We start from the raw sequence: 141,236 nt of genomic DNA on the forward strand, positions 1-141,236 counted from the left end.
ATTTGAATCTCTTAATGAATGCAATGCAGTCATGCAGTTAGTTTCTTCCTCAACCCCCAAAATTCTGATCTGATTTTCAAGCAAAGAACCTTTCCACTCCTACAAAAATACTCAATATAGATTATGTGTTACCTTCCCCTCCTAGCCACTTCCATTAACCTGCTGTGCTCACAATCAAGGTGATGGAAACCTTCATGGTACATTTCTGATAATGGCAGTTATAAATACAGGGAGCACTGCAGGTGCTGCAGACCAGGACAGTTCCCTGCAGCCTCTATCTATCATGGGGAGCAGCTATAGTGCAGTGCTAGAGCGCACTCCTTGTATGAAGAAGATCTTAGGTTCAATCCCCAGCATTTCATAATTCAGATAGTAGCACCAGGAAAGACAAACACGCGGCTGCTGGATGAGGCCAATGGCCCTCCTAGTCTAACATTCTCTCAAAACACCCATGTCATCCAGCCTTCTCAGTGATACGTCCCTCCTTTAGGAATGCTGGTGAGGCGCATCTCTCCCCCACCACAAATCAGTAACTTTCAGAAGGAATTTTAAAACATTCCTGATCCCCCAGGCATCTGATGGGTAAAGCTTGCCAGGAACTGCATTAGCTGTGAGGACATGCTATTGTTTTAAAATCTCTTTAGATGCTGTTTAGATACTCTTCGTGCTCTAAAATGTTTCAAAAGTATTTTATTTATGTTTTAAGTTGTATTGCTCCTTTGCAGCAGCGCATATACAAAAAAATCTCCCTCGTATGAATTTTTGTCGTATAGCAGAGCTTCCAGGTAACCAAGATTGCAAAAGAAGAAAGGGCATTTTTAAAAAGCAGAAATAAAAGCCACCTGGCAAAACCCTGCACTCTCTCCCCAGTGCCTCTCTCGCTCACCTGTCTTTCCAGTCCTCTGCATTTCACTCGCTGGGGAATTGCAACCCCCTCAGTCCCTCCCAAGCTGCAGAGACCGAGCAGAGAATGAAAGATGCTTCTCCCATCCCAGGGAGAGGACCGGAAAGAAAGAGACTTCACTTTGGCATCTCCTCTGCTCACGTGACCGTGACCGCTCTAGGATTCAGAGCTCCGTGGCCTTAACACCTTCGAGTGCGCGCGGCTGGGCGGCTGAGAGCTGCGCCCCGCTAACAGTCAAAGGAGCGGAGCGATGGGTACCTTAAAGTAGGCTTCCTCAACCTCAGCCCTCCAGATGTTTTGAAACTACAATTCCCATCATCCCTGACCACTGGTCCTGCTAGCTAGGGATCATGGGAGTTGTAGGCCAAAAACATCTGGAGGGCCAAGGTTGAGGAAGCCTGCCTTAAAGAGCCTGCAATTACTTTTAAGTTTGCAAAAGGTGTGTTCCTTTCGTAGTGATTGCATTTGGGGTGACTCTGCTTTAAGGCTTGCTCTCTCTCTCTCACACACACACACATTCACACACACACTTCTTAAGATGCCCATCCAAGATGACTAACTTGGGTTGGTTGACACACTTTTAATCACTTTTTTAAAATGAGAATTTGCTCTGTTCAACAAATGCAGGACGATACCCCCTCTTCTATCTTCTTCTTATTTTTCTTTGGTGATCACTTGCAGCCAAGTAAGATTGTCTTCCATGAACACATTCTTAATGTCCATGACACCTTTGGTATAGGCTGTTCTCCAATTGGAGCACTTGCAGGCCAGTGTTTCCCAACTGTTGGTTTTATACTACATTTTTAAAGACTTGAGAGAATCTTTAAACCTCTTTTGTTGACTACCAGCATTACACTTTTCATTTTAAAGTTCGGAATAGTTGCTTTGGAAGATGATAGTAAGGCATCTGAACAACACGACCAGTCCTACAAAGTTGATGTTGAAGAATCATTGCTTCAACACTGGGGATCTTTGCTTCTTCCAGTACACTGGCATTAGTTCGCCTGTCTTCCCAAGTGATGTGTAAAATTTTTCAGAGACACCGTTGATGTAATCTTTTGAGAAGTTGGAGATGGAGTTTATACGTGGTCCATGTTTCACAAGCGTACAGTAAAGTTGGTAGTATAATAGCTTTGTAAACAAGCATTTTGGTTTCTCTGTGAATGTCCTCACTGTGTTTCAATCAGGAGAAAGCTGCACTCGCAGGGCTCAGGCGATGCTGGATTTCAGCATCAATGTCGGCCCTTGTGGAAAGGTAACTGCCCAGGTAGGAGAAGTGATCAACACTTTCAAACATTACACCATTGAGTGGGATTTGTGGTGCTGGAGAGGGGTTGTATTGTGCTTGTTGGTGCAGCATTTGGTTTTTTGGATTTTGAGTGATAGGCCAAGTTTTCCACAAGCTTCTGTGAAGATATTTAGGATGGTTTGGAGGTCGTCCTTGCCAGTGGTGGGTGGGGCCACAGGTACAAGTGAGTGGAACAATTCACGTGAATTTTACTTTTGATCAGCAGGCTTGTTTCTGCACTAAATAATAATTGCTTATTCAATTGTATTATATTTTCTTTGCCTTCTTGCTGTTGGATGCTGTGAGCACCATCTAGAGGAGCAACTGAAAACAAGCTCAACAAATAAAGAATAAAACTGTTTCTGCCTGGTTTCGAACCAGGGACCTTTCGCGTGTGAGGCGAACGTGATAACCACTACACTACAGAAACTGTGCCGTGCCTTGGCTCCCACCCTCCAGCTGAAGACCAGCCTTTCCTGTGCCAATCCACTCAATCTTGAGCTGAAAAGCCCACTTTCACAAGGTCTTCAGCTCCCAGGAGCCAAAGAGGGAGCAAAACGAAAGTGTTGCCTGCTGCACCTGCACCACTGATAGTACAGGATGCTGAGCAATCAAGGAGAAAGAGCAACATGAGGGAAGGGAGGAGATTAAAAAACAAAAATGCTGGGAAGAAAGAGAAACTGAAAAACAACAACAGAATAGATTCCCAACCCCTAGACTCAAACTAGTCCCCTGAGACATCACCATTTCCCAGGGTGGATAAAAATGAAATTATGTGTGTGTGTGTGTGTGTGTGTGTGTGTGTGTATAATATATATGTTATATATTATATATTTATATATATTCTGTGGTACCTTGGGTTACAGACACTTCAGGTTACATACGCTTCAGGTTACAGACTCCGTTAGCCCAGAAATAGTACCTCGGGTTAAGAACTTTGCTTCAGGATGAGAACAGTTTCGGGTTATGAACGGACCTAAGGAACGAATTAAGTATTTAACCCGAGGTACCACTGTATATAAAAAATTATTTTTATATATATATATATATATATATATATATATATATATATATATATACACATATATTGATTGATTGGATTTCTTTGATTTAAATTGGATTTCCTTGATTTAAATTGGATTTTTAAAATAAAATGCTTTTGGAGAAAAAATCATTCTAAAGATAGTTTTCCATTTCAACAGGAAATAAGGATTTCTTTTAAGTTTTTCATATGAGCTTAAACTCAATCTAAGTTTTTTAAAAAAATAAGTTTAATCACATCAGTTAACAAACATTTATGCATATGCTGTAATGTTATTGTTTTAGTTAAATAAATGGTTTAAATTGTTATTAAGGAAATGATTATTTTTCTCCTTTCAATAGAGTGCAGCAGAAAAGTTGTTCAAATATAAACAGTTAACTTATTAAACCTCACAATAATTTCATAATTGTCTATGTATTTCTAATAGTACAACCAAATCAGTAATTTTTGATATAACTGTAAAAACTACTCCGAAAATTTATTATTCCAGAAACAAAACCTTCATCTGGTTGTAAATATTAAGATTATACCAGCAAGAATGAGTCCTTTTGTAAAAAAAGAAGAAGATTTAAATCAAGTCTTACTGACTAGTGATTTAAATTGTGAGTTTTTCCTATTTGGGACAGTGTCCTAGAAGGCTTACTGATGTATGAACGGCACAATGAAATGTGTGTTAGGAGGGAGTTTTTTAGCACACAAAACTGGATGCACATTAAGAAGTTAAAACTTAAAACTAGGTATGGGGGGATTCCACTGAGCCCACACTTAAAGATGAATCTGCCTCATTTGCCCTTTGTGCTCAAGAAGTAGACTGAATCACAGCCACCCATCAACATTTGCAATTCTCTGGATTTTCCAGTGCAGTTCTCCAGCCAAGTAATATGTGCAGCAATTAATCAAATGATAGAAAATTGCTTTATAAAATGTGTATATTGGGGGGGGGGAATGCACATAAAAGGAGAAAGTTCATATTATATTGCTGATGAATGTGGAAATGTGAATAATTGAACTTAAGATTGGAAAATTAAAAACTGAGAAAACCAAAACTGACTGATTCAGCCATTCCTACCCAAAACTTTCGTGTGTGCCAGGCAGACTGACATCAGAGAGCCAGGCGTATCCATTCCAGGGTTTGAAGGGTCTTTCTAGTGTGGCCTGTGGTGTGCAATGATTTGTGTCCTCTTTTTCCCTATACGATGTGAGAAGCACCTTGCAGAGGTAAGAGGCTCCTGTTCATTTCCATTAGCATCACTCTGTGAGGTCAGAAAAGGTCCAGGACCCCAGTACATAAAACCTGGCCCTCAGGGGTCTGCTGTAGGAGAGGCTGTAAGGCTCCACACCTTACAGCATTTGATAGGTAAGCATCAGATCTCTCTTTTGCTTTGTAGGACCCTTAAGGGCTGTCGCATGGAAGGTGGAGCAAGCTTGTTTTCTCCTGCTCCACAGAGTAGGATTTGAACCAATGGATACACGTTGTAAGGAATAAGATACCAACTCAACATCAGAAAGAGCTTTCTGACAGTGGAAGGACTCCCTCTGGAAGTCATGGGCTGTCCTCCATTGAAGGTTTTAAAGCAGAGGTTGGGTGGCCACTTGTCATGGATATTTTAGCTGAGATTCCTGAATTTCAGGGGGTTAGACTAAATGACCCTCAAGGTCAGATTCCGCTCTGCGATTCCACGATTCTATGAATGGACTAACATTGTTTTTCTTTTCACCAGGTATGAGAAACGAGAGAGAGTGGAGAAGACATTGGATTTCCCTCCAGAGCTGAAGAAGAGGATCTTGGAATTCTGTGATATAAACCCTCTCTTGGAACGTGTTAGGAAGCAATTCAAAGGTAATGAAAAATGGCTGTAAGGATTTTATGCGGGGCGTTATAATTAGTCCAGAACTGAGCATTGCATTGTGTTTTGTTTTGTTCCTGCTGCAGACAGGGGTATCCCCCGTGACACTTGCCTTCCTGTTGCTGCCGCCATCATTTAATTTCCCCCAGGATTCCCTAAAAACATTGTCACTCTGGTGCATGGGGGGTCGGAGGAGAGAAATGGTGGCTACCGCAAAGAGAGGATGAACCAAAGTGCATAGCAAGACCACAATTTTCTGCCTAATGTGTATCTGTTTACCATTATGCAGAACTTCCTTTTTCATTTTGTCACCCATCTCCCCAATCTGGGGTGGCCCTTTTGGAGGATCTCAAACTCTGATGGACAGTAAAATAGGGCATTTTGAAACACCCTGTTCCATCTATCTCCTGGTGGGTCTGCCCTGACGCTCTCCCCAATTCTAACCATTTTTTTTCGTTCAAATTTTTTTTTTGCTTTTCAACATTTATCACAAAAATAACATAACAAAATACAAAACAAAGAGAGGGGGGAAACACACCACACTACAATAGACAATAAACACTCAAGAGAATAAAATAAAAAGATTATCTCTTCAAATATCCAACTTTCATCGCATTGATGACTGACTTCCTTGAATCCCCTCTAACTGAATTTCATTATATCTCCTTTATAACAGTTCTCCAAGTTCATCAACTTGAGGGCACAAAGGGTCCATAGCTGTTCTCTTAATTCTCATTCCCCAAACCTCTGAAGCCTTGAATGCCCAATTTTACACAGAGAGTGTCAGAGGAGGGGAATTTCTCTCTCTCCCTCCCCTTCATTCTGATGAAGGAGAGGAATGTCCAAATCCTGGATACGATATCTGAGAGGGAATCTGGTTCTTGGGGTGTTTCTTGGATCACGATGTCAGTCTCTGACTCTGCCTAATCTTCACTTTCCCTCATCTTGCCCTCCAACAGCAAATATCACTCTAGATCCAGACACAGCCCATCCCAAACTCATCCTGTCTGAGGATTGGAAAAGTGTGAGAAGGGGAGACAAAGAGCAAGACCTGCCTGACAATCCTGAGAGATTCAGTGACTGGCCTTGTGTGTTGGGACGTGAGGGATTCACAGCAGGCAGACATTTCTGGGAAGTCACTGTGAAAAGTGGGGAATATTGGACTTTGGGGGTCGCCAGGAAGTCTGTGGAGAGAAAGGGCAGCTTCTCCTTAAGCTTTGTCGACTTCTGTCCTGAGAGAGGGATCTGGGCTGTGGGGAAGTGGGAAAGCGAGTACTGTGCCTGCACCTTCCCTGATGACTCTCCTCTGTCCCTGAGTGAGGAGCCCAGGAGGATCCGGGTGACTCTGGACTATGAAGGGGGACGTGTGACTTTTTATGCTGCTGACTCAGGAGCCGAACTCTACATGTTCTCAGGAGCAAAGTTCTCTGGAGAGACCCTCCTCCCTATTTTTTATCTGTGGGGAAATTATAAAACCCACCTCAGGATCTCCTGAGGAGACTAAATCTGCCTCTCAGGCCCAGTTGGGAGTTTCTTTCCAGACCGGAATGACAGGTCTAAAGACCAACATTTACCTCACAATAGCAGTTTTTGGGTTGCCCTTTGAGAGGATTCATTCCAGTAATGATCTGCAGAAGCAGCAAAAGAGACAAAAATTGTAGACTCCCCTCCCCCGCCATTCCCTTGGCAGCAGACAGTAACACTGTAAGAGTTCCAATAAATAAGACCTCAATAGGAATTCACTGAATTTATCTTCAAACACGCCTTTGGCTGATTGGCCTACAATGCCCTTTTAAATGTGTTGTGGGAGTGCGGATTATTGGTTTGTTTTTGTTCGTTAAATGTTTTGTAATGCGGTTGGCATTTCACTGAGCCTCTTGGGCTTGCCGATCAGAAGGTCGGCAGTTCGAATCTTCTTCTTCTAAAAAAATAGTTTTTATTTGGTTTTACAAGTATAAAGTTATAACATTATCAAATACACTCAAATTTAGAGATTTATCTGAATCTCAAGACTTCCCACCATCCTCTCCATGGGTCTTATTGTCATCATTTTCAGCTGCATATTATTTCATTGTCTATATTTTAAGTCTATCCAAGTTATCCAACGTATTTGTTACATTACAAGTGTTGTTAAAATCCTTAAATAAATTATAAATCTTTCCCATTCTTTCTTAAAACTTTTGTCTTCTTGGTTCCTAAGCCTTCTGGTCAGTTTTGCCTTTTCAGAAAAACTGCTAGGCAGTGTTTCCCCAATCTTCAGCCTCAGATATCTCTAATTCGTTAATTTCCTTTCCACACAAAAAGTCCAAAAGGGGGCTCTTCAATTGTTAATATCACTAAATATCAAGAATATTAATCTTCCAGTCCAGCACAACAACTTTATCTCCATCCGCTCTTATGTGAATTTTCTGGTGTCAAAGGAGAATGGAGTTTGAGGTAAAACGTTTCCCACAGTATGAACAGTTTCAGCCTTGTGTGTATTCTCATATATATTTTTTAATTTTTATTGGAAATTTTATTTACAGCATAACATAAACCCCCACTCCCCCAGTACTGAAATACAATAAATATAACATGCAACAATACAAACAACCAAATAAAAGACTTCCTTTATCCTGTATCTGGCCTCCTTATTTACTTCTTATAAGCTGTTTCCTTTGATTTTTCTAATTATAACTTAAATATCCACAAAGTCTCCTGCAGAGATATAATTGAAACAAGTCCAGGTAGGTATTTTAGGGCACTGTTTTGTGAAGTATTCTCTGCATTTCCCCCATGCTTTTTGAAACTCTTGTCTAGTGTGATCTCTAATTGCCTCTGTTAATCTAGCCAGTTCAATATACTCTTAACAGTTTGTCTTGCCATTCCTTTTTTGTTGGCACAATCTCTTTTTTCCAGTTTTTAGCAATTAGGATCCTTGCCGCTCCTGTGGCATAGAGGAATATTTTCTGATCTTCTATACCTGTGTCTGTTATCCCCAGTAGAAAAGCTTCTGTATTTTTCATAAAGTTATACTGAAACATTTTTTTAAGCTCATCATATACTATATTCCAGAAGCTTTTGCTTTTTTCACAGGTCCACCAATCATGTATGTGTCCCCTCTGTTTTACCACACCTCCAGCACAATTTGTTTTTGTCTTATACATTTTAGCTATTTTGGTAGGTGTTAAAGGTAAAGGTACCCCTGCCCGTACGGGCCAGTCGTGTCCGACTCTGGGGTTGCGTGCTCATCTCGCTCTAGAGGCCGTGAGCCGGCGCCGTCCGAAGACACTTCCGGGTCACGTGGCCAGCGTGACGAAGCCGCAGCTGGCGAGCCTGCACCAGCGCAGCACACGGAAATGCCGTTTACCTTCCCGCTATAAAGCGGTCCCTATTTATCTACTTGCACTTGGGGGTGCTATCGAATTGCTAGGTGGGCAGGAGCTGGGACTGAACGACGGGAGCTCACCCCGCCACGGGGATTCGAACCGCCGACCATACGATCGGCAAGTCCTAGGCACTGAGGTTTTACCCACAGCGCTGTAGCAGTCCCGCTGTTCCAAGTGGCGCAATTCAGCATAAAATAAAGACGCAGAGAGCTAGCTTATTTCCTTGGACTGATGGAGCAGCTCTTTCAGACATCTTCTCCTCTCCAGTCCGGTCACTTTTATTACCCTTTGTTCTCTCCAGCCGCATGGCTGCTTGCCAGTGTCTCATGTTACCTCATCTGGCCAGCTTAAACCCACCCACACCATATAGGGTCAACACTGCCCAGAGGAAACACAACTCCTTTTAAGGTCAATACAATTCTAATACATTGTAAGGCACAAACATGCTGGTCACTGGGTCAGCAAGACACCAGGTGGCACTACAAACCTTGCCAGGGCTTTCTGGCTCCCACCCTGGCTCCCACATGCCCTCTTTCTTTATATTTTAAGCATAATCATATATATCAGTACCAATGGCTTTGTCGAGCGCGAGAAGCGACTCTTTTGACACCGGAAGCGGGCCGTGGACTGGAGAACCATGCAGTACATACAGAAATTAAGAAAGGAATACATTGTATATAGCAACACAAAAAAGAATGAATACATTGTATATAGCAACACAAAATAATGCAAATAACTACTATAATAATCACTATAATCAATAAATGTCGAAGCCAACTTCCATCAGGAAGCTAAGAATGTAAGAATTCTGATTCCATGCTGCATGGTAGGCTTCCTTTCTAGTTTATTAGCCATGCACTGGTGTCACTTCTATAGCACTGAGATTGGTCACTGTATGTTCCTGTAAGAGAACAAGAGCTATTAAACATGAATTTCAATGTCTATTGACAGTTTGGATATATGCCCCATGATTCTTTCCCCTCTTTAATTTGAAAACAATGGGGACAGGCATACATACCCAACATTTAGAAGCATGCAATAAACTAGTAAACTTAATCATAACTTGTACAAAAATATTATTCCTCCATATCTTATGATAATTTTCACCCTTAAAAGTCTTATTCAACAACACTGTTCTTATAGTTCGAGAGTGGCTGAGCCGTGAATACTGCCAGCCAGTGTAGGATTCAGGCAACTGCTGCTTGCCAGCCAATAAGGTGAAATATGGTGGTTTCAACTGGACTGTGTCCTCTGCTTCTCTTCCTTGTATAACGGTGCAGCAAAGGATGGCAAGGCAAATGGTTAGGAAGGCACTTCCACAGTTGAAGGGACTCGCCATGGCCGCACGCATCGAGCTAGAACCCATAAAGGCTTGTCCTCGATGTCCACTGCCGCATACCCTCGTCCCCACGTGATCAGCGGGACAGGTCCATGCCATGCGGGATCAGGCAAGCGTCTGTACACCACCAAGGGGTGGGGGAGTGCCTCCTCCTTCCTAAAATGCAATTCCGCAGGAGTATGGGTCCTAGTATTTGGATATAAAAGAATGTTAAGCACAAAAAGAACTTGGTGAACAGCTGAAGGAATGAGTGCTGTTCGAATGCTTCGGCCGCCAAGCAGTTTTAGCAATAGTGTTTTGAACATCAGGTGCGCTCTTTCCACTATCGCTTGCCCTATGGAGTTAAAGTGTATATCATGAGTTAATTTCACATTCCACAACATACAAAATTCCGAAAATGTTTTAGAAATATATGCTGGACCATTATCAGTTTTGATACGCGTAGGTTTACCCATGACTTAGAAACAGCGGATAGTGTGCTGAAGTAAGGCTTGCAGGGCAAGAAACAAGGAAAACAAGTCAGAATCCAAAGAAGGAGTTATATAAGATATTGGTAAAATAGCAAAAAGCGATATACATACTGAGTATCCACAATAAGATTGAAAGATTGAGTAGGAAAGGATTGAAAGGCAAGAATCACAGCCGCTAGCTCTGCTCGCTGGGCAGAAGACTGTGAAGAGGTAAATAACCTTTTCCATTTTCCTCCCTCTTCCCATGTCACCCCCCCCCTATTTTTCGTTCCATCCATGAAAAGGGTTAGTGCAGAGGGGAGAGGTGTGAGAAATAAAGGGTTTGTCAAAACATAAGTGACCTGTGTCAGAAATTGTCAAACGGTCATCCTTTAGAGGATTAAAAATGATGACCTATAAAATCAGCCAAAACAATTTGCATGGCAGCATTTGTGATCAATAAATGCTGCTGTTCAGTCTGTGAAAATGGCATATAAATTGATGCAACATCAAAACTGCTCAAAGTTATAGCACGTGAGCGTCCTTTGATAACAATTGTCTGATGTGGATTCATTTGCTGAATAAATGTTCTTCAAAGGGGTATGAGGTAAATGTAACCATTCTATAATGCAGATAGTCTTCTTCTTGTCCATCTGAGCATATAAATTTTCTGTTGGCAACAATGGTGTAGCAAATACTGCCAGATGCAGCTTGTGTTCAGCACCTCTAGGTGGCGCATGCGGAAAGGTTTCAATGCTTCATTCACAAAATTTTGGCAAAGTGTAGGGGAGTTCCGCATGCTGTTGTGGCAGAACAATCCACTGATATCACTGGGTGGATTGCAAATTGTTATATACTGGCAATGTAAAAGCAAACTGTTCCTGTCTGCTGGATCCAGTGGGATAAAAATGATTCAATATGGCCAAAGTCAATTGTTCAGAAATAAGCTGTTCAGAAATGAGATGGTGCCATTGCTGCAGTTTTTTCTTTTGGTGGAGGCCACTGTTCTACCCACACTGAAGTATCAGTGATCTTGGTTTGCCACGCTGGAAATGCTGTATTGATAGCTACAGGTTGGTTTTTATCTTGTGCTGCTGCCAGCAATTGAGCCTTGTGGGTGGCTGTACCTACAGACTGACCAATGCGTAGCATTGTAGCTGTATCAATGGCAGGAAGGTGTATTATCGGGCGCAACGCAACCTTACAATCCTCAGTGGCATTTTCAAAGGCCAATTGTTTGATAATTATTTGTTTGGCTTCAGGATTTTCAATTTGGCTACTCACTGCTGTAATCAGCCTGTCCATAAAGGAAGGATATGATTCTCTAGGTTCTGGGATTTTTCTCATTGCTTGTTTAGCAGCAAGAGCTGTATCCCTCAATAAGATCTGCAGCAGTGTGGCTTGTACTGAAGCCTGAGCATAGGGCTCACGCCCCATCATAGCATCCATCACATCTGCGAGGGTAATATTTGGATTATTTCCTCTGATTTGTTGCAGTAAAGCAGAAGCATAAACACCACAGGCAATTTCCCATTCGTGAGCAAACAATACACTTGCTGATGGGGGTAAAACTGTACGTGCCAAAAGCTTGAAGTCATCTGGAACCAAAAGCTGGGCTTGAATTCCTGCTGGAACACCAGCGAATGCCATAGTATCCTGAGTTAAGGAACAGGCAAATACTGCACGTTGCAAAGGGGTAGCTGCTTTTGCTGCTGCTGAAAAAGCAGGATCATTTCCAGCCAGACCACGGTATTTTTGCAGATTTGGGTCTTCTGGTGAGGAACTGCAGTCTGGAGGTTTGGGATCTGGGGCTGCAGGCAAAGCAAGGGCTGGAACACATGGCAGGACAGCAGGCTGAATTAAAGAAGCTGAAGCTTGTGTTGGCAATGCAGCCATGGAGATATTTTTTGGTGATAAAGAATCCATAGCATATCGAACCTTGCACCATGCATTTAAATTCCGAACATCAATGCTGGGAAGCCCATGAAAATGTGTTCCAATTTTGTCCCAATGTTTTAATTCCAGAGTTCCTTCTGCAGGAAACCAGGGGCAATGTTCATCAATGCACAGAATGAGCTGTATCAAATCACCCTCAGGGACTTCCAATTTGTTGCAGGAGAGGAGAAATTTTAAGTCTTTTAAAAATTTCTGTTGGGGAGTAGTCAAAGAGCTGCCCATTTTTCTAAAATCAATATTTAAGGGATCGACTAACCTTGGATCCGTAGATGAATAGCGCTTGAAACCTTTACCAGGCGAGGTAAGTCGATGAATATCCACTGCTTGGATCAAAAATCTTCTCACAGTCTGGCCCAGACTGTTTGCTTCAAATCTTGCTTCTTAGCTCTCTTTTAAAAACCTCAGTCGTAATCTTTTATTCTGCCTCACACGGGGCACCACTTGTAGCAGTTCCGCTGTTCCAAGTGGCGCAATTCAGCATAAAATAAAGACGCAGAGAGCTAGCTTATTTCCTTGGACTGATGGAGCAGCTCTTTCAGACATCTTCTCCTCTCCAGTCCGGTCACTTTTATTACCCTTTGTTCTCTCCAGCCGCATGGCTGCTTGCCAGTGTCTCATGTTACCTCATCTGGCCAGCTTAAACCCACCCACACCATATAGGGTCAACACTGCCCAGAGGAAACACAACTCCTTTTAAGGTCAATACAATTCTAATACATTGTAAGGCACAAACATGCTGGTCACTGGGTCAGCAAGACACCAGGTGGCACTACAAACCTTGCCAGGGCTTTCTGGCTCCCACCCTGGCTCCCACACAGCGCCACCCGCGTCCCTTAACACCGTGGTAGGTGTTAAGTACCATCTATAAAACATATTGATTAGATTTTCCCTCAATACTTCACAGGCTGTAAATTTCCAGTTCTTTCTCCATAGTTCTTCTATGGAGAACTATGATCTATGATTCATACGATTTAAGATAAGGGACATTTCAGAAAACTTTCCCAAAAGACTAAACACTTGTGTGGCTGTGTAGGATTAGATTTTTATGCTGCTGCATCACACTGTTGACTCATGTTAAGCTTGTTGTTTGCTAGGACTCCTAGATCCTTTTCACATGTGCTACTGGCAAGTCAGGTGTCCTCCATCTTAAATTTGCACTATTCCTGCCTAAGTGTAGAACCAGACATTTGTCCATATGGAAATTCATTCTGTTACTGGGGCCCAGCTCTCCAATCTGTTAATGTCATCCTGAAACCCGATATAGTATTCTGTGGCATTAACTATTTCTCCCAGTTTGGTGTTACCTGCAAATTTAATCAGCATCCCCTCAAATACCTTCACCCAAGTTGTTTATAGAGACGTTGGAAAACAATGGGCCCAGGACCCTGCAGCACCCCACTTGTCACTTTTTTCCAGGATGATGAGGAACCATTAATGAGTACTCTTTGACCCCCAAAGAGTACTCATTAATGGTTCCTCATCATCCTGGAAAAAAGTTGTAGTCAACCAGCTACAAATCCACCTCTAAGAGTAACATACGGGGCTGGGCAGATTATGGACACCACTACTGGTTCCTTTTTTCCACATTTTATTTTTATTGATACTCATCCGAAGGTATTCAAAAGTTTATACACAGTGCAAAGTATATTCTTATACCTGAATAAAAGAAATACTTTTTAAAATCTAATCTAAAAAGAAATAGGAGCAGGGAGAAGGGAAAAAATAAACAGAAGAAAAAGAAAAGAAAAAGGGAGAAATAGAAAAAGATGGAAAGACTTCTGATTCTCTGTCAAGTAAATATAACAACTTGTTCAAAGCATTCACTCAAATTGACATCCAATCATTCTATTTTCTATAAGCCAATATTTTTTTCAATCTTCAGATCCAGATACTGCATGTTGACTGTCTCTTTCACGCAAAAACCCCACAGTAATTTTCCAATCCTTAATAAATATCAATTGATAATTATTAAGTAATGCCTCTGTAATGCCTCTGAAATCTGACCAAGCGCAGGTTCACGCACGCCCTTCATATTCACGAGGAATTTTAAAACATTACAATTTTAATATTTTTAAAGGAGGCCTTTGATGGCTAAAATATACAACACCAAGAGAAGTACGTTGTGCAAGCGGGAGGCAGTGACTGGCTGTCACCCATAACTTCTAGTTTACGGGCTTACAAACTGTTCTTGAAGACCTCCACAAACCGAGCATTGAAGCGTGTTCTCTCTGTGCTTCTGCACATGGGCAAGCAGTTCAGCACTGACTCCAAAGTTTTCCCCGCAGATAAAACACGCCAACGGCTCCTCTGCCGTGTGGGTCTTCTCATGTTCAACGAGCTCCGAGTTTTTTACGAAGCCTTTCCCGCAGTAGCAGCAGAGGGCTGTGTGGCTACTCTCGCGGGACAGAAACTGTGAGTTCCAAAGGAAGAACTTCCCGCAGTGCGAACATTTATATGGCTTATGCGGTGTGTCGCCTCGGTGAGTTTGCCGATGAGCTTTGAGCTCCCACCAGTTTATGTAGGATTCCGGGCAAAAGCAGCATTTATAAGGTTTCTCGCCTCTGTGGAGTTGCTGGTGTTTGAGGAGGACTGACTTGGAGGAGTAGCTTTTACCGCATTCTGTGCAGGAATAGCGTTCTTCTCTCCCACGGGTTTTTACTTGAGGGATCCAGTGAAAGTTTTTCCCGCAGTGGGAACATTTATGCGCAGTCTGGCCAGTCTGGATTGTCTCTTTCTTTCCACAGTGGGAGCATTTATACAGTTTCTCACCTACGTGGCTTCTCTCGTGTATCAAAAGGTCTGAGCTGCTGCTGAAGCTCCGACTGCATTGCCAACACTTGTATGGCGTCTCCTCCGTGGGAATAGCCCCGTCTGTACTCCCGTGAGCCATTTGACCACAGATTTCCCCACCCGTGTCATATTCCATGTCATTCTCTTTATGCTGCTTGGGGGCATCTTTGCAAACACCCTTTTGGATAATAAATGGATCTGCTTCCTTCTCTGTGACTTTTCTCTTCTGTGTCTCTGCCCTACGCTGGTTCTTATCAGCTTCTCCCTGGCACAAGAAATCCTTCTCTTGGCTTGCTTTCAAGGTTGTCTTCCGCTGCTCTGTTTGTTCAGGACTTTCTCGCAAGCGCTTCTGCCCCTTGCTTTCACTCAGTCGCCTGTCCCCTGCTGGAAGAAAAAGAGAATCAGGGTAGGAATCAGACATAGCTCCAACCAGGGCCTTTTTTCAGCCAGAACACACTGCAGTTTGGTTCTGGCTCCTCCCAGGTGGGTCCCATTGCCATTATAAGAGAACAAGGGAAGTGTTCATGGTGAGTTCCGGCACCTCTTTTTCCAGAAAAATAGCACTGGCTCCAGCTTTGCTCTTTCTGAAGAAGTGCTTCCTGTTTTGTCTATCATGAATCTTCTACCGCTTGTGATACAAAGTATTATGAGAAAGTGGACTTCCTTTTTCTCCCTATTCCCTTTCTCCATTCCATGCCAAAATGTAGACAGCTCTACTATGTTTTCCCCCACCAAATTAAACAGGCCCCAAAATTTATAAGCCGTTTGATTTTAGAGAATCCCAAAACAGTTTTAAAAAATAATAAAACAGTAAGATTGCACTAAAAACAATTAAAATGCTCAGAAAATTAAAACCAGCAATAAACCAAAAACACATCAGCATTCTAATATCTTACTAGGGTTGTCTATAAACAAAAAATGTTTTAACAGGAGTCAAAAAGGGTATGCCTGCCTAATGTCAACAGGCAGGGAGTTCCAATGTGTAGGTGTCACCACAATAAGAGATCAATTTCTAACAAATGTGGAACCTTTTATTCTAGAGGATGTGATCATTTTTGAAGTTCCTTTATGCACATTTTCCAGTTCTAAATCTATCTATCTGTGTGTTTCTGAATTGCATATATAGGTACTGAATTTTTTTGAATTACAGATGCAATTTAAAAAATGGACCTGTCGGCCAAATAGGGAAGCTCAGCACCCAGCCCTGGTCTAGACTGACAAGCTTCCCTCTCTGTGCTTCTGCCCCCTTTGCAAAAATGATTGATCTGCCCCATAATTGAGCAGGACCACAACTTAGCAGGCAGTGGCCAGTTGTGTGGACAGTTTTAGGCCCCAAAACCCACAGAGCTTGAAGGTGTATGCAACAACAGCAGCTAGAGTTTTGATAGCCCAAAAGTGGAAGCTACAGGAGATGCCAACGATAAGAGAATGGCAGATAAAGCTGGTTGAATACACTGAAATGGCTAAATTGACACACAGAATTCGTAATCAGGAGGAGACGAAGTACCAAAAAGAATGGAGTAAATTTATGGTTTATATAAGTGAGAACTGTACAAATATGAAAACATTGGCAGGACTGAATTAAATCTTATATCACAGAGTAATTTTTAACCAATGAAACTGTGAATTATAGATTGGAATAAGAAAACTTGCAGAAGGGAAGGACGGACGTCAATGGCTCTATGGAGCATAAAGTAGGATATATGTAATATGTAATAAGATTTGATGTTTTTGTTGGTTGGTATTGGTGTTCTTAAATCTCATTAAAAAGCATTTGAAAAAAAAAGAAAGAAGGTGACCTGGGAAGACGAGCCTTCCATTTTAGGTGGGGGAAAACAACAAAACTGGAAATTCAGGAGTCCTGAGATATTCGAAGAGACAGACCCCAGAGGAACTCACCCAATAAGCTCACACTCTGCTTGTCCCCCTGCTTGGGCCTTGTGGAAAGCTGCATCTTCACCATGCCCGGCAGAGCCTGTTCTGCCTTGCGGGGATTTACAAGCTCCTTTTCTGACATCTCTGTGATCTGCCAGTGGGGAAGATGGAGGGAAGAAGAGTCAGTTCAAAACCAAGTCACAGTGCAGGCAAAATGTGTGTTTAGAGGTTGGCGATAAATGTTACTTATTACAAGGATTTGATATTATCACAATCTGTCACAAGAATGTAAGGACATAATATGAGCCCCCTGGTCTCCCAGAACACAAAGGGGAATGAAGAGGGTGGAGCAAAGGGAGACAAGAGGAAGGAGTCTCAGGTTCCTCACAACTGCCTCATTGGGTCAAGATCTACTGGGAAGAATTGCTGTGATCACTAGGCCTGAGCTGCTTTGTTTCTTTGAATAAAGAGTGAATTTCACTGACACTTTGTGAGTTACTGCTGACTTGCTCCCCACTCCTGCCTTGACACTGGCTTTGTCAAGGTGGCTGGGTGCCCAATTGGGGCTTTCTGCTTACGAACATTGTTGTATGTCGCTTTGGGTTGCATTGGCAAAAAAAACAGAGTGATAATAAGTTATAATAATAATAATAATAATAATAATAATAGCAGCACAGTGGTACCTCGGGTTAAGTACTTAATTCGTTCTGGAGGTCCGTTCTTAACCCGAAACTGTTCTTAACCTGAAGCACCACTTTAGCTAATGGGGCCTCCCGCTGCCGCCGCACCGCACCGCCAGAGCACAATTTCTGTTCTCATCCTGAAGCAAAGTTCTTAACCCGAGGTACTATTTCTGGGTTAGTGGAGTCTGTAATCCGAAGCGTATGTAACCTGAAGCATATGTAACCCGAGGTACCACTGTAGTAGTAGTAGTCATAGCAACTCAAGACCCAAGAGTGGTTCAAGGGCACCATTTTCGAAACCCAATTCAGGCATGCTTATGATCCCTGCAGTACACATTTAAAGCACATGGCTTCTCCCCATTGAGTTCTGGGAACTGTAGTTTACTCCTCACAGAGCTACAACACACAGCACCCTTAATAAACTATAGTTCCCAGGACACTTTGGAGGAAGCCATATGATCCACACATGCATCAAATGTATGCTGTGGATGTGACCAAGGACACAACTTTGGAAACATCATCTTACCTGCACTTCCCAGCTGTTGACCTCCTTCTGACTCAGAAGGAATTCCTCCGCCAGGGTCACTGCCCAGGCACAGCTCCCTGGGTTACGTTCTCTCACCCAGCTCTGCATCTCCAGTGGCAGGACAGCCAGGAACTGCTCCAAGGTCACCAGCTCCAGGATCTGCTCCTTGGTGTGTCTCTCTGGCTTCAGCCACTGATGGCAACACTCCTGGAGCTGCCTGTAAAGCTTGTAAGGCCCATCGGCCTCTTCGTAGCAGAGCTCACGAAAACACCGGCGCAGCCTCTCCATCTCGGCACCATCCCCAGACGGAGTTCTTGCCTTCTCCTTCCCACTGGGAGTGGCACCCAGATTGGTCTCATGGTCCTCTTGTGCTTCCCCAGCAAGACGTGGCTGGATTTGGGAAGCCCACAATGCTCTGGGCCAGGTGTGGTCACCTGTCACTCCCTCAGAAGTAACCTCCAATACTCTGGGATTGTCCCAATCCCTTGTCTCAGGCACTTGTGGGTTTCTCTCTCCAGAATGGGAATCCTGTAGCATCTTCAAAAACTCCTGCAACTGGGCATCCCAGTTCCTTGACGGCTCATCGTTTGGCTCCTGTTTCACATTTTGTTGGGCTTCCACAAGGAGAACTTCCTTGAGTCTCCCAGTTTTCGGACAAATTGATCTTTGCTCTCCAAATTCAGGGCTCCAGCTCTGCTCCATTTTGATTTCGGGTTCCATGACCAGCTTTAGCACCAGCCACAATCTCTTGCGTCACAGGCTTTTTCTTCCCACAGGGACTGGCCTTGTTGCGCCTCTTCTCTGCTCTCTCTTTCACTATCAACCCTTTAGGGATGCCTCGGCGCTCTTGCTAATATCCTTGTCCTTCAGCTAAAGATATTCATCCAGCTGGACTCTTCAAATGAGACTGCAAACCATCTGGATCTTTCAACAACCAGCAGAATCTGACTGTCCTTGAAGCTAATACGACCAAACTTCAACTACAGAGGGGGGAGTGGAGGGAAAAATAAGAGAGAAAATCTATAGGACTGTTAACGGAAAAATCCGAGGGCTCCCTTGGACAAAAACAAAGATACCAACCAGGATAACTTGGAGCAAAACAGCAGCCTGTAGGCTTGGCCTTTATTGGTCTGTTGCAACAGGGTGCTCCGCTCACCTGCAGGAGAGAGGAGGGGCCCAGAAAAATGGTGTGCAAGGCCTTATAAAGACTTTTGAAATTGCCACCCTGTAGATCAAGACCACCCCCAGAAACATCATACATACATCACAGAAGGGGTGTAACTTAGACCACCCCTCAGATACATCACACCTACATCACAGAAAGGAGGGGTTGAGGGAGGAGTTGTGGTGGTAACCTGAGTGTCCTGTCACCTGGCTGGTTCCCCCTTTCCGCCTCCCCATGAGTACTTTCCAGGTGACAGAGGGGAGTTTGCAGTTTCCTGCCCACAGAGGGAAGAGCTGTTTATTGTCCTTTGTTCCAGTCCCTGCTGAATCCACTCCCATATGCAAGTTCTTTGTGATCTTGATGGTCTTCTGTCTAGGACCATCAGGGTTGGCCTTCATGGAGTAAAATAAAAGTGGAACAGTGCAAATCCGATGTATGGTTGATTTTCTATGAATTTATAACAGAAGCGTAGTGTATGTAGTGTGTGAGTGTGTGTGAAGTTTGTACAAGCTGAATGATTGGGGGGGGGGTTCCTGCGACAGGACTGAAGACTAAAACCTCTCGGAATCTCTGAATACCCCATATTAATTGGGTCTGCTATTTCCGCACCTCCAAAAATCTATTTTAATTCCCAAGGAGCCTACAGACAAAAATACTCAAGGCACATGATACTTAATTCCCCTCCTGTGCTCACAAGCCAAGGTGATGTAAACAGCCAGGATAGCTTGCTACAGCCTCTAAAACACTTTAAAACAATCCCAGAGTCCCTTAGAAAACGGCTGAATTGAGAAGACACTCTTGGAATTGGAGGGGAATGTGGGCTTGTGTCTCTTAACAATTCTCAGTTCCCTTAACAAATTGCGCTCCCCAGGATTTTATGGAGGAACAGTGGCGTAGCGTGGGGGGTGCAGGGGGGGCCGGCCGCACCGGGCGCAACATCTGGGGGGGGCGCGCTCGCCACCTCCGGAGTCGCCAAAGAGCCTCGGGCGCAGGCTGTAGCAGAGCCCCATGTCTCACGGAACCGACGAGCTGTGCATGCGTCCAGCAGGCAGCGGCTCTCAGCGCTCGCCGTGGAGGGCGCGCCAGGCAGCCCCTCCTCACAGCCCCCCGCCGCCGCCGCTGCTGCAGCTGCTGGGCCTTGTTGCATTTTCCTCGCCTCTCTGCCCTCCTCCTCCTCCGGGCAAGCGGCGTCGTTTGGGCGGCAGCACAAGCGGCAACTCGCCTCAGATCACCTGACACGGACCCGCCGCTGCCGCCGTGGCTACCTTACCGTAAATACCCCAGCCCAGGCAGCAGCAAGAAGAAGCTGGCAGCAGCGGCAGGTTAGGGGTTAGGGGGCGCAAATTACTTGCCTTGCCCCGGGTGCTGACAACCCACGCTACGCCGCTGTGGAGGAAGCAGCGACTGCTGAAAGTGGTATGAGACTGCTTTAAATGTATAGTGCAGATAAGGCCATACATAAGATTGGGAGTGGGTGGGGGTTCTCAGCAGCCCTGAAGCAGGGCTGGCCTAAGACATTTTGCAGGGCGGAAAATAGCACCCTGCACTTGGAAAGTCTAACCGTGCAGTGGGAGGGAACCTCTGAGGGTCATCTAGTCCAACCCCCTGCAACGCAGGAAGATGCAGGTGCCCCATATGGGGACTTGAACCCAGACCTCGATGTGATCAGCACCATGCTCTCACCAACGGAGCTATCAGCAACAAAAGGCACAGCACCCAAACCTGGCCATTCAAAACCAGTTCCCCAATTCATTCTGCTTAATGGGAGGGCCAGCTTGCAACTTTTACCAGCAGCTGACCCATGTGATGGGGATGCCTCCGTCGCCCTGGTCCTCTTGTCTTATGAGACCTCCCCAAGCTCAAATAAGGAGCAATTAAAAAATTAAATTAAATTAAAACAGAAGCGGACCTGGGCAGACCCTCCGCTTCTTCCCACCTTTCACTCACCTGCTCTCTCATTTCCCTCTCAGAGAACCTGCCGCCACAGCTACGTCATTCTCAGGTGCCAGTCAAGAGAGGGAGGGAGGGAACCGGAAAGCAGCGTCTCCCTTCCGCCCGCCGCTGCGCATCATCTTCCTTTGACATATATTTGGGCCGCTCTAGGATTCGGAACGCCGTTGCTTTAACCCCTTCATAGCTTGTGGCGCTTAGCTGCGATCACAGAACTTGCCTGAGCAAGAGATGGGCTGGAAGTCTCATAACTGACTGTCAGTGGTGCAAAGCGATGCCCGCATTTCCCCCAAAAAATTAGCATGGAAGTTTATTTTAGAAATCAAAGTGGACATAAAACCATACAATTAAAAAATATACAAAAGGTTGAAATCAGATAACTAGTGTGGAAACATGTGTTCTTAGTTGCCCAACACGCTCCCTCTGCACTACACTGCTTTAGTAATAATCGTAATAATTTTATTATTTATAACCCACCCATCAGCCACTCTGGGTGGCTTACAACATACGTAAATCGTAGTAAAATATCAAACATTAAAAACTTCCTGATACAGGGCTGCCTTCAGATGTCTTCTAAAAGTTATATACAGTGGTTCCTCGGGTTACATACGCTTCAGGTTACAGACGCTTCAGGTTACAGACTCCGCTAACCCAGAAATAGTACCTCGGGTTAAGAACTTTGCTTCGGGATGAGAACAGAAATTGTGCTCAGGCAGCGTGCCGGCAGCAGGAGGCCCCATTAGCTAAAGTGGTGCTTCAGGTTAAGAACAGTTTCAGGTTAAGAACGGACCTCCAAAACGAATTAAGTACTTAACCTGAGATACCACTGTAATTCTTTATCTCCTTGACATCTGAAGGGAGGGTGTTCCACAGAGAGGGAGCCACTACCGATAAGGCTCTCTGCCTTGTTCCCTGCAACTTTGCTTCTCAGTGGGGGAAACAGCAGAAGACCCTTGGAAAAGGACCTGGGTGTAGACGCTCCTTCAGGCAGGGCCAAGGCCATTTAGGGCTTTAAAGGTCAGCACCAGCACTTTGAATTGTGTTCAGAAATGCACTAGAAGCCACTGAAGATGTTTTAGGACAGGTGTTATATTGCCCCAGCAGCTGCTTCCAGTCACCAGTCTAGCTGCCACATTCTGGATTGGTTGTAGTTTTGTGTCCTCTTCAAAGGTAGCCCCACGTAGAGCGCATTGTAGTAGTTCAAGCGGGAGATAACCAGAGCATGCACCACTCTGGCTTGTCATCTCTCCAGCTCCGGCAACAAACCCTCAGGCAAAGGCAGACTGAGGGGGAATTTGAAATATACTTGGAGCTGAGAGTGGATTTCATGCTCTTTATTCAGCTCATAGTGGTGAGGAGGAATGGAATTCCACCAGAATGTCTGCTTTATATACATTACAGTGGTACCTCAGGTTACATACGCTTCAGGTTACAGACTCCACTAACCCAGAAATAGTGCTTCAGGTTAAGAACTTTGCTTCAAGATGAGAACAGAAATCGTGCTCTGGCGGCACGGCAGCAGCAGGAGGCCCCATTAGCTAAAGTGGTGCTTCAGGTTAAGAACAGTTTCAGGTTAAGAACGGACCTCCGGAACGAATTAAGTACTTAACCTGAGGCACCACTGTATTTACACAATGGGCCCCACATGATTAGCTAATTCCGGGATTCACCTGTAGGCCAATCAGGTTGTGGATTCACTTCCACCTGGAGCTGGATTGGGTGGCTCCTGTGGACCAATCAGACTGCTGCCTTTTGGATCCTATTCAACTCAGTACATAACAGAGAGCCTGTCTCTCCACAATGCTTAAGTTTATTTGTTTTTAACATTATTTATGTTGTGTATTGAGTCAAAGGATTTTATATCTGTATTATTATTGTCTGTATCTGCATTAGGGTAAGGTAACTGCCTTTTGGTTCCAGAGGGTACAGCTACTATTGGTTCATTTAAGCTGCTGTATTTGGACCCTCTGTCTTATTGGTTTCCTCCAAAAGGCAGGACTGTGATTGCCTGATATTGTTCCCTCCAAAATGTATCCTTTCTAGCTAGTTCCCTGTCCCTATAAATGTAGCTCTCCCCTCCTCAGTTCTCAGTCTTGTTTGCTTTAATAAAGAAGTGTTACTACAGAACTGTCTCCAGCATATTATGTCAAGAGAGCTGAAATCACAAACCCCACGTCACAACAATTTACACATTGCCTTCTTGGGGCAGTGTACATCTCTTTCCCCCCTCTCTGCAAAGCACTGAAGAGACTTTCAAAGCTGCACAAGAAAACATTAAGCAGAGGCCTGTCGGAACTGAAAAGAAAAAAAAGAAAAAGCCACGTGGGCGTTGAGTTCCGGAGTCCTTTGCAGGAAGGGGAAAACCCAGCGGCTGAAAACAGAAGAGGTGAAATTTGACTCTTTCTTTGGCGCGAGGGAGCCATGGCTGCTGCTGCTGCTGCAGGGAGTCCCGTGCAAGATCTCTGCGACGAAGCCACTTGCTCCATCTGCCTGGAGTATTTCAAGGATCCAGTGACCACCGCAGAGTGTGGGCACAACTTCTGCCGGTCCTGCCTGGTCCAGTGTTGTGGGGCGAGAGGCAGGCAGGCCTCCTGCCCTCAGTGCAGAAAAACAGTCCAGAAAGGGAATCTCATCCCAAACCGGCAACTGGCTCACCTTGTGGAATTGATCAAGAAGCTCAGTCTCGAAAGGGAGGAGGAGGAAGGACGGAAGGGGGGAGTCTGTGAGAAGCACCAGGAGCCCCTGAACCTCTTCTGCGAGGACCATGAAAGTCCTATCTGTGTGGTGTGTGAGAAATCCAAGATGCATGAAAATCACAAGGTGATTCCTCTGGAGGAGGCTTTCGAGGAATACAAGGTAGGATCTTAAAGGGTGGGGAGCAGAGGGATAGCTGTGGATTCTTTTTCAGCAATTTTCTTTAACTCTCTTTTTAAAAATATTTTTTATTAGGGATTTCAACATAACAATTTGTCAAAAATACATCATCCACAATTCCCCCCCCCCCGTTTTTCCCCTTCCCCCTAAAAAAGAAAACCCCAACCCAGACATCCCTCGGCTCCTCTCTCTGGTTTCTTAGCACATGTTATTCTCTGCATGTTATAAAATTGTAAAGATCCTCAATTTATCTATCTGTATGTTACCAATAAAAAATTTGTGAGTGTTTATTCAAAACCTGCCAAGGAGTCCGGTTCATTTTGTTGTTTCTTTAAATACGTCATAAAAGGTTCCCATTCTTCTTTAAAGTCAGTTATCCTTGTCACGTAGTTTATGTGTCAATTTTGCCAATTCCTCATAATCCATCAGTTTCTCTTGTCACAGTTCTCCCCCCCCCCAATTTTAAAAATTAAATTTCACAAAATTATAAGCGAAGAAAAACAAACAAACAAAAATCATAACCTTATTAAAAATTATTCTTATTGACATTAAGTGACTTCCTTGCTTCCCCTTGGTTGAATTTCCATGCATATCTTTTTAACGGTTTTCCAAATCATAGTTCTTATAAAATTTAACTTAAGCATTAACATCTTTAAATCTTTTCATTTTGAAATTATACAAATTAATTCATCACTTAACTTAAAAGTCCTAAGCCAATTAGTTCTCTGCAAGTTATTTCCAATTAATTTAACTTAACATATTTAATTAAATAGTCATTATCTCTTGCCACAGTTCTTTAGTTGGGATTTCCTCATTCTTCTGTCCTTGTGCTAATGACTCTTGCCGCCATTGTTGCATACATGAAGATGTTTTTTAATTTCCCTGGCAGGTCTTTTCCTACAATCCCTAACAAGAAAGCTTCAGGCATTTTTACAAATGTTAATGGGAACATTTTCTTCAACTCATTATATATCATTTCCCAATTTTTTTTTAATTTTACTACAATCCCACCACATATGATAATTTTCTTTAACTCTTATGCCTGAATTATGCATGGTATTAATTGCCTGAATGCAGTTTCCATACTTATTGTTAATAATAATAATAATAATAATAATTAGTAGTAGTAGTAGTACCCCGTCCATCTTCCTAGGTTGGCCCAGCCACTCTGGGCTGCTTCCAACATATATAAAAACATAATCAAAGAATACACCTTTAAAAGCTTCTCTATACAGGGCTGCCTTCAGATGTCTTCTAAGGTTATATTATGTAAAAAGCAGCTGAGGAGAAGCCTGAGGGCTGCCTGGGAGGAAGGAATTTGGATTCTTTCCCTCTTTGCTAGGGTACCAAAAGGAGCTTCCCTTGAAATGCAAACAGCAGCTTCAGAGATTTATGTTGCCACAATGGCAGGAAGAGAAAGTGCTTAAACCAGTGTTAGAAACTCAGGTATATAAGCTAGGTGCCAAACGGCTCCTTAAACCGGGGTCACAGTCACCAAAACGGAATGCCTAGTTGCCATTTTGGGGCCAGGCAGCTCAAAAGTCGTAATTGTCAATAATACTATTTGGTTTCTGAAATTCATTCTGATTTTGCAAATAAAATATAATGGATAGAATTCTACAGGACGTGTTGTTAGTGTGTGAAAACAGTCAAGATCCAAGGATCCTCAGGCGTGCACCTCCAGACATCAGGTGCCATCCTGGCACCCAGGCATCTTGGTCGCAAGTGGCCAATAGCCAGGTGCAAAATATGCCTGGCACCTGGCAAATTTCGAACATTGCTCTAAACTCCACATGTGTTTTGCTGGTTGGTGGCAGCCTTTTGGTAGCAGAAACCACAGAGGTGGGGAAATGAGGTTGGACAAATCACAGAGCAGGAGAGATCGGACAAATCAGTTGTTTTATTTTGTGTCTTTTTTGCTGATTCGCTGCAGCCATTTCAGGAAAAAATATGCAGAGGGGGGGAAAGAAAGAAGACAGATCCCACATTAGAAGTAATTCCATAGGAAATAATGGAAATCATATCCTCATTATGCGAACGCTTGCCTAATGAACGATTTCCAGGGATCTAATTGTGTTTGGGAAGTGGGACCTGTGTGTACAACCTCTACACTGTTTTGTAACTTTTATTATTTTTGTTTATTCTTTTGTCTGTATTTTTTTATTTTATGTTAATAAAAATAATAACAATAAAAACTTCTGGATGGCAGCAGGTTGGCAAAGACTGCTAAAAATGCCCCCCCACCAAATACTCATTTTTTTTTATCAAGACGTCTTCATTTATAATTACCGTATTTTTCGTCCCATAGGGCGTTCCGTCCCATAGGACGCACCTAGTTTTTTGGGGGGGAAATAAAGAAATTTCCTTTTTTTAAAAAAAAAATATTTATTAAATTTTCCAATTTTTAAAACAAACAAACAAAAACAGAACAAACAAAAACATTAAAAAAGGCATACAAAACGTACTTTTCCATAACAAATTTCTCAGACCTCCCCATACTTCTCCTCCTCGTATTCCAAGTAAGATTATTTGTTCAGCAAATCCTTCATTTAAAGCATTACAGCTTATATTATTACCTTATTTTTCAAACCCTTTTTTCCCATCTATATTCATTTATAACCTTACAGCTAGAAACCACTCAATTTCAATCCAACACCATCAACATTCCTTAATTTTACAATATTTCTGTAAATAGTCCTTAAATTTTTTCCAATCTTCTTCTGCCGACTCTTCTACCTGGTCACGGATTCTGCTCGTCATTTCTGCCAATCCCATACAGTCAGTCAATTTCATCTGCCATTCTTCCAGAGTGGGTAGATCTTGCGTCTTCCAATACTTTGCGATGAGTATTCTTGCTGCTGTTGTAGCATACATAAAGAAAATTCTATCCTTCTTTGCCACCAATTGGCCGACCATGCCCAAGAGAAAGGCCTCTGGTTTCTTCACGAAGGTATATTTAAATACCTTTTTCAATTCATTATATATCATTTCCCAGAAAGCCTTAATCCTGGGGCATGTCCACCAAAGGTGAAAGAATGTACCTTCATTTTCCTTACATTTCCAACATTTATTATCGGGCAAATGGTAGATTTTTGCAAGCTTGACTGGGGTCATGTACCACCTATATATCATTTTCATAATATTTTCTCTTAAGGCATTACATGCCGTAAATTTAATCCCGGTGGTCCATAACTGTTCCCAGTCAACAAACATAATATTATGACCAACGTCTTGTGCCCACTTAATCATTACAGATTTGACCGTCTCATCCTGAGTATTCCATTTCAGCAGCAAGTTATACATTTTTGACAAAGTTTTAGTTTTGGATTCTAGCAGTTCTATTTCCAATTTAGATTTTTCCACCTGGAAACCAACTTTCTTATCCAAATTGTAAACCTCCATTATCTGGTAATAATGAAGCCAATCTCGCACTTTATCTTTCAGTTTCTCAAAACTCTGGAAATAAAGGAAATTTCCCCCCCTTTATTTCCCCCTCAAAACCAGGTCGGGGAACAGTGGGAAGGCGGCACTGCGCCTCCCTGCTGTCCCCCGAGCTTGTGGGGCTGGTCGATGTCTGCCCGAAGTGCGGGGCGGTCTGCTTCAGCGCGCCCCGTGCTCCGTGCAGCAGGCTGCTATCTGCAGCGTGGGGAGCCCTGCGGGAGTTCCCGCAGGGCTCCCCAGGCTGCGGATGTCTGCCCAGCGCGTGGGAGGCTGCTATCCGCAGCCTAGGGAGCCCTGCGGGAACTTCAAGCTTCAGCGAATGCCTGTATTCGCCCCATAGGACGCACACAGATTTCCCCTTCATTTTTGGAGGGGAAAAAGTGCGTCCTATAGGGCGAAAAATACGGTATTTTAAAAATGCAAACATTAACTGTTGCATTTTATATATTCTCAAAAAGAATTTATAAAATAGAAGGGGGGGGGACTACAAAGCTACAAACTATTACGTGCAAGGCCTTCAGAAACTAGAAATCAGCAAAATAGTCAATTCCTCTCTCCTCCTCTCTCTGTCTAACCTGAGTTTTTTTTCCTTTCTCCTTAGGGACTGATTTGCAGCCGCCTGGAGATTCTGATGAAAGAGAAAGAGAAAATTATGGCCTGTCAAGCAGACCTGGACAAGGAAAGCCAAGACCTTCTTGTAAGTATCACTATTATTATTAGGCAGGGAGCAAGTACTTTATGAATCAAGTCAGGACTGAGTAGGGATGGGCAAATCTGTCCATTTCGGTGTCTTTCCTTTTCTCATTTTTCCACATTAGTTTGTTTGTTAGCTTGTTGTTTTTTTAAATGCTGAAAATTAATCAGATTTTAGGGTGGATTTCTCCGTATATAAATATTTTCATCTACAATTTCATCTGCAATTTCTGTAGACACTACCTGGCTGGGGTAACCTTGCAAAACTCGGAGAAGTGTGAATTTCAGGGGATTGCTGTGTTTTGAATGCAAACTGAATTGAATTTCTTTCCCGTTTGGCAGCCCAGCTCTACAGAACATAGATTGCTTGAAGCAATTACTATAAAAATTGTTAATGAAATATGTTTCTGAATGTGCCCGCTTGTTCATCTGTAGGAGACGCAGGCAATACTGAAGCTTTAAAGTAAATTGGGGAGGTGAATGCAGGTGATATATTGGTCTAAACCACTGAGCCTCTTGGGCTTGCCAATCGCAAGGCCAGCAGTTTGAATCCACCCGACATGGAGAGCTCCCATTGCTTGGTCCCAGCTCCTGCCAACCTAGTATTTCAAAACCATGCCAGTGTCAGTAGATAAATAGGTACCGCTCTGGCAGGAAGGTAAACGGCGTTTCTGTCACGGTGTCCCGTTGTGCCAGAAGCGGTTTAGCCATGCTGGCCACATGACCCGGAAAGCTGTTTGTGGACAAACGCCGGCTCCCTCGGCCTGAAGCGGAAATGAGCACTACACCCCATAGTCAAATTTGACTGGACGTAACCTTTACCTTAAATAGGGGACTGCTGGGCATGAGCATGCTAGCTCTGCCACCCCCTCCTCCTCCTCCATTTTTGTTGTTGTTGTCTTTGTCCTTGTGAAGGCCACAGTTCAGAAGTGGGGAGTATTTTGTGCCCATGGAGGCTCTCTGAACGTCTTAGAACCTTGATTATGCCAAATATGAAATGATGCAGGGAGCCTCCATGTCTAGAAAAATGTTCCATGCTTTAGGGCTGTTGCTTCCCACAAAATGGAAGGCAACAGAAATGGAGATGGCAAATAGAATGTGTTCATCTCTGCCTCCCCGGCTTCTTTAGCCACTGGAAGTTTATTTCCTGTCTATGAAAAGTCAGCGAAAGTGCACTTCCTGCGGAGATCTCATAACTCCCCTCCTGATGTCATGAAGACTGGCCGTATTTCAGATTCTGGTCTCTTCTTTTCCTCCTGCTTCTTGCAGAAATTAACAGAAACCGGGAGGCAGAAGACAGTGGAGAAATTCAGACAACTGCAGCAGTTTCTCAAAGAACAAGAAAAACACCATCTGGATCATATAGAAGAGGTGGAGAAGGAGGTTGCAAGGAAAAGGAATGAGCAGCTGGCCAGGCTCTCCAGGGAACTTGCCCATCTTGAAAAGGTGGTCCAGGAAATGGAGAAGAAGCGTCTGCAGCCAGCAAACGAACTCCTGCAGGTAAAATGGTGGCAGGAACAGCCCAAGGATAAGTCTGCAAAAAATTATGGGCCTCCTTAATTTATGCAAGTAATAAAAGAGCTTAGTGGATGGAGTCTCTAGTCCAGTCTCTTACGCACAGGTGCACCAAGAGACCTGGGATGTTTTCCTTACCTTAATGCAAACTAGAGATTCTTCTGCGGAGTTGATGGAACCAGGTATTTTTTCCTCCTTGCTAACAGTTTGCCTCCTAATGCCTTCCAGTTTGGCAGTGCTGTTTTCATGCCCTGTAGTGGGCTTCCCAGAAGCTGTTTGGCCGCCTCAGAGCAGGGGTCAGCAAACTTTTTCAGCAGGGGGCCGGTCCGCTGTCCCTCAGACCTTGTGGGGGGCTGGACTATATTTTTTTGGGGGGGGGTGGTGGAAAGGAACGAATTCCTATGCCTCACAAATAACCCAGAGATGCATTTTAAATAAAAGGATACATTCTACTCATGTAAAAACATGCTGATTCCCGGACCGTCTGCAGGCCGGATTTAGAAGGTGGTTGGGCCACATCCAGCTCCCGGGCCTTAGTTTGCCTACCCTTGCCTCAAAGCTTACCAAAAGTAAAATGAATCAAAACAGATGTGAGCTCCAGCATTGAGCACACTTTTTTTGACATCCCAAGGGGGTGGGGGAATTCCACTGAGCCCACACTTAAAGGTGAACCTGCCTCATTTGCTCTTTATACATCAATACACAAACGGAGTCACAACCTTCCATCAATGTTTGCACTTCTATGGACTTTCCAAGGCAGCTCTCCAGCCAGGTAATGTGTACAATTCAACCAGTTGCAGAAAATTGTCTGATTTAGCCGTTCCTACCCCAAACTGACATCAGAGGGCCAGAGTGTTCCTCCATTGCAGAGTCTGAGGTGTCTTCCTAGTGTGGCCTGTGGTGTGCAGTGATTTCCATTCTCTTTTCCCTCTAGGATGTGAGGAGCACCTTGCAGAGGTAAGTGGATCTGGCTCATTTCCATTAGCATCACTCCATAAGACTGGGAAAAGTCACATAAGACCACTGTGGGGGAGATAATAGGATTTCTACCTCTAAAATACACCAGGATCTGTGGGGGTTTAGGGGTCTTGGAGTTTGTTTTCTGTCGTCCCTTGCACAGAGTCCCTTGGAATTGCTCCTCAAACTTCTCCTGGATATGATCACAGGCTATCCTGCTGAGCAGGTCATGAATGACCTCTTGGGAAAATATCTTTCTACCGTAAGGGTTTTTCATTTTATTGAAGTTGCATGGAAAATTTCATAGACTGTGCCATGATGGGGCCTTTCCAAATGAAGTACAGTGGTACCTCAGGTTACATACGCCTCAGGTTACAGACTCTGCTAACCCAGAAATAGTACCTCAGGTTAAGAACTTTGCTTCAGGATAAGAACAGAAACCGTGCTCTGGCGGCACAGCAGCAGCAAGAGGCCCCATTAGCTAAAGTGGTGCTTCAGGTTAAGAACAGTTTCAGGTTAAGAACAGACCTCCAGAACGAATTAAGTACTTAACCCAAGGTACCACTGTACTGCCATTTCCCCTGCTAATTTTTGTTTTACTTATTTAAATTGTGTAATGTTGTTTTGTATTGGCCTGGATGGACTTTTGACCAATACCTTGGTTTGCTTGTACATCTGTGGAAGGTCTGCCTCATCCTCTGAGATCATTTGGTTCTAGAGCAGAGGTTATCTACATATCAAAGCAAGATATCACCAAGCTCAAGAAACAAATGCTTTGAATTTACTCTAAGGGAAAGCTTTTCTCCTCACACACAAAACAAGGGAAACTTACTGCAGTTGCTCTGCAGCACTCTCTTGGCCACTTAACCATGTGTGATATATCCCCAAGCGGGGGGAATCTCACAAGGAAGAGAGTTAGCAGTGTACCTTTGTTCCTGATCCTGTAATTTGTAACTTCAATGTGTCACTCAGGTTCAGGAGAGAGGTTATAAGGGAGATTTCACGTATATGAATGGCAGCAACCATCTTTTTTTCTCTACACCTTCCCTGGGGACATCTAGAGAAAGATGCTGTGCTGTCACCAGGCACTCAGAGAATTCATGCCCCCTGATATCACATGATGGTGCTTCTTCTTTGAGTAAATATAAGTGGGGAGACTCAGAGGCCTGCGGTTGCTGTTCTGGTCCTGAAATGTCTGGCTTTGAAGTCCGTAGTGCAGAAGAAGAATCTTTCCCTTCTGTGCCTCCCTGTCTGCAGCTCTCTTCCTCTCTCTCAATTCCTTTCTGTGGATTTGTGGAATTGTGGATTTGAACAGACTCACATTGTGTTTCTTTTCACCAGGTATGAGAAAAGAGAGACATTGGTGAATCCACTGGCTTTCCCTCCAGAGCTGAAGGGGAGAATCTCAGAATTCTGTGATATAAACCCTCTCCTGGAGGATCTCATGAAGCAATTCAAAGGTAATGAAAAATGGCCACAAGGGATTTATATTGGGAATATATTACAGGTAACGACTAATTTACATGGGACCGTGACCATGTGCATCACCGCAACCCGGAAGTGACCGGAAAAGGGGCAGGGGCAGGGGTCAAGAACATAACCCCTGTGCAAAACGGTCATTGCCTATTGTCCAAAGCTGGGCACACCAGGCTCTTACTGTTTTGTATTTTGTTCTCACCACAGACATGGGTACCACCAGTATACCTTCCTTCTTGGTGGTGCAGCCATTATTTTATTTCCCCCAGAATTCCCCGTATACATTGTCATTCTGGTGCAGAGGGGTTTGGAGAAGAGAAATGGTGTCTGTCAAAATTAAAAAGAAGAAGAAGAAAAGGCATACCAAAGTGCATATCGAAACCAGGGTTCTTTCATTCAGTATGTATCTGTTTACAATTATACACAACCTCCTTTTCTTTTGGTTACCTGTCTACACAATCTGGGGTTGTCATTTGGGAGATTCTCCTGCTCTGAATGGAGTCAAAGGGCATTGAGAAGCCCCCAGTTCCCCCTCTGCCTCCTGCTCAGGCTTGTTTCTCAGCCGTGGAGCCAAGGCCTGAGCCGTCTCCTCCTCAGACGTCCCCCTGCAGCTGCCATATCTAGGGCTTTGGCCTTCAAGATCTCCTGAGAGTTCCCCCATTGAGAGAGGAAGCAAGAGCACATGAGCTCCAAAGGGCACAATTATGCTCGTTAACAATCTGAAAGATTTGTGAGGAAGGACTTCCTTTTGCCAATCCTTCCTCATCAAACTTCGCTTCTCCTTATGTTTCACAATTTTGGCTTTAATGATTCCCCCCACCACTTTACTTGGGTAAAATGTTAAGGCTGTCTCCATCTCCCCTCTATCCTTTTACGGGGTTCCTATTGCTGTGCCCCACCATCCAGTCCTCCAATGTAGAGCCCAATTTCAGTGACAAAGTTCAGAGACTAGCAGGATTCATGCTGAATATTTTTGTTCTGCTATTTGTAAGCTTGTGTTATGTTTGCTGAGTTTTAAAGCTTTAGTTATTTCCATAGATTCTTTCTATGGTTTTCTTGTTTACAATTATTTTTTTCTACTAGTTTATCTTTTCCTTAAATTATAATAATGCTACATTATGAAGCATTATTGTTATATGGAGATTTATTTCTGGTGGAAGAGAGTCGCCCTTACACTTTATATATCTTTTTGCTTCCTCAGACGCTCTGTTACTCAGAGAACAGCTTCAAGAAGGTAAATTTCCAGGGAAGGAACAGGAGGGATGGGGGACTGGTGTTTCATGGGTGTTGAACAGTCTGTTCTTTAGACTTTGGAACCATCAGCAATAGTGTCAGCATGTCTAAAATTTCTGGCTTTAAATAGCTTTTTCCCACCTGTTTACTTCAGGCAGATGTTAACCTTTTAAAAGATGGAAATTGCACTGCCATCCAGTATATATCCCCATTTGATTCATGGATTCTGAATAATTTTATTCTGCCATTTTCCAGTACGGTTTACCATTTCTGATTTTCACATAGAATCAGAATAGTTCTAAGAGTTTTAAAGGTTACCAGAGGTCATCTAGTCCAGCCTCCTGCCATGCAGGGAATAGCAGCTAGACAAGTTGGCTGTGTGAATTTCTTAGTCATACAGTTCTCTCATTAGTAATTTGTTCTATGATTTAATCTTTTGCTTGAATTAAGGAAACAACGTACGATAAGTTATGAAGCATTGTTTTGTAATGATTTTTTTAATTTTTATTTTAGATATAGCTGTGTAGGCCTTAAACATTATATCTTTTTGCTTCCTCAGAGGTTCTGTCATTCGGAAAACCTCAGAAAGGTAAATTTCACATGGAGTCCCAAATTCATGGGGTGGTGGTGGTGGTTAAGGGGGTGAAAGTTTCTGTGCTTCAGAATTTCAAGCGACCCAGCACTTGAGTCTATCCCTGCTGTTTGAGTTCTTCCTATGTACAACAAAGGCAGGGAAGGTGGACTCGAAGGTGCAGACAGGGTGAGAAGGTGTAGACTAAGGAGGGAAGAGTTCTTTCCTTCCTAGAGAGAGTTTGGTTACTTTTCCATGTGATCAAAGCACTTTGCAAGGGCCCTGTTGGGTCAGAAGGAGAGTCCATCTTGCCCAGAATCCTCTTTCCAGCGGGAGCTAAACTGGTGCCACCAGGAAGCCTCCAGTCAGGGCAGAAAAGCAGTGGCTCTCGCCAGTTTCTGACTCCCATCCCCTGTCAGGGACTGGACTGATAAGGGGCAAGAGGGAAGAGGAGGAGGAATGATGGAGATCACACACACCCTTATCCTGTGTTGCTTTCTGACAGACAGAGAGGAATCCGAAGAGGAGCGGGGAGAGCCAGAGAAGAGTAGATACTTGATTCCTTCACACAGTGAAAGTGAGATAAGCCTCTCTTGCTCTGGAACTCTGCCTGTCAGTTCTGAAAGCAACACAGAGCTGAAAGAGCAGGATGCAGGAGAAAGGGGGGGGTTAGACTTGACTCCAGATGAGGAGGGGCTAACAGTGCCAGAATCTCCAAAAAGCAGGAGAAAGAGTAGATTAGAAGAACAGCGTAAAACCGGAAGGAGGTGGGGAGGAAAGGTGGAGAGTATCTTGCCTTGGCCGGAAAAGGAATCTAGTCGAGTCAACTGACTCCGACAGTGATGGATGACCCAAGAAAGCTTGGACTGCTGAAACTCTATAATTGCTGAATAAATCTGAAAGTAATAAAACGGTCAGCATGCTGTGTTGTGTGTGGGAGAGACATACTGCACTAAACCCGACAGCTTGACTCGACTACAATCTCTCTCACACAGAAGGACAGCAGAGAGCGGCAATGGAAGGTCAGGACCCAGCGGGGGCTGGGGCAGCGGAGCCAAGAGACCCCCTGAATGAACTCCAGCAATACAGCTGGCAGCTGGAATCACAATTAGATACATTAGCAGGAGCCCTGGGAGAACAGAGATTGCACCTAGAGGCAGAGAGGACTCTCAGAGCAAGTAAGACGCATTTGGCTAATCTATCACCATACTCCGGAGAACCTGATGAATATCTAGCTTTTAAAACGGTAGCGCTTTATATTCTAGACTTATACTCGGGCGAATTTGAGACTGATAAGGAGAGAGTCGCTTATCTAATCAGTTTGCTGGAAGGGAACGCTAAATTATGGACTATTCCTCTTATGGCAAGCCAGCACAGTGCACTCTCAAACCTGGAGGAGTTTTTGCAAATGATGGATAGTATGTTCCAAAATCCCCTGCAGAATGCTATGGACGAGCAGCAACTGCTGAACCTACGTCAGGGCAGTGACTCAGTCTCTACTTATTGGACTTCGTTCATCTTGTTGGTGCAGAAGCTTGGGTGGCAGGCAGACAGTCCGCCTTTGGCCGCTTTGTACCGAGCTGGGTTGAATGGATCTATCTTGGATGAATTGTCAAGAATGGCGCCCCTTGAATCTTTGGAAGATTTAGTACGAGCTTCTCTGCAAATTGGCGTGAGGCAGCAGCAGAGGGCGTTGGAGAAGAGGGGGCAAGGGCGGCCAATGTTTGTGAGAAGCCACATTCCTAGCATGCCAGGAAAGAGAGTTGGCAGTACATCCAGACAGGAAGATGCTCCTGAACCAATGCAGCTGGGCTCAGCAGGGAGGGTGACTCCTGAAGCTGCATGGATGGATGGAGGCAGACGCTGCAGAGAGACTCGCCGTTGCTTTGCATGTGGCAAACCAGGACATTTGGCAAGACAGTGCCCAAGCAAAAAGGCAGGGGGTTCTCTGTCTAGGCCTGTGTAGAGGGAGGACCAAAGCCTAAGGAAGCAATGGCGGGAAACGAGAAGCCCTAGTCCATGAAAGTGTCTGGCGGCTGGGATGCAAGTCAATAAAAGGGCCTCAGGTTGAAACAGCCGTCCCTGAAATTGCGGTGCCAGTTACGCTACAATTCCCAAATGGCCGCAGAGTGCAGGTGCAGGCTCTCATAGGCTCAGGGGCCTCCCTGGACTTTCTGGACTCAGACTTTGTGGAGCAGCAGACAGCGGCTGGAAGCCCCTCTAGAGGTGCAAACCATTGATGGCAGGCTGTTGGTGTTGGGACAAGTTACTTATGCTACACAGCCCATGGGGGTAGAATTGCTGGGCCACAAGGAAACAATGATGTTCCACGTCACAAAGCTGGCCACATACCCTCCAGTTTTGGGAATGAAGTGGCTCACAAAGCACGATCCTGTGATAGCGTGGGGGCAGCGTTTCATAATGTTTGTTTCAGCATACTGCCAAGCACACTGCCTAGGGTTCAGAGTGCCAAAAGAGGTAGGAGCCAAAGGGACAGAGGTAAGAGGGAAACTCACAGGAGAGTAGAGTAGTCCTGGGCCCTAAGGAAGTTACGATTAGCTTCAACCAGAGCCAGGGCCTTTTCAACTCTGGCTCCGACCTGGTGGAACGCTCTGCCTCATGAGACCAGGGCCCTGCAGGATCTGATTTCTTTCCTCAGGGCCTGTTAGACAGAGTTGTTCCGCCTGGCCTTTGGCTTGGAGCCAAATTGATTCCCTCCCTCCCTCTCTTTCTTTTTTCTTTTCCTTCTCCTCCTGCGATGAGGCATTTTAATATTTTAATGTTTCAATATTTTAATGTTGTATTTTAATTTTGTTTTAAGTTGTAATCATTCAACTTGTTTTTATTATTGCTTGTTAGCCGCCCTGAGCCCGGCCTTGGCTGGGGAGGGCAGGGTATAAATAAAAAATTATTATTATTATTATTATTTTATTTATTACATCCCTGCAGTATAAGGCCTATAGAGACGTGTTCTGTGAAAAGGAGGCAGATAGGCTACCTCTCCACAGGCCTTACAACTGCAAGATAGACCGGCTGCCTGGTGCCCAGATGCCCACCAGATATGTCGGAGGCAGAATTGGCCGATTTGAGGGAGTTCCTGAAGAAGAACTTGGAACGCAGGTTTATTAGGCCGTCCCAAGCGCCTGGAGGGTCCCCAGTCTTCTTTGTGAATAAGAGGGACCCCCCAGAATGCAGGCTAGTTGTGGACTTTAGAAAGGTCAACAGGGTCGTGATTTCTAGCCAATACCCCTTGCCCCGAATTGGTGTAGCTTCCAGAGAGGAGAGAGACAGTCTCAAATTACAGCAGGGCGTTGAGGAAGTTAGCAGCTCTGAGAAAGGAGAACAGCAAAGTTATGCAGTGTTGGGAGAAGGGGAAGCAGAGCAGCAAGGTGACACGTCATTGGACAGCATAACCAGCCCCCCTTCTCCCAAAACGCGGCGTTCAATAAGGGTCCGAGAACAAAGAGCTCAAAGGCAATTGTCCACTGACAGACGCCATAGAAGCAAATGCTGTTGCTAGAGGGGGAAGGGGGAGGAGTGAAGTGGAAGCAACTCCGTTATGGAGGAACAACCAGAATACCTTGTCTTTACCATGTTGTTTTTTTAAAAATGTATTTTTATTAAAGATTTTCTTGGTTTACAAAAGTATGTGCAATCTATCTCTTTTTTTCAAGTAACATTTTTTACAGATCAGTTTCATTTGTTGAGACATTAGGAAGAAAAGGGGGAAAGAGGTGGAGGGGGGAAAGGTGAGTGGGGGTGGGGTGGCAATGTTTCTATTTTACTTAATATATGTGGGGTTTTGTGTCAGCGTCGCTTGTGCGGGCTCTCTGTGATTCACTTGTGTTCCTTTGGTGGTGAGAGAGGTTGGGGCTGGCCTAGGGTGTGGTTGTTTGTTTGTGATTGGCTGTGGTGATCTTTGTTTTCATGTGTGAGTGGGGTGGGTGGGTGTTTTGGATCAAGTTAGCCATATTGATTTGTATGCTGTTGGTGGATTTTTGTCATTGTCTTGTTGGGCTGTGTGATAAAGGGGAGCCATACTTCTTCTATTTGTTCCCATGTCAGTTTCAGTCTGTTGGTTAATTTTTCTAGTAAGGCTGTTTCCCATACTATTTGGTACCACTGGTCCATGCTTACTCTTGACAGGTCTCTCCAGTGTCTAGTTATGATGCTTCTGGCTGCTGAAAGTATGTGAGTTATGAGTTCTTTGTGGTGTAAGTGGACATTATTGTCTTGAAAGATGTTTAGTAGGGCCAATTCTGGGGTGATTTCTAATACCGTATTTTTCGCACCATAGGGCGCACCGGACCATAGGGCGCACCCAGTTTTTAGAGGGGGAAATCAAGAAAAAAAATATTTTCTCCCCCCAGCCCCAAAGAGCAGCGTACAGGCTGCACACAACCTCTCCCTGCCAGAGGGGTTGCGCGCAGCTATGGAAGAAGGCAAGGCAGCGAGCGGGATGGATCCCGCTCGCTGTTTTGGCTTCCCCTTTAGCCCCTTTAGCCCCTCCCGGGAGAGGCTGCATGGGGCTAAAGAATCCATAGCCCCGTGCAGCCTCTCCTTGCGGAGGGGTTGCGCGCAGCTATGGAAGAAGGCAAGGCAGCAAGCGGGATGGATCCTGCTCGCTGTTTTGGCTTCCCCTTTAGCCCCGTGCAGCCTCTCCTTGCCGGGAGTTGCTGCACAGGGCTAAAGAAGCCATAGCCCCGTGCAGCCTCTCCTTGCCGGAGGGGTTGCACGCGGCTATGGCACAAGCCTGCATTCGCTCCATAGGACGCACACACATTTCCCCTCAATTTTTGGAGGGGAAAAACTGCGTCCAATAGAGCGGTACTTGCTTAGTTATTTTACATATTTCTTGTATGGCTGTTGTTCAGATTAGTTGGATTTTGGGGCACTCCCACCACATGTGGAGGTATGTGCCTGTGGAGGTGCACCCTCTCCAGCATTTTGGTGTGGTTCCTGGGCGTATTAGCGCTAGTTTTCTTGGTGTTAGGTACCACCTGTAGGTGAGTTTCATTCAGAGTGAGTTCTTTTCCTTGGTCTTTACCGTGTCGACTGAATAAATCGCACATAATAACTTTCTTGTTTCTTTCCTGCCTCTTAGTGCCAACAGGGTGAGGGGGAGAGAATTCCTCAAGCCTGACACCCCCAAGATTCAGAGGCAGCCTTGTAAATAGCCACATTCCCTGTTAGAGCCTCTTATAGCCGAATCTTCCCCCGATGTCAGGACTCAGGAATGGTAGATATCTTGGTTCAATCTTATTTTGCGGAACAAACCATTAAATATGTTATTATTATAATTTATTAAATTTGTATGCCACCTTTCATCTGTAGATCTCAGGACTGTTCACAACATTAAAAATAGAAAGATAGAAAATACAGGATAAAAACAAGAACAAAAATCAATAACACCCCACCCCACCCCAAACACATTTAAAAGGGTATCTGATGTTGGGAATTGGTTTGGTGGCAAAGTGACACCCTGTGGTAAGAATAGAAACGCCAGGGAAATTACAGTTGGTCATTTGCTCCTCTTCTCAGAAACAAAGGAATACAATTATGGTGGAAATTTCCAGAAGGAATGCCATTTATCTGCTAGGTTGCCTAATTTTGTCTCCCTCATTGAGAGGGAACCCTTGAGGCAGCATTAGTTTTGCCTCCAGCTGAGGCAGAATTTGGTCCGCATTGACACTCTCCCCAGTTCTAACCATATTGAGGGCATTAAAGGGTCCATGACTGTTGTCTGCCTATCTAAACTGGTTGTCCTCATTCGCCATCCCCTGGAAGCCCTAAATAGCCAATTCACACAGAGAGTGTGTCAGAGGAGGGCAGTTTCCTTTCTCTTCTGCCCTCTCCCTCTCCTTAGCTGACACAGCAGAGCTGAATAAAAAATTATTGGGGGTTTTTACTCTGAAGATTTGTGAATTGACAGGAAGGGCACAATATAGGAAGTATATTGAATATAAAAATAACAAGTATGGTTTTTATTCGAAGTTTATTCTGATGAGAGTCTGGAAGAAGGAGAGGAGGGTCCTAACCCTAAATGCAATGCAAATAATTCCTGTTTTTATGAGAGGGAGTCTGGTTCCTGGGCTGTTTCTTGGATCAGGATGTCCGTCTCTTGACTTTCGGCTGATTCTGCCTCTCTTCTCTTTCCCTCATCTTGCCCTCCAACAGCAAATGTCACTCTGGATCCAGACACAGCCTATCTCAGGCTCATCCTGTCCGAGGATCGGAAAAGTGTGAGACTGGGAGATAAAAGGCAAGCCCTGCCCGACAATCCTGAGAGATTCAACAATTGTACTTCTGTGTTGGGACGTGAGGGATTCACAGCAGGCAGACATTTCTGGGAGGTCACTGTGGGAAGCGAGGGATGGTGGACTGTGGGGGTTGCCAGGAAGTCTGTGAAGAGAAGGAGCTTTCTTCCCTTCAGTCCTGAGGGAGGAATCTGGGCTGTGGAGAAGTCTGAAAGCAAGTACTGGGCCTGCACCTCCCCTGATGACCCTCCTCTGTCCCTGAGTGGGGACCTCAAGAGGATCCGGGTGACTCTGGACTATGAAGAGGGACGTGTGTCATTTTTTGACGCTGACTCAGGAGCCGAACTCTACACGTTCTCAGGAGCCTCGTTCTCTGGAGAGACTCTCCTCCCATTCTTTTGTCTGGGTGGAGGTAAAACTCAGCTCAGTATCTCCTGAAGACACTATATTTGCCTCACAGGCCCAGCAGAAGTTTCTCTCCTGACCAGAATGACTGATATAAAACCAGCATTTCCCTCTCAAGAGCATTTTTTGGCAGCTTTTCTGGGACCCTTTGAGAGGATTCGTTCTAGTCACAATTGGCACAAGCAACAAAACAAACAAAAATTGGTTCTTTTCCCTTCCCTTTCCCGGAATTTACTCTGCAGCGGAGTTTTTTAAGAAAAAGAAACACCTGAACATTCCCAATAAATAATCTTTTCCCTCAAAAGCCTCCATCACTCGATTGCTGTTATCTATCTTCATTAAGCATTAGCAATAAATAAAGAAGTAAATGAAAGGAAACAAATATTCATTAGCTAGGAATTCAATCCCAACTGTGTCAGTGAGAGCACCAAATTTTGGAGAGCTCTGGGCGGGATGTGGATTTTGATTGGCCTTATTTCTTATTTGTGGTAAACAACTAAGAAGAAGATTAAAATTTAAAAAGAAGGAATCCGCTATTCAGAAATTATCTGGGCTGGGTGAAAATGAGGTGGCCAAATTCACTGAGGACTTTCAATGGTCCAAGGTGTGGAAACTAGAAGGGATTGATTGTGAGGATATTTCCAAACTGACTAAATGGACATAAAAATATCTAAATGGTAAGTAATGAAATTTGGGGCAGAAGCTCCTAACTTCACTTATAAGGTAATGATGACTGAAGGTGGGGGGTGAGTGTGGAGGAAGCTTTTGAGGCCATTCTTTGTGTGCCGCCTCCTCAAAGGCCCGGAGGATGGCAACACATGAATGGGCCTTTTCTGCAGTGTCTCCCCTCCTCTTGGAGGAGGAGTCCGGGAGGGCAAGAGTTAACACCCCTCTGCCCTTAAGGAGAGTCCATATGTACATGTTTAACAGTTTAATAAATTGTTCTGTGCACACTTATCTTCAGCAAGATGGGAACATGAGCCCAAATAGTTTCATGTGGCAAGCGAGGGAGCCATATGCATTATGACTCAGGAGCCGAACTCTACACGTTCTCAGGAGCCTCGTTCTCTGGCGAGACCCTCCTCCCTTTCTTTCGTCTGTGGGGAATTTATAAACCCCCCCTCATTATCTCCTGAGGAGACTAAATCTGCCTCTCAGGCCCAGCAGGAGTTTCTCTCCAGACCAGAGTGACTGACATAAAAACCATTTACCTGCCAAGAGCCCATTGGGCAGTTTTCCAAGGGCCATTTGAGAGGATTCATTCCAGTCAAAATCAGCAGAAATAACCAAACAAAAATGGGTTGCTCTTGCTCTGCATTTTCTTTCCTTTTCCCAGAATTCCCTCTGCAGCTTACTTCTTCCAGAGACATTCACACTTTTAACAGTCCCAATAAATAATCTTTTCCTCACTTTCAATCTTGTTTTCCTTTTGAGATGTCTGATTTGGCAGAGCACAAGACTCTTAGTCCCAGGGTTGTGGGTCTGAGCCCCACGTTGGGCAAATGTTTCCTGCACTGCAGGGGGTGGGACTAGATGACCCTCAGGGTCCCTCACAACTCTGCAATTCTAGGAAACCTTCCTCTCCCCACAAGACCTTATGCAGCTGTGAAAATGCCTACATTATTGGATCAATAGATGACGAAAGAAATGAACAAGGAGGAGGGGACGGCAGAAGACGAGATGGCTGGGCAGTGTTCTCGAAGCTACCAGTATGAGTTTGACAAAACTGGGGGAGGCAGTGGAAGACAGGAGTGCCTGGCGTGCTCTGGTCCATGGGGTCATGAAGAGTTGGACATGACTAAACAACAAAAATGAACCCCTTCACCCATGTCAGGCAGGATAGCTCCTTGCTCTGGAGACCTCAGATGGGAAGAAAATTAAAAAGAAATTGAGCAGGGCGTCATCTTCAAATACCGTCTGGAAATACAGCCTCGCCATCTCCACCCGTTGTCAGAAGTAAACCTTATTGCATTGAGTGGGGCTTCTGCCTAGTTAAATGTGTTTAGGGTTGATGCATTAATGTTCCTTATTCACAGGCCGGATTCTGTCTATCAGGGGCATCAAATGGGGTGTCCTCTAGATAATACTGGACTCCAACTCCCCTCTGACTCATCCAGCATGGCCAGGGGTCAGAGAGGATGGGAGTTGCAGTCCGGCAGCTTCCGGAAGGGGCCCCATGGGCTTTGCTGCCCCATACATTTCGCATGGCACCTTCCCTTTGCTCCTCAGCCCCACCCCAAATATACAGTGCTACCCCACAGTTGCGGAGCAACAAGCTGCAGCCCCCAGAGCGGAGACCAGGCTGGGGCGTGTCCTGTGTCCCGGGGTCGTGCAGCATGCGGCGCAGGTCCCGTGCATCCCAGGGGAGCAGCCACGATGCTACCCTTTCCCTAAAGGGTACCTGGAATGGCACGCCCCCGCACCCCCTTCGTACCCCAGTGCTCCCCCAAGGAGGGTCATTTCGGCAGCAGGTGCATCTGATTTTTCTCCTGGGATACTAAGAGCTAGAATAACACATGCCTGTGGAATTGACCTCTCTGAGAGATTTGGTAGGACTCAAAGACCTGGCAGCCTGCTCTCCTTTCCCTGCGTTTCCCACGGGGTGGTGGCACATGATGGAATAAAGACACACACCCCCACCTGCCTGAGCGCCACCTCCCCTTGCTCCATCCCCTACATGATGTTGGCCTCGTTTGTGTGTCATCATACAAAGTTACATTTAGTAGGGAGACAACATAAAAGTAACATTAAAGAAAGTAACATTAGTACAGAGGTAGTGAACACAATTATAATATCTCACAGTGTCTGGAAAAGGAAGCAATACCGCAGACTATACCGTGGTTTTGAGCATGACGGGGTGCAATGCAGGGGGGCAGACAAGTGGGGAGACTTTATTGATAGCAAATATTTATTCCCTTATTAATACAGAGGAAAAGAAACCTTTATTCAACTCAAAATTCTTATAACACAATCAAAAATCATTCGCTACTGCTTGTGAAAACATTCAGCAACTGCAAAGCCCTGGAGACATTTAAAAAAAATAAAAAAATAAGGAGCACGTGATCACTGAGTCATTTCCAGGAAGGGAAACTCCCCGTGCCTGAAAACTGAGAAAGTGAAACTTAACTCGGATCTTTGGTGCGAGGGAGCCATGGCTGCTGCAGGGGGTCACATCCAGCGTCTCCGTGATGAAGCCACTTGCTCCATCTGCCTGGATTACTTCAAGGATCCAGTGATCATCCCAGAGTGTGGGCACAACTTCTGCCGATCCTGCCTGATCCTGTTCTGGGGGGAATCGGAGGCAGAGGCTTCCTGCCCTCAGTGCAGAGAAAGAGTCCAGAGAAGGAGCCTCGTCTCCAACAGGCAACTGGCTAACGTGGCAGAAATAGCCCAGAATCTCAGCCTTCAAGAGGGAAAGGAGGAAGGAGGGAAAGGAGGAGTCTGCGAGAAGCACCAGGAGCCCCTGAAACTCTTTTGCAAGGAGGATGAAGCCCCCATCTGTCTGGTGTGTGACAGATCCAAGGAGCACAAACACCACGAGGTGATTCCTCTGAAGGAGGCTTTGGAGGAATACAAGGTAGGAGATCCCTGGATCTTGAGGGGGAGAAATAGCTGTGGATTTTTCTTGGGAGGTTTTCTTTTTACTTCTCAGGTCCAAAGTAGGCATGGCATGAATTGGTGGTTGTTTATTATGTAAAAGGCAGCCAAGGGGAAGCCTGAGGGCTCCTGGGATGACTCAGAAGAAGGAGTCACAGTCTTTCTCTCTTCCAGGGGGACAAAGGGATCTCCCTTGATATCCCTGAGTAGCATCTGCAAAGACTAGGTAGAAGTCTGTACAGTGGTGCCCCACAAGACGAATGCCTCGCAAGACGAAAAACTCGCTAGACGAAAGGGTTTTCCGTTTTTTGAGTCCTTCCGCAAGACGAATTTCCCTGTGGGCTTGCTTCGCAAGACGAAACGTCTTGCGAGTTTGTTTCCTTTTTCTTAAAGCCGCTAAGCCGCTAATAGGGTTGCTTCGCAAGACGAAAAAACCGCAAGACGAAGAGACTCGCGGAACGGATTAATTTCGTCTTGCGAGGCACCACTGTAAGCAAGGGGTGACCTAACTGGGTCACTGAGCCCCACAGGGCTGGCACAGAAAAAAGGGAGCTGGTCCAGGGAGCTATGGACCCAAAAAGGTTGAAAACCTCTGGACTTTTATTTCCTCGAAAAAACTACTTTGCTATTATAGCAAGACCAGTGGGCGCAAGAAGCCAGCACACTATTCACCTCCTCTCTGTGTGTCTCAATCAGACCTGAGTTTTTCCTTTTCTCTTTAGGAAGAGATCTGTCGCCACCTGGAGATTCTGAGGAAAGAGAGAGAGGAAATTCTGGCCCATCAAGCAGCCCTGGACAAGGAAAGCAAAGACCTCCTTGTAAGTGCCACTCTTATTACTAGGGAGGGAAGAAGCACTTGAAGAGTCGAGTCAGGACTGAGGAGGGATGGGGAAATCTGCCCATTTCAACTTCTCCCCATTTCTCCTTTTTCCATATCAGTCTGTTCATTAAATTATTATTCTGAAAATGAACCAGATGTTAGGGTGGCTACCTCCTTGTATAAATATTTTGAAATGTACTTTACCCTCATAAATACATTTTTTGTAAACATTACCTGGCTTGTTCAACCTTGAAAAATTCAGAGGTGTGAATTTCAAAAGATTGCTCTGTTTCATTCTCTATATTTTTTTCAGCAGTTGCAAATTAGGCAAGTTCACCTTTGAATGCAGGTAAATTGAGTTTGTTTCCCATTGTTGTTTCTTACCTAAATAGCAGTCAAGGAGAAGCCTGAGAACTTGTGAGATGAGAGGCTGGAAGCAGGTCAATTCAAATCCTGATTTACCATAAATATTACTAAAGTGTTGCCTTTCTAAATGTGTGCTCTCCTTCATCTTTAGGAAACTCAGGCCATTTTGAACCTTTACAGAAAACAAGGGAGCTCTGGGGATGAACTCTGCACTTTGTCCTTCTCCTCCTCTGCCTGCTCTGTTTCTCTTGCCTTCCTACACCTAAATGGCCCTAGCCGAAACTGAGGGGAGTTTTATGTCCCTGGATGTTCTCTGAACAACTGTTAACTCTGGTTATGCCATGCCTCAAAACATGCAGGGAATAGCCATGACTAGAAAAAATGCTCCTTTCTTTAGGCTGTAGCCCTCTGCAAAATAGAAGTCAACAGAAACAGCAATGGAGAGGGTCTCCCCTCAAAATAAAGGTTTGCATCTTTAGCCACTGGAGGTTTCATGTCTATGAAAAATCAGAAGTGTCCTCCCTGTGGAATTCTCATAATTCTCTTCCTGGTGATTTGAAGGCTGAGCACCTTCCACACTCAGACTTCCTCTTTTCTTGCAGAAATTAACAGAAATGGAGAGGCTGAAGGCCATGGAGAAGTTCAGAGAATTGCGCCAGTTCCTGGAAGAACAAGAAAAACGTCTGCTGAATCACGTGGAAGAGGTGGAGAAGGAGATTGCAGGGAGAAGGGATGAGCAGCTGGCCAGACTCTCCAGGAAACTCTCCTCTCTTGAGAGGATCATCCAGGAGATGGAGGAGAAGAGTCAGCAGCCAGCGAGTGAACTCCTGCAGGTAAGATGGTGGCAGGAACAGCCCAAGGCTCCAGGAGAAGGCTGCCTCCAATCCTTTATGTGCCCCTTTCATGTATGCAAGGAGTGCAGGGGCTGAGTTGATGGAGCCTCTCGTGAGGTTTGTAATGGACAGGAAGATCCAAGAGACCTGGGATGCTGAACTCACCTGAATGCAGACTAGAGATTCATCTGTGTTCTTGATGGAACGGGAGCTGATCTTCCGCTCTTTGCTTATGCTTTGTCTCCGAACGCCTTTCAGCTGTGTGGGGCTTCATCTAGGATGCGTTCAGGCCTCCTTCCGACATGAGCCAGTCTCTTGACCAAGCTTCTCTTCCCGTTTCCTGCACAACTTGTGGGTTGATCTCCTTCCCCATGGATACAGATCGGCCCAAAATGGTGCTCAGTCACAGTGACCAAAGAGCAAGACAGAGGGACTCATCCAGACTGCTGCTTGTCCCACCCCTTTCCTCCAGGAAAACCCACTGTTTACTGCAGAATTAGAGCAAACCTCAGCCAGGTTTTCTCTGGATTGACGTTTGCTTTGATGTTGCACCAAGGAACAGGTTTTTCCTGAGGGAAAGCGGCAGGGCAAAGGCAAAACCACTTGGATCTGTGTTTTCTGGGCACAGGAAAAGCAGAAGTGTGGAGGAGCCCAAAGAAACACAGAGCTGTTCTTTTACCCCTTTGGAGGCATTTTATGCTGCAGGTGCTTTTTTTACTTCCAGATGGAAAACAGAATTTGGGGACTTCTATGGAAGACAGTGCCCTGGTAGGATTATCCTTTAGGCTTACTTACATCTGAATTGCACAATGCAAACTGGATTAAAGTTATTAAATTATAATCTAAGACCAGAGATGGTGTGAATCGTCTCTTGAACCCACAAACGTGAAATTTTCCTAAAATGCTGGTGGGTTTTCATAAGGATTTTAAACAATAATGGCAAACTGATGTGGAAATTTGGAGAACTTGATATCGGAACAATTAATAATTTCAGACTGGAAAAATAAAAGCTGTGAGAAACCCAAACTGGCTAATTCCGCCATCCCTACCCCAAACCTTGGCATGTGCCAGGCAGACTGACATCCGAGGGCCAAGGTCTGAGGGGTCTTCCTAGTGTGGCCTGTGGTGTGCAGTGAATTCCCTTCTCTTTTCCCCTCTAGGATGTGAGAAGGACCTTGCAGAGGTAAGTAGATCTGGCTCATTTCCATTAGCATCACTCTTTGAAGCTGAGATGCAAGAACCTCAGACATGGCCCTCCAGGGGATGCAGGGGGGAGACTGTAGGACTCACTCCCTGCAGCACCTCACAGGTAAAAGTAGAGCTGAACTCCTCTGAATTTGTAGCCCCCCAATTCTCCCTCCAAGGTTCAAGGTCAACTGCCTCCTCCCTCCCTCCCCACATCACTTCACACAGGGATGGGGGCTCTTTTCTTTCTCTTGCACTTTCTGTTCATGGACTTTGTGGTAATTTCAAACATCTAGAAGAGAAAGTGCCAAAGATGCTTGGGAAGAGCTTAGGATGTACCAACAGATTTCAGTGTCCAAGTAGCATCTTGTCCAAGTAGCAGCCACCCAACTCTTGGCAGCTTTGGACATCACTCACATCCTCTGGAGAAGCTCAGGGAGGGAGGGGTTGCCGGCATTCCACCTCAGGGGTTTGGTTCTTAAGTCCTGGCACCTTCCCAGAAAGTTGTTAGGGGGCAGCATTTTTGGAAGCCATGGGGGCCCTCCGGTGGTGTCGCTTGGGGTTACATCTTGTCCCTTGTGCTGTTTAGCATCCTTAGGAAGCCACTGACCAGGGCTTGGAGGTGGGTGTCAAGAGATGAAGCTGAATCCTGAAAATTACCTGTTGCGAAATGAATTTCAATTTTGTTCATGATAATAATTAGGGAGACAGTGCCACAATGGGGCCATTCATTGTTTTTCTTTTCACCAGGTATGAGGAAAGAGAGAGTCCAGAGAAGCCACTGGCTTTCCCTCCAGAGCTGAGGCACAGGATCTTGGAATCCAGTGAACTAAATCGCCTTATGGAGAATACAATGAAACAATGGAAAGGTAATGAAAAATGGCTGCCAGGATTTCACACTGGGAATTGTGTTTCTTCAGAACTGAACATGCCAGGCTCTTACTGCATGGAATTGAGTAACCCCAGGATACCTTCCTTCTTGGTGCTCTAGCCTACATTTCCTGTCCCCCAGAATGGCCCATGTATATTGTGATGCTGGATCCTGTAAAGAAAGCCTGAACCAGAGTGTAGAGCAAAGTCAGGATTTTTTCCTCCCATGTGCATCTGTTTACAGTTATACAGAACCTCCTTTTCCTTTTGGTTCCCTGTCTGCACAATCTGAGTTTGTCCTTTTAGAGGTTCTCCTGCTCTGAATGGAGTCAAAGGGCATTAAGAAGCCCCCAGTCCAAGAATGTAGAGCCCAATTTCAGGGACAAAGTAAGCTTGCTCTATGATTGTTGAGTTTTAAATCTTTAGTTATTTTCATAGATTCTTCCTATGATTTTCTTTTTTCTAATTATTTTTTGTATGATTTAATTAATATTTAATAATTGTACTTGAATTTATGGATTTATGGAAGGTTAGTTTTGTATGGAGATTTATCTCAGGTGGAAGAGTGTTGCCCTTACACTTTATATCTTTCTGCTTCCTCAGATGCTCTGTTATACAGAAAACGGATTCAGAAAGGTAAATTTCCAGAGGAGGAACAATTTCACAGGAGGGATGGGGACTGATATTTCATGGGTGTTGAACCATTTGTGCTGCAGACTTTGGGACCCCCATCAATGACCTAACTCTGGGAAACAGTCCTCTAGTAGTGTTTGGGTTCTTTGTCTGTCCCATGAATGAACTGGGAGGGAGGTTGAAGGCTTGGATTGGGGGCAGAGCTTGTCCCTGCGAAGAACCTGCACACCAGGCGTCAGTTCCTTTCCTGCCTATAGACTATTATGCTGGTTTCCCCCTTTATTTTAAGTTCAGATCCCCGTTTCATTTGTGGATTTTGAATGATTTTATTCCGACATTTTCTAGTATGGTTTACCATTTCTGATTTTCCCATGAAATCATGGAATAGCAGAGTTTGAAAGGATCCCAAGGATCATCTAGTCCAACCCCCTGCAATGCAGGAATTACAGCTAAACACGTTAGTTATTTTAATTCCTTAGGCCTAGTGATATTACATTCCCAAGAATAATCTTTTGAAGAATATTTAACATCACTACTTAGGCCTACAGTTGTCGTCTTTGCATGATTTAATCTTTTGCTTGAAATAAGGAAACAACAGATGCTATGATATGGTGATGTTTTGTAAAAAAGATTTATTTTTTGTTTTTAGCTATTGCATTGTAGCCTGTTAAGCCTTTCGTTTTGCTTCCTCAGATGTTCAGTCATTCAGATATCTCCAGAGATTTCACATGGAGACCCCAATTCACAGGAGGGGGGGACTAGAGTTTCATGGGGGTCAAGAGTCTCTTCTGTACAGCTTGAATCTCCCCCTGCTGTTTGTACCACAAAGGCAGAGAGGGTGGACTTGAAGGTGCAGAAGGGGGGGGGGGAGAGAAACTGCCCAGAAGGATTAGTGCATTAGACTCAGATCTAAGGCACCCATCTAAGCTAGCCTAGAGCAGAGAATCGCAACAGAGCAGCATCTTAAGCTAGCCACATCCTGTATAAAACCCTTCTCTTGTGGCTGAACTAAAAGGACACTGGCTCAGCTACAAGATCTTGGAGAAGGAGCCTGGGAGGGGAAGAGTTAACGCCCCCCTGCCCTTAAGGAGAGTCCATATGTACATATTTAACAGTTTAATAAATTGTTCTGTGCACACTTGCGTTCACAAAGATGGGAACATGAGCCCAAATACTTTCATGTGGCAAGTGAGGGAGTAATATGTATTATTATTATTATTCTTTGGTTGTTGAAAGTTAAGAACATTGCTAGTAGCAGTATATCACAGCTTTGAAAGCCTACATAGAGTAGGGGTATTTAAAATGAGTGTCGTCATAGCGATCCATGGTTAAGAGTAGAAGTTGGCAAATGTGTCCTCTTTTTGCTCTTCGAAATACAGCAACTCTACACTTGCCTGCCATGAATGTCTAAGCCCCTGACTGGTAACTTTTTGAGTTATTCCTCCTTTTCCCAGGGAACTAGTCTTATGGTATATATTAAATCCAAAAGAGAAGCATGGAATAAGCAGTCCTTTGTAAAATTGCCCTGCCACCTGCCTCTTCTTCCCTGGCGGCAAGGCCTAAACTTCCAAAATGGTAGAGAGGAAGGAAAGACCAAGTGGGTGAGAGAGATGGAGAGCAGGAATAAACAGGCTCCCCACTTAATGCGATTTATAATTTATTATTATTACTATTATTAGAACAGGGGGGTCCTCATCTCCCAGCCCAACCCAGAGGTCCCCAAAGGCCAATTCCCACAGATATTATCAGAGGAAAGCAGCTTTTCTTCTCTGCTGCCTCCTCCAAGTCTCCTCTCTTTCCCCTTGGATAACACAGAAGAGATGAGTAAAAGGTTTCCTGGGTGGTTTTTCCCCTTAGAAAATGCCTGGGTTGAGAGGAGGGCAGGCACAATACACATCGGATATAAGAAAGTGACGGGAACTGATTTAAAAACCATCAAGGAAGATATTTATTCTGATGAGAGTCTGCAAGGAGGAGTCTCAGTCTAGCATGCGATGCAAAGAAATCCCCTTGATCTGAAAGGGAATCTGGGGTTTTGGGGGGTTTTTTTTATTATTATTATCAGGATGTCCATTTCTGTCACTCAGCTGACTCTGCATATTCTTCTCTTTCCCTCATCTTCTCCCCAACAGCAAATGTCACTCTGGATCCAGACACAGCCCATCCCAAACTCATCCTGTCTGAGGATCAGAAAAGTGTGAGAAGGGGAGACAAACCTCAAGCCCTGCCTGATAATCCTGAGAGATTCAGTGACTGGATTTGTGTGTTGGGACGTGAGGGATTCACAGCAGGCAGACATTTCTGGGAAGTCACTGTGGAAAGTGGGGAATGGTGGGCTTTGGGGGTCGCCAGGAAGTCTGTGAGGAGAAAGGGCAGCTTCTCCTTAAGGCCTGAGGAAGGGATCTGGGCTGTGGGGAAGAGGGGAGAGAAGTACTGTGCCTTCACCTCCCCTTATCCCTCTCTTCTGTCCCTGAGTGAGGAGCCCAGGAGGATCCGGGTGACTCTGGACTATGAAGGGGGACGTGTGTCTTTGTCTGACGCAGACTCAGGAGCCGAACTCTACACGTTCTCAGGAGCCTCGTTCTCTGGAGAGACCCTCCTCCCTTTCTTTCGTCTGTCGGGAAATAAAACCCCCCTCAGTATCTCCTGAGGAGACTAAATCTGCCTCTCAGGCCCAGCAGGAGTTTCTCTCCAGACCAGAGTGACTGACATAAAAACCATTTACCCGCCAAGAGCACATTGGGCAGTTTTCCAAGGGCCCTTTGAGAGGATTCATTCCAGTCAAAATCAGCAGAAATAACCAAACAAAAATGGGTTGCTCTTGCTTTGCATTTTCCTTCCTTTTCCCAGAATTCCCTCTGCAGCTTACTTCTTAGAGAGACAGTCACACTTTTAGGAGTCCTAATAAATTTCCTCACCTTCAATCTTGTTTTCCTTTTGAGATGTCTGATTTGGCAGAGGATGAGACTCTTAATCCCAGGGTTGTGGGTTTGAGCCCCACGTTGGGCAAAGGTTTCCTGCACTGCAGGGGTGGGACTAGATGACCCTCAGGGTCCCTCACAACTCTGTAATTCTAGGAAACCTTCCTCTCCCCACAAGACCTTATGCAGCTGTGAAAATGCATGCATCATTGGATTAACAGAGGAGTATAAAATGAACCCCTTCACCCACGTCATGCAGGATAGCTCCTTGCTCTGGAGACCTAAGACGGGAAGAAAAAGAGAAAAAAATTGAACAGGGCATCATCTTCAAATGCCCTCTGCAAATACAGCCTCGCCATCCCCACACCTTGTCAGAAGTAAACCTTATTGCATTGAGTGGGGCTTCTGCTTAGTTAAATGTATTTTGAGTGGATGCATTAACGTTCCTTATTTACAGGCTGGATTCTGTATATTGGGGGCATCAAATGGGGTGTCCTCTGGATAATGCTGGACTCCAACTCCCCTCTGACCTATCAGCATGGCCAGGCGACAGAGAGGGTGGGAGCTGCAGTCTGGCAGCTTCCGGAAGGGCCTCCATGGGCTGTGCTGCCCCATACATTTCGCAGGACATCGTCCCTGTGTTCCTCATCAGGGCTTAATTTGAACCCTTTTTAAATTAGGCCATGCTGGAAATAGACATACATAGAACTGAGCAAATGCCAATATTGCATGAGGTTGCAGAGCAGAGAGAAAGAGAGAGAACCCAATAAGGGTTATTCCATTGCTATGGCTCAGAGCTGCCTTGGGCTCTTCCGCAATTGTCCCCTAGTAACAGTCACTCTATCACTGTTTCTACCCCAACTGGTCATTACAACTTTAAGAACTAGTACCTGAGCTTGTTCCTTTCCTCCTCCCTCCCCATTCCCCTTTCCTTTTATGTCACCTATTAGCTTGTTTTTCATTGATCTGTGAAACTGCATTCTTATTTCACCACAAACACATGCTTATGTTCAAAGAAAGTGGCTTAGAAGCACATTCATACTAAAACAAGCATTGCTGCAACCAGCAAGATTTCAAACCGTAGTAATGGGTGGAGAAGAGATAAAAACTGCAGCTTAAATTGGAAACGCAGCTTAAATTGTGGCAAGGTGTTGTGAGCAGGTGCTAGCAACATGGGTTCCCAGTGCTAGTGAAATGGCTTATTCCCCCCTCACCCCACTTTTTATCCCCAAAACAGCTCTGTGAGGATGACTGGTATCAGGAACAGCAACTGGTCTAGGGGACTCTGAATCCCTAAAGCTAGAAAGGGACTTGAACCCAGCTCTCCCCAAGCCCGAGTTTCTAGGCACCTGGTTGTCTCCCCCCTCTCTGCTGTCAAGGAGGGCCGGTTGAAAAGTTATGCATTTACCTGCTTGCGCATATTGTTGTTGTTTATTCATTTAGTCATTTCCGACTCTTCGTGACCCCATGGACCAGAGCACGCCAGGCACTCCTGTCTTCCACTGCCTCCCGCAGTTTGGTCAAACTCATGCTGGTAGCTTCGAGAACACTGTCCAACCATCTCTCCCTCTGTCGTCCCCTTCTCCTTGTCCCCTCCATCTTTGCCAACATCAGGGTCTTTTCCAGAGAGTCTTCTCTTCTCATGAGGTGGCCAAAGTATTGGAGCCTCAGCTTCACGATCTGTCCTTCCAGTGAGCACTCGGGGCTGATTTCCTTCATGGTTAATGGTTGTAACCATGGGGTAAAGGGCTGATTCACAGCAAGAATAAGAATAAGTGGGGAGCTTTATCCTCCAAGTTGCACTCCAAGTTTCATTTCTTAAAATGATAAGCAACTGGGAGCTGCTTCTCTAGCCTAGTGGAGCAAGCAGTTTGCATTCTTTTCTTCGTTTTATCTGCTGAAATCACAAAGGCCTCATTTTCTGGTGTTCTCTGAAGTTGCATGGATGGTCGGAGATTCTCCCAGTGTGGTGTAGTGGTTAAGAGCGGTAGTCTCGTAATCTGGGGAACCGGGTTCGCGTCTCCGCTCCTCCACATGCAGCTGCTGGGTGACCCTGGGCCAGTCACACTTCTTTGACGTCTCTCAGCCCCACTCACCTCACAGAGTGTTTGTTGTGGGGGAGGAAGGGAAAGGAGAATGTTAGCCGCTTTGAGACTCTTCTTCTTCTTCCCACCATCGGGGCATTTGCATGGCTCTATTGTGTTATTGCTCTATTGCCATCTGAAGGGGCCCTCTTGCCCAAGAAGCAACAGTGATGTCTTGGGGACCCTCCAAGTGTCCATATTTTCCAGGGACAGACCTGGATTTACTTAAGCCGTCCCAGTTTTGGATTTGATCCCAGAATGTTCCGCTTTCCCCTGGGACGTCCCTCTTTTTGTCAGAGGAATGTTGGAGGGTACGGAGTTATGTGACCCCGGAGCCAAGGTGATAAGTAACTATACAACCTTTAGAAGACATCTGAAGGCAGCTCTGTATAGGGAAGTTTTTTTGATGCTTAATGTTTTATTATGTTTTATATATGTTAGAAGCTGCTCAAAGTGGCTGGGACATCACAGTCAGATGGGTAGGGTATGAAGAAGAAGAAGAAGAATCGGACACCACTATTTTCATCAGAGAAATGTTGGAGGATAAGCCACCCCCTCGGGCCCAGCCAGGTGTCCCTGTTTTTCTGTTGAGGGGGCTCAGAACTTACAGGGTGAAGAGTTCTGAGTGATGACGCCTCACATTCTGAGGGCGGGCAGAGAACACGGAAGGGGCGTGGATTTCTCCGTGTGCTTTCAGTCTGCGTGTTAAGCTCCATGGAGAAAGGAGCAACATGAGTTGCGTCTCACCGGGAAGATTTACGATGTGTTGATTTGCTAAGGAATAAAGACTTTAAGATAAGGAGAGCTGCGTGTCAGCCTGAGTTATTGCCACCACACGACAGAATGTTCCTGCTTCTACTTCCACTGTGTTTTACGCTCTGCTGGAGTCAAAGGTTCCAGGGGGGAAGACCAGAGCTGCGCAGAGAAGTGTGCCGGACCCCCCGGTTGAACTTGACCCCCCGAATAGGTTATGGGGATCAGCAATAAAGATAAGCAACGTTCGTGCGTGTGAGGAGGCCAGCTGATGAGACGCTGGGAAAGAGAAACTGCAGGCAGAGAGGCCAGCAGCCAAAGGCCAGCTGAGGAGTAGCTGGAGCCAGCCGGGGGGAGCTCGCTGGGAAGGATCTGCCGGACCGGGAGGTGCTACTGTATCGTGAGTAAGCTGGGCCCCCGGGGAGAGATGGCAGACAGCCAGGAGTCGTCAATCCCTTTTGATAAGGTGGACGGGAGCAAGCCCTGGGCCGGGAGAAGGCAGGCACTGAAGAAAGCAGTGGGAGCCAGGCCCAGAGAGGGGGCTGAGAATTGCTCTGAGGAAGCACCAAGAAGCCCAGAGGGGGCTGGAGGTCCAAGAGGGGCTGAGGAATGCCCAGAAGGCCCAGAGGGGGCTGGGACTGTGTTGGAGGGCTGCCGGAATGCCCCTACGTATGAGCTGCATGCTGGAAAGCTGCTGGAAGCTGGGAAGAGGAAAGCAGTGGCTAGCTGTTCCTCTGGAGGCTGTGCACCCAAGTTTGGGGGTGCAGGCCAGAAAGGCCAGTCCAAGGGTCTTGAGAGTGCCCAGGCTGTTTGGCAGGAGCTGAGAGGGGTTTGCAGAGAAACCACAGCAGAAGCCAAAAGCCATTTTCCCAACGGCAGAAAAGCCTCGAGGAGGATTGCTGCTGGAGAGGTTGGGAGGGCAGAGAAGACCAAAGGCACTAGGCGATGTTTTGTTTGTGCCTCGGCTGAACACCTGCGACGCAACTGCCCACAGAGAGCGAGAGAGCCAAGGCAGGATGCGCCCAAGGTCGTTTCCCATGGGAACCAGCCCGGGAGAAGAGGCCAGCGTGGAAAATCCCAGGGTCGGCCGGAAGGGGAGGACAGCGTTTTTCAACTGTCTGCTTCGATGGCGGTTTTGGACAACACCACCTGCAGCGAAAGCTCCAAGGTCGGGAGGAGCAGGAAATCGGTTGCTAAAGCAACAAAGAAGGACAACTCCAGAGGGGGGAGGGTCCTACGTTGGGTTGTTGACTCAGCTGCGAATGCCCATTTGGTAACAGCGCCACCTGATGGACAAATGTGGAACTGCAAAGCTGTTTCAACTGAGAAAACTGTTAGATTTGCTACAGGTGCACAGGGCCGTGTAACCCATATTTCTAACTTGTTTGTTTCTTTTTTACAGGCTGAATTGAAGGTTTATGTTCTCCCTGAGATAAAGCATTGCTTGCTGTCTGTACCTTCTCTTTTACAGGAGGGATATTCTGTGAGTTTTGAAAAAAATGTTTGTACAATTTCCAGAGGTGGAGAGCAACTGGTACGTGTTGAAAGAAATCAGAACAACCTCTTTGTTCTGGAATCACCTCTCGAGGGTGAGGGGAAAGCCACTGACCAAACTCATGTGTCGTGTGCTTGCGTGTGGCACAAGAGGATGTCACATGGGTCCTGTGAGGACGTCCAGATGTTATCAGAGTGCACCAAAGGTTGCAAGGTAAAAGAATGTGGTAAACCTTTGAAGTGCAAGGCTTGCAGGAAAGCCAGAAACAAGGGGTTTAATGATCCCAGAGTGGAGAGGGTCACCACAAAGCCTTTTGAGCTTGTGCATGCAGACCTTTTAGGTATGCCACAGCCAAGTCTGGGCAAGGCCAAGTGGCTGATGGTGCTGACAGATGATTTTACGCAGAACTCATGGGCGTTCACGCTGAAAGCTAAGGAGGAAGCAGCGCAACTGATCAAAGATTGGGTTGCAGAGGTGGAACAGAGGTTCTCCACCAAGGTGCAAGGTTTCCAGTTTGACCGTGGTTCAGAGGTCACTGGGTCTGCTCTAAAGGGTTTCTTTCGCCAGAGGGGGATACGTCACAAGGTGACTTCTCCTCAGGAGAGTGGCGTGGCAGAGCTGAGGAGTAGAGCCCTGGTTCGAGCATCCGAAATTCTACTGGATGACTCTGGTTTGCCTCACAGTTTTTGGGGGGAGGCGGTAAAAACGGCCAATTTTACGATGAACAGGTGCTACAATTCAGTGGTAGGTGACACCCCGTATTTCCTGCTTCATTGACAGAAGCCGCTTGTGCATTTCTTTCGCACTTTTGGTTGCAGGGCCATGGTGCCTGTACCAAAGTGGTTGCAGCAAGAAGGTGGTCCAAAGTACCAGGAAATGATCTTCTGTGGGTATGAACCCGCGACCAAGGGGTGGAGATTCGCATACCCAGAAGGTGATCAGACCAAGCTTCTGGTCAGTAAACAGGCTGAGTTCTTTGAGCAGGATGGCTGGGCAAGGCGCAAAGTGCGCTCTGACGTTCACTCAGATTGTCTGTCTGACGCTGAGGAGGAAAGAGAGCCAGAGCCTGAACCTGCTGGTGGAGACCAGGTCCCTGAACAGAGTAGGGCGTCTCCACAGGTTGTTAAGGGAGTGTCCAAGAGTGAGCCCTCATCTCCTGTGCGCATAATGGAGAAAGCTCACAGACGTGTCAAGTCAGAGGGGGAGTCTTCTGATGAGGAAGACGCACATGCTGGCCCCAGTGGGTCAGGAGGAGCACCCCAGTTTGTGCCCAGGCGGTCTTCAAGGGCTACAAAGGGAATTCCACCTGAGAGGTTTCAGGTCACAAATGCGTGGGTTGGTTTCGCACAGTGCGAACCTGAGGTTTGTGAGGTTCAACAGGTGCCTAACAACGATGCCAGGAAGGGGCGGAAGGCAATGGGGAAGGTGTTGAACACTCAGAAGCCCCCTCAGAACGTGATTCGAGAGAGAGTGTTGAGGGGGCTCAGAACTTACAGGGTGAAGAGTTCTGAGTGATGACGCCTCACATTCTGAGGGCGGGCAGAGAACACGGAAGGGGCGTGGATTTCTCCGTGTGCTTTCAGTCTGCGTGTTAAGCTCCATGGAGAAAGGAGCAACATGAGTTGCGTCTCACCGGGAAGATTTACGATGTGTTGATTTGCTAAGGAATAAAGACTTTAAGATAAGGAGAGCTGCGTGTCAGCCTGAGTTATTGCCACCACACGACAGAATGTTCCTGCTTCTACTTCCACTGTGTTTTACGCTCTGCTGGAGTCAAAGGTTCCAGGGGGGAAGACCAGAGCTGCGCAGAGAAGTGTGCCGGACCCCCCGGTTGAACTTGACCCCCCGAATATTTTCATCAGCCAAGGGGGCAAGGGCTCAGAGATATAAGCTATTTGGAAAGCTCAGTTGGCAGAGCATGAGATTCTTAAATCCCAGGGTCATGGGTTTCAACCTCGTTGCCTTGATGATCTTCGTGGTCCCTTCCAACTTTACAATTCTATGATTCTCTCTTCTTCTTTTTTACAAGTTCTGCTTCACAATGTAGAGCCATCGATGCAGTGTACTAGATTAAAAGTGAGATGAGATTCAAGTTCTAAACCCAAAGCCATTCCTACACACCCCAAAACAATGAAAGCATTTCTACAGATGTACAACTGATATTTTATAAAACGACTGGGCCAAAGACCTCAGGGAAAACCACGTTTAACAAGTGGCGCCTAAAATTCATGAGCCCTGAGCACATGTTTAATATCAGCTGGGAATTAAAACAGTTAAAGCCATTGTTCGAATGCCTGATTATCATCTTCCAAACCAATAATAATAATAATAATAATAATAATAATAATAATAATATATTGTTTATACCCCGCCCATCTGGCTGGGTTTCCAAACTACTCTATTCCAAACTTAAAAATGGAAAGCGTAACGCTGGTGGTCAACGAAAGAGGTTTAAAGACTCTCTCAAGGCAAATCTTTAAAAAGGTAGTATAATAATATAGTATAAACACTGACAACTGGGAAACCCTGGCCTGTGAGCGCTCCAATTGGAGAACAGCTTTTATCAAAGGTGTCATGGGCTTTGAAGACGCTCGAACTCAGAACGAAAGGGAGAAACACGCTAAGAGGAAGGCACATTTGATAGAAAAAGGGACACGACAGGGGTGCCCAATCTCCCCACTGCTTTTTATATCGGTCCTGGAGGTCCTGCTAAACATGATTAGAAGGGACCGGTTGTTAAAGGTATACAGGTCGGAGCCAAACAATACAAACTGAGAGCATTTGCAGATGACTTAGTATTGACGTTACAGGAGCCAGAATCTAGTACCAAAAGGGTTTTAGAATTAATTCAAGAATTTGGTCAAGTGGCAGGTTTTAAATTGAACAAGTTAAAAACCAAGGTTCTAGAGAAAAATTTAACACCGATTGAAAGAGATAGGTTTCAGAACGAGACAGGATTGACCGTGGTGAAGAAAGTGAAATACTTGGGGATTAATATGACAGCCAAAAATGGGAACTTATTTAAAGATAATTATGAAAAATGTTGGACGGAAGTGAAAAGAGATTTAGAAATCTGGTCAAATTTGAAGCTTTCACTGTTGGGCCGCATTGCTGTGATAAAAATGAATGTATTGCCGAGAATGTTGTTTTTATTTCAGACATTGCAAATTGTGGACAAGATGGACTGTTTTAAGAAGTGGCAGAGAGACATTTCTAGATTTGTCTGGCAGGGCAAGAAGCCCAGAATAAAATTTAAGATACTAACAGATGCAAAGGAAAGGGGTGGATTTGCCCTGCCAGACCTTAAACTTTACTATGAATCAGCAGCTTTTTGCTGGTTGAAAGAATGGCTACTTCTTGAAAACACAGACATTTTGGATTTAGAAGGTTTTAACAATGTATTTGGATGGCATGCATATTTATGGTATGATAAGGTCAAAGCACATAAAGCATTTAAAAACCATATTGTCAGGAAAGCATTGTTTAATGTTTGGATAAGATATAAAGACTTGTTGGAAAATAAAACCCCAAGGTGGCTGTCACCAATGGAAGCAAAAGCTCTGAAAAGGCTCAATATGGAGGCCAAATGGCCGACATATTGGGAAATTTTGGAACAAGAAGGAGACAAATTGAAATTGCAGAGTTTCGAAAAATTAAAAAACAAAGTGAGAGATTGGCTTCATTACTATCAGATAATGGAGGTATATAATTTGGATAAGAAAATTGGCTTCCAGGTGGAAAAGTCAAAATTAGAAACAGAACTGTTAGAACCTAAAACTAAGAATCTGTCAAGAATGTACAACTTGCTGTTGAAATGGAATACTCAGGATGAAACGGTGAAATCTGTTATGATTAAATGGGCACAAGATGTTGGACATAATATTATGTTTGCTGAGTGGGAACAGTTATGGACCACAGGTATGAAGTTTACGGCATGTAATGCCTTAAGAGAGAATATTATGAAAATGATATACAGGTGGTACATGACCCCAGTCAAGCTTGCAAAAATCTATCATTTGCCGGACAATAAATGTTGGAAATGCAAGGAAACTGAAGGTACATTCTTTCACCTTTGGTGGACGTGCCCTAGGATTAAGGCTTTCTGGGAAATGATATATAATGAATTGAAAAAGGTATTTAAATATACCTTTCTGAAGAAACCAGAGGCCTTTCTTCTGGGCATAGTCGGCCAATTGGTGCCAAAGAAGGATAGAACTTTTTTCATGTATGCTACAACAGCAGCAAGAATACTCATTGCAAAATATTGGAAGACACAAGATTTACCCACTCTGGAAGAATGGCAGATGAAGGTGATTGACTACATGGAATTGGCGGAAATGACTGGCAGAATCCGAGACCAGGGAGAAGAGTCGGTGAAAGAAGATTGGAAGAAATTTAAAGACTATTTACAGAAATATTGTAAAATTAATGAATGTTAGAAGGATGCTGGATAGAAAATAAGTGGTTTCCAGCTGTAATGCTTTAAGAGATATGAAAAAAAGGTTTCCAAATGGGTAAAAGTTTAATGGTAAGGATTTGCTGAACTGGAATACAAAAAAGGGAGGTATGAGGAGGTCTGGGGAAATAAGCGTAAGGAAGATATGTTATGAAAATTAATGTGTTTTTAACTTTTTATTTTGTATGTTTCTTTTTATTTTTATTTTTTTTTTGTTATACCTTAAAAACTTTAATAAATATCTAAAAAAAAAAAAAAAGAGGAAGGCACATTTGACACACCCTCACTGTGATCAACTCCCAGCCAGAAACCTATGTTCCCACTGTGGAAGGACATATGGATCCAGAATTGGCCTCCACAGTCACTTATGGACCCACTGTTAAGACTGTGCTCATTACTCAGTTACGAGTGATTGCCAGAGATGAAGATGATGAAGAAGAAGAGACTAGACCATGAAGCAAGGATGCTACAAGCCTTCAAACTGCATGGGAATCAGAATTTGGCCACCCACACAAATGGGAGGGAATCCGGACCACTCCCTGCCCCTTAAAAGCACCTCTGCTCACTTACAAGATGTCTCCTTCAAGGTCATGTTCTGCGGGCACCAGACACTAGTCAGGTTGGCAAAAATCAATCCCTTCCTTTCCCATTTATGTTGGAAGAGTTGTGGAAAACTTGTTTCATTTATTCCTGTTTGCTGGGAATGCCTACATGTTAAAAACTTTTGCAATATTCTCCATTATATCTGCAGTTACAAGCCAACCCCTCTCTCCAAATCCTGTCTTAGCCCTATTATCTAGGCCTGTCATACGTCCAGGTTATCCCAGAGATATCCAGGAATCGGACTGCAAAAACAGTGTCCGGGGGATTTTTGCTGAATCGGCAAAATGTCCAGGAAAACCAGGGTATATGAAAAGTAGGTTGTGCTGGTTTTTTAAAATAGAAAACAGAGCTTTAAAAAGCCCCAAAACTTAATTTGGGGGAGGGGGATGTTGCAAAAAAAGCTCTACTCTGTCCCTATATTATCTTTAGACGTAGACTTGGGTTCTGCCTTGCACCACAGAGAACTAGTAGACTTCTTACAGACTGTAGCACAATTAGCAATAGCTCAGCAGTGGAAGAACTAGACTGAAAATAATATCTGGGATATAGCAATGTCTAAACGTCTCACCAGATATAGGAGGGCAATTAAATTCCAAACAGAAAGTAACACTTTCCAAGAAATTAAAGTTGAAGAAACACTTTCTTTAACTTTGTTGTTGACCAAAATCAAAACCTTGTTATGCCAACCGCCCAATAGTCTCAGCAGAGAGATTACATTAAATAGTATGTTTGAGCATTGAATGTGTAAGTTTATGTCTAAAGTCAATGGACAGAACCAACACCATTAGATGTATTGCTGGATAAGTGTTTAATGGTTCTAGTATTTCTTAAAAAATCAGTTTAAAAATGTTTAAAAAAACAACTACCAGGAAAGGGTGTGAGTGGCTAATGACCAGAGGAGGGGATGTTTTGTTGCCCAGGTTTCACCACAGCAAAGGCCACATCCTCTGAAAATATGCAGAAGACCTTAAGAAACAAGAAACAAGTTCATCAGGATTGGGGGTGCAAACTTTGAAGATCAGCTGACACTGAACCCCATCAGGTGTTTTTGGGACATCGGTGTGGCTTGTCACCCGTGTGCATCTTCCTACAGTGCTTCACGAGGTTGGCTTTCTGGGTTAACCTTTTCTTGCAGCCCAAACAATCATAAAGCTTCTCCCTGGTGTGGATCCTTTGGTGGCGAGAGAGGTCCGAAGCGAGCTGGAACCTCTTCCCGCACTCGCAGCACTTGTACGGCTTCTCGCCCATGTGGATTCTCTCATGGCGGCTGCAGTCCGAGTGGTGCTGAACCTCTTCCCTCAGACGGAGCACTCAAAGGGCTTCTCCCAGTGTGGGTCCTCTGGTGCTGGATGAGATGGGAGCTGTAAACAAAGCTCTTGCCGCACGCCAAACATTTGTGTGGGTTTTCACTCGAGTACAGTCCCTTATCTTTATCAAGGTCTGCACTCGGCCAGAAATTCTTCCCGCTGGCGCTGTGTGCCTCTTAACAGGGTGGGTTCTCTGGCGGGCAGCAGTTTTCTTTAGGTGCTTCTCACCACCTGCCCCAGGAACGGATCCATCCTCTCTCTCCCCTGGCGGCTTTGCTTTGGATGCTCCAGTCTGTGCTGACCCTACAGAGCATTTCTCACTTGGAACTCCAGGAAACATCTTCCCGCTCACTGAGGAGCTCTCAAAAGGATCTCCAAGGGAGCGTTCCCCGCCAATCAGGCTGGGTTTCCCCAGCCACTCTGGGCGGCTCCCAACAGAATATTAGTATTAATAATAAAAAAGCAGTAAAACGTCAAGCATTTAAAACATCCTTTTATAGGGCTGCCTTCAGATGTCTTCTAAAAGTCAGTTGTTTACGTATTTCTTTGACATCTGATGGGAGGGCGTTCCACGGGGTGGTGGCACATGTCGGAATAAAGACACCTTTATTCCGTCCCGTCTTTGCTGGCTCCGGGAATGGATAATATTGAAAAATGCAGATTTACTAGATTTGGAAGGACATGGCAACAGATTTGGATGGCACGCATATTTATGGTATGAGAAGCTAAGGTGGAAAGGTGTTCAGAATCATCTAATAAGAAAATCAATCTTTATGGTATGGGAAAAATACAAAAACTTCTTAGAGCAAAAAAACACCCTGGTGGCTTTCCCCTTTAGAAGCAACACCTTTGAAAAAGTGAAAATGAGAACCAATTGGCCGATGTATAGAGAGCTGTTAACCAAAGTAGAATATCAGGTTAAACCAAAAGACTTTGATGAGATAAGGCATTTATTAAAGGACTGGTTACAGTTTCACCAACTAAATGATATATTGAAGATAGGTTAAAGGAAAGGTTTTAGTTGTGAAATACTTGCCTCTGAGTAAACATGCTTGAATCGTATCCAATGGGCTCTGGTAGAGTTGAGTATGAAAAAAAAGTGCTGCAGTCTCCCCAGTGGGGCTGACCCCTTGTAAACACACTTAGGATTGCAGCCTGAAATGTTTCTGAGTAGACCTAGTTAGGGCTGAAGCCCTAGACCAGCTGTGGGGAACCTTCGACCCTCAGATGTTGCTGAACTACAAATCCCATCATCCTTGGCCATCGGCCACGCTTGCTGGGGCTGATGGGAGATGTGGCTCAGCCCCACCTGGAGGACCATAGATTATCTCCTCTGAAATACTATTCCTTACCCAGAGAGCCCACAATGCGGCAGTTCTCCTCTTTGACTTGCCAGAACATCGTCCTCTGGCCTGGCTGTGTCAGGGGTGCCTTCTCCTTGCCAAAAGGCCCCTCCTTCTCCTTGGCGCTCGCTGGGCCCTGAAACAGCCAAACATCCCCCACTCAGGTTCTGCCATCCTAGAAAATGCCATTTAAAGATGGATGCCCAAGACCCCACACACACTCCCACTCCCGATTTCGCAATGCCAAGCCGTGTAAAATCACAGCCCCCAGTCCCATCCCTAAGCATCTACTGAGAGGCAGTGTGGTGTAGTGGTTAGAGCTTGAGTGTGGGACCAGGACCTGGGAGGCCAGGGTTCAAATCCCCACTCGGGCATGAAGCTCACTGGTGACCTTGAGCCAGTCCCAGGCTCTGTCTAGCCCACCTCACAGGAAATTATTTTATAATTTCCACCCTTTTTCATTGTACGGAATACTATGTGTACTGCTTAGAGACAATGGCAATCAAGTGGTATAGAAATGGTTGAGACAAATTAAACGGGGCTGGGAAGTTGCTCAGTGATGGGGCATATGCGCTCTGCATGTGCTCAGGTGTGCTCAGGTCCTTAGATTGGCGTTACATTCGCCCTGCTCAAGGCCTCCCTCTAACCTTGACTTCCCTCAGGATAACCTTCACTTACCTCAGTCAGCCCAGCTTCAGCCATTTCCAGTTCCTCAGGAGGAAGCAAGGAACAGGGGTGAATTGGGAGCGTCGTTCCGTTGGCTGTGAGGGACAGAAGAGAGGAAGACGACTGGCTCAGGGACAGGGCACAAGCATTGCAGGAAGATCCCGCTCTCCATCCCTGGCACCTCCAGTTAGAAAGCAGTCAAGTAGCAGACAATGGCAAAAGTCCTCGGCTGCAAGACCCCCTGAGAGATGCCCTCAGTCAAGACTGGGTGTTGGCCAGGTCCTTTGCGGACATATTTTCTGGGTTCTGGGGTGCTCCAAGCAGGAGCAGATACACATCTTGGGTGGCATTCAGTGAAACGTATGCCAACTCGAGGTTTAGGATTAGCACAAGGAGACTTTGCCCCCTTCCTCCCCTTCCTGCACACCCAGATCTGCTAGGGAAGGTCAGGGGGAAACCCAGAACAGCTTCAGGCAGGGGGAGCCACAGATTCTTCACTGAGTTCCTGAATTCACTGAGTTCCTGAGTCATTTCCAGGAAAGGAAACACCCAGTGACTAAAAACTGAAAAAATGAAACTTAACTCAGGTTTTTGGCTAGGGCTTTTCCACCCTTCCTCTTGGCCCCACTGCTCTGCCACTTAACTGGGTCAAAAGGCAATTCAGGTTTGCTACTACTTGTCAGTTATCTTCTCTGAAGTAGCCAGAGCCCACGTGTGCTTATTACTACTGTTTCCTGGCGTTATCGACATTGCATGGCGCAGGAGCATTTTGCACCTCTGTAGTAGAAGTGAATTTTTAAGGGGATTAAAAGGCATTTTTTAAAGTTTCTTCTGAAGCAGAATAAGAATCTTATCTTTTTTATATAATAGCACAGGTCCGATTCTGAGTTGCCATGGAAAAGTCACCTTCCCCCTTGTCTCTGCAGATGCTACTCTGAACCATTGAGTCCTTTGCCATTTGGGATGGGAGGAGATCCTCAGCCCCCCCGGCTGAAACCTGATTGCACAGGCCCCACACCACCCCCAGAATAAGCGTGCTCCCCACCAGTAGGTGCTTTCACCCCCCCACTCCTAAATCTACTTCCAACAGTTACTTGGGGGGAGGATCCTGCACCATCTGGTCAATTCCTGGCCACTGCCCCCCCTGTAACTGATCCCTTTCTGCTCTCTGTTTTGCAGGGCATTGAGGAGGGATCCTGCTAGCCAAAGGAGACATGTACTTAGTTGTGTATGTGCAGTTTACATTTGTAGTGTTCTAAATATGTACAAAGCAACCTGGCTGGGGGATGTGGATGAGGTTAACCCTTTCACTCTCTTCCATGGTATCCGTTCAAATCTCTGAAGCTGCTGTGAGTATTTCAAGGGAAGGGTTTGATTGGTCTTTGGTTGTGGGACTTGGCAGCGAGGCCCCTTAGGGCCTCGAGTGGCGGTTTTTAGGCCTAGGCAAGGTAGCCTTTAGTCTAACATCAAGTCAGGGGAGATGCATTCATGCTCCCTCCCCATGCGGCGGCGCTTGCAGGGCCCGTTAAAGGGCAAAAACTGGGAGTCCCTGGTCGGTGGAAACAGTGGCGTAGCGTGGGTTGTCAGCACCCGGGGCAAGGCAAGTAATTTGTGCCCCCTAACCCGTGGATTTGTGCCCCCTAACCCGTGGATTTGCGCACCCTAACCCTAACCCCCAGATGTTGCGCCTGGTGCGGCCGGCCCCCCTGCCCCCCCACGCTACGCCACTGGGTGGAAAGGCATGCTGGGTAAGTTTGCACTTTGCAGTCCCCTCTCACTGGGCCTCATCTGCCTGCATATCCTCAGCCAGGCGGGCTGAGAGGGTTACCTGCCAAGGCCTGTGCCAAGTTTCCCACTTCTGAAGTTCAATAAAGTTGTGGCCAATTTGAACCCATACTCTGGTCTCTTGTCTCATCATTTGAGATAATGGGGTAGTTACCACAGACAGGGTTTAGCCCGTGGGCCTGCAAAAAACAACCACCAATTAATGCTATGCCTACTTTGGACCTGAGAATTAAAAAGAAAACCTCCCAGTACAGCCTGCACCACAAAAATCATGGATCCACGGCTTCCTTGCGACACTGTGGCCGAAAAACATGGTTGTCCACTACAGTGTGGTGTAGTGGTTAAAAGCAGTGGACTTGTAATCTGGTGAACCGGGTTCGCTTCCCCGCTCCTCCACATGCAGCTGCTGGGTGAGCTTGGGCAAGTCACACTTCTCTGACGTCTCTCAGCCTCACTCACCTCTCAGAGTGTTTGTTGTAGGGGAGGAAGGGAAAGGTGATTGTTAGCCGCTTTGAGACTCCTTGGTGTAGTGATAAAGCGGGATATCAAATCCAAACTCTCTCTTTAAAAGAGCTATAAAGATTATCAAATCCTACAAAGTACTGAGCGCAAATACAACATTGAATCACAATGGTACAAAATCACTCAGTAAGCTGACATTATTAAGAGTTAAACAAAGGTTAGTGTACTAAATATTATTTCCCATTCTAGGTAGTTTGCTATAAGAGAAATACCAAAGATGATTATAAAAATCTAAAGCAAAAATTATTTTAAAATATGATTTCATTTCTAGATCAGACAGGATTTCTTTCACTATATATCTTTATCATATACACACAAAGCTTCTATTTTGGGGCCATGGTGTCGCCAGGAAGCCATGGATTTGTGATTTTTGTGGTGCAGGCTGTGCCCATGGCCATAATGTGTGATTTGATGGTGAGTTAGGGGTAGCCCGATGCAAAAACCCTGAGGATCCCTTAGGATCCGTGCTTTGCTACCATGTTTTTGGCCATTGCAGCCACACAAAACAGTGGGTGTGTGATTTTTGTGGTGCTGCCTACAGACTAAGATGTAGTCTAGAGTATCATGGTGGTTTTATTTTCTTTCAATATAAAAACCATAGGAATTCATGAGGATCCATGCCTCGGATCCATGTTTTTGTGGTGCTCCCTTATCCCAAAGAGCTGAGTTAAGTTTCGCTTTCTCCGTTTTCAGCCACTGGGAGTTTCCCTTCCTGGAAATGACTCAGTGATCAAGTGTAGTAATATTGAATAATAATAATTGCCAAGATAATGCACCAGGCATTCCTATCTAGGGAAGGAGCTCCATAACTTGTCTGCCGCACCACAGATGGTGCCTTCTGCCAGCCCAGCCCATTGGTCCATCGAGGTCAATATTGCATCCACTGACTGGCAGCTGCTCTGCAGGGTCTCCAGGCAGAGGGCCTTCCTAGCCATGCCTGCAGATGTCCTGGCCAGGGATGATGGGAGTTGTAGCGTGAAGCAAACAGAGGGCCCCAGGCTGACAATGCTGAAAGCGTCCTTTTCAATCTGAAGTTCTTTGCCAGCATGCTAAAAACGGATTAAGTCAAAATTAGCAACCAGATTTTTGGGAGTTCTCTTCACAGAATCAAATCCTGCTGTCCAGGGTGAGCCTGTGACTTGGATTTGGGAACTGAGTATTTGCCATCAAAAAGAATGGCCAGATTGACCAGGTAATGCAAACAGTGACCATTATCAGGTATCCTGGCAGACTGCCCCTTCAGTGATGTATGTATGATGTATTGGGCTGTGGATTTGAGCTTTAATAAAGATCACGCTTACTAGCTGTTTTGCTTCTCAATATTCTCTGGCTGGCCTCTGTTATTTTTCTCCTATCAATAGTGAACCTACATAAGGACTCTATACGGGCTCTAGGGTACCCCATAAAGGAAAAGGAGCAGTTGTTCCCTATCCCAAAGCCTATGAATGAAAATGTTACAATATGAATACCACAACTTACTAGGTGTGTGTGTTTGTGTAAAATCAAAAGCATGGGAAGCAATCCAGAAGCATTCGCTGCTACTTGAGAAAACATTCACCAAATGCAAAGACCTGAGGACATAAAAAAAGAAAAAAAGATCACGTGGTGACTGAGTTTCTGAGTTATTTCCAGGAAGGGAAACTCCTGGTGACTAAAAACTGAGAAAGTGAAACTTAACTCCCGTCTTTGGCGAGGGAGCCATGGCTGCTGCAGGGGGTCACATCCAGCGTCTCCGTGATGAAGCCACTTGCTCCATCTGCCTGGAATATTTTAAGGATCCAGTGATCATCCCAGAGTGTGGGCACAACTTCTGCCGGTCCTGCTTGATCCAGCGCTGGGGGGAATCGGAGGCAGCGGCTTCCTGCCCTCAGTGCAGAGAAACAGCCCAGAGAAGGGGCCTCATCCCCAACCGGCAACTGGCAGACTTCTTGCAATTAATCAAGATTCTCAGCGTTCAAGGAAGGAAAGAGGAAGAAAGAAAAGGAGGCGTCTGCGAGGAGCATCAGGAGCCCCTCAAGCTCTTCTGCAAAGTCCATGAAGCCCCCATCTGTGTGGTGTGTGACAGATCCAGGATACATGAAAATCACAAGGTGATTCCTCTGAAGGAGGCTTTGGAGGAATACAAGGTAGGAGATCCCTGGATCTTGAGGGGGAGAAATAGCTGTGGATTCTTCTTTTTAATTCTCAGATCCAAATTAGGCATGGCATTCATTGGTGGTTGTTTATTAAGTTAAAAGTAGTCAAGGGGAAGCCTCAGGGCTCCTGGGATGACCGGGAGGAGGAGGTTGAAGTCTTTCTCTCTGCCAGGGACAACAGGATCTCCCTTGAAATACTCACAGCAGCTTCAAAGATTTAGTACCATGGGAGAGAGTGAAAGGGTTAACCTTATCCAAATCCCCCAGTAAGGTCGCTTTGTACATATTAAGAACAGATGTACATTGCACATACACAACTAAGTAAATGCTCCTGTGCCATGCAATGTCAATAATGCCACATATTAGTAATAATAACGAAATGAAGCTGCCCCTTTTCAATTTGCGGAATGACCAGACAGCAATCTTCTGACCGAAGGAGCTACTTAGGTGGATTCTGGGCCAGCAAGAACTTCTTTGGCCCAGAAATGGAAGAAGCTGCAGCACTTAAATCTCCCCTGGTGGTCCAAGCACACGTGGGCTCTGGCTACTGCAGAGAAAATAGCTGACAAGTAGCAGAAAACCTGAATTGCCATCTGACCCAATTAAGTGGCAGAGCAGTGGAGCCAAGAGGAAGGGTGGAAAAGCCCTAGGCTTGCAGAAGAGGGGTTTGGAATGGGTGAAGTTTTGAGAAGCGCTGCTCTATCCCTGTCTCTCTAGCCTCTTGGGCTGCCTTTGCTCTTCTCCAGACTAGTTTGTTGCACTAGAAAACTTTCCCATCCCAGTTCTGCCATGCTTTTCAACCAGTGTGCTGTGGCACCTGGGGTGCCTTGAATGATGCTCAGGGGTGCTGCTGGCAACACTGGCCTCTGTCCCTCTTTCCTTCCCTCCCTCCTCGGATGCCATAGCTGCCTCCCAAAGGCTTGCGCAGCTCTTTGTTGCAGCAGCCCTGGCTACAAGCTCCGCTGGCGAATGGTGCCTCTGGGGCTGGCCAGGGGGTGTTGGCTGCCAGGAGCTGAGGCGGCCTCGGAGGAAGCAAGCAAACTGGCGAGGGGCCCTTGCTCTTGGGAAGGGACAGACAAGTCCCTGTGGGGCAGCGTGAGGAGGCACCTCTCTTTGGGACAGCTCAGAGACCAAGAGGAGGACGCCTAAGAAGAGAGGAGAGAAGAGGAGGCTGAGAGAGCCCTCCGCAAGGGATGGTGTTCGAGAGGGTGTGGGGCTGCAAGCTCTGCAAGCAAGGGGTGGCTTAACTGGGATCCTGAGCCCCACAGGGACACCGCAGAAAGAAGGTAGTTGGTCCAGGGAGTTATGCACCCTCTAGACTCCAGTATACTACTTTGCTGTTATAGCAAGGTCACAGGGCGCAAGAAGCCAGCATACTATTCACCTGCTCTCTGTGTGTCTTAATCAAACCTGACTTTTTCTTTTTCTCTTTAGCGAGAAATCTGTCGCCACCTGGAGATTCTGAGGAAAGAGAGAGAGGAAATTCTGGCCCATCAAGCAGCCCTGGACAAGGAAAGCAAAGACCTCCTTGTAAGTGTCTCTCTTGTTACTAGGGAGGGAACAATCACTTGAAGAGTTGAGTCAGGACTGAGGAGGGATGGGGAAATCTGCCCATTTCAGCTTCTCCCCATTTCTCCTTTTTCCATATCAGTTTGTTTATTCATTTATTATTCTGAAAATGAATCAAATGTTAGGGTAGCTACTTCCTTGTATAAATATTTTGATATGTACTTTACCCTCATAAATACATTTTTGTGAACAAAATTGACCTGGCTGGGTCAACCTTGAACAATTCAGAGGTGTGAATTTCAAAGGATTGCTCTGTTTTCGTCTCCATAATTTTACAGCAATAGCAAATTAGGTAAATTCACTTTTGAATGCAGCTAATTTGAGTTTATTTCCCATTGTCGTTTATTATATGAATAGCAGTGAAGGAGAAGCCTGAGGACTTGTGAGCTGAGAGGGTGGAAGTAGGTCAATTCAAATCCTGATTTACCATAAATATTACTAAAGTGTTGTCTTTCTAAATGTACATTTTTACATCCCACATATCCATGGCTAGAAAAAAAATGCTCCTTCCTTTAGGCTGTATCCCTCTGCAAAATAGAAGTCAACAGAAACAGCAATGGAGAGGGCCTCCCCTCAAAATAAAGGTTTACTTCTTTAGTAACTGGAGGTTTCATGTCTCTGAAAAATCAGAAGTGTCCTCCCTGTGGAATTCTCACAATTCTCTTCCTGATGTTTTGAAGGCTGAGCACCTTCCACACTCAGACCTCCTCTTTTCCTGCAGAAATTAACAGAAACGGAGAGGCTGAAGGCCGTGGAGAAGTTCAGAGAACTGCGCCAGTTCCTGGAAGAACAAGAAAAACGTCTGCTGACTCATGTGGAAGAGGTGGAGAAGGAGATAGCAGGGAGAAGGGATGAGCAGCTGGCCAGACTCTCCAGGAAACTCTCCTCTCTTGAGAGGATCATCCAGAAGATGAAGGAGAAGAGTCAGCAGCCAGCGAGTGAACTCCTGCAGGTAAGATGGTGGCAGGAACAGCCCAAGGCTCCAGGAAAAGGCTGCCCCTTTCATGTATGCAAGGAGTGAAGGGGCTGAGCTGATGGAGCCTCTAGACAGGTTGTAATGGACAGGAAGACCCAAGAGACCTGGGATGCTGAACTCACCTGAATGCAGACTAGAGATTCATCTGTGTTCTTGATGGAACGGGAGCTGATCTTCTGCTCTTTGCTGATGCTTTGTCTCCGAATGCCTTTCAGCTGTGGGGGGGCTTCGTCTAGGATGCATTCAGGCCTCCTTCCAACATGAGCCAGTCTCTTGACCAAGCTTCTCTTCCCATTCCCTCCGTGACTTCTGGGTTGATCCCCTTCCTCATGGATACAGATTGGCCCAAAATGGTGCTCAGTCACAGTGACCAAAGAGCAAGACAGAGGGACTCATCCAGACTGCTGCTCGTCCCAACCCCTTTCCTCCAGGAAAACCCACTGTTTACTGCTGAATTAGAGCAAACCTCAGCCAGGTTTTCTCCAGACTGACGTTTGCTTTGATGTTGCACTAAGGAGCAGGTTTTTCCTGAGGGAAAGCGGCAGGGCAAAGGCAAAACCACTTGGACTTGTATTTTCTGGGCACAGGAAAGGGAGAAGTGTGGGCGAGCCCAAAGAAAGACTGAGCAGTTTTATTACCCCTTTGGAGGCATTTTATGCTGCAGGTGCTTTTTTAATTTCCAGGTGAAAAATAGCATTAATAAATAATAAAACTTCTATGGAAGACAATTTGGGACAGTGCCCTGGTAGGATTATCCTGTAGGCTTACTTACGTCTGAATTGGACAATGCAAACTGGATTAAAGTTATTAAATTATGGAATTGTGGAGAACTTGAAATCGGAACAATTAATAATTTCAGATTGGAAATGTTATGTACTGAAGTTCTCACCCTGGGCCAGCAGGGGGATACTGCAGATAGTTATGCAAATGAAGGATCGAAAGTGACGTTCAGTGATTGGATAGTTTGTATGCAAATGAAGGGTCGAAAGTGACATTCAGTGATTGGATAGTTTTAGAAAATGGCAACAGTTACATTGTTCTGGAGCTCTATATAAGCAGGCTGACTGAGCTCCTCAGTTCAGTTCTGTTCCAGCTTACAAATAAAGAGCTGCTTGGAAGAATTGCTGTGTCGTCTGATATGTTCGCCCACAACTTAACAGGAAAAATAAAAGTGGTGAGAAACCAAAACTGGCTAATTCCGCCATCCCTACCCCAAACCTTGGCATGTGCCAGGCAGACTGACATCCGAGGGGCAGGGTCTGAGGGGGTCTTCCTAGTGTGGCCTGTGGTGTGCAGCGAATTCCCTTCTCTTTTCCCCTCTAGGATGTGAGAAGGACCTTGCAGAGGTAAGTGGATCTGGCTCATTTCCATTAGCATCACTCTTTGAAGCTGAGATGCCAGAACCTCAGACATGGCCCTCCAGGGGCTGCAGGGGGGAGACTGTAGGACTCACTCCCTGCAGCACCTCACAGGTAAAAGTAGAGCTGAACTCCTCTGAATTTGTAGCCCCCCAATTCTCCCTCCAAGGTTCAAGGTCAACTGCCTCCTCCCTCCCTCCCCACATCACTTCACAAAGGGATGGGGGCTCTTTTCTTTCTCTTGAACTTTCTGCTCATGGACTTTTTGGTAATTTCAAACATCTAGAAGAGAAAGTGCCAAAGATGCTTGGGAAGAGCTTAGGATGTACCAACAGATTTCAATGTCCAAGTAGCATCTTGTCCAAGTAGCAGCCACCCAACTCTTGGCAGCTTTGGACATCACTCACATCCTCTGGAGAAGCTCAGGGAGGGAGGGATTGCAGGCATTCCACCTCAGGGGTTTGGTTCTTAAGTCCTGGCACCTTCCCAGAAAGCTGTTAGGGGGCAGCATTGTTGGAAGCCATGGGGGCCCTCCGGTGGTGTCGCTTGGGGTTACATCTTGTCCCTTGTGCTGTTTAGCATCCTTACGAAGCCACTGACCAGGGCTTGGAGGTGGGTGTCAAGAGATGAAGCTGAATCCTGAAAATTACCTGTTGCGAAATGAACTTCAACTTTGTTCATGTTATTGAAATCTCCTGCAATAATTAGGGAGATGGGGCCACAATGGGGCCATTCATTGTTTTTCTTTTCACCAGGTATGAGGAAAGAGAGAGTCCAGAGAAGCCACTGGCTTTCCCTCCAGAGCTGAGGCACAGGATCTTGGAATCCGGTGAACTAAATCGCCTTATGGAGAATACAATGAAACAATGGAAAGGTAATGAAAAATGGCTGCCAGGATTTCACACTGGGAATTCTGTTACTTCTTCAGAACTGAACATGCTAGGCTCTTATTGCATGGAATTGAGTAACCCCAGGATACCTTCCTTCTTGGTGCTCCAGCCTTCATTTCCTCTCCCCCAGAATGGCCCATGTATATTGTGATGCTGGATCCTGTAAAGAAAGCCTCAACCAGAGTGTAGAGCAAAGTCAGGATTTTTTCATCCCATGTGCATCTCTTTACAATTATACAAAACCTCCTTTTCCTTGTGGTTCCCTGTCTGCACAATCTGGGGTTGTCCTTTTGGAGGTTCTCCTGCTCTGAATTGAGTCAAAGGGCATTAAGAAGCCCCCAGTCCAAGAATGTAGAGCCCAATTTCAGGGACAAAGTAAGCTTGCTCTATGATTGTTGAGTTTTAAATCTTTAGTTATTTTCATAGATTCTTCCTATGATTTTCTTCTTTTTAATTATTTTTTGTACAATTCAATTAATATTTAATAATTGTACTTGAATTTAAGGATGCCACATTATAAAATGTTAGTTTTGTATGGAGATTTATCTCAGGTGGAATAATGTTGCCCTTACACTTTATATCTTTCTGCTTCCTCAGATGCTCTGTTATACAGAAAACCGATTCAGAAAGGTAAATTTCCAGGGGAGGAACAATTTCACAGGAGGGATAGGGACTGATAATTCATGGGTGTTGAACCGTCTGTTCTGCAGACTTTGGGACCCCCATCAATGGCGTCACTCTGGGAAATGATCCTCTAGTGGTGTTTGGGTTCTTTGTCGGTCCCAAGAATGAACTGGGCAGGAGGTTGAAGGCTTGGGTTGGGGGCAGAGCTTGTCCCTGTGAAGAACCTGCACACCAGTCTGAGTTAATTTTCCGCCAATAGACTATTATCTTGGTTTCCCCTTTAATTTTATAGATTTTGCTTTCTTTCATAAAATTTATATACTGCTTGATTGTGGGGAAAAGCCTCAGAGCCTTACAATATGTTACAAAAGCCCTTAAGGAGAATCCTGCAGGGTCAGTCCAATGTCCATCTTGTCGAGTTCTCATGTATAAGGAATAAGTGTGTTAAGAAGGGCACCCGCAAGCACCCAGTCCCTCCTCCGCCTCCTGCCAGGCTGGTCTCCCAGCAGCAGAGCCAAGGCCTGAGCCGCCTCTTCCTCAGAGTTTCAACCTCACCAGCCATTTCTCATGCTTCAGCCATCCCCATCTCCTCAGAGTTCCCACAGTTCTTTCGAGATCAGCCCTATTCCTTTTTTTGTAATTATATTTTATTAATTTTCCATACATTCATACCACATTACAATTTCTATTAAATTTTCCGTTTTTGACTTCCTTCGGCTTCTCTGCCAATCATCCAAATTCTAACTTCTTTAATTACACATTTCCAAATTTTGCTATTGCCTTTATACCTACCCCCCACTTCTATTTTGCCTTTTTACAATATTTCTTATACTGTTAAAGAGCTTCTCTAAAGGCCACTAACGTTATTCCATTATCACTTATACATTCCCAGTATTCAGCTAATTTTCCCCAGTCCTCGATGAACTTTTGATCTCGTAGATATCTGATCTTCCCAGTCAGTTTATCAAGTTCTGCATAGTCCATCAGCTTCATTCTCCACTCCTCCAACGTGGTATTTGTTCTTGTTTCCATTTCTGGGCCAGAGATCAGCCCTATTCCATGAGGGAGGACTCCCCATTGCACGAGTCCCTTGGAATTACAGGGTAAAGCTCTGCCGATTCTTCCTCTGCAATTTGGTTTGTCAGCATACTTGGAAATTCCAGTTTCAACAGCTTTGCCCCACCAGTTTACTTGGGGCAGATGTTGAACCTTTCTTCATCCATCCAGTTCAGATCCCCATTTCATTTGTGGATTTTGAATGATTGTATTCCGCCATTTCCTAGTATGGTTTACCATTTCTCATATTCCCATGAAATCATGAATTAGCAGAGTTTGAAAGGATCCCAAGGATCATCTAGTCCAACCCCCTGCAATGCAGGAATTACAGCTAGACACGTTAGTTGTCTTAATTACTTAGGCCTAGTGATATTACATTCTCAAGAATAATCTTTTGGAGAATATTTAACATCACTACTTAGGCCTATAGTTGTCGTCTTTGCATGATTTAATCTTTTGATTGAAATAAGGAAACAACAGAAGCTATGATATGGTGATGTTTTGTAAAAAAAGATTTATTTTTTAGCTATTGCATTGTAGCCTGTTAAGAATGTCTTTTTGCTTCCTCAGATGTTCAGTCATTCAGACATCTTCAGAGAGATAAATTTCACATGGAGACCCCAATTCGCAGGAGGGGGGGGGACTAGTGTTTCATGGTTGCCACGTGTCCTCTTTTTGTAGGTCCTCTACATTCATGATTGGGACGCGGGTGGCGCTGTGGGTAAAAGCCTCAGCGCCTAGGGCTTGCTGATTGAAAGGTCAGCGGTTCGAATCCCTGCAACGGGGTGTGCTCCCGTTGCTCGGTCCCAGCGCCTGCCAACCTAGCAGTTCGAAAGCACATCAAAGTGCAAGTAGATAAATAGGGACCGCTTACCGGCGGGAAGGTAAACGGCGTTTCCGTGTGCAGCTCTGGCTTGCCAGAGCAGCGATGTCACGCTGGCCACGTGACCCGGAAGTGTCTCCAGACAGCGCTGGCCCCCGGCCTCTTGAGTGAGATGGGCGCACAACCCTAGAGTCTGTCAAGACTGGCCCGTACGGGCAGGGGTACCTTTACCTACATTCATGATTAAAATTTCTCCCCTAGGTGGATTCTTAAAATTATAAAATTGGCAAATTGTCTCAAGTTATTTGGTTTGGTTTACAGTAAACCATTTACATTTTTCTAGTGCATTAGACTCAGATCTAAGGCACCCATCTAAGCTAGCCTAGAGCAGAGAATCACAACAGAGCAGCATCTTAAGCTAGCCACATCCTGTATAAAACCCTTCTCTTGTGGCTGAACTAAAAGGACGCTGGCTCAGCTACAAGATCTTGGAGAAGGAGTGTGGGAGGGGAAGAGTTAACACCCCCCCTGCCCTTAAGGAGAGTCCATATGTAGATGTTTAACAGTTTAATAAATTGTTCTGTGCCCACTTGTGTTCACAAAGCTGTGAACAGGAGCCCAAATACTTTCATGTGGCAAGCGAGGGAGCAATATGTATTATTATTATTCTTTTGTTGTTGAAATTTCAGAACATTGCTACTAGCAGTATATCACAGCTTTGAAAGCCTACAAAGAGTAGGGGTATTTAAAATGAGTGTCGTCATAGCGATCCATGGTTAAGAGTAGAAGTTGGCAAATGTGTCCTCTTTTTTGCTCTTCAAAATATGTCAACTCTACACTTGCCTAGCATGACTGGTAACTTTTTGAGTTATTCCCCCTTTCCCCCAGGGAACTAGTCTTATGGTATATATTAAATCCAAAAGAGAAGCATGGAATAAGCAGTCCTTTGTAAAATTGCCCTGCCACCTGCCTCTTCTTCCCTGGCGGCAAGGCCTGAACTTCCTTTTTTTTAAAAAAAATATATTTATTAAAATTTTCCAGATTTAATACAAAAAATCAAAAAAGAAAAAACAAAAAAAATTAAAAAACACATAAAGTTTACAATTCCATATTTTCAATACCATATTTCCCTGACTTCCCCACACCTCCCCTTCTTGTATTCCAATTCAAATTGTTAGTTCAACAAGTTCCTATCCCCAGTTTTTAACCTTTTTATATTTAATTCATTTTAGAAAAACCAATTTTAACTTATAGACATCCATATTTATACCTCAGTGCTGAAACCTTTTTCTCAAGTCGACCCAAATTCCCTTCCACGAATTCCCCAATTTTCATATTAATAACCAAACAAACAATAAAAAACAGATTATAATTGTACACCCTTTGGATTCCCAGACCCCACCACCCCCTTTCCCGGTTTCGATCCCCAGCAAATGTCCATCAGTCTTAATCTACTATCAGCCTGGAGATCTCACGTCCGAGGCTCTTAACTCTCTCTCAGTTCCTCTTTGCCGGTTTTTTTGATAGTCCTTAGTATTAAACACCAGATCTCGGAGGAGCTCTGTCCCAATAAGGTCCATGTTTCTTCCAGCCAGACCTCCATGCTTAAAAGTAGGGCCCAAAAGTCCAGTTGTCGCGAAAACTCCAGCTTCCACTTTAATCAAATTTGTAATCCATAGGTCTTCAGATCTCCACATAAGGAGATCTCTCCATTCTTCAATCTCCAATTCAAACCAGATTTTCATCATCCAGTACTTATTTTCCCTTGTAATCATCATGTCAGGCCTCTGGTTTATTTCTTATTTTCCTTTGTAAGCATCCTGTCAGGCCTCTGGCTCTTCTTTGTCATTTGCAAAATTACAGCTCCTCCTTCCTTCTCCTCAGGAACAACATATGTCTCCTTCTGTCCAGCTGCATGGGCTTCCTGAGTCAAATCCTTATCCAATTCAGTAATGTTATTTACTGTTAAGTTCAGAGTTGCAACATTTGTAGCCAAAACATCAATTTGGCCTTGTAACTTTCCCAAGAGAACAAAAACTCTGTCTAACCCAGCCTGAGTTTTCCCTCCTCCAGCCATTCTTGTAATGTCCCAAATCCCCCTCTAGAGGGATTTTGGTAACTTAGTATTCTTTCCAGTTCAAATCCAAAAGTCAGATTAGTTTGTATCAGTTGTTCCTTGTTTTCAACAAAATAAAACCAAATTGCAACAAATATATCCAGCAGAGACAGCAGAAACAAAGTTCTCTTTTTCCTTCTTGACACCTGGTTTTGACAGCTGTCAAACTCTTCTACTTCTCCTCAACAGGCTCTCTCGTGAATCACTCCCGGGTCCGGGGTGTGTGTGTGTGTGTGTGACACTTCGGCTCTCAAAATTAGCTCTTATCCTTCAGTAAAATTACTTATATTTATACTGCCAAATCGTGAAATTAATATCTTTTGTCCAATAGAAAAAAAAGAAGTTCTCTCGACCTTAGTTAACTAGTCCTTGCTTTAAATTTTTTACAAGACGGGGAGGCGGACTTCCTGTTTGCACCTTCCCCGATCGTACCAAATTCAAAAGAAAATTTCCTTGACAAGTCCAATTTCCGTACTACTCTCGGGTTGTTACTTTTAGAGTCCAATTGTTCACAAGAAGAAGTCAGCGCTCTCCGACCATGGCACGCGGCTTCACTCCACAGGAGGAGCAGTCGACTCTCAGCACCGCGCCGCTCACCCCGTCCCCCATTCCGAAGCCTTTAAAAAGGCTCCTTCGCAGGTCGGGGGGGCGCAAATGGTGCCCGCCGAGTCACCAGGTTCACAGGCTTCAGTGCCTGTGATTTCTAAGGGTCCCCGCGTCGCCGCAGCGGCAAGACCCAGCTCCTGTAGAGCCGATTCCCTTCGGAGCTCGGAGGGAATCCGCCATTAGCCGTTCGCGCTAACCCGGACTTCCAAGATGGTAGAGAGGAAGGAAAGACCAAGTGGGTGAGAGAGATGGAGAGCAGGAATAAACAGGCTCCCCACTTAATGTGATTTATAATTTTTATTATTATTATTATTATTATTATTATTATTATTATTATTATTATTAGAACAGGGGGGTCCTCATCTCCCAGCCCAACCCAGAGGTCTCCAAAGGCCAATTCCCACAGATATTATCAGAGGAAAGCAGCTTCTCTCCTCTCCTGCCTCCTCCAATTCTCCTCTCTTTCCCCTTAGATAACACAGAAGAGATGAGTAAAAGGGTTCCTGGGTGGTTTTTCCTCCTAGAAAATGCCTGGGTTGAGAGGAGGGCAGGAATAATACACATTGAATATAAGAAAGTGAAGGGAACTGATTTAAAAACCATCAAGGAAGATATTTATTCTGATGAGAGTCTGCAAGGAGAAGTCTCAGTCTAGCATGCGATACAAAGAAATCCCCTTGATCTGAAAGGGAATCTGGGGTTTTTGGGGTGTTTTTTATTTATTTATCAAGGTGTCCATTTCTGTCTCTTGGCTGACTCTGCATATTCTTCTCTTTCCCTCATCTTCTCCCCCACAGCAAATGTCACTCTGGATCCAGACACAGCCCATCCCAGGCTCATCCTGTCCGAGGATCAGAAAAGCGTGAGAAGGGGAGACAAACCTCAAGCCCTGCCTGATAATCCTGAGAGATTCAGTGACTGGCCTTGTGTGTTGGGACGTGAGGGATTCACAGCAGGCAGACATTTCTGGGAAGTCACTGTGGAAAGTGGGGAATGGTGGGCTTTGGGGGTCGCCAGGAAGTCTGTGGAGAGAAAGGGCATCTTCCCCTTAAGGCCTGAGAGAGGGATCTGGGCTGTGGGGAAGAGGGGAGAGAAGTACTTGGCCTGCACCTCCCCTGATTCCTCTCCTCTGTCCCTGAGTGAGGAGCCCAGGAGGATCCGGGTGACTCTGGACTATGAAGGGGGACGTGTGTCTTTTTCTGGCGCTGACTCAGGAGCAGAACTCTACACGTTCTCAGGAGCCTCGTTCTCTGGAGAGACCCTCCTCCCTTTCTTTCGTCTGGATGACTTTGAAACCCCCCTCATTATCTCCTGAGGAGACTAAATCTGCCTCTCAGGCCCAGCAGGAGTTTCTCTCCAGACCAGAGTGACTGACATAAAACCATTTACCCGCCAAGAGCAGGTTGGGCAGTTTTCCAAGGGCCCTTTGAGAGGATTCATTCCAGTCAAAATCAGCAGAAATAACCAAACAAAAATGCTTTGCTCTTGCTTTGCATTTTCCTTCCTTTTCCCAGAATTCCCTCTGCAGCTTACTTCTTAAAGAGACAGTCACACTTTTAGGAGTCCTAATAAATTTTCTCACCTTCAGTCTTGTTTTCCTTTTGAGGTGTCTGATTTGGCAGAGGACAAGACTCTTAATCCCAGGGTTGTGGGTCTGAGCCCCACGTTGGGCAAATGTTCCTGCCCAGGGGGTGGGACTAGATGACCCTCAGGACCCCTCACAACTCCGCAATTCTAGGAAACCTTCCTCTCACCACAATACCTTATGCAGCTGTGAAAATGCATGCATCGTTGGATTAATAGAGGAGTATAAAATGAACCCCTTCACCCAAGTCAGGCAGGATAGCTCCTTGCTCTGGAGACCTCAGATGGGAAGAAAAAGAGAAAAAATTTGAACAGGGCGTCAGCTTCAAATGCCCTCTGCAAATACAGCCTCGCCATCTCCATGTTGGGATACTTCAGAGGCTTCAGGGAGCTTCAGAGGCTTGGAAAAACTCCATTCCAGCTCTTTATGTGAGCCGTGAGTCTTTTTCACTTCAGAGACTCCTTATCTTGGCTCCCATTAATCTTGAGGCCTGCTTGGCTCGGCTCCCAGGCCAATTAGCCGCCGGAGTTCAAAGAGGCTGCCGCGGCAACAGAAAAGCCTCATTTGGTTTCGCTTTTCCCACACATACCTCAGCAGTCTGTCGCAGTCTTACTCTCCTGTAAGTGCCGTGAATCTGGGCCCGAAACCTGTTGTTGGGATACTGCCAGGGAGATAAAGTCCATCATGACTCCACGTCGTCTCCAGACGTCCATCAATCTCCCGTAGACAAGCAGTATCAGCAAATAGCGACACGAGCTTCCAGAAAACAGATTGCCACATTCCTGGGCTCATGCACACTCTATCAGCAGATAATGCACAGCAAAAGTCGCACTCAGGAGAGCATTATTTACAAGTTTTATTCAGCGTTGATCAGAACAAAAAAACATGACTGCCTGCTTCAGTGTCTCCGACACACACACAGAGAGAACGAAAGCAACAGAAAAACATAAACATCCTGTGAACAGGAAATACGCAGACTGTGACACAAACATCCTGCTCCCTTTTAAGGTGGAACGGAAATATCCTAACACTCCACATGTTGTCAGAAGTAAACCTTCTTGCATTGAGTGGGGCTTCTCCTCAGTTAAATGTATTTTGAGTGGATGCATTAACGTTCCTTATTTACAGCCTGGATTCTGTATATTGGGGGCATCAAATGGGGTGTCCTCTGGATAATGCTGGACTCCAGCTCCCCTATGACTCATTCAGCATGGCCAGGGGTCAGAGAGGATGGGAATTGCAGTCCGGCAGCTTCCAGAAGGGGCCCCATGGGCTGTACTGCCCTATACATTCTGCAGGGCACCTTCCCTGTGTTCCTCAGCCCCACCCCAAATACACAGTGCTCCCCCAAGGAGTGTCTTTTCAGCACCAGGTGCATCTGATTTCTCTCCTTAGATACTAAGAGCTAGAACAACACATGCCTGTGGAATTGACCCCTCTCAAAGATCAGGCAGGACTCACTCTGGCTCCACTATCAGGGCCACTGACTACTGACCGCTGCAGCCTGCTCTCCTTTCCCTGCGTTTTCCATGGGGTGGTGGCACATGATGGAATAAAGACACCTTCCCCCCACCTGCCTGAGCACCACCTCCCCTTCCACCATCCCCTATATGATGTTGGCCTCCTTTGTGTGTCATCGTACGTTTCCCTGTGAGCCTCCACTCACCCCGTGGAAGGACACAAAAGTGTCCCATTTGGTCCAGCACCCAAGAAGGGCCACCCAGACGCCTGTGGAAAACCTGCAAGCAGGACCAGAGAGCAAAAGCAGCCTTGCCCCCCCGCAGCCTCCAGCAACCGATCTTTACAAGCATGGGAGCCAACTTGAATAAAAATATTTTTGGTGGGGGGAGCAGATAAGCCCTAATCCTCTCACCTTCGGCTTGGTTTTATCCCTCGGTCACCTCCAGCACCTTCCCCTGCTCCTTGGCGGTGGCACGCACCCCTTTCCCCGGGCACCCTGAGCTGGGGGTCTGGCCCAATGCCCACCCCCACTGCTGACAGGCAACACCACGCAGCCCCTTCCACACCATCCTTGGTCAAAAAAGCAGCCCTCATTACAAATGGCAGGGGCCAAAGGCCACATTGGGAACCCCAGGGAGAAGCTGACTTGAGTGGCCATTTTGCCTAGAATGGACAATGCCCCCCCCAAAACACACTCACACACACACAAATGTTGGCTGTGTCCCTAACACATTTCTCTTGCATTGGCAGTCAAAATGCAGAAAAATAATGGGAGCACTAAGCATGTTCAAGAATGCTGTTTGAAGGCGCACAACACAGTGGGACTTTAAATGACACAATGGATGAAACATCAGGGCTTAGATTGAACCCTTTTTAAAGTAGGCCATGCTGGAAATAGGCATACATAGAACTGAGCAAATGCCAATATTGCATGAAGTTGCAGAGCAGAGAGAGAGAGAGAACCCAATAAGGGTTATTCCATTGCTATGGTTCAGAGCTGCCTTGGGCTCTTCCGCAATTGTCCCCTAGTAAGAGTCACTCCAACACTGTTTCTACCCCAACTGGTCATTATAACTTGAAGAACTAGTACTGAGCTTGTTCCTTTCCTCCTCCCTCCCCATTCCCCTTTCCTTTTATGTCACCTCTTTTAGCTTGTTTTTCATTGATCTGTGAAACTGCATTCTTACTTCACCACAAACAGATGCTTATGTTCAAAGAAAGTGGTTTGAGAATCGCATTCACACTAAATCAAGCATTGTGCAACCAGCAAGTTTTCAAACCGTAGTGATGGGTGGAGAAGAGAAACAAACTGCTATGACTGTCGGAAATGCAGCTTAAATTGTGGCAAGGTGTTGTGAGCATGTGCTAGCAACATGGGTCCCTAGTGCTGGTGAAATTGTTTATTCCCCCCTCACCCCACTTTTTATCCCTAAAACAGCTCTGTGAGGTTGACTAGTATCAGGATGAGCAACTGGTCCAGGGGACTCTGAATTCCTAAAGCTAAAAAGGGACTTGAACCCAACTCTCCCCAAGACCAAGTTTCTAGGCATCTGGTTGTCTCCCCCTCTCTGCTGCCCAAAGTCAACGATGGCTGGCTGAAAAGTGATGCATTTACCTGCTTGCACATATTGTTGTTGTTCTTGTTTAGTTGTTTAGTCGTGTCCGACTCTTCGTGACCCCATGGACCAGAGCACGCCAGGCACTCCTGTCTTCCACTGCCTCCCGCAGTTTCGTCAAACTCATGCTGGTAGCTTCGAGAACACTGTCCAACCATCTCGTCCTCTGTTGTCCCCTTCTCCTTGTGCCCTCAATCTTTCCCAACATCAGGGTCTTTTCCAGGGAGTCTTCTCTTTTCATGAGGTGGCCAAAGTATTGGAGCCTCAGCTGCAGGATCTGTCCTTCCAGTGAGCACTCGGGGCTGATTTCCTTCAGAATGGATAGGTTTGATCTTCTTGCAGTCCATGGGACTCATGCTTTTGATCTGGAATCTCAGCTAACAAAGGAAGGTTCCTCAGGGATATCCCCTCTGGCACAGCTTCCCTGGGTGGGAATTCTCCACCTTGATCTCCCTCCTTTTACCTGCAGGTGATGGTGAAACTGAAAACATTTTTTAAACGTATGTGTGGGAAACCCAAAAGCAGGACCTGAGCACAAGACCCCCTCCCCTTCTAGAGTCTCCAGCAACCGCTCTTCAGGAGGATTCCTGCTTCCAACCACAGAGGCAGGGCATATAACCACCCAAAGTCTTATCCTCAAGGAATTTTATCTAATCCTCTCTTAAAGCCCCCCAGGTTTTTCAGCCATTGCAAGGGACCACACTTCATCAGGAATATAGGAAGACTTCACAATGTGTAGTAAAATTGATTAATAATAATTGCCAAGATAATGCACCAGGCATTCCTATCTAGGGAAGGAGCTCCATAACTTGTCTGCCGCACCACAGATGGTGCCTTCTGCCAGGCCAGCCCATTGGTCCATCGAGGTCAATATTGCCTCCACTGACTGGCAGCTGCTCTGCAGGGTCTCCAGGAAGGGGGCCTTCCTAGCCATGCCTGCAGATGTCCTGGCCAGGGATGATGGGAGTTGTAGCGCGAAGCAAACAGAGGATTCCAGGGAAACAATGCTGAAAGTGTCCTTTTCAATCTGAAGTCAAACTTAGCAACCAGATTTTTAGGAGTTCTCTTCATGGAATCAACTCCAATTCAAAAATGACAAGGAAGCCTGTTATAGGAATTCTAAGGTTATATATATATATATATATATATATATATATATATATATATATTAATAACTGTACAAGACAAGCACATACGTAAGTATATAAACCACATGTCTGAAATAGTGCAGGAGAACATTCCTGCAGCCATTTTGACTCCCAAATTGACCTCAAATGTTTCTCTGCAAGGAAGAAGGAAAATGGAAAACCACCCAATAGGAACAACTATACATATGTGGTGGAGGTGTGAGGAAATTAAGAAATTTTGGATACTAGTACACGAAGAACTAAAGAAGATGTTGAAAATATCAATAACAAAGAAACCAGAGATATATCTCCTTGGATTGATAGATGATGAGATACCACGGGGGGGAGAAGAATTTTTCTATATGCAAGTACAGCTGCTAGAATAGTGATTGCTGCTAAGTGGAAGTCAAAAACCATAGCCACAAAGGAGGAATGGATTTGTAAACTAAATGAATATTTAATTCTGGCAAAATTAACTGCTATAATAAGAAATCAGTCGAATCAAAAATTTAAAAAGGAGTGGAAATGTTTTGATTAATATATTGCAAAATATTGCTCAAAAAAGATATGCTAATATGCCTAGATTAAAATGTGAAGTACTGGATGGAAGAAAAATTAGTAAAAAAAAGATAATAAGAATATATAGATGATTAGAGAAGGTTGTAGAATGCAAAGATTATTGTAAATTGTATAATGTGGAGGAAATGGAGTGGGGGAGGAGGGGGAAGTGGGAGGAAGGAGAAAAGAATAATATGATGGATTGAGGAAATAGAAATGTGAAAACGGAAAACCTCCCCATTGTCTCTTCGCTCACAAATCCTGTCTTAAGGGCGTACCTGTGTATGAACAGGGTGAGCCTGTGACCTGGATTTGGGAACTGAATATTTACCATCAAAAAGAATGGTCAGATTGACCAGGTAATGCAACCAGTGACCATTATCAGGTATCCCGGATTTCTGCTGTAGACCGCCCCTTCAGTGATGTATGTATCATGCATTGGGGGGTGGACTTGAGCTACAGGGTGGCAATTTCAAAAGTCTATATAAGGGTTTGCATACCAATGTTCTGGCTTCCTCCTCCCTCCTGCGTGGGGGTGGGGGGTGAGCACCCTGTTGCAACAGCTGTAATAAACATCATGCTTACTAGCTGCTTTGCTTCTCAATATTCTCTGGTTGGCCTCTGTTATTTTTCTCCTATCAATAGTGAGCCTACGTAAGGACTCTATACGGGCTCCAGGGTGCCCCATAAGGGGAAAGGAGCAGTTTTTTCCTATCACAAAGCCTATGAATGAAAATGTTACAATATGAATACCACAACTTACTAGGTGTGTGTGTTTGTGTGTAATCAAAAGCATGGGAAGCAGTCCAGAAGCATTCGCTGCCACTTGAGAAAACATTCACCAAATGCAAAGACCTGGCGACATGTTTTTTTTAAAAAAAGATCATGTGGTGACTGAGTTTCTGAGTCATTTCCAGGAAGGGAAACTCCCAGTAGCTGAAAACGGAGAAAACGAAACTTACCTGGGACTTTTGCCTGAGGGAGCCATGGCTGCTGCAGGGGGTCACATCCAGCGACTCCGTGATGAAGCCACTTGCTCTATCTGCCTGGATTACTTCAAGGATCCAGTGACCATCCCAGAGTGTGGGCACAACTTCTGCCGATCCTGCCTGATCCAGTGCTGGGGGGAATCGGAGGCAGAGGCTTCCTGCCCTCAGTGCAGAGAAAGAGTCCAAAGAAGGAGCCTCATCCCCAACAGGCAACTGGCAAACTTCGTAGAAATAGCCCAGAATCTCAGCCTTCAAGAGGGAAAGGAGGAAGGAGGGAAAGGAGGAGTCTGCGAGGAGCACCAGGAGCCCATGAAGCTCTTTTGCAAGGAGGATGAAGCCCTCATCTGCCTGGTGTGTGACAAATCAAAGGAACATGAAAATCACAAGGTGATTCCTCTGAAGGAGGCTATCGAGGAATACAAGGTAGGAGATCCCTGGATCTTGAGGGGGAGAAATAGCTGTGGATTCTTCTTGGGAGGTTTTCTTCTTAATTCTCAGGTCCAAAGTAGGCATGGCATGAATTGGTGGTGGTTTATTATGTAAAAAGCAACAAAGAGGAAGCCTGAGGGCTCCTGGGATGACTGGGAGGAGGGAGTTGAAGTCTTTCTCTCTGCCAGAAAGGGTTGACCTCATTCACATCCCCAGCAGGTTGCTTTGTAAATATCTAGAACACTACAAATAGCTCCACTTCCCAGTGGGGAGGAGGTGTGGACTTTGTCCCCCCTTGCCTGGGGGATCCCTGCCAAGGCAGAGCCCGGCCAGCCAATCCGGTGGCCGGGTGTGTGGGTGTGTGTGGCCTCGAGGAGCTTCCTCTTTGGCTTGCTCCCTCGATCACCCGCCCTCCCTCCCTATTCGCAGGTTAGGCACTGGCCTTGCTATGGACTTCGGTTCGTCGCCTTGGTTGTCCGAGGGGCCTGGTAGGGATTTTTCCACTTGGCAAATTGGCACTGGCCACTTGGTTTTCGCCTACCTCACAGCAATCGTCACAACTTTGTTAGGGTTGCGGTTAGGCATTGTTTGACCTTGTGGAGGGGAGGGGAGGTGTGGCCACCACCTGCCCCTCCATGCTTGAGGGTATTCCATTACAGGAACCGGGGGGGGGGGGGTCTTGATCTTGTTGGAAGCCCAGTTGGGGGCTGGGGTCTTGACACGACCCCCACGGGAACACCAAGGGGAGTTTGAGTTGGTTCGCTTCAACAGGGCTCCCCCTACTGGTGGCTTACCCTTACTGGACTTCCTGCACAGTGGGAGGAGTCTGATATAGTCGGGTCCAATCAATGCCTAAGCCAATGCCGCTCACATTCTGTAATTCAATAAAGTTGTGGCCAAAATTTGCCCAATAACATAAACCTAATATCTGTGTCCTTGTGTGAGTTATTTCCCAACGAGGGGGTGGCTGTGGGGTCTCGACACGCAAATGTAAATTGCACCTACACCACTAAGTACGTGTCTCCTTTGGCTAGCAGGATCCCTCCTCAATGCCCTGCAAAGCAGAGAGCAGCAAGGGATCAGTTGGGGGGGGAGGAATTTCCCAGATGGTGCAGGATTCCCCCCCCCCCAAGTATCTGTTGGAAGCAGATTTAGGAGGGTATGCGTGGAAGCACCTATTTCTGAGGAGCACGCTTTTCCCAAATGGCAAAGGACTCAGTCATTCAGAGCAGCATCTGCAAAGACTAGGGGGGAAGATAATTTTTCCATGACAACTCAGAATTGGACCTGTGCTATTATATAAAAAGATAAAATTCTACTTCTGCTTCAGAAGAAACTTTTTAAAAATGCCTTTTAATCCCTTTTAAAATAATTCACTTGTTCTGCTACAGTGGTGCAAAAATGCTCCTTTGCCATGCAATGCTAATAGTGCCACAAAATAGTAATGATAATGAAATGAAGCTGCCCCTTTGCACTTGCGGGATGACCAGACAGCAATCTTCTGACCGAAGAGCTACTTAGGTGGATTCTGGCCCAGCAAGAACTTCTTTGGCCCAGAAATTGAGGAAGCTCTTAAATCTCCCCTGGTGGTCCAAGCACACGTGGGCTCTGGCTACTGCAGAGAAAATAACTGACAAACAGCAGAAAACCTGAATTGCCATCTGACCCAATTAAGTGGCAGAGCAGTGGAGCCAAGAGGAAGGGTGGAAAAGCCCTAGGCTTGCAGAAGAGGGGTTTGGAATGGGTGAAGTTTTGAGAAGCGCTGCTCTATCCCTGTCTCTCTAGCCTCTTTGATACTAGACTGATACATCCCAGATTGGATCCTGCCTCACCCCTTCCTCCTCCACCTCCTCCTCCTCTTCTCCTCCTCCTCCTCCCACATCTCCCTGGGACCTCAACATGAGAAGTCAGGCTGGAAGTCTCTTCAGAGAAGACAAAGGAGCGAGCATGGCTGCCTTTGCTCTTCTCCAGACTAGTTTGTTGCGCTGGAAAACTTTCCCATCCCAGTTCTGCCGTGCTTCTCAACCCGTGTGCTGTGGCACCTGGGGTGCCTTGAATGATGCTCAGGGGTGCTGCTGGCAACACTGGCCTCTGTCCCTCTTTCCTTCCCTCCCTCCTCGGATGCCATAGCTGCCTCCCAAAGGCTTGCGCAGCTCTTTGTTGCAGCAGCCCTGGCTACAAGCTCCGCTGGCGAATGGTGCCTCTGGGGCTGGCCAGGGGGTGTTGGCTGCCAGGAGCTGAGGCGGCCTCGGAGGAAGCAAGCAAACTGGCGAGGGGCCCTTGCTCTTGGGAAGGGACAGACAAGTCCCTGTGGGGCAGCGTGAGGAGGCACCTCTCTTTGGGACAGCTCAGAGACCAAGAGGAGGACGCCTAAGAAGAGAGGAGAGGAGAGGAGGTTGAGAGAGCCCTCTACAAGGGAGGGTGTTTGAGAAAGGGTGAGGGGCTGCAAGCTCTGCAAGCAAGGGGGGACCTAACTGGGATCCTGAGCCCCACAGGGGTGCTGCAGAAAAAAGGTAGTTGGTCGAGGGAGTCATGCACCCAAAACGGTTGAAAACCTCTAGACTTCAGTAAACTACTTTGCTATTATAGGAAGGCCACCGGGCCCAAGAAGCCAGTGTAATATTCATCTCTCTGTGTGTCTCTATCAAACTTGACTTTTTCCTTTTCTCTTTAGGGAGAGATCTGTAGCCACTTGGAGATTCTGAGGAGAGAGAGAGAGGAAATTCTGGCCTATCAAGCAGCTCTGGACAAGGAAAGCAAAGACCTCCTTGTAAGTGTCTCTATTGTTACTAGGGAGGGAACAAGCACTTGAAGAGTTGAGTCAGGACTGAGGAGGGATGGGGAAATCTGCCCATTTCAGCTTCTCCCCATTTCTCATTTATCCATATCAGTTTGTTTATTCATTTATTATTCTGAAAATGAACCAGATGTTAGGGAAGCTACTTCCTTGTAGAAATATTTTGATATGTACTTTACCCTCATAAATACGTTTTTTGTGAACATTACTTGGCTGGGTCAACCTTGAACAATTCAGAGGTGTGAATTTCAAAGGATTGTTCTGTTTTGGTCTCCATAATTTGTCAGCAATAGCAGATTAAGTAAATTCACTTTTGAATGCAGTTAATTTGAGTTTATTTCCCTTTGTCGTTTATTATATGAATAGCAGTGAAGGAGAAGCCTTAGGACTTGTGAGCTGAGAGGGTGGAAGCAGGTCAATTCAACTCCTGATTTACCATCAATATTACTAAAGAGTTGTCTTTCTAAATGTGTGCTCTCCTTCATCTTTAGGAAACTCAGGGAGCTATGGGGATAAACTCTGCACTTTCTCCTCATCCTCCTCTGTTTCTGTTGCCTTCCTACACCTCAATGGTCCCAGTCTAAACTGAGAGTGTCTTATGTCCATGGACATTCTCTGAACACCTCTGAACTCTGGTTATGCCATGCCCCAAAACATGCAGGGAATATCCTGTGGGGATGTTTATGGAGGCAGGAGAAGATATATTATTTTATTATATAATTCATAACTTTCGCCAGCAAGTTTTATAACTTAATAGAGTTGTTAAACAATTACACAGCAGTTAGCTAGTTGCAGGCTCATCTGAGCCTCACTATTTAGGATTCCTTGTTTCCTTATTTTATATCCCTCCAAGAAGAAGAGACACGACCATCTGATTAAAACTAGTTTACTTACAATCATCCAGTTCACAATGAGATTCCTGCAGGCAGACTTAATTTACAGAACAACATATAACTATGTGAACTATCCCATAAGGGAAATAGTCTCAAGTGACTGCGACTGAGCAGTCACTTCTCCTAACTCTTAGGAACACACAATGGAGAAGACACAGAGCAGAACATGGAGGCCGTGTGCTCCTCTCCCAGGAACAGACCACACTCACATTAAGTCACATGCAAAGGAAGTCTGTCTCAGCTCAGGAGGAACTAGCAAGTTTTCTCCTGAGTGATACAAAGCATTCCCCAGCATGTGCATTGTAGGACTGTTGTATTTGACTGCAATGCGTTTTTACATCCCACATATCCATGGCTAGAAAAAAATGCTCCTTCCTTTAGGCTGTAGCTCTTCAAAATAGAAGTCAACAGGAACAGCAATGGAGAGGGCCTCCCCTCAAAATAAAGGTTTACTTCTTTAGCCACTGGAGGTTTCATGTCTATGAAAAATCAGAAGTGTCCTCCCTGTGGAATTCTCAAAATTCTCTTCCTGATGTTCTCAGACCTCCTCTTTTCTTGCAGAAATTAACAGAAAAAGAGAGGCTGAAGACTGTGGAGAAGTTCAGGGAACTGCGCCAGTTCCTGGAAGAACAAGAGAAACGTCTGCTGAATGATGTGGAAGAGGTGGAGAAGAAGATTGCAGGGAGAAGGGATGAGCAGCTGGCCAGACTCTCCAGGAAACTCTCCTCTCTTGAGAGGATCATCCAGGAGATGGAGGAGAAGAGTCAGCAACCAGCGAATGAACTCCTGCAGGTAAGATTGTGGCAGAAACAGCCCAAGGCTCCGGGAAAAGGCTGCCCCTTTCATGTATGCAAGGAGTGCAGGGGCTGAGTTGATGGAGCCTCTAGTCAGGTTTGTAATGGACAGGAAAACCAGAGAGACCTGGGATGCTTAACTCACCTGAATGCAGACTAGAAATTTTTGATGGAACAGGAGCTGATCTTCTGCTCTTTGCTGATGCTTTAGTCTCCGAACGCCTTTCAGCTGTGGGGGGGGCTTCGTCTGGGATGCGTTCAGGCCTCCTTCCGACATGAGCCAGTCTCTTGACCAAGCTTCTCTTCCCGTTCCCTCCACAACTTCTGGGCTGATCCCCTTCCCCATGGATACAGATCGGCCCAAAATGGTGCTCAGTCACAGTGACCAAAGAGCAAGACAGAGGGACTCATCCAGACTGCTGCTTGTCCCACCCCTTTCCTCCAGGAAACCCCACTGTTTACTGCTGAATTAGAGCAAACCACAGCCAGGTTTTCTCTGGATTGACGTTTGCTTGGATGTTACACTAAGGAGCAGGTTTTTCCTGAGGGAAAGCGGCAGGGCAAAGACAAAACCACTTGGACCTGTGTTTTCTGGGCATAGGAAAAGCAGAAGTGTGGATGAGCCCAAGGAAAGACGGAATTGTTTTTTTACCCCTTTGGAGACATTTTATGCTGCAGGTGCTTTTTTTTACTTCCAGATGGAAAACATAATTTGAAATTTGAGAACTTCTATGGAAGACAGTTCGGGACAGTGCCCTGGCAGGATTATCCTGTAGGCTTACTTACATCTCAATTGCACAATGCAAACTGGATTAAAGTTTTTAAATTATAATCTAAGACTAGAGATGGTGTGAATTGTCTCTTGAACCCACAAACGTGAAATTTCCCTAAAATGCTGGTGGGTTTTCATAAGGATTTTAAACAAAAATGGCAAACTGATGTGGAAATGTGGAGATCTTGAAATCAGAACAATTAATAATTTCAGAATGGAAAAATAAAAGCTGTGAGAAACCAAAACTGGCTGATTCCGCCATCCCTACCCAAAACCTTGGCGTGTGCCAGGCAGACTTTCATCCGAGGGGCAGGGTCTGAGAGGGTCTTCCTAGTGTGGCCTGTGGTGTGCAGTGAATTCCCTTCTCTTTTTCCCTCTAGGATGTGAGAAGGACCTTGCAGAGGTAAGTGGATCTGGCTCATTTCCATTAGCATCACTCTTTGAAGCTGAGATGCAAGAACCTCAGACATGGCCCTCCAGGGGCTGCAGGGGGGAGACTGGAAGACTCACTCCCTGCAGCATCTCACAGGTAAAAGTAGAGCCCCCTCTTCTGAACTTGTAGCCCCCCAATTCTCCCTCCAAGGATCAAGGTCAACTGCCTCCTCCCTCCCTCCCCACATCACTTCACAAAGGGATGGGGGCTCTTTTCTTTCTCTTGCACTTTCTGTCCATGGACTTTTTGGTATTTTCAAACATCTAGAAGAGAAAGTCCCAAAGATGCTTGGGAAGAGTTTAGGACATATTTCAATGTCCAACTAGAAGCCCCTCAACTCTGGTAACTCAGCTCCTTTGTGGCACTTAGGGAGGGAAGGTCTGTTGGTCTAGAATAGGTGGGATCTTTTTCTTGGGAGCATTTCCACCGTGAGAAGCTGAAGGTGGTCTTGAGTGGGGGGTGAAAGTCTAGTTGTTTCCTGCCTCTGGAGGGAGAGTCCCATGGGGCATGAGGTTGCGTCCTTCCTGGGTGAGAGAGGGGGTGAAGGGAAGGTTGAGGTTGTTCTCCTTGACCGCTGGGCAGCTTTGGACATCACTCACATCCTCTGGAGAAGCTCAGGGAGGGAGGGATTGCAGGCATTCCACCTCAGGGGTTTGGTTCTTAAGTCCTGGGACCTTCCCAGAAAGCTGTTAGGGGGCAGCATTTTTGGAAGCCATGGGAGCCCTCCGGTGGTGTCGCTTGGGGTTACATCTTGTCCCTTGTGCTGTTTAGCATCCTTACGAAGCCACTGACCAGGGATGAAGCCGAATCCTGAAAATTACCTGTTGGGAAATGAACTTCAACTTTGTTCATGATAATAATTAGGGAGACAGTGCCACAATGGGGCCATTCGTTGTTTTTCTTCTCACCAGGTATGAGGAAAGAGAGAGTCCAGAGAAGCCACTGGCTTTCCCTCCAGAACTGAGGAACAGGATCTTGGAATCCGGTGAACTAAATTGCCTTATGGAGAATACAATGAAACAATGGAAAGGTAATGAAAACTGGCTGCCAGGATTTCACACTGGGAATTCTGTTACTTCTTCAGAACTGAACATGCCAGGCTCTTATTGCATGGAATTGAGTAACCCCAGGATACCTTCCTTCTTTTTTTTTAAAAAAAGATATTTATTAGAGTTTTACAGAAAGAAAGAAGTTACATAATAAAAAAGAAGAAAAAAGGAGAAATAAAAAAAATACAAAAATACAGAGAAAAAATACAAAATACAAAAAAAAGAAAACAGTTAAAAACAAATCAATCTTTTCATGCCTTATATTTCATTTACTTATTTCCCTGACCTCCTCACACCTTCCTTTCTTGTATTCCAGTTCGCATGGTTAATTCAGCAAATCCTTTCCCTCTTTGTTTTTATCTTAATTCTATATCTTAACATATTATAGCTTTATATTTTCATCTGTTATCAATCCATTTTTACATATTCCTTTTAACCTTTTAGACTGGAGGAGGGCAAATGTTGTCCCTATTTTCAAAAAGGGGAAAAGAGAGGACCCAAATAATTACCGCCCAGTCAGTCTGACATCAATACCAGGGAAGATTCTGGAGCAGATCATTAAGCAAACAGTCTGTGAGCACCTGGAAAGGAATGCTGTGATCACCAATAGTCAGCATGGATTTCTGAAAAATAAGTCATGTCAGACTAACCTGATCTCGTTTTTTGACAGAATTACAAGCCTGGTAGATGAAGGGAACGCAGTGGATGTAGCCTACCTTGATTTCAGCAAGGCATTTGACAAGGTGCCCCATGATATTCTTGTAAAGAAGCTGGTAAAATGCGGTCTTGACTATGCTACCACTCAGTGGATTTGTAACTGGCTGACTGACTGAACCCAAAGGGTGCTCATCAATGGTTCCTCTTCATCCTGGAGAAGAGTGACTAGTGGGGTGCCACAGGGTTCTGTCTTGGGCCCGGTCTTATTCAACATCTTTATCAACGACTTGGATGATGGACTCAAGGGCATCCTGATCAAATTTGCAGATGACACCAAACTGGGAGGGGTGGCTAACACCCCAGAGGACAGGAACACACTTCAAAACGACCTTGACAGATTAGAGAACTGGGCCAAAACAAACAAGATGAATTTTAACAGGGAGAAATGTAAAGTATTGCACTTGGGCAAAAAAAATGAGAGGCACAAATACAAGATGGGTGACACCTGGCTTGAGAGCACTACATGTGAAAAGGATCTAGGAGTCTTGGTTGACCACAAACTTGACATGAGCCAACAGTGTGACGCGGCAGCTAAAAAAGCCAATGCAATTCTGGGCTGCATCAATAGGAGTATCGCATCTAGATCAAGGGAAGTAATAGTGCCACTGTATTCTGCTCTGGTCAGACCTCACCTGGAGTACTGTGTCCAGTTCTGGGCACCACAGTTCAAGAAGGACATTGACAAACTGGAACGTGTCCAGAGGAGGGCAACCAAAATGGTCAAAGGCCTGGAAACGATGCCTTATGAGGAACGGCTAAGGGAGCTGGGCATGTTTAGCCTGGAGAAGAGGAGGTTAAGGGGTGATATGATAGCCATGTTCAAATATATAAAAGGATGTCACATAGAGGAGGGAGAAAGGTTGTTTTCTGCTGCTCCAGAGAAGCGGACACGGAGCAATGGATCCAAACTACAAGAAAGAAGATTCCACCTAAACATTAGGAAGAACTTCCTGACAGTAAGAGCTGTTCGACAGTGGAATTTGCTGCCAAGGAGTGTGGTGGAGTCTCCTTCTTTGGAGGTCTTTAAGCAGAGGCTTGACAACCATATGTCAGGAGTGCTCTGATGGTGTTTCCTGCTTGGCAGGGGGTTGGACTCGATGGCCCTTGTGGTCTCTTCCAACTCTATGATTCTATGATTCTATGATTCTATGATTCTTTTTAACCTTGTTGCTAAAACCGCTTCATTTCAATCCGACATCATTTTAACATTCATTAATTTTACAATGTTTCTGCAAATAGTCTTTAAATTTCTTCCAATCTTCTTCCACCAACGCTTCTCCCTGGTCCCGGATTCTGCCAGTCATTTCCGCCAGTTCCATATAGTCTATCACTTTCATCTGCCATTCTTCCAGAGTGGGTAGATCTTGTGTCTTCCAATACTTTGCGATGAGTATTTTTGCTGCTGTTGTAGCGTACATAAAGAAAGTTCTATCCTTCTTTGGCACCAATTGGCCGACCATGCCCAGGAGGAAGGCCTCTGGTTTCTTCAGGAAGGTATATTTAAATACCTTTTTCATTTCATTATAGATCATCTCCTAGAAAGCCTTAATCCTTGGGCACGTCCACCAAAGGTGAAAGAATGTACCTTCATTTTCTGTACATTTCCAACACTTATTATCGGGCAAATGATATATTTTTGCAAGCTTGACTGGTGTCATGTACCACCTGTATATCATTTTCATAATATTCTCTCTTAAGGCATTACATGCCGTGAATTTCATACCTGTGGTCCACAACTGTTCCCAGTCAGCAAACATTATATTATGTCCAAGATCTTGTGCCCATTTAATCATAGCAGATTTAACCGTTTCATCCTGAGTATTCCATTTCAACAGCAAGTTATACATTCTTGATAATACCTTAGTTTTGGGATCTAACAGTTCTGTTTCCAATTTTGATTTTTCCACCTGGAAGCCAATTTTTCTGTCCAAATTGTAAGCCTCCCTTATTTGATAGTAATGAAGCCAGTCTCGCACTTTATCTTTTAATTTCTCAAAACTCTGCAATTTCAATTTGTCACCTTCTTGTTCCAAAATCTCCCAATATTTTGGCCATTTGGCCTCCATATTGAGCTTTTTTGGAGCCTTTGCTTCCATCGGTGATAGCCACCTTGGGGTTTTATTTTCAAGTAAATCTTTGTATCTTATCCAGACATTAAACAAAGCTTTCCTGACAATATGGTTTTTAAATTCTTTGTGTGCTTTAACCTTGTCATACCACAAATATGCATGCCACCCAAAAACGTTATTAAAGCCTTCTAAATCCAAAATGTCTGTATTCTCAAGAAGCAGCCATTACTTCAGCCAGCAAAATACTGCTGATTCGTAGTAAAGTTTAAGATCTGGCAGGGCAAATCCACCTGTTTCCTTTACATCAGTTAGTATTTTAAATTTTATTCTGGGCTTCTTGCCCTGCCAGACAAATCTAGAAATATCTCTCTGCCACTTCTTGAAACAGTCCATCTTGTCCAAAATTTGCAATGATTGGGACTTCCGGGTTGGCGCCATTGTTTAATGGCGGATTCCCTCCGAGCTCCGGAGGGAATCGGCTCCGTAGCGTCTGGGTCTGGCCGCTGCGGCGAAGCGGGGACCCCTAAAATCACAGGCGCGGATGCCTGTGAACACAGAGACTCGGCGGGCACCATTTGCGCCCCCCCAATCCGCGCCGGAGCCTTTTTAAAGGCTTCGGAACGGAGGCAGGGTGAGGCGTGGTGCTGAGAGTACTCCCTCGCCTACGGAGTGAAGCCGCAAGCCATAGACAGAGAGCGCCAACTTCTTCCAAGACCGACTGGACTCTAAAATATAAACCCGTGAGTAATACGGAGATTGGAACGTTAAAAAACTTAATTCTGGATTTGGAACGAGCGGGAAGGGGCTAAAAAGGAAGTCACCCCCCCCTCTTTGTAAACAATTTAAAGCAAAGGACTGGGCAACTAAGGTCGAGAGAACCTGTTTTTTAGTGAAAAGATCTTGATTTCACGGTTTTGACACTATAAGGATTTACTGGAGGATAAAAAGAATTTGGGGACTGAAATTTCACCCCCCCCCCGAGACCTGGGAACGTCCTAAGAGAAAGTCTGTTGCATGGAAGATTTTGACAGCTGTCAAGAGAGCTGCGAGTCAGCTAGTTGCCAGCTGGAAAAAGAGAACATTGTTTCTGCTGTTTTTGTTGTTTTATTTGAAAATAACGAGGGCTGATACAAATTAACTGGACTTTTGGTTTTGAGCTGAAAGGAATATTAAGGAACTAAAATCCCCCTAGAGGGGTAATAGGGATACTACATTACAAAAATGGCTGGAGTACGTAAATTTCAAGCAGAACTGGATAGAACACTCGCTCTCTTGGGAAACTTGAAAGATGAATACAATGTTATGTCTACAAAGATATCACTACTACACTGGACAGTGAACAACAGTTTTGAGCCTGATAAGGACTTGAAACAGGAAGCCTACTTAACTGAACAAGTAAATGAAACTGAAAGTGCAGAAATGATGGAGCAAGGTGCTGTCTTTGAAGAAAATGAAGGAGAAGCAGGAGATGTGCAGGAGTTAAAGGAGAGTTACAATATGAGGCCTGACATGATGATAAAAAAGGACAATAAAAATTGGATGTGGAAAGCCTGGCCTGAATGGGAGATTATAAATCTGCGGAAGGTGAAAGCTGGAGCCTTGGGGACATCTGGATCTGTAAGAAATTTGAAACAAGAGTTGGAGCCCCCCATAGGCTTTGCGTTCAAGTATGGAAGACTGGCTGGAAGCAACAAGGATTCTGCTGGGCCGGAGCCCCTCCGAGATTTGGGGTTTAACATTAAGGACCATCAAAGAGACCGGCAGAAAGGAACTGAGAGAGATAAAAGGGCCTCGGACGTGAGGTCTCCAGGCTAAATAAATAACATAAAGACTGATGGACATTGGTTGGGGACTGGAACCGGGAAAAAGGGCGGGTGGAGGTTGGGAATCCAAAGGGTACATAAGGATAATTTGTTTTTCTTTTCATTTTTAATTAGTGGTAAGGAAATTGGGTAAATCGTGGAAGGGAAATTTTGGTCGACTTTAGGAAAAAGGTTTAAGAATAATTAATGAGGTATAAGTATTGATGTGTGTTTTTAATAAGGTAAAATTGGTTTCTTCTTTTTTAAATTAATTGAAAATAAGATTGTAAAAAATAAATGGAGGAAATGGAAAAAAGAAGCAAAGTAAAATAATGGTATGTTAGAATAAATGTATAAATTAAGGTAAAGAAATAAGTTAAGGACTTGCTGAACTGATAATTTAAATTGGAATACAAGAAGGGGAGGTGTGAGGAGGTCTGAGAATTTAAGGTTAAGAACAATAAGTATGAATAATCTTATGTGTTTCTTTTCTATTTTTTCTTTTTTTGTTGTTTAATTTTGTTATGTATTTTTGTATCTTTCTTTTGTTTTGCTTATTTTTTGTTCTTGTTTAATTTTTGAAAATGCTAATAAATATTTAATAAAAAAAAAACAAAAAAAAACAACAAAATTTGCAATGATTGAAACAGAAATAACATTCTTGGCAATACATTCATCTTTATAACAGCAATTCGGCCTAACAAGGAAAGCTTCAAATTTGACCATATTTCTAAATCCTTTTTCACTTCTGACCAACATTTCTCATAATTATCTTTGAATAAATTTAAGTTCTTAGCGGTCATATTAACCCCCAGGTATTTTACTTTCTTAGCCAATGTTAAACCTGTCTCCTTCTGAAACCTCTCTTTCTCAATCGGTGTTAAATTTTTCTCAAGAACCTTAGTTTTTAACTTGTTCAGCTTAAATCCTGCCACTTCACCAAATTCTTGAATCAGTTCCAATACTCTTTTAGTACTAGATTCTGGCTCTTGTAGTGTCAATACTAAATCATCTGCAAAAGCTTTCAATTTGTACTGTTTAGCTCCGACCTGTATACCTTTAATCAGATGGTCCCTTCTGATCATATTTAGCAAAACCTCCAGGACCGAAATAAAAAGCAATGGGGAAATTGGGCAGCCTTGTTGTGTCCCTTTCTCTATCTTAAATTCCTCTGTCACCACATTGTTAACAATTAACTTAGCCTTTTGTTCTGAGTAAATTGCACCTATACCATTTTCAAAACCTTGACCAACCCCCATCCCCTGAAGATTTTTCTTCATAAAACTCCAGGAAATATTGTCAAAAGCTTTCTCCGCAGCCACAAAAATTAAGACTGCTTTAGTATTAATATTCACTTGCAATTTCTCCAAAATATTGATTATATTTCTCGTGTTGTCAGATAAATGCCTGCCCGGGAGAAAGCCAGCTTGGTCTTTATGTATCTCCTCCACTAATACTTTTTTTAATCTTTTAGCCAATATATCTGCAAAAATTTTGTAATCCACATTAAGCAGGGATATGGGGCGGTAGTTCTTAAGTTGTGTCTTTTCAGACTCAGTTTTCGGTATAAGTGTAACATAAGCTTCCTTCCACGACTCCGGCGCTTTTCCCCCCTCCAAAATTTCATTACAAACCTCCTTTAGTGGTTGAATTATCCAATCTTTCAGAGATCTATAGTATTTTGAGATTAAACCATCAGGCCCTGGAGATTTGCCCAACTGCATATTCTGGATGGCACCTTCCACCTCCTGTTCTGTTATCTTATAGTTCAACATTAACTTATGTTCTTGAGAGATTTTTTGTAATCCATTTGTTTTTAAAAATTGGTTTATATCAGTTTCTTTCTGTGGCCCTTGTGTATATAACTGTTTAAAATACCTCTGGAAACATTTTCTAATTTCCACTGGATTCTGTATGTTCTTTCCTTCCACTTCCAGATTGGTGATGGTGTTGAGTTTTTGTCTTTTTTTCATTTGCCAAGCTAACAGTTTCCCACATTTATTAGCCGATTCAAATGTCCTTTGTCTCATCTGTTTGATTTTCCATTCTATTTCCTGATTCATCATTTTCATATATTGAACTTGGTATAGCTTTATTTCTCTCAGAATCTCTTGTGACTTTGGTTTCGCTCTCAATTTCCTCTCGCCTTCTTTAATTTTCTCCAAAATTTTGTCTTTTTTCTCATTTTGAATTCTCTTCTTTATTGCATTCTGTTGAATTAGAAACCCCCTCATAACCGCTTTGCTTGCGTCCCAGATTACTCTTTTTTCAATCGTAGTGTTCATATTTATCTCAAAATAGCCTCTCAAGGTTTTTTGGGCCTTCTTGGTAACCTCTTCATCTCTAAACAAGGTGTCATTCATCCTCCATCTAAAGGAACCAGTTGGTGTTAATTTCATCTCCATTCTCACAGCATTATGGTCGGAGCAAATTTTGGGGCAAATTTCCGCTTTTCGAATCTTGGGAGCCAGTCCTCTAGTTATCCAAATTTGGTCAATTCTTGTCCAGGTCATTTTGGCTTCAGAGAAGAAAGTTCCCTCTCTACCCAAGGGATTCTTTGTTCTCCAAATGTCAATTAAGTCCATATTGTCAGTCATCTCAAAAAAAAGTTTTTGGTAGTCTGCCATCCTTGGTGACTACCTGTCTTTGTGACTTATCCATATTTGTAGATACCACTCCATTCATATCTCCCATCATAATAACATTGTAGTCCATATAGTCCAACAATGTCTCATGCAACTTCTTAAAAAATTCAGATTTCCCCTCATTTGGTGCATAAACTCCTACTATCAGAAATTTCTCTCCTTGTGTTTGAATTTCAATTGCCACAAATCTTCCTTGGTCGTCTTTAAAAATGAATTTCGGTGATAGGCTCTCTTTTGCATAAATCACTACTCTTTTTTTAACCTTGTCCGATGAAATAAACTCTTGACCCAATCTTTTATTAATCAATACTTTCCTATGTAGCCTTATCACATGTGTTTCCTGTAAACAAATCAAGTCCAATTGTTCCTTTTTCAGTATATGGAAAACTTTTTTTCCTTTTCTCCGGGGAGTTAAAGCCATGAATATTCCAGCTTAATAGTTGCAGAGACATGGTGTAATTACTTTACTTTTCCTCCAACTGCTCCTAGTAGTTGTTCTTGTTCTGTTGGTGGTATCACTTTCTCTAAGTTGTCCAGTCCCAAAGGTAGTGATACTATGTCTAGTATTCCTGGTTTTAATGCTCTTGGCTCTTCTTCTTCTTCAGATTCTTTCTGCAGGTCTTCTCCGTGATCTTTCAGAAATTTTTCTTTATCTTCCACTGATCTTATTTTAAACTTTCTTCCTTTGAATTTAAAAGATAGGCCTTGGGGGAATTCCCACCTGAAAGCAGTTCTGTTTCCTCTCAACAGGGCCACCAAGTCTCCGTAGTTAGACCAAAGATCCAAAAGGTATTTCAGGATGTCCTTAAATATCTCCACTCTTGATTGATGTATTTCCAGGGTCTTCTGAAAATGCAGACTCAAAATTTTGTCTCTCTCCTCTTGTTCGGAGGGTGATCAAACAGTCTCTCACCCTGTTCTTTCTCCCCCACTCTTCCAAGTCTAAAAGCACTTACTATCTTGAAGTCTTGCTTATCTGGATCTAGGTTCCAAAAGTCTGCAAATTCCTGCATAAGAAAATCACTTAGGTTGTCTTTCTCAAGTTCAGATACAGCCCTGATCCTTAAATTTGTCTGTCTTTCCTTCAATTCAATCATGGACAGCATCGACCTGTGATCCTCGAGTTGCCTACATATCGGTGGTATCTTTTCCTCTACGGCCAGTGCTTTTTCCTTTGCTTCTTCAGCTGTCTTTCGATTCAAAGTAGATTCCTGCAGCAATTTCTCAATAGATTCTGTATTTGAGTTCACCTTCAGTCCCAAATTATTGATACTTATAGTGTTTTGGTCAATTTTAGTTGTTGCTTCAGCTACTTGTTTACTTAATTTTTCCAAAGATTCATAGATTTTACCTAATGCTGAAGCTAAACCCTCTTCAGATGCCATTCCTTTTAGCCCGACTTGAGCAGATACTTCCCCTGGTGGTGCAGAAGGGCCAGATGCTGATGCTCTTCGCTGCTGTCTAATTTTACCCGATCTTGTTGTTTTTTCCTCCGGCAAGTTTGCCATAACACTTTATCTGAGGATCAAGGTCAATCCCACGGCCAAAGTTTGTTTTGCAGTGGAAAATTCCCCAGGCCAGTTTAGAGTGGAAAATTCCCTGGCCAGTTGTAGCAATTTCAGAGTTCCTCTAGGGGGACACAGTAACAGTCAACACTTATTGCAATAAAGTAACTTTTCCAACTTTTCCAAGTCCCCCATTTAACAAAATAAGCAACAGTTTCAGTTCCAGTCAATTTACAGTTCAGAGAGACCAGTCAGAATCAAAGTATCTCTCTTGCAGAGTTAGCTGTCAAAAAGTTGCATTTCCATAAACAGCGCGATTCACAGTACGGCAATCTTATTGTCCATTAGCAGACCGTTCCCAGGCATTGAGTGGTGGTCTTTGTTTCCTTTCCTCTCTTTTTGCAGGCAAAAATGTTTCCCTCTTTTCCCACCCCTCTCCTGCAACTCAGGGAGGAAGATTTCTTGTATTGATGTTTGGATTTAAGTCCCTTTAAAGCTATTTTCCAGGTCTTAGCTTAGATGGTCTTTGCTTTGATCTGTTTACAGAAACGGAAGGCGGACTTCCTGTTTAAACCTTCCCGCTTCAGTGCCGAATTAGGGGTTTTTTCCTCTCAAATCTTTAAATTTAACCTACTCACGGGTAGTTGTTTTGATAGCCGAATTGTCACAGGAAAAAAGTCAGCGCTCTCCGGCAACAGCTGTGCCGCTTCACTCCACGGAAGAAGCAATTGACTCTCAGCACCGCACCGCTTGCCCCGTTTCGCTCCAGAGCCCATAACCGGGTTCCTTTGCAAATTGGGGGGGCGCTGAAGGTGCCCGCCGAGTCCCACGGTCACAGGCTTCACTTGCCTGTGGTTTTCTGAAGGGTCCCCGCTTCGCCGTAGCGGCAAGACCCGATTCCCGCGGAGCTAATCCCTCAGAGCTAGAGGGAATCCGCCATTGCCGATGGCGCCGACCCCGGAAGTCCAGATACCTTCCTTCTTGGTGCTCCAGCCTTCATTTCCTGTCCCCCAGAATGGCCCATGTATATTGTGACACTGGGAAAGAAAACCTGAACCAGAGTGTAGAGCAAAGTCAGGATTTTTTCCTCCCATGTGCATCTGTTTACAGTTATACGAAACCTCCTTTTCCTTGTGGTTCCCTGTCTGCACAATCTGAGTTTGTCCTTTTGGAGGTTCTCCTTCTCTGAATGGAGTCAAAGGGCATTAAGAAGCCCCCAGTTCCCCCTCTGCCTCCTGCTCAGGCTTGTTTCTCAGCCATGGAGCCAAGGCCTGAGCCGTCTCCTCCTCAGACGTCCCCCTGCAGCTGCCATATCTAGGGCTTCAGCCTTCAAGATCTCCTGAGAGTTCCCCCATTGAGAGTGGAAGCAAGAGCACATGAGCCCCAAAGGGCACAATTATGCTTGTGAAGAACCTTAAAGATTTCTAGAAGGTTTGTGAGGAAGGGTTTCCTTTTTCATGAGAGCTCTGCCAGTCCTTCTACAGCAACCTTTGCTTCTACTTATGTTTCACAATTTTGGCTTTAATGATTCCCCCCACCATTCTCATTTAAAGCTTTAGTTATTTTCATAGCTTCTTCCTATGATTTTCTAGTTTTTGATTATTATTTGTACGATTTTATTAATATTTAATAATTGTACTTGAATTCACTTTATATCTTTTTGCTTCCTCAGATGCTGCGTTATTCAGAAAGCAGCTTCAGAAAGGTAAATTTACAGGGGAGGAACAATTTCACAGGAGGGATGGGGACTGATATTTCATGGGTGTTGAACCGTCTTTTCTGCAGACTTTGGGACCCCCATCAATGGTGTAACTCTGGGTAACAGTCCTCTAGTGGCGTTTGGGTTCTTTGTCTGTCCCGTGAATGAACTGGGAGGGAGGTTGAAGGCAGAGCTTGTCCCTGCGAAGAACCTGCTCACCAGCCTGAGTTCCTTTCCTGCCAATAGACTATTATCCTGGTTTTCCCCTTAATTTTATAGATTTTGCTTTCTTTCATAAAATTCATATACTGCTTGATTATGGGGAAAAGCCTCGGAGCCTTACGATATATTAAAAAAGCCGTTAAGAAGGATCCTGCAGGGTCAGTCAAATTTCCATCTTGTCGAGTTCTCATTTATAAGGAATCTCCCTTGCATTTTGTTTTCCCTCCACACAATCTGGAGAGGTTCTTTTGGGACTTCTCTAGATTTGCTTGGATTTCTCCCTCGTGAAGTGTGTTAAAAGGGGCACCCGCAAGCACCCAGTCCCTCCTCCACCTCCTGCCAGGCTGGTCTCCCAGCAGCAGAGCCAAGGCCTGAGCCGCCTCTTCCTCAGAGTTTCAACCTCACCAGCCATTTCTCGTGCTTCAGCCATCCCCATCTCCTCAGAGTTCCCACAGTTCTTATGAGATCAGCCCTATTCCATGAGGGAGGACTTCCCATTGCACGAGACTCTTGGAATTACAGGGTAAAGCTCTGCCGATTCCTCCTCTGCAATTTGGTTTGTCAGCATACTTGGAAATTCCAGTTTCAACAGCTTTTCCCCACCAGTTTACTTGGGGCAGATGTTAAACCTTTCTTCATCCATCCAGTTCAGATCCCCATTTCATTTGTGGATTTTGAATGATTGTATTCTGCCATTTCCTAGTATGGTTTACCATTTCTCATTTCCCCATGAAATCATAGAATAGCAGAGTTTGAAAGGATCCCAAGGATCATCTAGTCCAACCCCCCGCAATGCAGGAATTACAGCTAGACACGTTAGTTGTCTTAATTACTTAGGCCTAGTGATATTACATTCTCAAGAATAATCTTTTGGAGAATATTTAACATCACTACTTAGGCCTATAGTTGTCGTCTTTGCATGATTTAATCTTTTGATTGAAATAAGGAAACAACAGAGGCTATGATATGGTGATGTTTTGTAAAAAAAAAGATTTATTTTTTAGCTATTGCATTGTAGCCTTTTTTTGTTGTTGTTTTGTTTCAAAGCTTTAATAACAGAACTTTTTCCAAAACAGACTTATAACAATTAGGATACATCCAAATAGTTGTATAAAATCATGTGTTTGCCCAAGCATGGCTATATCCTCTTTGTAATATAAAATTACTCCCAAAACAACTGAAATCAAAACTCTTTCTCTCCACATAGACACTATTCCAAACTGAGGCTGCTCTCTCCAGGAGAGAATCATTGCACACTCTTTGTCTTTGGTGGTGTGAGAGCAAAGGCAACTACCACAAAATGGAAATTTGTAACTGATACCCCTCCCATGTGATCTAAAGTTAAATTCTGATAGACACATTGGCCCTGTATGGGTGGAGTGTGCAGACAAGCAATTTGGCAGCTTGAAATGTAGTCAGTCACAAAGGCAGGAATCTGAAATGTTTGCAGGGTGCAGAGTAATGGGGCTCCAAGTAGAGGTGGTTTGCTTTGGGAAAACTAGTGATACACTTTAAGTCAGGAAAGCATTATCTGGCACCAGTGTGCTTTCGTCCTGCACCACAGCCCATTTTTATCCAGTATACAAATGTATACATATATATATATACATACATATATATATATATATATACTATTTATTGAAGTTTCAACAGAATTACAAATATGAAAAAAGACAGAAAAAAGAAAAAAACACACAAAAGGGATAGAAAATACAAAAAAGAATAAAAAAACAGTTAAAAACATTTCAATCTTTCCATGTCCTCTTTCATTTACTTATTTCCGTGACCTCCTCACGCCTCCCGTTTTTGTATTCTAATTCAATTAAATATTCCAGCAAATCCTTCCAACTTTGTTTTTATCCTAATAATTTATCTTGACATATTATAATTTTACCTTCTCTCTTTCACCAATTCATTTTTACTTAATCCTTTATATCCTTTCTGCTAAAACCACATAATTTTTCCCCCCAACATCTTTCTAACATTCCTCAATTTTACAATATTTCTGAAGATAAACTTTAAATTTCTTCCACTCTTCTTCCACCAACTCTTCTACTTGGTCTCGGATTCTGCCAGTCATCTTAGCCAGTTCCATATAGTCCATCAGCTTCATCAGCCATTCTTCCCGGGTGGGTAAATCTTGTTTTCCAATACTTTGTGATGAGTATTCTTGCTGCTGTTGTGGCGTACATAAAAAAATTTCTATCCTCCTTTCGCACCAATTGGCCGACCATGCCCAAGAGGTGCGAAAGGAGGATAGAATAGTCTTTTGGAGAATATTTAACATCACTACTTAGGCCTACAGCTGTCATCTTTGCATGATTTAATATTTTGCATGAAATAAGGAAACAACTGATGCTATGTTATAGTTATGTTTTGTAAAAAATATTTTTCTTTTGTTTTTAACTATTGCATTGTAGCCTGTTAAGCCTGTCTTTTTGCTTTCTCAGATGTTCAGTCATTCAGACATCTTCAGAGAGATAAATTTCACATGGAGACCCCAATTCACGGGGGGGGGGACTAGTGTTTCATGGGGGTCAAAAGTCTCTTGTACCACAAAGGCAGAGAGGGTGGACTTGAAGGTGCAGAAGGGGGGGAGAGAAACTGCCCAGAAGGATCAGATAAAAGAGGGAAGAGTTTCATTCCTGCCTAGAGAGAGTTGGGTTGCTTTTCCATGTGACCTTTTTCAGGACTGGTTGCCACGTGTCCTCTTTTTGTAGGTCCTCTACATTCATGATTAAAATTTCTCCCCTAGGTGGATTCTTAAAATTATAAAATTGGCAAATTGTCTCAAGTTATTTGGTTTGGTTTACAGTAAACCATTTAAATTTTTCTAGTGCATTAGACTCAGATCTAAGGCACCCATCTAAGCTAGCCTAGAGCAGAGAATCACAACAGAGCAGCATCTTAAGCTAGCCACATCCTGTATAAAACCCTTCTCTTGTGGCTGAACTAAAAGGATACTGGCTCAGCTACAAGATCTTGGAGAAGGAGTCTGGGAGGGCAAGAGTTAACACCCCCCTGGACTTCTGGGTTGGCGCCTCCGGCAATGGCGGAGCTCCTCCCGATCAGAGGAACCGGCTCCATGAAAAACAGGGTCTGACCGCCACGGCGAAGGCGGAGACCCTTAGAAATCACAGGTGGAGAAGCCTGTGAACCTGGGATTCGGCTGGCACCTTTTGCGCCCCCTACTCGCGAGGAGACCTGATATCGGGAATTCGGAGTGACGTGGTGGTGAGCGGCGCAGTGCTTTGAATTGACCGCTTTTTGCACGGAGCGAAGCCGCATTGCCGCTGTCAGAGAGCGCTGACTTCTTTTTGTGGACAATTGGATTTTAAACAACAACCCGTGAGTAGAACGGGAAATTGGACTCTTAAAATAATTTAATCTGGCACTGAACGGGGAAGGTTTAAACAGGAAGTCCACCTTCCCTTTCTGTAAATAGACTGAAGCAAAGAAGTTGTTAACTAAGGTCTTGGAAAGTCTTTCGTAAAGGATTAAAACTCCACTGATTGAAACTATTATTACTACTCCCCTTGGAAGCAGGGGAAGTCTGCAGGAGAAGCTGGAAAATTAAAAATCGAAGCACCATGTCTCTGAACCTGGGAACGGTCGGCAAAAAGTCCATCAACGGTAAACAGGATAAATTTGACAGCTAGCTGTCAAGACATAAAAGAAGACATTGTTTCTACTGTCCGCTTCTGCGTTTAAAAAAGAAGAAAAGGTAATTGGAACTGTTACTATTTTACTTTTGGAACTGTGCTGGAAAGGATTGACAAATGGAGACTGTTTCCCTCTAGAGGGAGTTTTGGGATATTGTTACAAGAGTGCAGCTGGGATATTGGCTTTAAGATAAAGATAAAGACTGTGAGAAACCAGCTTTGACCTTGAACATCTCAAGAATGTCGGCTAAGGAAGAAGTAGTGTCTGTACTGAATAGGACATTTTATCTGTTGGGAAAGCTGCATAAACAGATGGATGCCATGGCTACCAGTATTGATATTTTGGGAACAAAAGTGGGCATTAGCATAGAAGTCGACAAGAACCCGGCACAGGAATCTTTCTTAACTGAACATATTGATGAATTAGAAAAGGAGAAAGTTGCTGTTGCGGAGTATAAAGCAATACAAGGGGGAGCCTTAACCCTACAGAGGCAAATGGAGGATTACAAGATGAGGCCTTATATGGCTGTAATTAGGAGAAGCCAGTCACTGAAGATGGGAATCTGGCCTGATCTGGAAAATGAAAGGTGGAGAGACTCCCTTATGCGGGGATCAAATGACTTTTGGGATATGAATTTGAGCCAAGAGGTGATTGGAGCTTTTGGGGCCTTTGGATTTGGAAGAATTGTGAAACAAGATCTGGAATACTTTATGGGCCCTAGCCTTAACTATGGAAATCTGGCAGACCTGTTAAGAAGGAATATGAGCATTGATGGGTTGGAGCTCCCCCGAGATCTGCTTTTTAGTACCAAAGATTATCAAGAAGATCGGCAGATGGGACATGAAGAAGAGTTAAGAGCCTCGGACATAAGATCTCCAGGTTGATGGACTGTTGGAGGTTGATGGAACTGACGGCAGGGGCCGAGACCGGGGAGGGGGGACAGTGGAAGAAAACTGGGAGCTTAAAATGTATATATGGAGATTTTAAAAAAAAAATTTTTTTTGACGAGAGTTGGAAAAATCGTGGAATGAAATTTTTATGACCCTAGGGGAAATGTCTTAAAGAGATTAAGTTTAAATATATCAGTTTTAAGGAGAAGTAAGATTAAATAAAGTAAAAATGGATGCCTAATTGGTGAAAGAAGAGAATGTAAAATTACAGTATATTAAGATAAATTATTAGGATAAAGAAGATTGGAAAAAATTCAAAGTTTATCTACAGAAATATTGTAAAATCCAGGAATGTTAGAAGGATGTTGGAATGAAGTAATGTGATTTTAGCAGAAATTGTTGAATTCAAGCCAGCAGAGCCAGCGAAGTTCAGAGGAATTGGCCACCCTCCAGGTGCCCGGCTTGAATTCTTGTTGACCTCCCTGCCGGCGACTCCCGGCAAGACCAGGGGAGGTCTCCAATCGGCGATTCTTCCCAACGTGAAGAAGAACACACCATTCCTCCCCCTCCCATAGCCAGGGAGGGGAAAGAGACAGACAGAAATATATTTACATGCTTTTATTCCTGTCTTTCCAGCAGTACAGAGAAATCATGTCTGTACTCTCTCATCCCAACTGCAGAGAGAGAATAACTCCACCCATGTACTTCCAGTACAGGGTCATGTGACACTCTGAGCTAACATCCGCTGCTCAGAGCACTGAATAGACCGTCCCTGGTTCCCACGGTACAGTCCCATAACATCAACATCCTGTTTTCCATTCCAGCCACCTGGAGCTCGCTCCTGCATTGCTCCTTTTTCGTAACATCCTCCCCCAAAAGAATCAATGCGTGTTGCGGCAAGCAAAGCGTGATCCAGAGAAGAAAACAAACAGTTGTTATACACATAACATTCCCCTGTTGTTCCAGTTCCACCCTTGGAACTCCCCGCCACTGGTTTCCCCAGTGTACCTCTCTGGTTGTCTGGCTTCCAAGGAATGAGTGCATCTGCATTACCTTGGCTAGCAACTCTCTGTTGTGTCTTTGTCTCTGACTTAGACACAGCTCCAACCTGTCCTCGGTTGTGTACAACAGCAACACATGCTACAGCTAAGATAGCAAACTCTTTTGAGTACCTCTTGGGTGGTTGACCCTTTGTAACTCTCTCAGACCTACGTATGAGGTGCTGATCCTCTCTGCTCACTGGTTCAGTCTCAGGACTCCTTGGAGAACCAGTTCCAATAGTAAACAGTGGTTCTTCCTTCACCTGTGAAGGTCTATCCATTGTGTGAGATTTCCTCTCAATGACTGTGACGACTGAGCTCTCCGAGCTATCACTGTCACTCTCAGTACCACTGTAATCTGTAAAATCACCATCATCTGAATCGTCCTCAGTGGGAAATGTGTGTTCTATCACTCTCTCCTGTTCAGGAGCACTCTCTAGAAATTTTGTGAGAATCACCTGACCAGATTCAGACAAAATTACTCTGTAGAGACCCTTTTCATAACCCACAAAAATGCCTCTGGCATTCTTTACTCCACCTGGAGCTTCTGTCCTCACATGAGACCCAAAAACCTTGAAATGGGCAACAGAAGGTTTTCTATGGAACAGTTTCTCAAAAGGAGAACTTCCCAACTCTTTTGAAACCTTTCTCATCTTCGTATAACAGAACGACATTAGCGACTCCGCCCAGAACTCATGTGGCAGATGTGAACTAAGCAATTGCGCATTCATCCCCTTTTGCAATTCTTTGTTCACCCGTACACAGACACCCCTGTTCCACGCTTCCGCTGAAACAGCAACCTTGTGTCTTATCCCTTTCTTCTGCAGGAACCTCTGGAAATCCTGTAAAAGAAAAATCTGTTTCTCATCTGTGAATAGACAATCAATGTTAGCATCATGCATATTCTTAACCTTGTCACAAAACTCCTGATACCTCTCCAAGGCTTCGTGTGGCTTTCTCAACACATAAATCCAGACAAAGTTAGAGAAATGATCCACACACACAAGATAAAATCTTGCATTGCCTCTAGATGGTTCTAGAGGACCAATCACATCAGCATACACCCGCTGAAATGCTCTGTTGACCCCGGTCACCTTCTTTGTCACACCTGCAAGAGAAACTGGGTTGGACACAGATGAATTACATTCCATGTAATCACTTTGTGCAAAAGTCAACAAATATAGTCCATCTTTCTCTCTGGCAGAAAGATATAACTCTCCATCTTTGTAGATCTTGCAGCTCTCAGCATCATAGGACAGTCTCAGTCCTTTCTTTGCAATCTGTGAAACACTCAGCAGATTGAACTTCAATTCAGGAACCAAGTAAACATTGTTTATAGTCAAGTTCAGACTCTCAAGATACACAGTCCCTATCCCGGTCGCTTCCAGCTCCTGACCGTTGGCCTGTTTCACAGCGAAGCTTTGCTTCTTAAACGTTGAAAAGAGTCCTTTGTGTGGGGACATATGGACGGTGGCTCCAGTGTCGATTACAAACGAGTTGCCAACATCTGGCGTGGTTCCTTTCGCCATCAAAGCCTTTGCAGGTTTCACCGAAGGCTTGGTATGACCTTTGCCTGACGCCTCAGGCTTTGCTGAGCGGCCCTCAGCTCCTTTTGGCTGGCGTGGCTTCTTACAGTTCCGCTGAAGATGCCCAGCCTGTCTACAGTTGTAACATTGGACAACATTCAAAGCTACAGCATCCTCTCTAGTAGCCTCATTGGTGGGGGGATTAGAACTCCGTTCCTCCCTCCCCCTGTCCTTTACTTCCAGTGCAGCAAGCCAGTTGTGTTCATCCAGAACCACGGCACTCAGGGGAGGTGGATAGGGTAACCCTCCCCCCTTCTTGGCATTCATGCTGAATCCAAGTGTCAGCTCTCACTTTCTCAAGCCAGTAAAATCCAAAAGTCTTTCTTCAAAAGGCTGTTTACTGCTTCACTGGCAGGCAATCTGCACGCTGTTTCACAGCTGCGTAGTTATCAAAACAATTCCTCTTCCCAGGCTCTTTGAGCCATTCAGTAACTTTCCAAGCCTTCTGGCTGTCGTTGCCTAGCAACCTGCTCGGGACGGGAATCTTATCTACCACAAGAATTCCTGGTATGCAAGCCTTGCTTTGAGAGCTGTTTTTCTTAAACGTAGCTCTCGTGAACCAGAGAATTAAACCTTTCTGCGTTCACTCTCTTTAACCCGAAATTCAGCATACCTTTTGGGCTCCGTTGCCTGGAAAACACTCCTCTCGGTGTCCAGCTGTCTGTTCAGCTTCTGGCTGCAACGCAGACGCTTTCTTTATCTCCTTAGGTGCAGAGGATGGCAACGATTCATCGACCTCTCACCACTCAGGCTGATTCCCATGGATCAGATAACCATCGGCAATGCTACCAGATGTCGATTTCAAGCCAGCAGAGCCAGTGAAGTTCAGAGGAATTGGCCACCCTCCAGGTGCCCGGCTTGAATTCTTGTTGACCTCCCTGCCGGCGACTCCCGGCAAGACCAGGGGAGGTCTCCAATCGGCGATTCTTCCCAACGTGAAGAACACACCATTCCTCCCCCTCCCATAGCCAGGGAGGGGAAAGAGACAGACAGAAATATATTTACATGCTTTTATTCCTGTCTTTCCAGCAGTACAGAGAAATCATGTCTGTACTCTCTCATCCCAACTGCAGAGAGAGAATAACTCCACCCATGTACTTCCAGTACAGGGTCATGTGACACTCTGAGCTAACATCCGCTGCTCAGAGCACTGAATTCCCTGGTTCCCACGGTACAGTCCCATAACATCAACATCCTGTTTTCCATTCCAGCCACCTGGAGCTCGCTCCTGCATTGCTCCTTTTTCGTAACAGAAATGATATAAAGGATTAGGTAAAAATTGACTTTTTTTTTTGAATATATTTTATTAGTTTTTCCATACAATCATTTCACATTAACAAATTATAATATATTTCCAATTTTTTGACTTCCTTCAGCTTCTCTGAGAATCATCCGAATTCTAATTTTTTGATACACATTTCCCAATTTCTATATTACCTTTATGCTTACCCCCATCTTATATTCTGCTTTTTTGCAATATTTCTTAATCTATTACAGAGCTTCTTTAAATGCCACTAACGTTATTTCGTTATCACTTATACATTCCCAATAATCTGCTAATTTTTTCCACTCCTCGATGAAACTTTGATCTCGCTGATATCTAATCTTCCCTGTCAGTTTATCAAGTTCTGCATAGTCCATCAGCTTTGTTCTCCATTCCTCCAACGTTGGTATTTGTTCTTGTTTCCAATTCTGGGCCAATAATATTCTTGCCGCTGTCACTGCATACAGGAAAATTTTGTAGTCCTTTCTATTTATTTCATTTCCCATTATTCCTAAAAGAAAAGCCTCTGGTTTTTTAACAAATGTATATTTCAACATTTTTTTCAGCTCGTTATATATCATCTCCCAGAAGCTTTTCACTTTCTTACATTCCCACCACATATGAAAAAATGTACCATCCTTTTCTTTACATTTCCAACATTTCTTACATGTTTTGTACATTTTTGCTAATTTTACTGGTGTAATGTACCATCTATACATCATTTTCATAACATTTTCCTTTAATGCAGTGCATGCAGTAAATTTAATACCATCCTTCCAAAATTTTGTCCAATCATCAAATTGTATATTATGTCCAATATCCCTGGCCCATTTTATCATAACTGATTTAACTTCTTCATCTTTTGTATGCCATTCCAACAATATTTTGTACATTTTGGATAAATTTTTATATTCATTGTTTATTATTTCTGTTTGAAATCTAGAATCTTTTTCTATATATCCGTATTCTTTGAGATCTTTCTTAAACATTTCATTTGTTTGAAAATAATGTAACCAATCATACATAAATTCTTTCACTTCTTCATAAGGTTTCATTTTCCATTTCCCCCCTTCTTTAATAATCAAATTTCCATATGTAATCCAATTCTTTCTCATATTAGTTTTTTTAACAGCCATAACCTCTAATGGCGACAACCAGTGTGGAGTTTTTGTTTCCAGTAGGTTTTTATACCTCTCCCATATTTCTATTAATGATCCTCTGAAGATGTGATTTCCAAAACCTCTATGGATTCTCTTCTTTCCAGCCCATAGGTACGCGTGCCATCCGAATCTATTGTCAAATCCTTCTAAGTCCAACAGTTCTGTATTTTCTAATTTTATCCATTCCTTTAACCAACAGAGACCTGAGGCTTCATAATACAATTTCAAGTCTGGCAAGGCAAAGCCTCCTCTTTCTTTTGCATCAGTTAATAACTTAAATTGAATTCTTGGCTTCTTTCCTTGCCAGATATACCTTGAGATTACTCTTTGCCAATCTTTAAAAACCCCAGTCCCCTTGATTATCGGAATTGTTTGATATAGAAACAGTAGTTTTGGTAGCACGCTCATCTTTATCGTTGAAATCCTTCCCCAGAATGATAATTTCATTCGTCCCCACGTGTCCAAGTCTTTTTTTATCCCGTTCCACACTGGTATGTAATTATTCTGATATAAATCTATATTCTTGGGGGTTATCCATATACCTAAATATTTCACTTTTTTCACCACTTCTATACCTGCTTGCTGCTGTATCTCTTCAATTTTATCTGAGTCCATATTCTTAACAATTATTTTAGTTTTTTTCTTATTCAATATAAATCCTGCCACTTGACCAAATCTCTCTATCTCTATAAGTATATTTTTCATACTTTCTAAAGGGTCTTCTACCGTTATAACCAGATCATCGGCAAAGGCTTTCACTTTATACTCATTCCGGCCTACTTCAACCCCTTTTATTGCCTCATTTTCCCTTAATGATTTTAGAAAGACCTCCAGTACCATGATGAATAGCAATGGTGAAAGTGGGCACCCTTGTCGTGTACCTTTAGATATCCCAATTTCCTCAGTAATCACATTATTTACAATTAATTTAGCTTTCTGCTCCGTATATATTGCTTTGATTCCATTGAGAAATTCCACCCCTACTTCCATATATTCTAAACTTTTCAGCATAAAATCCCAAGATATGTTGTCAAAGGCCTTTTCCGCATCAACAAATATTAACATCGCTTGTTTCTCATTTCTGGCAGTCAAATATTCCAAAATATTGATTATATTCCTAACATTATCTCTCATCTGTCTGCCAGGTAAGAAACCCGCTTGGTCCTTATGTATAATGTCCTTTATTTCTCTTTTCATCCTTTTCGCCAAGATACTCGCAAATATTTTGTAGTCTGTGTTGAGTAGTGAAATAGGCCTATAATTTTTTACTTGTGTTAGGTCAGAATCTTGTTTCGGAATAAATGTGATAAATGCTTCCTTCCATGTTTCCGGGATTTCTTTTTCTTTAAGAATATTGTCCATAACTTCTTTTAAAGGCAACGACAGGATGTGTTTCATCTCTTTATAATATCTTGCTGTAAATCCATCCGGACCTGGAGCTTTCCCTTTCTTAAGTTCTTTTATAGCCTCTTTTATTTCTTCTAATTCAATTGGGGTATTCAGCCTTTCTCTTTTTTCTGTCGGGATCTTCTGCACCATTTTTTCTTTTAAATATCTCTCTATTTTCCTCATATTATTCTTTTCTGTTCTTTTATATAGGTGTCTGTAAAAGTCCAAGAATCCTTTTCTAATGCCTTTTGGGCTGTCTATTTCTTCTCCCTCCACGATGATTTTATTAACTGTGCTTTGTTCTTTTCTTTTTTTGATTTGCCAAGCTAGCCATTTTCCTGATTTATTCGCCGATTCGAAGTTCCTTTGTCTCATTTTTTTTATATTCCATTCCACCTCTTTGTTGATTATCATCGCAAATTGTGCTTGTAACACCTTTATGCTCTGTTTTATTTTCTCATTGTTTGGTTTTTTGACCAATTTTTGTTCATTGTCCATTATTTGTCTTAAGATTTCTTTCTTTCCTTTCTCTCTATTTTTATTTTTGATGGAATTCTGCTGGATAAAGAATCCTCTCATAACCGCCTTGCTAGCGTCCCACACTGTATTGATTTTCGTACCTTTATTGTAATTATTAGCAAAATAGTCCATCAGAGATTTTTGAGCTTTCTCCACAATTTTTTGATCATCTAGAAGGCAATCATTCATTCTCCATCTGAATGTTCTTTCTTCATATCCTTGTAATTCTAGTTTTATTGGACTATGATCTGATATTACTCTTGGCTGAATTTCTATTTGTTTGATTCTTGGAGTTAACTCATTTGAGACCCAAATTTGGTCAATTCTTGACATTGACTGGTTCGGATCCGAATAAAATGTAAATTGTTTTTCCAGTGGGTGTCTCAATCTCCAAATGTCTATTAAGTTGCAGCTTTTTATCAGTGAAAAGAATGTTTTTGGAAGTTTTCCTTCTTTACTGGTTCCTGCTGCTCTTAGTCTGTCCATTTCCAATGACACCACTCCATTCATGTCACCCAGTACAATTATCTTTTGGTCTACATATTCGAACAGCTTTTCTTCCAAATTTTTGAAAAAATCTACCTTATTTCCATTTGGTGCGTAGATCCCGACAATTATTATCTTTTCGCCTTGCCATTTGATCTGTACCGCAATAATTCTTCCTTCTTCATCTTTAAAGATTTGTTGGGCATCGATTTTACTCCTCACGTATATTACCACTCCTCTCTTCTTACTTTTATCAGAGGAAATGAACTCATTCCCTAATCTTCTGTTAATCAAGACTTTTCTGTGTTTTTTTGCCACATGCGTTTCTTGTAAGCAAATTATGTCCAAATTTTCCTTTTTTAAATGCTGTTCAATTTTGTTCCTTTTTTCCCTATCATTCATTCCATTAGTATTCCAATTCCAAATTTTTAATGCCATTTTGCTTCTTAAATTAAATATAATCTTTTTTCCTCTAATTTTATTGTTCCTTTACTTTCCCTTCTTCCTCTTCTTCTTCCTAGTCTTCTTCTTCTTCCTCTTCCTCTTCCTCGTCTGTTCTCTTTCTTCTCTCCTCTTTTTCTTCACCTGCTCTTGTGCCCAGTCCTCCTAATGCTGTTCCTCCTACAGCTCCTTTTTCTTCATCTTCTTCTGTTCTTAGTTCTTTATATTTTCTCTGGAACTTACTTGTCTCTTCTGGACTGGTCAGTCTATGTTTCTTGCTTTTATAGAAGAATGAAATTCCTTCAGGAAATTCCCATCTGAATTCAATTTTATTTCTCTTGAGGATTTGCACAAATGCTTTGTATGGCTCTCTTCGTTTCAACAATCTTATTGGAATATCTTTAAAGATGATGATGTAATTCCCATCGATGTTTAGTCTTTTTTCTCTATTTTTTTGTAATATCTGATTCCTCATATCTCTATCTTTGAACGTAATTAGACAATCTCCTGGTACTTTCCGTGTTTTTACTGATTTTACTCTCAATCTAAATGCACTTTGGACTGTCTTTGCAAATTCTTCCTGCTCCATCTCCAACCATTGTGCCAATTCCTTTATTAATTTCTCCTTGATATTCTCTCCCTGTGTTTCCGGTATTGCTCTCAACCTCAAGTTGCCTTCTCTCTGTCTTAATTCATTCATTGCAATCGAATCCAGAACTTCCTCCTGGGTCTTATTCATCTCTGACATGTCTGTTTTCATCTTCTCTTCCTCTTTTTTCATATCCTTCATTTCTAATTTTGTTCTTTTCCATCCTTCCTCTAGTTTCTGTGTTCTTTTAGTTACCTCTTTTATTTGCCCTTTAAGTTCATTCACTGTTTCATCAATTTTTTTATCCATTTTACCAATTCTATTATCCACCTGTTCCAATTTAGTTTCCAAATTTTTCTCACTTTCTTTAATTTCTGCAAACATCTTCAATATTTCCGCTCTAAAATCTGACTCTTGTTTTGACCCTTTCCTGTCCCCTGGGGTTCCTTCCCCGGATTTCTTCATCTTCCCCCAATCTCAATTTTATACACCAATTAAAGTAATATTCGGATTATTACCATCAGACAATATCACATCAAACAATATCAAACAATATCACATCAATTAACAAATAGTCCTTTCCCCCTGGGAGTCAGAAAGGGTGTAGTCAATAAATCCAAATGTTATTAATAGAGGTAGGATGGTAGGATGGTACGATGGTAGGATGATACGACCCTTCTCTTCTCGCCACCACTTAGGCTAATCCTTCTTCTGCCACCAATTAGGCTATTTCCAATTAAATAAGAGCAATCAGAACCAAAATATCCAATCCGCAATAATCCAAACAAGGGCGTCGATAAATGTGTAAGGGAATTGGTCAATTATAATCCAAAAGTCCAAAAAAAAATTTTTTTTTTAATTGTCCCAAAAATTAAATCCGGATCCCTTCAATAATTCTTCTCAAATTGGAGATAGAAGCAGAAAAAAAACACAATTTTGTCAAAAAAGAAAGAGAGAACAAAAAAAAAAAAGAAAAAAGAAAAAATTTAGAGTTTGCCAAAACAGCGACAAAATCCAGGAAGAGAGTCTCTCAACCGAAGTTCAGTACTATAACCTCAATAAAATAAGTCTTAATCCAATTCTAATTAGTTTCCAAATTCGGATAATTCCAAATAAAGGAGTTTAGCCAATTTCTAAGCTTGGGGGTCAAAAATTAATGTACGAAAACAACCGTCAAAAATAGCCAGTTCCGAAAAAAAACATGTTGTAATTCCCTGTTTGCCCACAGGGTTTTAGACCACAGTCTATGGCCAATTTTTACTTATTTTCCCCAAAGCTTAGTAAAAACAAAATTATTCTCCTTCTACCAACAACAAAAAATAGAAAGAAAAAAAGAACGAAGAAACAGCAGCAAGAGACTACCAAAAACTAGCAAAAGTTGTGTAATGGCGTTCAAATCATTCCTTCTTCTCTGCGTTCCAGACAAGAAGCATTGTTCTATAAATAGTAACAATGGAATCTTAAGCTCTGTTGCGCAGATATTTAAACAGTCACAGATTCCAATTATCACATACTCCTCCTGACTCCGTACTTATTTCCTCGAGGGCTTAGGGTTTCTACCTCCCTCCTCTTTTTTTACTTATATTCTCACTACCGCTGCAACAGTTACTTTAAAAAGTAACCGTTTTCAAAGTTTTCAAAGGGGCAAGGAGATGGAGCCGCTAGCGGCAACTCACTTTCGGTTTCCAGCTCCGCTTGCAGTCCTGCGTCTATGCTGATTTCAGAGAAAGCCGACCTCCGTTGTTTTAGCTTTCAATTCCGAATCCTTCCTTCCGCCAAGTCAGTTCTTTTTTGTTATAATTAGGTCCGAATTTCTTATAGTTTGAGAATTGAGCACTCCCCCTGCGAACTCGGGGCTTCGCTTTCCGAAGGCAGCAATGGCTTCCCTTCAGCCCGCTTCCCTGCTCGCCGTTCTCTTCGCTCCGATAGGAGTTACCTGACGGCCGGGCAGTTAGCGTTTCGGCTTCAGCGGGAACCTGAACTCCTGGACCTCCTCCAGAGAGTATTTTCGGGGGCTACTGCGCCCTGTAGCACCCCCTTTTCCTTCGGAAAACCCGGGATTCTCTCCGCAGAGAGAATCCCCGTCCGCTCTGGTGTCGGGCTCAACCGGAAGTCCGGTAAAAATTGGTAAAAATTGACTTTTTAACTGGTGAAAGATGAGAATGTAAAATTACAGTATATTAAGATAAATTACTAGGATAAAAACAAAGTTGGAAAGGATTTGCTGAAATACTTAATTGAACCAGAATACAAAAAAGGGAGGTGTGAAGAGGTCAAGGGAATAAGCAAAGGAAAGAAAGCTATGTAAATGTTTGAGCTGTTATTGTTTTTTAACGGTTTGTATTTTTTCTGGGTTTTTTGTTTTTTTTAATATTTTCCTTGTAATCTTTAAAATTTGAATAAACATTATTTTTTTAAAAAAAGAGTTAACACCCCCCTGCCCTTAAGGAGAGTCCATATGTACATGTTTAACAGTTTAATAAATTGTTCTGTGCCCACTTGTGTTCACAAAGATGTGAACAGGAGCCCAAATACTTTCATGTGGCAAGCGAGGGAGCAATATGTATTATTATTCTTTTGTTGTTGAAATTTCAGAACATTGCTACTAGCAGTATATCACAGCTTTGAAAGATTACAAAGAGTAGGGGTATTTAAAATGAGTGTCGTCATAGCGATCCATGGTTAAGAGTAGAAGTTGGCAAATGTGTCCTCTTTTTTGCTCTTCAAAATATGTCAACTCTACACTTGCCTAGCATGACTGGTAACTTTTTGAGTTATTCCCCCTTTCCCCCAGGGAACTAGTCTTATGGTATATATTAAATCCAAAAGAGAAGCATGGAATAATCAGTCCTTTGTAAAATTGCCCTGCCACCTGACTCCTCTTCCCTGGTGGCAAGGTCTAAACTTCCAAGATGGTAGAGAGGAAGGAAAGACCAAGTGGGTGAGAGAGATGGAGAGCAGGAATAAACAGGCTCCCCACTTAATGCAATTTATAATTTATTATTATTACTATTATTAGAACGGGGGGTCCTCATCCCCCACCCCAACCCAGAGGTCCCCAAAGGCCAATTCCCACAGATATTATCAGAGGAAAGCAGCTTCTCTCCTCTCCTGCCTCCTCCAAGTCTCCTCTCTTTCCCCTTGGATAACACAGAAGAGATGAGTAAAAGGGTTCCTGGGTGGTTTTTCCTCCTAGAAAATGCCTGGGTTGAGAGGAGGGCAGGTCAATACACATTGAATATAAGAAAGTGACGGGAACTGATTTAAAAACCATCAAGGAAGATATTTATTCTGATGAGAGTCTGCAAGGAGGAGTCTCAGTCTAGCATGCGATGCAAAGAAATCCCCTTGATCTGAAAGGGAATCTGGGTTTTTTGGATGTTATTTATTTATTTATCAGGATGTCCGTTTCTGTCTCTCAGCTGACTCTGCCTATTCTTCCCTTTCCCTCACTTTCTCCCCAACAGCAAATGTCACTCTGGATCCAGACACAGCCCATCCTGAACTCATCCTGTCCGAGGATCAGAAAAGCGTGAGAAGGGGAGACAAACCTCAAGCCCTGCCTGATAATCCTGAGAGATTCAGTGACTGGCTTTGTGTGTTGGGACGTGAGGGATTCACAGCAGGCAGACATTTCTGGGAAGTCACTGTGGGAAGTGGGGAATGCTGGGCTCTGGGGGTCGCCAGGAAGTCTGTGGAGAGAAAGGGCATCTTCCCCTTATTCCCTGAGTGGGGGATCTGGGCTGTGGAGAAGTGGGGAGGGGAGTACTTGGCCTGCACCTCCCCTGATTCCTCTCCTCTGTCCCTGAGTGAGGAGCCCAGGAGGATCCGGGTGACTCTGGACTATGAAGGAGGATGTGTGTCTCTTTCTGACGCTGACTCAGGATCTGAACTCTACACGTTCTCAGGAGCCTCGTTCTCTGGAGAGACCCTCCTCCCTTTCTTTCATCTGTGGGAAAATAAAACCCACTTAAGTATCTCCCGAGGAGACTAAATCTGCCTCTCAGGCCCAGCAGGAGTTTCTCTCCAGACCAGAGTGACTGACATAAAAAAGAGCAGGTTGGGCAGTTTTCCAAGGGCCATTTGAGAGGATTCATTCCAGTCAAAATCAGCAGAAATAACAAAACAAAAATGGGTTGCTCTTGCTTTGCATTTTCCTTCCTTTTCCCAGAATTCCCTCTGCAGCTTCTTAAAGAGACAGTCACACTTTTAAGAGTCCTAATAAATTTTCTCACCTTCAATCTTGTTTTCCTTTTGAGATGTCTGATTTGGCAGAGGACCAGACTCTTAATCTCAGGCTTGTGGGTCTGAGCCTCACATTGGGCAATTGTTTCCTGCACTGCAGGGGGTGGGACTAGTTGACCCTCAGGACCCCTCACAACTCCGCAATTCTAGGAAACCTTCCTCTCACCACAAGACCTTATGCAGCTGTGAAAATGCATACATTATTGGATTTATAGATGACTAAAAAATGAACCCCTTCACCCACGTCATGCAGGATAGCTCCTTGCTCTGGAGACCTCAGACGGGAAGAAAAGGAAAAAGAAATTGAACAGGGTGTCAGCTTCAAATGCCCTCTGCAAATACAGCCTCGCCATCTCCGCACAATGTCAGAAGTAAACCTTCTTGCATTGAGTGGGGCTTCTGCCCAGTTAAATGTGTTTTCAGTGGATGCATTAACGTTCCTTATTTACAGGCTGGATTCTGTCTATCGGGGGCATCAAATGGGGTGTCCTCTGGATAATGCTGGACTCCAACTCCCCTCTGACCCATCAGCATGGCCAGGCGACAGAGAGGGTGGGAGCTGCAGTCCGGCAGCTTCCAGAAGGGCCTCCATGGGCTGTGCTGCCCTATACATTTCGCAGGACATCGGCCCTGTGTTCCTCATCAGGGCTTAGATTGAACCCTTTTTAAATTAGGCCATGCTGGAAATAGACATACATAGAACTGAGCAAATGCCAATATTGCATGAGGTTGCAGAGCAGAGAGAAAGAGAGAGAACCCAATAAGGGTTATTCCATTGCTATGGCTCAGAGCTGCCTTGGGCTCTTCCGCAATTGTCCCCTAGTAACAGTCACTCCATCACTGTTTCTATCCCAACTGGTCATTATAACTTTAAGAACTAGTACCTGAGCTTGTTCCTTTCCTCCTCCCTCCCCATTCCCCTTTCCTTTTATGTCACCTATTAGCTTGTTTTTCATTGATCTGTGAAACTGCATTCTTATTTCACCACAAACACATGCTTATGTTCAAAGAAAGTGGCTTTGAAGCACATTCATACTAAAACAAGCATTGCTGCAACCAGCAAGATTTCAAACCGTAGTGATGGGTGGAGAAGAGATACAAACTGCTATGACTGTTGGAAACGCAGCTGAAATTGTGGCAAGGTGTTGTGAGCAGGTGCTAGCAACATGGGTTCCCAGTGCTAGTGAAATGGCTTATTCCCCCCTCACCCCACTTTTTATCCCCAAAACAGCTCTGTGAGGATGACTGGTATCAGGAACAGCAACTGGTCTAGGGGACTCTGAATCCCTAAAGCTAGAAAGGGACTTGAACCCAGCTCTCCCCAAGCCCAAGTTTCTAGGCACCTGGTTGTCTCCCCCCTCTCTGCTGTCAAGGAGGGCCTGTTGAAAAGTTATGCATTTACCTGCTTGCGCATATTGTTGTTGTTTATTCATTTAGTCATTTCCGACTCTTCATGACCCCATGGACCAGAGCACGCCAGGCACTCCTGTCTTCCACTGCCTCCCGCAGTTTGGTCAAACTCATGCTGGTAGCTTCGAGAACACTGTCCAACCATCTCTCCCTCTGTCGTCCCCTTCTCCTTGTCCCCTCCATCTTTGCCAACATCAGGGTCTTTTCCAGAGAGTCTTCTCTTCTCATGAGGTGGCCAAAGTATTGGAGCCTCAGCTTCACGATCAGTCCTTCCAGTGAGCACTCGGGGCTGATTTCCTTCATGGTTAATGGTTGTAACCATGGGGTAAAGGGCTGATTCACAGCAAGAATAAGAATAAGTGGGGAGCTTTATCCTCCAAGTTGCACTCCAAGTTTCATTTCTTAAAATGATAAGCAACTGGGAGCTGCTTCTCTAGCCTAGTGGAGCAAGCAGTTTGCATTCTTTCCTTTGTTTTATCTGCTGAAATCACAAAGGCCTCATTTTCTGGTGTTCTCTGAAGTTGCATGGATGGTCGGAGATTCTCCCAGTGTGGTGTAGTGGTTGAGAGCGGTAGTCTCATAATCTGGGGAACCGGGTTCGCATCTCTGCTCCTCCACATGCAGCTGCTGGGTGACCCTGGGCCAGTCACACTTCTTTGACGTCTCTCAGCCCCACTCACCTCACAGAGTGTTTGTTGTGGGGGAGGAAGGGAAAGGAGAATGTTAGCCGCTTTGAGACTCCTTAAAGGGAGTGAAAGGCAGGATATCAAATCCAAACTCCTCTTCTTCTTCTTCCCACCATCGGGGCATTTGCATGGCTCTATTGTGTTATTGCTCTATTGCCATCTGAAGGGGCCCTCTTGCCCAAGAAGCAACAGTGAAGTCTTGGGGACCCTCCAAGTGTCCATATTTTCCAGGGACAGACCTGGATTTACTTAAGCCGTCCCAGTTTTGGATTTGATCCCAGAATGTTCCGCTTTTCCCTGGGACGTCCCTCTTTTTGTCAGAGGAATGTTGGAGGGTACGGAGTTATGTGACCCCGGAGCCAAGGTGATAAGTAACTATACAACCTTTAGAAGACATCTGAAGCCAGCTCTGTATAGGGAAGTTTTTTTGATGCTTAATGTTTTATTATGTTTTATATATGTTAGAAGCTGCTCAAAGTGGCTGGGACATCACAGTCAGATGGGTAGGGTATGAAGAAGAAGAAGAAGAATCGGACACCACTATTTTCATCAGAGAAATGTTGGAGGATAAGCCACCCCCTCGGGCCCAGCCAGGTGTCCCTGTTTTTCATCAGCCAAGGGGGCAAGGGCTCAGAGATATAAGCTATTTGGAAAGCTCAGTTGGCAGAGCATGAGATTCTTAAATCCCAGGGTCATGGGTTCCAACCTCGTTGCCTTGATGATCTTCGTGGTCCCTTCCAACTTTACAATTCTATGATTCTCTCTTCTTCTTTTTTACAAGTACAGATAGGTAGCCGTGTTGGTCTGCCATAGTCAAAACAAAAAAAAATTTTTCCTTCCAGTAGCACCTTAAAGACCAACTAAGTTAGTTCTTGGTATGAGCTTTCGTGTGCATCTGAAGAAGTGTGCATGCACACGAAAGCTCATACCAAGAACGAACTTAGTTGGTCTTTAAGGTGCTACTGGAAGGATTTTTTTTTTCTTTTTTACAAGTTCTGCTTCACAATGTAGAGCCATCGATGCAGTGTACTAGATTAAAAGTGAGATGAGATTCAAGTTCTAAACCCAAAGCCATTCCTACACACCCCAAAACAATGAAAGCATTTCTACAGATGTGCAACTGATATTTTATAAAACGACTGGGCCAAAGACCTCAGGGAAAACCACGTTTAACAAGTGGCGCCTAAAATTCATGAGCCCTGAGCACATATTTAATATCAGCTGGGAATTAAAACAGTTAAAGCCATTGTTCGGATGCCTGATTATCATCTTCCAAACCAATAATAATAATAATAATAATAATAATAATAATAATAATAATAATATATTGTTTATACCCCGCCCATCTGGCTGGGTTTCCAATCTACTCTATTCCAAACTTAAAAATGGAAAGCGTAACGCTGGTGGTCAACGAAAGAGGTTTAAAGACTCTCTCAAGGCAAATCTTTAAAAAGGTAGTATAATAATATAGTATAAACACTGACAACTGGGAAACCCTGGCCTGTGAGCGCTCCAATTGGAGAACAGCTTTTATCAAAGGTGTCATGGGCTTTGAAGACGCTCGAACTCAGAACGAAAGGGAGAAACACCCTAAGAGGAAGGCACATTTGATAGAAAAAGGGACACGACAGGGGTGCCCAATCTCCCCACTGCTTTTTATATCGGTCCTGGAGGTCCTGCTAAACATGATTAGAAGGGACCGGTTGGTTAAAGGTATACAGGTCGGAGCCAAACAATACAAACTGAGAGCATTTGCAGATGACTTAGTATTGACGTTACAGGAGCCAGAATCTAGTACCAAAAGGGTTTTAGAATTAATTCAAGAATTTGGTCAAGTGGCAGGTTTTAAATTGAACAAGTTAAAAACCAAGGTTCTAGAGAAAAATTTAACACCGATTGAAAGAGATAGGTTTCAGAACGAGACAGGATTGACCGTGGTGAAGAAAGTGAAATACTTGGGGATTAATATGACAGCCAAAAATGGGAACTTATTTAAAGATAATTATGAAAAATGTTGGACGGAAGTGAAAAGAGATTTAGAAATTTGGTCAAATTTGAAGCTTTCACTGTTGGGCCGCATTGCTGTGATAAAAATGAATGTATTGCCGAGAATGTTGTTTTTATTTCAGACATTGCAAATTGTGGACAAGATGGACTGTTTTAAGAAGTGGCAGAGAGACATTTCTAGATTTGTCTGGCAGGGCAAGAAGCCCAGAATAAAATTTAAGATACTAACAGATGCAAAGGAAAGGGGTGGATTTGCCCTGCCAGACCTTAAACTTTACTATGAATCAGCAGCTTTTTGCTGGTTGAAAGAATGGCTACTTCTTGAAAACACAGACATTTTGGATTTAGAAGGTTTTAACAATGTATTTGGATGGCATGCATATTTATGGTATGATAAGGTCAAAGCACATAAAGCATTTAAAAACCATATTGTCAGGAAAGCATTGTTTAATGTTTGGATAAGATATAAAGACTTGTTGGAAAATAAAACCCCAAGGTGGCTGTCACCAATGGAAGCAAAAGCTCTGAAAAGGCTCAATAGGGAGGCCAAATGGCCGACATATTGGGAAATTTTGGAACAAGAAGGAGACAAATTGAAATTGCAGAGTTTCGAAAAATTAAAAAACAAAGTGAGAGATTGGCTTCATTACTATCAGATAATGGAGGTATATAATTTGGATAAGAAAATTGGCTTCCAGGTGGAAAAGTCAAAATTAGAAACAGAACTGTTAGAACCTAAAACTAAGAATCTGTCAAGAATGTACAACTTGCTGTTGAAATGGAATACTCAGGATGAAACGGTGAAATCTATTATGATTAAATGGGCACAAGATGTTGGACATAATATTATGTTTGCTGACTGGGAACAGTTATGGACCACAGGTATCAAGTTTACAGCATGTAATGCCTTAAGAGGGAATATTATGAAAATGATATACAGGTGGTACATGACCCCAGTCAAGCTTGCAAAAATCTATCATTTGCCGGACAATAAATGTTGGAAATGCAAGGAAACTGAAGGTACATTCTTTCACCTTTGGTGGACGTGCCCTAGGATTAAGGCTTTCTGGGAAATGATATATAATGAATTGAAAAAGGTATTTAAATATACCTTTCTGAAGAAACCAGAGGCCTTTCTTCTGGGCATAGTCGGCCAATTGGTGCCAAAGAAGGATAGAACTTTTTTCATGTATGCTACAACAGCAGCAATAATACTCATTGCAAAATATTGGAAGAGACAAGATTTACCCACTCTGGAAGAATGGCAGATGAAGGTGATTGACTACATGGAATTGGCGGAAATGACTGGCAGAATCCGAGACCAGGGAGAAGAGTCGGTGAAAGAAGATTGGAAGAAATTTAAAGACTATTTACAGAAATATTGTAAAATTAATGAATGTTAGAAGGATGGTGGATAGAAAATAAGTGGTTTCCAGCTGTAATGCTTTAAGAGATATGAAAAAAAAGGTTTACAAATGGGTAAAAGTTTAATGGTAAGGATTTGCTGAACTGGAATACAAAAAAGGGAGGTATGAGGAGGTCTGGGGAAATAAGCGTAAGGAAGATATGTTATGAAAATTAATGTGTTTTTAACTTTTTATTTTGTATGTTTCTTTTTATTTTTATTTTTTTGTTATACCTTAAAAACTTTAATAAATATCTTTAAAAAAAAAAAAAGAGGAAGGCACATTTGACACACCCTCACTGTGATCAACTCCCAGCCAGAAACCTATGTTCCCACTGTGGAAGGACGTATGGATCCAGAATTGGCCTCCACAGTCACTTATGGACCCACTGTTAAGACTGTGCTCATTACTCAGTTACGAGTGATTGCCAGAGATGAAGATGATGAAGAAGAAGAGACTAGACCATGAAGCAAGGATGCTACAAGCCTTCAAACTGCATGGGAATCAGAATTTGGCCACCCACACAAATGGGAGGGAATCCGGACCACTCCCTGCCCCTTAAAAGCACCTCTGCTCACTTACAAGATGTCTCCGTCAAGGTCATGTTCTGCGGGCACCAGACACTAGTCAGGTTGGCAAAAATCAATCCCTTCCTTTCCCATTTATGTTGGAAGAGTTGTGGAAAACTTGTTTCATTTATTCCTGTTTGCTGGGAATGCCTACATGTTAAAAACTTTTGCAATATTCTCCATTATATCTGCAGTTACAAGCCAACCCCGCTCTCCAAATCCTGTCTTAGCCCTATTATCTAGGCCTGTCATACGTCCAGGTTATCCCAGAGATAAAAAGGAATCGGACTGCAAAAACAGTGTCCGGGGGATTTTTGCTGAATCGGCAAAATGTCCAGGAAAACCAGGGTATATGAAAAGTAGGTTGTGCTGGTTTTTTAAAATAGAAAACAGAGCTTTAAAAAGCCCCAAAACTTAATTTGGGGGAGGGGGATGTTGCAAAAAAAGCTCTACTCTGTCCCTATATTATCTTTAGACGTAGACTTGGGTTCTACCTTGCACCACAGAGAACTAGAAGACTTCTTACAGACTGTAGCACAATTAGCAATAGCTCCGCAGTGGAAGAACTAGACTGAAAATAATATCTGGGATATAGCAATGTCTAAACGTCTCACCAGATATAGGAGGGCAATTAAATTCCAAACAGAAAGTAACACTTTCCAAGAAATTAAAGTTAAAGAAACACTTTCTTTAACTTTGTTGTTGACCAAAATCAAAACCTTGTTATGCCAACCGCCCAATAGTCTCAGCAGAGAGATTACATTAAATAGTATGTTTGAGCATTGAATGTGTAAGTTTATGTCTAAAGTCAATGGACAGAACCAACACCATTAGATGTATTGCTGGATAAGTGTTTAATGGTTCTAGTATTTCTTAAAAAATCAGTTTAAAAATGTTTAAAAAAACAACTACCAGGAAAGGGTGTGAGTGGCTAACGACCAGAGGAGGGGATGTTTTGTTGCCCAGGTTTCACCACAGCAAAAGCCACATCCTCTGAAAATATGCAGAAGATCTTAAGAAACAAGAAACAAGTTCATCAGGATTGGGGGTGCAAACTTTGAAGATCAGCTGACACTGAACCCCATCAGGTGTTTTTGGGACATCGGTGTGGCTTGTCATCCGTGTGCATCTTCCTACAGTGCTTCACGAGGTTGGCTTTCTGGGTTAACCTTTTCTTGCAGCCCAAACAATCATAAAGCTTCTCCCTGGTGTGGATCCTTTGGTGGCGAGAGAGGTCCGAAGCGAGCTGGAACCTCTTCCCGCACTCGCAGCACTTGTATGGCTTCTCGCCCATGTGGATTCTCTCATGGCAGCTGCAGTCCGAGTGGTGCTGAACCTCTTCCCTCAGACGGAGCACTCAAAGGGCTTCTCCCAGTGTGGGTCCTCTGGTGCTGGATGAGATGGGAGCTGTAAACAAAGCTCTTGCCGCACGCCAAACATTTGTGTGGGTTTTCACTCGAGTACAGTCCCTTATCTTTATCAAGGTCTGCACTCGGCCAGAAATTCTTCCCGCTGGCGCTGTGTGCCTCTTAACAGGGTGGGTTCTCTGGCGGGCAGCAGTTTTCCTTAGGTGCTTCTCACCACCTGCCCCAGGAACGGATCCATCCTCTCTCTCCCCTGAGCGGCTTTGCTTTGGATGCTCCAGTCTGTGCTGACCCTACAGAGCATTTCTCACTTGGAACTCCAGGAAACATCTTCCCGCTCACTGAGGAGCTCTCATAAGGATCTCCGAGGGAGCGTTCCCCGCCAATCAGGCTGGGTTTCCCCAGCCACTCTGGGCGGCTCCCAACAGAATATTAGTATTAATAATAAAAAAGCAATAAAACGTCAAGCATTTAAAACATCCTTTTATAGGGCTGCCTTCAGATGTCTTCTAAAAGTCAGTTGTTTACGTATTTCCTTGACATCTGATGGGAGGGCGTTCCACGGGGTGGTGGCACATGTCGGAATAAAGACCCCTTTATTCCGTCCCGTCTTTGCTGGCTCCGGGAATGGATAATATTGAAAAATGCAGATTTACTAGATTTGGAAGGACATGGCAACAGATTTGGATGGCACGCATATTTATGGTATGAGAAGCTAAGGTGGAAAGGTGTTCAGAATCATCTAATAAGAAAATCAGTCTTTATGGTATGGGAAAAATACAAAAACTTCTTAGAGCAAAAAACACCCTGGTGGCTTTCCCCTTTAGAAGCAACATCTTTGAAAAAGTGAAAATGAGAACCAATTGGCCGATGTATAGAGAGCTGTTAACCAAAGTAGAATATCAGGTTAAACTAAAAGACTTTGATGAGATAAGGCGTTTATTAAAGGACTTTTTACAGTTTCACCAACTAAATGATATATTGAAGATAGTTTAAAGGAAAGGTTTTAGTTGTGAAAGACTTGCCTCTGAGTAAACATGCTTGAATCGTATCCAATGGGCTCTGGTAGAGTTGAGTATGAAAAGAAAGTGCTGCAGTCTCCCCAGTGGGGCTGACCCCTTGTAAACACACTTAGGATTGCAGCCTGAACTGTTTGTGGGGTTTGCTGTAATCCTCACCCCACTTACCTGGGAGTAGGCACCCCCGGGACTTACTTCTGAGTAGACCTAGTTAGGGCTAAAGCCCTAGGCCAGCTGTGGGGAACCTTCGACCCTCAGATGTTGCTGAACTACAAATCCCATCATCCTTGGCCATCGGCCACGCTTGCTGGGGCTGATGGGAGATGTGGCTCAGCCCCACCTGGAGGACCATAGATTATCTCCTCTGAAATACTATTCCTTACCCAGAGAGCCCACAATGCGGCAGTTCTCCTCTTTGACTTGCCAGAACATCGTCCTCTGGTCTGGCTGCGTCAGGGATGCCTCCTCCTTGCCAAAAGGCCCCTCCTTCTCCTTGGCGCTCGCTGGGCCCTGAAACAGGCAAACATCCCCCACTCAGGTTCTGCCATCCTAGAAAATGCCATTTAAAGATGGATGCCCAAGACCCCCCACACACTCCCGCTCCCGATTTCGCAATGCCAAGCCGTGTAAAATCACAGCCCCCAGTCCCATCCCTAAGCAGCTACTGAGAGGCAGTGTGGTGTAGTGGTTAGAGCTTGAGTGTGGGACCAGGACCTGGGAGGCCAGGGTTCAAATCCCCACTCGGGCATGAAGCTCACTGGTGACCTTGAGCCAGTCCCAGGCTCTGTCTAGCCCACCTCACAGGAAATTATTTTATAATTTCCACCCTTTTTCATTGTACGGAATACTATGTGCACTGCTTAGAGACAATGGCAATCAAGTGGTATAGAAACGGTTGAGACAAATTAAATGGGGCTGGGAAGTTGCTCAGTGATGGGGCATATGCACTCTGCACATGCTCAGGTATGCTCTGATCCTTATCTGGGTGTTACATTCGCCCTGCTCAAGGCCTCCCTCTAACCTTGACTTCCCTCAGGATAACCTTCACTTACCTCAGTCAGCCCAGCTTCAGCCACTTCCAGTCCCTCAGGAGGAAGCAAGGAACAGGGGTGAATTGGGAGCGTCGTTCCGTTGGCTGTGAGGGACAGAAGAGAGGAAGACGACTGGCTCAGGGACAGGGCACAAGCATTGCCTGAAGATCCCGCTCTCCATCCCTGACACCTCCAGTTAAAAAGCAGTCAAGTAGCAGATGATTTAAAGAAATTGGAGTTCTTGTTGGAAATACACTAAAAGGATAAACCAAGAACTCAGGCCACAAGTTTCAATATAAGGAATAATTCCTACTCAAGAGTTAAACAGAAAAACGTATATATTCTGCTAAGAATAACAGTTTGAAGCTGATAGTAGATTTAAACACAACGTGTAAGTACGATAGTTTTAAGGTAAAACGTTTAAGTACAGGAATAATGTAGTTTCAAATATGCAGTGATATAGTATAGAGGTACATGAAATACCAGTACACAACAGTTATTTTGTACAAGTCTCAATGGCAGTCAAAAGGAGTCCATATTATATAGAATCAAAATAAGGACTAAAGAATCAAATAGTGCCGAAAAGGAGTATCCGGAGTGTGAATCAGGTGTACGACTCAGTAGTGGTGACCAGGACAGGGCCCTGTTTCGGAGTAAACGCCTTCTTCAGCTGGTAATATCAAATAATATGTCAAAATAAATCAGGTTCTTCAATACCATAGATCATAAATATAATAAAGTATATACATTCTAAAGTGTATTAACACATCTCATGATATTTGGTTCCCTACCTCGATTTTTTGAGGACTATAAATCTGTTAGAAGTCTGTATCATTTAATTCTTTTATGTTTCTTTGTCGACATGCGTCTAGAGATAAGAATTTACAAGAGTTATTATTTCCAGTCAAATTGTTTGTGTAAAACGGACATCAAAAGCGTGTTTTCTCACCTTAGGTAATGGAATGCTCCCAAGTTTTCTTGCGTTTCTCTGAGCGTTTTCCATTAGGGGGTGAGATAATTGTCTTATATATGTATCTGTGGAGGAGGAGGATAGACTCTCCCTTCTTAAAGGGAGAGAAGGGGTTTAAAGTCCACGGTCATCTACAGTGGTTTTTAAAGGAAAGAATTGTAGTCTTGATGTTCATTCAAGCCCTTAGGGACCATCGTTTCAAACAAATGAATATATCGTGCTTCCTGTTGTAACAATAGTCTATCAATATTTCTCCTGGTATATAAATCTACTTTAGGTTTCCAGATAATGAAGAAAACAAAATCATCCTCCGTATGTTTTTGCTGTATATAATGTTCCACCATTGGGGCTTCTAGCACTCTGTTACGGATCCGTGATCGATGTTCATTTATGCGTAGTTTAATTGGTCTGGTGCTTTTGCCTATATATATCTTGTGGCATGGGCACATCCATGCATACACGCTATTCTTCGTGTTACAATTGCTAAAATGTTCAATCTGAAACTTGAAGCCGGTCTGTATGTTGGTAAACTCCTTTATATGTAGTGCGTATTTGCATACATTGCAACTACCGCATTTATAGTGGCCTTTAATTGATGCTTCCGGGCATGGAAGTTGGTCCGATTTCACCAAATAATTCCTCAGTGATTTTGTTCTTTTAAGACCAATTATTGGTGGTTGTTGGCATCCTGGGATGTTGGATAACAAATGCCAATGTTTATATATGAGTTTCTTAATGCTGGAAGTATGTGGTGTGAATTGCAGTGATGTGTAGATACGATCTTCTCTGGGTTTATCCGAGGTTTTTAAAGTAAGCAGGTCTTTCCTGTTTTTCACTTCCGCTCTATCTTGAGCTGAAGCAAGAGTCTGTGATGTGTATCCTCGTTGTAATAAAGACTGTGTGAGTTGATGGGCCGCTATTTTATAGTCATGTTGGAATGATGCATTTCTTTTTAGTCTTAAATACTGTCCATATGGTAAATTGTTCAATAAATGTGGAGCGTGAAAGGATGAAGCGTGTAGTAATGAATTTCGATCGGTTGGTTTATGGTATGGGCGGATCTTAAGTTGTTGAGAATTATCTTTAAAGACTGTGACGTCCAGAAAATTGACTGATGTATCATGAATGGTACCAGATAGTCGTATATTTGGATCTTGGTCATTGATCCATTGGAGGAATTGTATTGCTGTGTCTTGATCTTGTATAATGAAGAACAGATCATCTATAAACCGATAATACTTGATTATTTTAGATCTAAAAGGATTGTTGTCATGAAGGATGAAAGTTTTTTCAAAGTGTATCATGTATATATTCGCAATAGAAGGGGCACAGGAAGAGCCCATCCATCGCTACGCCTTTGATTTGCAAATAGAACTGTTTTAAGTAACGAAAAAAGTTATGATCCAAAATGATATCCAGAATGTCGAGCAAAAAATGTGTTGGAGGTTCTCTCGTGGGTCTAGAATCCAAAAGTGTTTCTATAATTGTCCTGACTTCAGGTAACGGGACATTTGTATACAGAGACTCGACATCCAGGGTGACAAGGGTATAGTAGTAGGGTATAGTAGCCTTTGGTATAGTAGTGTTCTCGACGTGTCTAATAAATGTTTTCGTATCCAAAATATAAGACGGAGTGTCGATGGCAAATGGATGCAAATAATATTCCATATACTGACAAAGGGGTTCCAAGAGAGAGTCATTACCTGAGACAATCGGTCTACCTGGTGGAGCATTGAGTGATTTGTGAATTTTTGGAAGTATGTAGAATACTGGGGTACGTGGATATTTGTTGAATAAAAATTCGGTTGTTTTTATATCGAGGTATCCAAAAGATATGCCTTCCGATAAGGTGGTCCTGATTATTCTAGATACATCGTCGGTAGGGTCCTTGGACAGTGGTTTATAAAAATTGCTATTTTGCAATTGTCTATTTACCTCTGCGGTATAATCCTGAGTATTCATAATAACTATGGCTCCGCCCTTATCTGCTGGTTTTATCACAATATTCTCATCCGATTGGAGGCTAGCAATGATTTCTCTGTCCTTTGCGGTAAAATTCCTTTTATGTGGAGGTGGTCTTCTCTTTTCTATTTTATTAATGTCTTCTAGTAGAACCTGATAGAATGCATTCAGGCGGGCATTATCTACGTGTGGGTTAAATGATGAATGAACACGGAATAGCGATGGTGTGGTCTGAGAATTGCCAAAATGGCACCTTAATTTAACAAGACGTACAAGTTTGAAGATGTCCACCCTTGTCTGGAACGCATTATATTTAGGTGTGGGAACAAATCCCAGTCCAAGATTTAAAATTCTTTCTTCTTCATGAGTTAAAGTGCGTTCGGATAAATTTACAACTAAAGACGTCGTTGTTGATTGCGGCGCTTGGGAAAACCCTGTTGTTTAGAATGATCAGTGGTGTGTGGACGTAAATCATATTGTCTTAATTGTCTGGATTGTCTTATCTGTTGATGTGGAATTTGTTCCTGTGAATCGCTCTGTTCGGAAGATTCAGCACTGCTGGATGAAAATTTGGTTGTTAATCTAGATTGGGTACTAGTGTTCATGGATTTCTGCATCCATGGAAAAACGTGATCTGATTCGTAGTCCCTACGATCGCGTTCAAACTTCCTCAGTTTCTCAATTTTTATATTGTCCGAATAATTCCTAAGTTCTGCTTGTAATTGTTTAAATTTAGATTCAAATGTCTCCAAATCGAATTGTTTATGTAATTCCTCAGTAATTCGACCAACTTCTTTATCCAGACGTTCAGTCTCTTTAATTGCAAATTCTGTGATTAAAGTCATCAGGTCAAAAGAACATCTATTTAGAATAGACATCCATTTAATTTTGAATTCTTCATTATTAGAAAATAAAGTTGGAGCTTTTTGAATGCGTAATCCTCTGGGAATCCTCTGAACTTTAGTATAATCGGCCATGAGTCTAGCGTGTAAGTTATATCTAGTTTGCCTTTTTAAAATGTTTAGATAAGTGTTCCAATCATTGTTAGGTTTGGTGTTATTCTTGTAACACGAAGAATAGCATGTATGCATGGATGTGCCCATGCCACAAGATATATATAGGCAAAAGCACCAGACCAATTAAACTACGCATAAATGAACATCGATCACGGATCCGTAACAGAGTGCTAGAAGCCCCAATGGTGGAACATTATATACAGCAAAAACATACGGAGGATGATTTTGTTTTCTTCATTATCTGGAAACCTAAAGTAGATTTATATACCAGGAGAAATATTGATAGACTATTGTTACAACAGGAAGCACGATATATTCATTTGTTTGAAACGATGGTCCCTAAGGGCTTGAATGAACATCAAGACTACAATTCTTTCCTTTAAAAACCACTGTAGATGACCGTGGACTTTAAACCCCTTCTCTCCCTTTAAGAAGGGAGAGTCTATCCTCCTCCTCCACAGATACATATATAAGACAATTATCTCACCCCCTAATGGAAAACGCTCAGAGAAACGCAAGAAAACTTGGGAGCATTCCATTACCTAAGGTGAGAAAACACGCTTTTGATGTCCGTTTTACACAAACAATTTGACTGGAAATAATAACTCTTGTAAATTCTTATCTCTAGACGCATGTCGACAAAGAAACATAAAAGAATTAAATGATACAGACTTCTAACAGATTTATAGTCCTCAAAAAATCGAGGTAGGGAACCAAATATCATGAGATGTGTTAATACACTTTAGAATGTATATACTTTATTATATTTATGATCTATGGTATTGAAGAACCTGATTTATTTTGACATATTATTTGATATTACCAGCTGAAGAAGGCGTTTACTCCGAAACAGGGCCCTGTCCTGGTCACCACTACTGAGTCGTACACCTGATTCACACTCCGGATACTCCTTTTCGGCACTATTTGATTCTTTAGTCCTTATTTTGATTCTATATAATATGGACTCCTTTTGACTGCCATTGAGACTTGTACAAAATAACTGTTGTGTACTGGTATTGTTGTCGGGATCAAGCTAAAACAGCAGAGCCCCCAGCTTAGCTCTTAGTCCAGAGGAATTTGGCCACCCTCCAGGTGCCCGGCTTGATTCCTTATGACCTCCCGTCTGCGACTCCCGGCAAGATCAAAGGAGGTCTCCAATCGGCGATTCTCCTCAACGTGAAGGAGAACACACCACCACTCCTCCCCCAGGGAGGGGGAATGAGACAGACAGAAATATATTTACATGTCTTTATTTCTGTCTTTCAGCAGTACAGAGAAAACATGTCTGCACACTCTGCTTCCCCACTGCAGAGAGAGAATAAACCCCACCCATGTACTTCCAGTGTAGCACCCTGCTTGTGGTTAACGCTTAGCTGGAATGAAATATTCAACGCAGCAATAGAGAAATTAAAATAATAATTTATTTGTCAGACAAATAAATGAGAGGCACAGTGGTATATGGTTACCAAGCTCTGGCCTGCCTTCCTGCCCTTATGGCCAGCGCTTATATTCCCTCAGCTCAGCCCCCTTGCTCCTCCTTTGGCTGCCTCTGTCCAATCAGCCTGGTTAAAATTCCTATTGGCTGTTTGCTAGAACCAATCATAAAAGATACACCCATTTCCTATTACCTTTTATGGGAGACAAAGAGCTATATTTCCTTCTATTTATAATTGGCAAATAAATAGCCATTAACCTCTACAAGGCACCTTAATTACCAAATAACCTTTTGCCCTAGACTAGGCGCCTTAACTAACATTTCATCTTTTGCCCTATTGCCCTATTCACTCCAAAACAGATGGTGGCTAATTTTATCTTTGGAGGTCATTAAGCAGAGGCTTGACAACCATATATCAGGAGTGCTCCGATGGCGTCTCTCTGTCTGGCAGGGGTCCGGACTCAATGGCCCTCATGGTCTATTCCAACTTCTTCTATGATTCTATAATTTCTTACTTTCTAAATCCTTTGCATAATTACATTTAAGCCAATATATTTCATACATATATAGTTTTTTTTAGAAGAAAGGGAACTTAGTAAAAGCTAAGCTAAATTCTAAAGATTCAAAGCAGTTTCAGAGAGAGAGAGAGACCTCTTCCCTTGGCCAGCTGCTGTTTGTATTAGCTCTTGCCCTTTTAACCTTAGGAAGATGTGGCTCAAGTTTAATGGGAGGCATCATAATTAATTACTATTTTTGCAACCTTGATTGTATTCTATAATTTGTATGGTCAGTGTGACCTTTTGTTCCCAGGCTTTAATTTCCTTTTACAACCCTGAGACACTGCTATAAATCAGGGGGCCCTTGATCAAGAAGATAAACAGCTGCCAGAGTATGGTTTCTGCCTGGCATGAGAGATACAAACATTTACAAATATATATTTCTTTAAGGTCATTTTTAGAATACAGGAATCTGATCAAAATATAAGCCTTGATTAAAAATGCAGGCTATGATCAGATGCCTCATTCCCCCCTTTCAAGCTCAAGGACCTTCCCAAGTGTCCTTGATAGCTTGATCTTCATCATATTCCTGAGGTAAAGCTCTGTATAGGGCCATGATATGAGGTAGAGTTTCATTTGAAATCATCTTGCTAATTGTACTTCTAAAACATGAAATGATACATGGCACCATACACAAAACCATTACTACTACCGTCAAGAAAAACAAGCAAGACAATAGTATCCCTTTGAGTCCTGCGACATTTGGTAACCAGTTGGTGAGCCATCCCATATCCCATCCTTCCCATGTTTGTACTGGGACATGTGCTATATTCTCCATCTTTGTGGCCAACACACGGATTGCCTCACCATTATCAGAAATGTTAAAGCAACAGGCATTCCCTGTCAAGTTCAAGACTCCACATAGGCCTCCCTGCCTGGCAAGTACATAATCCATTCCCATTTTCAGCTGCAAAATGGCGGCTCTACTTTCATCCAACTGTTGTGCAATAAGTCTCAAACTCTGGGCCGTTGCATTGGTTACAAGTTCCACTACTGCTTGCAATCGAATTATTCTGTTTAGATTATAAATAGGATCTCGAGCCCCTTGTATGAGCTCATCAGGATTCCAGGAGGCAGGTTCATAATAGGCTATAATGCGCTCTGGTGGCCAATCATCAGTATCGCTCCAACTTTGGGTACTTCCTCCTGCTATATGAGAAATATCAGCGTTTCTTCGTGTACGCTTGGCTGAACTAGTGGGCATAATCCACATTGGTGGTAATACCCATCCCAGGAAACAAGTCCCACTCCATTTGGAAGGGAGTTTCTTGTATGCCCATTCTCCACATATCCACCACAACCATCGGGTCTGAGGTTTTTGGTACGTGGAGTGCATAAGGCGAAATATCAAAAGGGGTACAGAGTTCACAGTGCAGTAAGTTAGATTGCCTTTTTCTGTCATAGTTATGTTCCACACCATTTTCCATGCATGAATAAAAGGAGGTGCACAGGGCAAGGTATTCCGAGTTCGATAGGTAGTACCGTTTGCCCAGGTTTGACTATTCTTAATATAATCCCAAGTATAGTGGCAATGAGAAGAGCCTATCATGGTAGAATCAGCTGCCTCTGATGATTTATGTACACAGAATTCCCCTTGTACAGGTATAACTCGTATTGGTTTAGTTGAGTTCCATCCGGGGAAATTCTGTACTTCTGTTTGGTGTGGCATTTCGCTTACCATACCAATGGCATTTAATGGTATTGGTAATAAGGGCATACCTCCCTCTGAATCATCTGGCCCAAGAGAGCAAACAAGGCAATTGGTCCTATTTGTAACATTGGCTACCATCTCAGCTAAGCCTACCCACATATTGTGGTCATGGCGGAATCCATATTTAGCAAATTTGCTCAAATTCAAGGACCCTTCCCCTTCCCAAGGGATCAGGATTAATAATAAAATCATGTTGATGTCTAGTATATGCATTCCTTCCACAAAAGATTACCTTATTGTGATAACAAAAAAATATTAGTCCCAATATAATTCCCCCAGTGACAGAAATGGGGAACCACCAAGACCAAAACATATGTCCCAAGGATCCCCAATGAGTAATATCTCTGATAATTGTTCCACAGGGGGGGCAGTCAATCAATTGTATAAGAGAATCTTCCCGTTTACAATCGCTGGTTCAGACGCTCCTCAAGCTTCAGGCGTGCGCAGGTCAGCCAGCTTCCAGGTTGTGGCTGCAGCAGGCCGGTCGTCTAATGTTGCCCGTGACCTAGCCCGTTCCCCGTAGGGCTAGATACAGGGGTTTTTGGAGAGAGTCAGTTTTAAAGGATTAGAGGGGTCACCTTTGCACGTCCAACTGCCTTCGGACTTCTTCAAACGGGAGTGATGAATCCAGGGGGTCACCTCAGCTACCTTCACCGCTGTTGGAGTAGAGAGCAAGATGGTGTAAGGTCCACGCCACTTAGGTGCAAGTGGATCGCGTTTCCACTCTTTCACCCATACGCTATCGCCAGCCTGGAACTGATGAATCGGCTCGGCAATGCTGCACGGCGTGCGCTCGAGGGCCCACCTGTTAAGAGAAACAAAAACACGGGAGAGAGATTGCACTTGTCCCTGTGTCACATAGTCTCCTATTTGTTTGAGGTCAGCTGGAATATCCTGAACAAAGGAGGGCGGCCTCCCATACAGGAGCTCAAAAGGTGACAACTTAAGTCTTTTTGTGGGTGCGCACCGAACACGAAACAGTGTTATGGGTAACACATCTACCCATCCCAATCCTGTTTCCTGGGTTAATTTTGCCAATTGGGTTTTCAGAGTCCGATTCATTCTTTCAGTTTTCCCTGAACTCTGAGGCCTATATGCTGCATGCAGTCTCCACTTCACTTGTAGGACTCGACATACTTCTTGTACTACTTGATCAATGAACGCTGGCCCATTATCACTTCCAATGCATCTAGGTAATCCAAACCTTGGGATCAATTCAGTGAGGAGTCTCTTAGTTACCTCTCGTGCCTTTTCAGTTCTGGTGGGAAAAGCTTCAACCCATCCAGTAAGAGTATCTACAAACACAAGGAGATACTTGAATCCCTTAGAAGGGACCAGCTCTGTGAAGTCCACAATTAGGCTTTCCATGGGGACGTATCCCACATGTTGGATTCCAGGAGGTTGTACCGGTCCCTGCCTGGGATTGTTTTTAGCACAAAGAACACATTTCTGGGAAATGCAAGTTGCTAATTGTGATAGGTTAATAATATACAACTTCCGACTGAGACTCTCTCTGGTTGCAGTACCGCCAAGGTGAGTAGATTCATGATAATTTCTTACAATTGTACCTGCTAGGTGATGAGGTACATAAATCCTATTGTCTGGCAGGATCATCCAACCGTCCTTCACAATCGCCCCTTCCTGTTCAGCCCACTTCCTCTCTTCTGGGGTATAGTGAGGTTTAACTTCTTCTGGAACTACCTCTGGTATGAGGGCTGCTATAAATCCTCCCACAGGCTTTTGGGCTGCCTCTCGGGCTGCTTTGTCAGCAGCATGATTTCCTCTGGTTATTGGATCCCTTCCACGTCCATGACCTTTGCAGTGCATTACAGCAATCTGTTCTGGAGCCCATACTGCTTCCAACAGGATTTCTACTTCAGGTCCATATTTCAAGGCCTTCCCGTGGGCTCCGATTAGACCTCTTTCTTTCCATAGAGCTCCATGTGCATGCAGGGTTAAGAAGGCATATTTAGAATCAGTATAGATGTTTGCCTTACATCCGGCTGCCAATTGCAGAGCTCTAGTTAAACCTATAAGTTCAGCTTTTTGTGCTGAGGTGCCAGCAGGCAAAGCTTCAGCTTCCACAACTTCCTCATTAGTGACCACAGCATATCCTGCTCGTCTGGCACCCTCATGCAGGTAACTGCTACCATCAGTATAATATACAACATCTGGATTTTTCAATGGTTCATCTTTCAGATCGGGTCTACTGGAATAAACTTCATCCATTATTTGGAGACAATCATGTGATTCTTCATCATCTACCTCTGGTAGGGGCAGCAAAGTTGCTGGATTGAGCATATTCACTACTCGTAGATGAATCCTGGGATTTTCACACAACAGGCCTTGGTATCTAGCCATCCTTGGGTTTGTTAGCCAATAACTACCCTTATATTCCATAAGTGTCAGAACAGCATGAGGTACATTCACATACATCGTCTGGCCAAAGGTAAATTTATCAGCTTCTTTGACAAGGCTTGCAGTGGCCGCTACTGCCCTTAGGCATGGAGGCCATCCTTTTGCTACTGAGTCCAATTGTTTTGACAAATAAGCTACTGGACGGTTCCAACTTCCTAATCTCTGGGTCAGGACTGCCGCTGCAATCCCATTCTGTTCATGTACATACAGCTGAAAGGGTTTTTCCGAATTAGGCAGTCCAAGGG

The 141,236-nt window shown here is 44.0% G+C and overlaps 7 protein-coding genes, 1 long non-coding RNA gene and 1 other non-coding gene across 16 annotated transcripts in view; 6 read left to right on the plus strand and 3 right to left on the minus strand.

The window, feature by feature from the left end:
• Positions 1-1,043, minus strand: part of LOC128409201 (zinc finger protein 271-like) — a 17,052-nt gene extending 16,009 nt beyond the window's left edge. The window contains exon 1 of one of the 2 annotated variants that reach the window (XM_053379448.1): positions 887-1,041. The gene's annotated coding sequence lies outside the window, so the exon portion shown is untranslated. Of the gene's footprint in view, positions 1-886 lie in introns of both variants that reach the window. The other variant, XM_053379447.1, reaches the window with a different exon arrangement.
• A 1,506-nt stretch (positions 1,044-2,549) lies between these two features.
• Positions 2,550-2,622, minus strand: TRNAV-CAC (transfer RNA valine (anticodon CAC)). The gene has a single exon. It is a non-coding gene; the product is annotated as a tRNA-Val (tRNA).
• A 2,818-nt stretch (positions 2,623-5,440) lies between these two features.
• LOC128408790 (butyrophilin subfamily 1 member A1-like) lies at positions 5,441-7,699 on the plus strand. Its single transcript, XM_053378811.1, has 2 exons — positions 5,441-5,447; positions 6,041-7,699. Exons 1-2 carry the CDS (start codon positions 5,441-5,443, stop codon positions 6,574-6,576), a joined length of 543 nt encoding a protein of 180 aa, XP_053234786.1. The 3' UTR covers positions 6,577-7,699.
• Positions 7,700-14,237: 6,538 nt separating this feature from the next.
• Positions 14,238-21,296, minus strand: LOC128409228 (zinc finger and SCAN domain-containing protein 21-like). 2 transcript variants are annotated; one of them, XM_053379523.1, is made up of 4 exons: positions 21,180-21,296; positions 18,068-19,047; positions 16,883-17,009; positions 14,238-15,364 (listed from the first exon to the last, which is right to left on the minus strand). In XM_053379523.1, the coding sequence occupies exons 2-4, from the start codon at positions 18,785-18,787 to the stop codon at positions 14,361-14,363; spliced, it is 1,851 nt and encodes a 616-aa protein (XP_053235498.1). In that variant the 5' UTR covers positions 18,788-19,047; positions 21,180-21,296; the 3' UTR covers positions 14,238-14,360. The 2 variants fall into 2 exon arrangements, with proteins under 2 accessions (XP_053235498.1, XP_053235497.1); XM_053379522.1 differs by having other exon boundaries at positions 14,238-15,367; positions 21,180-21,293.
• A 2,172-nt stretch (positions 21,297-23,468) lies between these two features.
• LOC128409235 (zinc finger protein RFP-like) lies at positions 23,469-41,711 on the plus strand. 3 transcript variants are annotated; one of them, XM_053379543.1, is made up of 9 exons: positions 23,469-24,038; positions 28,099-28,194; positions 29,460-29,690; positions 30,640-30,662; positions 32,004-32,122; positions 33,340-33,372; positions 33,931-33,960; positions 34,938-35,120; positions 40,120-41,711. In XM_053379543.1, exons 1-9 carry the CDS (start codon positions 23,604-23,606, stop codon positions 40,635-40,637), a joined length of 1,668 nt encoding a protein of 555 aa, XP_053235518.1. In that variant the 5' UTR covers positions 23,469-23,603; the 3' UTR covers positions 40,638-41,711. The 3 variants fall into 3 exon arrangements, with proteins under 3 accessions (XP_053235518.1, XP_053235521.1, XP_053235520.1); XM_053379545.1 differs by lacking the exon at positions 34,938-35,120 and having other exon boundaries at positions 23,475-24,038; XM_053379546.1 differs by lacking the exons at positions 33,931-33,960; positions 34,938-35,120 and having other exon boundaries at positions 23,474-24,038.
• On the plus strand, positions 35,127-37,587 carry LOC128409311 (uncharacterized). The gene is made up of 2 exons (XR_008329211.1): positions 35,127-37,171; positions 37,234-37,587. It is a non-coding gene; the product is annotated as an uncharacterized LOC128409311 (long non-coding RNA).
• A 1,967-nt stretch (positions 41,712-43,678) lies between the features above and the next one.
• LOC128409263 (zinc finger protein RFP-like) lies at positions 43,679-51,832 on the plus strand. Of its 3 annotated transcripts, none has more exons than XM_053379598.1 (7): positions 43,679-44,145; positions 44,924-45,019; positions 45,990-46,220; positions 47,381-47,403; positions 48,156-48,274; positions 48,879-48,911; positions 51,041-51,832. In XM_053379598.1, the coding sequence occupies exons 1-7, from the start codon at positions 43,756-43,758 to the stop codon at positions 51,556-51,558; spliced, it is 1,410 nt and encodes a 469-aa protein (XP_053235573.1). In that variant the 5' UTR covers positions 43,679-43,755; the 3' UTR covers positions 51,559-51,832. The 3 variants fall into 3 exon arrangements, with proteins under 3 accessions (XP_053235573.1, XP_053235571.1, XP_053235572.1); XM_053379596.1 differs by having other exon boundaries at positions 43,683-44,181; XM_053379597.1 differs by lacking the exon at positions 48,879-48,911 and having other exon boundaries at positions 43,684-44,181.
• A 16,677-nt stretch (positions 51,833-68,509) lies between these two features.
• On the plus strand, positions 68,510-80,583 carry LOC128409264 (E3 ubiquitin-protein ligase TRIM41-like). 2 transcript variants are annotated; one of them, XM_053379599.1, is made up of 7 exons: positions 68,510-68,969; positions 70,413-70,508; positions 71,269-71,499; positions 72,847-72,869; positions 73,637-73,755; positions 74,369-74,401; positions 79,794-80,583. In XM_053379599.1, exons 1-7 carry the CDS (start codon positions 68,544-68,546, stop codon positions 80,309-80,311), a joined length of 1,446 nt encoding a protein of 481 aa, XP_053235574.1. In that variant the 5' UTR covers positions 68,510-68,543; the 3' UTR covers positions 80,312-80,583. The 2 variants fall into 2 exon arrangements, with proteins under 2 accessions (XP_053235574.1, XP_053235575.1); XM_053379600.1 differs by lacking the exon at positions 74,369-74,401.
• A 5,474-nt stretch (positions 80,584-86,057) lies between these two features.
• On the plus strand, positions 86,058-121,232 carry LOC128409247 (E3 ubiquitin-protein ligase TRIM11-like). The gene is made up of 6 exons (XM_053379568.1): positions 86,058-86,755; positions 89,436-89,531; positions 91,013-91,243; positions 92,398-92,420; positions 93,362-93,480; positions 120,653-121,232. The coding sequence occupies exons 1-6, from the start codon at positions 86,189-86,191 to the stop codon at positions 121,177-121,179; spliced, it is 1,563 nt and encodes a 520-aa protein (XP_053235543.1). The 5' UTR covers positions 86,058-86,188; the 3' UTR covers positions 121,180-121,232.
• The last annotated feature ends 20,004 nt before the right edge of the window (positions 121,233-141,236 follow it).

This window comes from Podarcis raffonei, chromosome 2 (assembly GCF_027172205.1).
Source record: "Podarcis raffonei isolate rPodRaf1 chromosome 2, rPodRaf1.pri, whole genome shotgun sequence".
NCBI lineage: Eukaryota > Metazoa > Chordata > Lepidosauria > Squamata > Lacertidae > Podarcis > Podarcis raffonei.

Coding starts and splice junctions, on each gene's coding strand:
- LOC128409247 (XM_053379568.1), top strand. CDS start 86,189: ATGCAAAGACCTGGCGACATGTTTTTTTTAAAAAAAGATCATGTGGTG. Junction 89,532..91,012: donor AGGAAAGCAAAGACCTCCTT/GTAAGTGTCTCT, acceptor CTTTTCTTGCAG/AAATTAACAGAAAAAGAGAG. Junction 93,481..120,652: donor TACAATGAAACAATGGAAAG/GTAATGAAAACT, acceptor TCTCCCCAACAG/CAAATGTCACTCTGGATCCA.
- LOC128409263 (XM_053379596.1), top strand. CDS start 43,756: ATGGCTGCTGCAGGGGGTCACATCCAGCGTCTCCGTGATGAAGCCACT. Junction 44,182..44,923: donor AGGCTTTGGAGGAATACAAG/GTAGGAGATCCC, acceptor TTTTCTCTTTAG/GAAGAGATCTGTCGCCACCT. Junction 46,221..47,380: donor CAGCGAGTGAACTCCTGCAG/GTAAGATGGTGG, acceptor TTTCCCCTCTAG/GATGTGAGAAGGACCTTGCA.
- LOC128409228 (XM_053379522.1), bottom strand. CDS start 18,787: ATGGAACCCGAAATCAAAATGGAGCAGAGCTGGAGCCCTGAATTTGGA. Junction 17,010..18,067: donor TCAACAGCTGGGAAGTGCAG/GTAAGATGATGT, acceptor CCCCACTGGCAG/ATCACAGAGATGTCAGAAAA. Junction 15,368..16,882: donor GCAGAGTGTGAGCTTATTGG/GTGAGTTCCTCT, acceptor TTTTTCTTCCAG/CAGGGGACAGGCGACTGAGT.
- LOC128409235 (XM_053379543.1), top strand. CDS start 23,604: ATGGCTGCTGCTGCTGCTGCAGGGAGTCCCGTGCAAGATCTCTGCGAC. Junction 29,691..30,639: donor CAGCAAACGAACTCCTGCAG/GTAAAATGGTGG, acceptor TTTTCCCTCTAG/GATGTGAGGAGCACCTTGCA. Junction 32,123..33,339: donor TCTCATGAAGCAATTCAAAG/GTAATGAAAAAT, acceptor TTGCTTCCTCAG/ACGCTCTGTTACTCAGAGAA.
- LOC128409264 (XM_053379599.1), top strand. CDS start 68,544: ATGGCTGCTGCAGGGGGTCACATCCAGCGTCTCCGTGATGAAGCCACT. Junction 70,509..71,268: donor AGGAAAGCAAAGACCTCCTT/GTAAGTGTCTCT, acceptor CTTTTCCTGCAG/AAATTAACAGAAACGGAGAG. Junction 71,500..72,846: donor CAGCGAGTGAACTCCTGCAG/GTAAGATGGTGG, acceptor TTTCCCCTCTAG/GATGTGAGAAGGACCTTGCA.